Source organism: Kogia breviceps, chromosome 20, assembly GCF_026419965.1.
Source record: "Kogia breviceps isolate mKogBre1 chromosome 20, mKogBre1 haplotype 1, whole genome shotgun sequence".
In the NCBI taxonomy this organism is placed as follows: Eukaryota; Metazoa; Chordata; class Mammalia; order Artiodactyla; family Physeteridae; genus Kogia; species Kogia breviceps.
In genome coordinates, this window is record NC_081329.1 from 40,203,192 (window position 1) to 40,347,370 (window position 144,179).

The following is a 144,179-nucleotide window of genomic DNA, read 5'->3' on the forward strand; positions in this document are numbered from 1 at the left end:
CTCAAGGACGTATATTTTCAAGAAAACCAAAGAACCTCAGGTCAAAGGCAACCCAACGTTTACTGCTGCTCTCTTTACAAAAGCCTCGACTAGGATACAATCTAAATTTCCTTGGACGGAAAACATGGATGGAGAATATGTGATTCTTATCTACAATGATATATTACTGAGCCAGGAAATCAATGAAATAACGTCACTTGCCGCCAAAGGAGTGTTCGTAGTTACAATCATTCTCAGTAAATTTAGTCACATAGAAAAAAGTGGTTTATCAAAGATATGAGGTACAGGTGGAATACAAAATTGCGTCCCATGAATGAAATGGCAGACGAGAGAAAGCATCACACATTTAGCAAACACACTTATGCCTGTAGGAGCGCGAAGGTCACTTCAGGTGAGGAAAAACCAGGTGTTTTCAATGAGCACAGATACCATTCCATATAGACCAAGGAGGGAATCAAGACAACTTACTCTAAACCTCAAAGGACTGAACTCAGCCCACTTTACACACCAGAAAAGATTATTGACAACTGGTCAGAATTTGAAAAACTATTTATCTATGTCTCTCTGGAAGAGAATCTAGTGGATGCACAGCAGCAAGCAACACAGCACGGAAAATCGGCTAAACCCGGTGAGAAAAATAAACTGCAAAATAAAGGCAGTGAGTGACAGATAAATTCTTCGAGACTTTGTTCAGGGGCTGTGATTGGAGTTGTTTTCAGCATATATTCACACACAGAAAGATGGGACCTAAGGGAGGACAATCGTGGGTCTGAGTGTCTTCGTGAGCATGAGTCAGCAAATGCAGCCCTTGTAGAATAACACTGCCTTGCCCTGATTCCATTGACCCGAAATCTCCAAATGTAGATGACCCTTCTACAGCGAACACATGCATGGGACAGCCACAGGATGCTACCGCATTGGAACAGCAAAAAAAACATGAAAAGCCACCTCATCTTCTCATATCCTGGTGCTCGGGTTCAAGCTTTCAGCCGCTTTTCTGAAAATATACCCAATTGGGGAAGTCAGCACTTTCAAAACACTCTTACTTAACTTGGAATTGGTTCCATGGATGAACTACAATGGGGAAGAATAAGAGACGATGGCTATATATTTGGACAGGCACATGGCGCTCTAATTTCCAATGCTGAACAAGAATTGACCCAAGTCTAAGCTTGCTCTCGGAAGGAGAATTGGGCTTGAAAATGTCCTGCTGCTTTGGGACCAGTTCCGAAAGTGGGAAGTTGAGCCGGGGATCTCAGGGAGCCTATAATTCATGGCCCTGCAGGATGGTAAAAGGCACGTAATGTGGAAAAATGACTTGGGTTGAACCAGAGAAAAGAACTTGAGAGCAAGGCAGAATTGCAAAAATGGGATTTCAAGAGTGAGAAGCGTCTCGCCTGGTAAGAACCTAGGATGTGGCAGTACTTCTTCCAACATGCCTTTGTCGAAAAAGGGTGTATGCCTTTATCCTGAATATCTTTAGGATAAAGGCATACACCGTTTTTGGGCAACCACGCAGGGGCTCTGTGCAAATCAACACTACATAATGCTATCACTTCCCATCAAAACAAAGAGTCATGTACGAAAAGTGTAAAGACCAGAAATGCAGGGTAAGGTGGAGGTAAATCGTACCCACATTTTGTGGATTGTGGGATGACCAATTGCAATCGGCACCCTGGCGAATTCTATGGTGTATTCGAAGATAAAGTAAGAAACAATGCTACAGCACATAGGACACTTCCATTCAAGGACGTATATTTTCAGGAAAACCAAAAAACCTCAGGTCACAGGCAACCCAACCTTTACTGCTGCTCTCTTTACAAAAGCCTCGACTAGGATACAATCTAAATTTCCTTGGACGGAATACATGGATGGAGAATATGTGATTCTTATCTACGATGATATATTACAGAGCCAGGAAATCAATGAAATAACGTCACTTGCGCCACCGGAGTGTTCTTAGTTACAATCATTCTCAGTGAATTTAGTCACACAGAAAAAAGTGGTTTATCAAAGATATGAGGTACAGGTGGAATATAAAATTGCGTCCCTTGAAGGAAATGGCAGACGACAGAGAGAATTAGACATTTAGCAAACACACTTATGCCTGTAGGAGCGCAAAGGTCACATGAGGTGAGGAAAAACCAGGTGTTTTCAATGAGCACAGATACCATTCCATATAGACCAAGGAGGGAATCAAGACAACTTACTCTAAACCTCAAAGGACTGAACTCAGCCCACTTTACACACCAGAAAAGATTATTGACAACTGGTCAGAATTTGAAAAACAATTTATCTATGTCTCTCTGGAAGAGAATCTAGTGGATGCACAGCAGCAAGCAACACAGCACGGAAAATCGGCTACACCCGGTGAGAAAAATAAACTGCAAAATAAAGGCAGTGAGTGAGAGATAAATTCTTCGAGACTTCGTTCAGGGGCTGTGATTGGAATTGTTTTCAGCATATATTCACACACAGAAAGATGGGACCTAAGGGAGGACAATCGTGGGTCTGAGTGTCTTCGTGAGCATGAGTCAGCAAATGCAGCCCTTGTTGAATAACACTGCCTTTTCCTGATTCCATGGACCCGAAATCTCCAAATGCAGACGACCCTTCCTACAGCGAACACATGCATGGGACAGCCACAGGATGCTACCCCATTGGAACGGCAAAAAAACATGAAAAGCCACCTCATCTTCTCATATCCTGGTGCTCGGGTTCAAGCTTTCAGCCGCTTTTCTGGAAATATACCCAATTGGGGAAGTCAGCACTTTCAAAACACTCTTACTTATAACTTGGAATTGGTTCCATGGATGAACTACAATGGGGAGGAATAAGAGACGATGGCTATATATTTGGACAGGCACATGGCGCTCTAATTTCCAATGCTGAACAAGAATTGACCCAAGTCTAAGCTTGCTCTCGGAAGGAGAATTGGGCTTGAAAATTTCCTGCTGCTTTGGGACCAGTTCCGAAAGTGGGAAGTTGAGCAGGGGATCTCAGGGAGCCTATAATTCATGGCCCTGCAGGATGGTAAAAGGCACGTAATGTGGATAAATGACTTGGGTTGAACCAGAGAAAAGAACTTGAGAGCAAGGCAGAATTGCAAAAATGGGATTTCAAGAGGGAGACGCGTCTCGCCTGGTAAGAACCTAGAATGTGGCAGTACTTCTTCAACCATGCCTTTGTCGAAAAACGGTGTATGCCTTTATCCTGAATATATTCCGAATAAAGGCATACACCGTTTTTGGGCAACCAGGCAGGGGCTCGGTGCAAATCAACACTACATAATGCTATCACTTCCCATCAAAACAAAGGGTCATGTACGAAAAGTGTAAAGACCAGAAATGCAGGGTAACGTGGAGGTAAATCGTACCCACATTTTGTGGATTGTGGGATGACAAATTGCAATCGGCACCCTGGCGAAGTCTATGGTGTATTCGAAGAAAAAGTAAGAAACAATGCTACAGCACATAGGACACTTCCACTCAAGGACGTATATTTTCAAGAAAACCAAAGAACCTCAGGTCACAGGCAACCCAACGTTTACTGCTGCTCTCTTTACAAAACCCTCGACTAGGATACAATCTAAATTTCCTTGGACGGAAAACATGGATGGAGAATATGTGATTCTTATCTACAATGATATATTACTGAGCCAGGAAATCAATGAAATAACGTCACTTGCCGCCAAAGGAGTGTTCGTAGTTACAATCATTCTCAGTAAATTTAGTCACATAGAAAAAAGTGGTTTATCAAAGATATGAGGTACAGGTGGAATATAAAATTGCGTCCCTTGAACGAAATGGCAGACGACAGAGAGAATTACACATTTAGCAAACACACTTATGCCTGTAGGAGCGCAAAGGTCACATTAGGTGAGGAAAAACCAGGTGTTTTCAATGAGCACAGATACCATTCCATATAGACCAAGGAGGGAATCAAGACAACTTACTCTAAACCTCAAAGGACTGAACTCAGCCCACTTTACACACCAGAAAAGATTATTGACAACTGGTCAGAATTTGAAAAACAATTTATCTATGTCTCTCTGGAAGAGAATCTAGTGGATGCACAGCAGCAAGCAACACAGCACGGAAAATCGGCTACACCCGGTGAGAAAAATAAACTGCAAAATAAAGGCAGTGAGTGACAGATAAATTCTTTGAGACTTCGTTCAGGGGCTGTGATTGGAGTTGCTTTCAGCATATATTCACACACAGAAAGATGGGACCTAAGGGAGGACAATCGTGGGTCTGAGTGTCTTCGTGAGCATGAGTCAGCAAATGCAGCCCTTGTAGAATAACACTGCCTTGCCCTGATTCCATTGACCTGAAATCTCCAAATGTAGACGACCCTTCTACAGCGAACACATGCATGGGTCAGCCACAGGATGCTACCCCATTGGAACGGGAAAAAACATGTAAAGGCACCTCATCTTCTCATATCCTGGTGCTTGGGTTCAAGCTTCCAGCCACTTTCCTGAAAATATCCCCACTTGGGGAAATCAGCACTTTCAAAACCTTCTTTCTTATAGCTTGGAATTGGTTCCATGGATGAACTACAACGGGGAAGAATAAGACACGATGCCTATATATTTGGACAGGCATATGGTGCTCTAATTTCAACTGCTGAACAAGAATTGACCCAAGTCTAAGCTTGCTCTCAGAAGGAGAATAGGGCTTGAAAATTTCCCGCTGCTTTGTAACCAGTTCCAAAAGTGGGAAGTTGAGCAGGGGATCTCAGGGAGCCTATAATTCATGGGCCTGCAGGATGGTCAAAGACACCTAATGTGGACAAATGACTTGGGTTGAGCCAGAGAAAAGAACTTGAGAGCAAGGCAGAATTGCAAAAAATGGGATTTCAAGAGGGAGAAGCGTCTCGCCTGGTAAGAACCTAGGATGTGGCAGTACTTCTTCAAACATGCCTTTGTCGAAAAAGGGTGTATGCCTTTATCCTGAATATATTCCGAATAAAGGCATACACCGTTTTGGGGCAACCAGGCAGGGGCTCGGTGCAAATCAACACTACATAGTGCTATCACTTCCCATCTAAACAAAGGGTCATCTACGAAAAGTGTAAAGACTAGAAATTCAGGGTAGCATGGAGGTAAATCGTACCCACATTTTGTGGATTCCAGGATGAACAATGGCAATCGGCACCCTGGCGAAGTCTATGGTGTATTCAAAAATAATGTAAGAAACAAAGCTACAGCACATAGGACACTTCCACTCAAGGACGTATATTTTCAAGGAAACCAAAGAACCTCAGGTCACAGGCAACCCAACGTTTTCTGCTGCTCTCTTTACAAAAGCCTCGACTAGGATACAATCTAAATTTCCTTGGACAGAAAACATGGATGGAGAATATGTGATTCTTATCTACAATGATATATTACTGAGACAGGAAATCAATGAAATAACGTCACTTCCCGCCAAAGGAGTGTTCGTAGTTACAATCATTCTCAGTAAATTTAGTCACATAGAAAAAAGTGGTTTATCAAAGATATGAGGTACAGGTGGAATACAAAATTGCGTCCCATGAATGAAATGGCAGACGAGAGAAAGCATCACACATTTAGCAAACACACTTATGCCTGTAGGACCGCGAAGGTCACTTGAGGTGAGGAAAAAACAGGTGTTTTGAATGAGCACAGATACCATTCCATATAGACCAAGGAGGGAATCAAGACAACTTACTCTAAACCTCAAAGGACTGAACTCAGCCCACTTTACACACCAGAAAAGATTATTTACAACTGGTTAGAATTTGAAAAACAATTTATCGATGTCTCTCTGGAAGAGAATCAAGTGGATGCACAGCAGCAAGCAACACAGCACTGAAAATCGGCTACACCCCGTGAGAAAAATAAACTGCAAAATAAAGGCAGTGAGTGAGAGATAAATTCTTCGAGACTTCATTCAGGGGCTGTCATTGAAGTTGTTTTGAGCATATATTAACACACAGAAGGATCGGACCTAAGGGAGGACACTCGTGGGTCTGAGTGTCTTCGTGAGCATGAGTCAGCAAATGCAGCCCTTGTCGAATAACATTGCCTTTTCCTGATTCCATGGACCCGAAATCTCCAAATGCAGACGACCCTTCCTACAGCGAACACATGCATGGGACAGCCACCGGATGCTACCCCATTGGAACGGCAAAAAACATGAAAAGCCACCTCATCTTCTCATATCCTGGTGCTCGGGTTCAAGCTTTCAGCCGCTTTTCTGAAAATATACCCAATTGGGGAAGTCAGCACTTTCAAAACACTCTTACTTATAACTTGGAATTGGTTCCATGGATGAACTACAACGGGGAAAAATAAGAGACGATGGCTATATATTTGGACAGGCAAATGGCGCTCTAATTTCCAATGCTGAACAAGAATTGACCCAAGTCTAAGCTTGCTCTCAGAAGGAGAATTGGGCTTGAAAATTTCCTGCTGCTTTGGGACCTGTTCTGAAAGTGGGAAGTTGAGCCAGGGATCTCAGGGAGCCTATAATTCATGGCCCTACAGGATGGTAAAAGGCACGTAATGTGGAAAAATGACTTGGGTTGAACCAGAGAAAAGAACTTGAGAGCAAGGCAGAATTGCAAAACTAGGATTTCAAGAGGGAGAAGCGTCTCGCCTGGTAAGAACTTGGATGTGGCAGTACTTCTTCAAACATGCCTTTCTCGAAAAAGGGTGTATGTCTTTATCCTGAATATCTTTAGGATAAAGGCATACACCGTTTTTGGGGAACCAGGCAGGGGCTCGGTGCAAATCAACACTACATAATGCTATCACTTCCCATCAAAACAAAGGGTCATGTACGAAAAGTGTAAAGACCAGAAATGCAGGGTAACGTGGAGGTAACTCATACCCACATTTTGTGGATTGTGGGATGAACAATGGCAATCGGCACCCTGGCGAATTCTATGGTGTATTCGAAGATAAAGTTAGAAACAATGCTACAGCACATAGGACACTTCCACTCAAGGACGTATATTTTCAAGGAAACCAAAGAACCTCAGGTCACAGGCAACCCAACGTTTACTGCTGCTCTCTTTACAAAAGCCTCGACGAGGATACAATCTAAATTTCCTTGGACAGAAACATGGATGAAGAATATGTGATTCTTATCTACAATGATATATTACAGAGCCAGGAAATCAATGAAATAACGTCACTTGCGCCACCGGAGTGCTCTTAGTTACAATCATTCTCAGTGAATTTAGTCACATAGAAAAAAGTGGTTTATCAAAGATATGAGGTACAGGTGGAATATAAAATTGCGTCCCTTGAACGAAATGGCAGACGACAGAGAGAATTACACATTTAGCAAACACACTTATGCCTGAAGAGCGCAAAGGTCACATGAGGTGAGGAAAAACCAGGTGTTTTCAATGAGCACAGATACCATTCCATATAGACCAAGGAGGGAATCAAGACAACTTACTCTAAACCTCAAAGGACTGAACTCAGCCCACTTAACACACCAGAAAAGATTATTGACAACTGGTCAGAATTTGAAAAACAATTTATCTATGTCTCTCTGGAAGAGAATCTAGTGGATGCACAGCAGCAAGCAACACAGCACGGAAAATCGGCTACACCTGGTGAGAAAAATAAACTGCAAAATAAAGGCAGTGAGTGACAGATAAATTCTTCGAGACTTCATTCAGGGGCTGTGATTGGAGTTGTTTTCAGCATATATTCACACACAGAAAGATGGGACCTAAGGGAGGACAATCGTGGGTCTGAGTGTCTTCGTGAGCATGAGTCAGCAAATGCAGCCCTTGTAGAATAACACTGCCTTGCCCTGATTCCATTGACCTGAAATCTCCAAATGTAGACGACCCTTCTACAGCGAACACATGCATGTGTCAGCCACAGGATGCTACCCCATTGGAATGGGAAAAAACATGAAAAGGCACCTCATCTTCTCATATCCTGGTGCTCGGGTTCAAGCTTCCAGCCAGTTTCCTGAAAATATCCCCACTTGGGGAAGTCAGCACTTTCAAAACCTTCTTTCTTATAGCTTGGAATTGGTTCCATGGATGAACTACAACGGGGAAGAATAAGACACGATGCCTATATATTTGGACAGGCATATGGTGCTCTAATTTCAACTGCTGAACAAGAATTGACCCAAGTCTAAGCTTGCTCTCAGAAGGAGAATAGGGCTTGAAAATTTCCCGCTGATTTGTGACCAGTTCCAAAAGTGGGAAGTTGAGCAGGGGATCTCAGGGAGCCTATAATTCATGGGCCTGCAGGATGGTCAAAGACACCTAATGTGGACAAATGACTTGGGTTGAGCCAGAGAAAAGAACTTGAGAGCAAGGCAGAATTGCAAAAATGGGATTTCAAGAGGGAGACGCGTCTCGCCTGGTAAGAACCTAGAATGTGGCAGTACTTCTTCAACCATGCCTTTGTCGAAAATCGGTGTATGCCTTTATCCTGAATATATTCCGAATAAAGGCATACACCGTTTTTGGGCAACTAGGCAGGGGCTCGGTCCAAATCAACACTACATAGTGCTATCACTTCCCATCTAAACAAAGGTTCATCTACGAAAAGTGTAAAGACTAGAAATTCAGGGTAGCATGGAGGTAAATCGTACCCACATTTTGTGGATTGTGGGATGACCAATTGCAATCGGCACCCTGGCGAATTCTATGGTGTATTCGAAGAAAAAGTAAGAAACAATGCTACAGCACATAGGACACTTCCATTCAAGGACGTATATTTTCAGGAAAACCAAAGAACCTCAGGTCACAGGCAACCCAACGTTTACTGCTGCTCTCTTTACAAAAGCCTCGACTAGGATACAATCTAAATTTCCTTGGACGGAAAACATGGATGGAGAATATGTGATTCTTATCTACAATGATATATTACGGAGCCAGGAAATCAATGAAATAACGTCACTTGCCGCCAAAGGAGTGTTCGTAGTTACAATCATTCTCAGTAAATTTAGTCACATAGAAAAAAGTGGTTTATCAAAGATATGAGGTACAGGTGGAATACAAAATTGCATCCCATGAATGAAATGGCAGACGAGAGAAAAGCATCACACATTTAGCAAACACACTTATGCCTGTAGGAGCGCGAAGGTCACTTGAGGTGAGGAAAAACCAGGTGTTTTCAATGAGCACAGATACCATTCCATATAGACCAAAGAGGGAATCAAGACAACTTACACTAAACCTCAAAGGACTGAACTCAGCCCACTTTACACACCAGAAAAGATTATTTACAACTGGTTAGAATTTGAAAAACAATTTATCGATGTCTCTCTGGAAGAGAATCAAGTGGATGCACAGCAGCAAGCAACACAGCACTCAAAATCGGCTACATCCCGTGAGAAAAATAAACTGCAAATTAAAGGCAGTTAGTGAGAGATAAATTCTTAGAGACTTCGTTCAGGGGCTGTCATTGAAGTTGTTTTGAGCACATATTAACACACAGAAGGATCGGACCTAAGGGAGGAGACTCGTGGGTCTGAGTGTCTTCGTGAGCATGAGTCAGCAAATGCAGCCCTTGTCGAATAACACTGCCTTTTCCTGTTTCCATGGACCCGAAATCTGCAAATGCAGACGACCCTTCCTACAGCGAACACATGCATGGGACAGCCACAGGATGCTACCCCATTGGAACGGCAAAAAAACATGAAAAGCCACCTCATCTTCTCATATCGTGGTGCTCGGGTTCAAGCTTTCAGCCGCTTTTCTGAAAATATACCCAATTGGGGAAGTCAGCACTTTCAAAACACTCTTACTTATAACTTGGAATTGGTTCCATGGATGAACTACAATGGGGAAGAATAAGAGACGATGGCTATATATTTGGACAGGCACATGGCGCTCTAATTTCCAATGCTGAACAAGAATTGACCCAAGTCTAAGCTTGCTCTCGGAAGGAGAATTGGGCTTGAAAATGTCCTGCTGCTTTGGGACCAGTTCCGAAAGTGGGAAGTTGAGCCGGGGATCTCAGGGAGCCTATAATTCATGGCCTTGCAGGATGGTAAAAGGCACGTAATGTGGAAAAATGACTTGGGTTGAACCAGAGAAAAGAACTTGAGAGCAAGGCAGAATTGCAAAACTGGGATTTCAAGAGGGAAAAGCGTCTCGCCTGGTAAGAACCTAGGATGTGGCAGTACTTCTTCAAACATGCCTTTGTCAAAAAAGGGTGTATGCCTTTATCCTGAATATATTCCGAATAAAGGCATACACCGTTTTTGGGCAACCAGGCAGGGGCTCGGTGCAAATCAACACTACATAGTGCTATCACTTCCCATCTAAACAAAGGGTCATCTACAAAAAGTGTAAAGACTAGAAATTCAGGGTAGCATGGAGGTAAATCGTACCCACATTTTGTGGATTCCAGGATGAACAATGGCAATCGGCACCCTGGCGAAGTCTATGGTGTATTCAAAAATAATGTAAGAAACAAAGCTACAGCACATAGGACACTTCCACTCAAGGACGTATATTTTCAAGAAAACCAAAGAACCTCAGGTCACAGGCAACCCAACGTTTTCTGCTGCTCTCTTTACAAAAGCCTCGACTAGGATACAATATAAATTTACTTGGATGGAAAACATGGATGGAGAATATGTGATTCTTATCTACAATGATATATTACTGAGCCAGGAAATCAATGAAATAACGTCACTTGCCGCCAAAGGGGTGTTCGTAGTTACAATCATTCTCAGTAAATTTAGTCACATAGAAAAAAGTGGTTTATCAAAGATATGAGGTACAGGTGGAATACAAAATTGCGTCCCATGAATGAAATGGCAGACGAGAGAAAGCATCACACATTTAGCAAACACAGTTATGCCTGTAGGAGCGCGAAGGTCACTTGAGGTGAGGAAAAAACAGGTGTTTTGAATGAGCACAGATACCATTCCATATAGACCAAGGAGGGAATCAAGACAACTTACTCTAAACCTCAAAGGACTGAACTCAGCCCACTTTACACACCAGAAAAGATTATTTACAACTGGTTAGAATTTGAAAAACAATTTATCGATGTCTCTCTGGAAGAGAATCAAGTGGATGCACAGCAGCAAGCAACACAGCACTGAAAATCGGCTACACCCCGTGAGAACAATAAACTGCAAAATAAAGGCAGTGAGTGAGAGATAAATTCTTCGAGACTTCGTTCAGGGGTTGTCATTGAAGTTGTTTTGAGCATATATTAACACACAGAAGGATCGGACCTAAGGGAGGACACTCGTGGTTCTGAGTGTCTTCGTGAGCATGAGTCAGCAAATGCAGCCCTTGTCGAATAACACTGCCTTTTCCTGATTCCATGGACCCGAAATCTCCAAATGCAGACGACCCTTCCTACAGCGAACACATGCATGGGACAGCCACAGGATGCTACCCCATTGGAACGGCAAAAAACATGAAAAGCCACCTCATCTTCTCATATCCTGGTCCTCGGGTTCAAGCTTTCAGCCGCTTTTCTGAAAATATACCCAATTGGGGAAGTCAGCACTTTCAAAACACTCTTACTTATAACTTGGAATTGGTTCCATGGATGAACTACAACGGGGAAGAATAAGAGACGATGGCTATATATTTGGACAGGCACATGGCGCTCTAATTTCCAATTCTGAACAAGAATTGACCCAAGTCTAAGCTTGCTCTCAGAAGGAGAATTGGGCTTGAAAATTTCCTGCTGCTTTGGGACCTGTTCCGAAAGTGGGAAGTTGAGCTGGGGATCTCAGGGAGCCTATAATTCATGGCCCTGCAGGATGTTAAAAGGCACGTAATGTGGAAAAATGACTTGGGTTGAACCAGAGAAAAGAACTTGAGAGCAAGGCAGAATTGCAAAACTGGGATTTCAAGAGGGAGAAGCGTCTCGCCTGGTAAGAACCTAGGATGTGGCAGTACTTCTTCAAACATGCCTTTGTCGAAAAAGGGTGTATGTCTTTATCCTGAATATCTTTAGGATAAAGGCATACACCGTTTTTGGGGAACCAGGCAGGGGCTCGGTGCAAATCAACACTACATAATGCTATCACTTCCCATCAAAACAAAGGGTCATGTACGAAAAGTGTAAAGACCAGAAATGCAGGGTAACGTGGAGGTAAATCGTACCCACATTTTGTGGATTGTGGGATGAACAATGGCAATCGGCACCCTGGCGAATTCTATGGTGTATTCGAAGATAAAGTAAGAAACAATGCTACAGCACATAGGACACTTCCACTCAAGGACGTATATTTTCAAGGAAACCAAAGAACCTCAGGTCACAGGCAACCCAACGTTTACTGCTGCTCTCTTTACAAAAGCCTCGACGAGGATACAATCTAAATTTCCTTGGACAGAAACATGGATGAAGAATATGTGATTCTTATCTACAATGATATATTACAGAGCCAGGAAATCAATGAAATAACGTCACTTGCGCCACCGGAGTGCTCTTAGTTACAATCATTCTCAGTGAATTTAGTCACATAGAAAAAAGTGGTTTATCAAAGATATGAGGTACAGGTGGAATATAAAATTGCGTCCCTTGAACGAAATGGCAGACGACAGAGAGAATTACACATTTAGCAAACACACTTATGCCTGTAGGAGCGCAAAGGTCACATGAGGTGAGGAAAAACCAGGTGTTTTCAATGAGCACAGATACCATTCCATATAGACCAAGGAGGGAATCAAGACAACTTACTCTAAACCTCAAAGGACTGAACTCAGCCCACTTTACACACCAGAAAAGATTATTGACAACTGGTCAGAATTTGAAAAACTATTTATCTATGTCTCTCTGGAAGAGAATCTAGTGGATGCACAGCAGCAAGCAACACAGCACGGAAAATCGGCTACACCCGGTGAGAAAAATAAACTGCAAAATAAAGGCAGTGAGTGACAGATAAATTTTTCGAGACTTCGTTCAGGGGCTGTGATTGGAGTTGTTTTCAGCATATATTCACACACAGAAAGATGGGACCTAAGGGAGGACAATCGTGGGTCTGAGTGTCTTCGTGAGCATGAGTCAGCAAATGCAGCCCTTGTAGAATAACACTGCCTTGCCCAGATTCCATTGACCCGATATCTCCAAATGTAGACGACCCTTCTACAGCGAACACATGCATGGGTCAGCCACAGGATGCTACCCCATTGGAACGGGAAAAAACATGAAAAGGCACCTCATCTTCTCATATCCTGGTGCTCGGGTTCAAGCTTCCAGCCACTTTCCTGAAAATATCCCCACTTGGGGAAGTCAGCACTTTCAAAACCTTCTTTCTTATAGCTTGGAATTGGTTCCATGGATGAACTACAACGGGGAAGAATAAGACACGATGCCTATATATTTGGACAGGCATATGGTGCTCTAATTTCAACTGCTGAACAAGAATTGACCCAAGTCTAAGCTTGCTCTCAGAAGGAGAATAGGGCTTGAAAATTTCCCGCTGATTTGTGACCAGTTCCAAAAGTGGGAAGTTGAGCAGGGGATCTCAGCGAGCCTATAATTCATGGGCCTGCAGGATGGTCAAAGACACCTAATGTGGACAAATGACTTGGGTTGAGCCAGAGAAAAGAACTTGAGAGCAAGGCAGAATTGCAAAAATGGGATTTCAAGAGGGAGACGCGTCTCGCCTGGTAAGAACCTAGAATGTGGCAGTACTTCTTCAACCATGCCTTTGTCGAAAAACGGTGTATGCCTTTATCCTGAATATATTCCGAATAAAGGCATACACCGTTTTTGGGGAACCAGGCAGGGGCTCGGTGCAAATCAACACTACATAATGCTATCACTTCCCATCTAAACAAAGGGTCATCTACGAAAAGTGTAAAGACCAGAAATGCAGGGTAACGTGGAGGTAAATCGTACCCACATTTTGTGGATTGTGGGATGAACAATGGCAATCGGCACCCTGGCGAATTCTATGGTGTATTCGAAGATAAAGTAAGAAACAATGCTACAGCACATAGGACACTTCCACTCAAGGACGTATATTTTCAAGGAAACCAAAGAACCTCAGGTCACAGGCAACCCAACGTTTACTGCTGCTCTCTTTACAAAAGCCTCGACGAGGATACAATCTAAATTTCCTTGGACAGAAACATGGATGAAGAATATGTGATTCTTATCTACAATGATATATTACAGAGCCAGGAAATCAATGAAATAACGTCACTTGCGCCACCGGAGTGCTCTTAGTTACAATCATTCTCAGTGAATTTAGTCACATAGAAAAAAGTGGTTTATCAAAGATATGAGGTACAGGTGGAATATAAAATTGCGTCCCTTGAACGAAATGGCAGACGACAGAGAGAATTACACATTTAGCAAACACACTTATGCCTGTAGGAGCGCAAAGGTCACATGAGGTGAGGAAAAACCAGGTGTTTTCAATGAGCACAGATACCATTCCATATAGACCAAGGAGGGAATCAAGACAACTTACTCTAAACCTCAAAGGACTGAACTCAGCCCACTTTACACACCAGAAAAGATTATTGACAACTGGTCAGAATTTGAAAAACTATTTATCTATGTCTCTCTGGAAGAGAATCAAGTGGATGCACAGCAGCAAGCAACAGAGCACTCAAAATCGGCTACACCCCGTGAGAAAAATAAACTGCAAAATAAAGGCAGTGAGTGAGAGATAAATTCTTCGAGACTTCGTTCAGGGGCTGTCATTGAAGTTGTTTTGAGCATATATTAACACACAGAAGGATCGGACCTAAGGGAGGACACTCGTGGGTCTGAGTGTCTTCGTGAGCATGAGTCAGCAAATGCAGCCCTTGTCGAATAACACTGCCTTTTCCTGATTCCATGGACCCGAAATTTGCAAATGCAGACGACCCTTCCTACAGCGAACACATGCATGGGACAGCCACAGGATGCTACCCCATTGGAACGGCAAAAAAACATGAAAAGCCACCTCATCTTCTCATATCCTGGTGCTCGGGTTCAAGCTTTCAGCCGCTTTTCTGAAAATATACCCAATTGGGGAAGTCAGCACTTTCAAAACACTCTTACTTATAACTTGGAATTGGTTCCATGGATGAACTACAACGGGGAAGAATAAGAGACGATGGCTATATATTTAGACAGGCACATGGTGCTCTAATTTCCAATGCTGAACAAGAATTGACCCAAGTCTAAGCTTGCTCTCGGAAGGAGAATTGGGCTTGAAAATGTCCTGCTGCTTTGGGACCAGTTCCGAAAGTGGGAAGTTGAGCCGGGGATCTCAGGGAGCCTATAATTCATGGCCCTGCAGGATGGTAAAAGACACCTAATGTGGACAAATGACTTGGGTTGAGCCAGAGAAAAGAACTTGAGAGCAAGGGAGAATTGTAAAAATCCGATTTCAAGAGGGAGACGCGTCTCGCCTGGTAAGAACCTAGGATGTGTCAGTACTTCTTCAAACATGCCTTTGTCGAAAAAGGGTGTATGCCTTTATCCTGAATATCTTTAGGATAAAGGCATACACCGTTTTTGGGCAACCAGGCAGGGGCTCTGTGCAAATCAACACTACATAATGCTATCACTTCCCATCAAAACAAAGGGTCATGTACGAAAAGTGTAAAGACCAGAAATGCAGGGTAACATGGAGGTAAATCGTACCCACATTTTGTGGATTGTGGGATGACCAATTGCAATCGGCACCCTGGCGAATTCTATGGTGTATTCGAAGATAAAGTAAGAAACAATGCTACAGCACATAGGACACTTCCATTCAAGGACGTATATTTTCAGGAAAACCAAAGAACCTCAGGTCACAGGCAACCCAACGTTTACTGCTGCTCTCTTTACAAAACCCTCGACTAGGATACAATCTAAATTTCCTTGGACGGAATACATGGATGGAGAATATGTGATTCTTATCTACAATGATATATTACAGAGCCAGGAAATCAATGAAATAACGTCACTTGGCGCCACTGGAGTGTTCTTAGTTACAATCATTCTCAGTGAATTTAGTCACATAGAAAAAAGTGGTTTATCAAAGTTAGGAGGTACAGGTGGAATATAAAATTGCATCCCTTGAATGAAATGGCAGACGACAGAGAGAATTACACATTTAGCAAACACACTTATGCCTGTAGGAGCGCAAAGGTCACATGAGGTGAGGAAAAACCAGGTGTTTTCAATGAACACAGATACCATTCCATATAGACCAAGGAGAGAATCAAGACAACTTACTCTAAACCTCAAAGGACTGAACTCAGCCCACTTTACACACCAGAAAAGATTATTGACAACTGGTCAGAATTTGAAAAACAATTTATCTATGTCTCTCTGGAAGAGAATCTAGTGGATGCACAGCAGCAAGCAACACAGCACGGAAAATCGGCTACACCCGGTGAGAAAAATAAACTGCAAAATAAAGGCAGTGAGTGACAGATAAATTTTTCGAGACTTCGTTCAGGGGCTGTGATTGGAGTTGTTTTCAGCATATATTCACACACAGAAAGATGGGACCTAAGGGAGGACAATCGTGGGTCTGAGTGTCTTCGTGAGCATGAGTCAGCAAATGCAGCCCTTGTAGAATAACACTGCCTTGCCCTGATTCCATTGACCCGAAATCTCCAAATGTAGACGACCCTTCTACAGCAAACACATGCATGGGTCAGCCACAGGATGCTACCCCATTGGAACGGGAAAAAACATGAAAAGGCACCTCATCTTCTCATATCCTGGTGCTCGGGTTCAAGCTTCCAGCCACTTTCCTGAAAATATCCCCACTTGGGGAAGTCAGCACTTTCAAAACCTTCTTTCTTATAGCTTGGAATTGGTTCCATGGATGAACTACAACGGGGAATAATAAGACACGATGCCTATATATTTGGACAGGCATATGGTGCTCTAATTTCAACTGCTGAACAAGAATTGACCCAAGTCTCAGCTTGCTCTCAGAAGGAGAATTGGGCTTGAAAATTTCCCGCTGATTTGTGACCAGTTCCAAAAGTGGGAAGTTGAGCAGGGGATCTCAGCGAGCCTATAATTCATGGGCCTGCAGGATGGTCAAAGACACCTAATGTGGACAAATGACTTGGGTTGAGCCAGAGAAAAGAACTTGAGAGCAAGGCAGAATTGCAAAAATGGGATTTCAAGAGGGAGACGCGTCTCGCCTGGTAAGAACCTAGAATGTGGCAGTACTTCTTCAACCATGCCTTTGTCGAAAAACGGTGTATGCCTTTATCCTGAATATATTCCGAATAAAGGCATACACCGTTTTTGGGCAACCAGGCAGGGGCTCGGTGCAAATCAACACTACATAGTGCTATCACTTCCCATCTAAACAAAGGGTCATCTACGAAAAGTGTAAACACTAGAAATTCAGGGTAGCATGGAGGTAAATCGTACCCACATTTTGTGGATCCCGGGATGAACAATTGGAATCGGCACCATGGCGAAGTCTATGGTGTATTCAAAAATAATGTAAGAAACAAAGCTACAGCACATAGGACACTTCCACTCAAGGACGTATACTTTCAAGAAAAACAAAGAATCTCAGGTCACAGGCAACCCAACGTTTACTGCTGCTCTCTTTCCAAAAGCCTAGACTAGGATACAATCTAAATTTCCTTGGACGGAAAACATGGATGGAGAATATGTGATTCTTATCTGCAATGATATATTACAGAGCCAGGAAATCAATGAAATAACGTCACTTGCCGCCACCGGAGTGTTCTTAGTTACAATCATTCTCAGTGAATTTAGTCCCATAGAAAAAAGTGGTTTATCAAAGATATGAGGTACAGGTGGAATATAAAATTGCATCCCTTGAACGAAATGGCAGACGACAGAAATAATTACACATTTAGCAAACCCACTTATGCTTGTAGGAGCGCAAAGGTCACTTGAGGTGAGGAAAAACCAGGTGTTTTCAATGAGCACAGATATCATTCCATGTAGACCAAAGTGGGAATCAAGACAACTTACTCTAAACATCAAAGGATTGAACTCAGCCCACTTTACACACCAAAAAAGTTTATTGAAATCTGGTCACAATTTGAAAAACAATTTATCGATGTCTCTCGGGAAGAGAATCAAGTGGATGCACAGCAGCAAGCAACACAGCACTGAAAATCGGCTACACCCCGTGAGAAAAATAAACTGCAAAATAAAGGCAGTGAGTGACAGATAAATACTTCGAGACTTCATTCAGGGGCTGTGTTTGAAGTTGTTTTGAGCATATATTAACACACAGAAAGATGGGACCTAAGGGAGGACACTCGTGGGTCTGAGTGTCTTCGTGAGCATGAGTCAGCAAATGCAGCCCTTGTAGAATAACACTGCCTTTCCCTGATTAAATTGACCTGAAATCTCCAAATGCAGACCACCCTTCCTACACCGAACACATGCATGGGACAGCCACAGGATGCTACCCCATTGGAACGGGAAAAAAACATGAAAAGCAACCTCATCTTCTCATATCCTGGTGCTCGGTTTCAAGCTTTCAGCCGATTTTCTGAAAATATTCCCACTTGGGGAAGTCAGCACTTTCAAAACACCCTTTCTTATAGCTTGGAATTGGTTCCATGGATGAACTACAACGGGGAAGGACAAGAGATGATCGCCATACATTTGGACAGGCACATGGCGCTCTAATTTAAAATGCTGAACAAGAATTGACCCAATTCTAAGCTTGCTCTCAGAAGGAGAATAGGGCTTTAAAATTTCCTGCTGCTTTGGGACCAGTTCCCAAAGTGGGAAGTTGAGCAGGGGATCTCAGGGAGCCTATAATTCATGGCCCTGCAGGATGGTAAAAGGCACCTAATGTGGAAAAATGACTTGGGTTGAACCAGAGAAAAGAACGTGAGAGCAAGGCAGAATTGCAAATCTGGGATTTCAAGAGGGAGAAGCGTCTCGCCTGGTAAGAACCTAGAATGTGGCAGTACTTCTTCAACCATGCCTTTGTCGAAAAAGGGTGTATGCCTTTATCCTGAATATATTCCGGATAAAGGCATACACCGTTTTTGGGCAACCAGGCAGGGGCTCAGTGCAAATCAACACTACATAGTGCTATCACTTCCCATCTAAACAAAGGGTCATCTACGAAAAGTGTAAAGACTAGAAATTCAGGGTAGCATGGAGGTAAATCGTACCCACATTTTGTGGATTCCGGGATGAACAATGGCAATCGGCACCCTGGCGAAGTCTATGGTGTATTCAAAAATAATGTAAGAAACAAAGCTACAGCACATCGGACACTTCCACTCAAGGATGTATCCTTTCAAGAAAACCAAAAAACCTCAGGTCACAGGCAACCCAACGTTTACTGCTGCTCTCTTTACAAATGCCTCGAGAAGGATACAATCTAAATTTCTTTGGACGGAAAACATGGATGGAGAATATGTGATTCTTATCTACAATGATATATTACTGAGCCAGGAAATCAATGAAATAACGTCACTTGCCGCCAAACGAGTGTTCGTAGTTATAATCATTCTCAGTAAATTTAGTCACATAGAAAAAAGTGGTTTATCAAAGATATGAGGAACAGGTGGAATACAAAATTGCGTCCCATGAATGAAATGGCAGACGAGAGAAAGCATCACACATTTAGCAAACACACTTATGCCTGTAGGAGCGCGAAGGTCACTTGAGGTGAGGAGAAACCAGGTGTTTTCAATGAGCACAGATACCATTCCATATAGACCAAAGAGGGAATCAAGACAACTTACTCTAAACCTCAAAGGATTGAACTCAGCCCACTTTACACTCCAAAAAAGTTTATTGACAACTGGTCAGAATTTGAAAAACAATTTATCGATGTCTCTCTGGAAGAGAATCAAGTGGATGCACAGCAGCAAGCAACACAGCATTGAAAATCGGCTACACCCCGTGAGAAAAATAAACTGCAAAATAAAGGCAGTGAGTGACAGATAAATACTTCGAGACTTCGTTCAGGGGCTGTCATTGAAGTTGTTTTGAGCATATATTAACACACAGAAAGATGGGACCTATGGGAGGACAATCGTCGGTCTGAGTGTCTTCGTGAGCATGAGTCAGCAAATGCAGCCCTTGTAGAATAACACTGCCTTGCCCTGATTCCATTGACCCGAAATCTCCAAATGTAGACAACCCTTCTACAGCAAACACATGCATGGGTCAGCCACAGGATGCTACCCCATTGGAACGGCAAATAAACATGAAAAGCCACCTCATCTTCTCATATCCTGGTGCTCGGGTTCAAGCTTTCAGCCGCTTTTCTGAAAATATACCCAATTGTTGAAGTCAGCACTTTCAAAACACTCTTACTTATAATTTGGAATTGGTTCCATGGATGAACTACAATGGGGAAGAATAAGAGACGATGCCTATATATTTGGACAGGCACATGGCGCTCTAATTTCCAAGGCTGAAGAAGAATTGACCCAAGTCTAAGCTTGCTCTCAGAAGGAGAATAGGGCTTGAAAATTTCCTGCTGCTTTGGGACCAGTTCCGAAAGTGGGAAGGTGAGCAGGGGATCTCAGGGAGCCTATAATTCATGGCCCTGCAGGATGGTAAAAGGCACCTAATGTGGAAAAATGACTTGGGTTGAGCCAGAGAAAAGAACTTGAGAGCAAGGCAGAATTGCAAAACTGGGATTTCAAGAGGGAGATGCGTTTCGCCTGGTAAGAACCAGAATGTGGCACTACTTCTTCAACCTCGCCTGTGTCGAAAATGGGTGTATGCCTATATCCTGAATATATTCAGGATAAAGGCATACACCGTTTTTGGGCAAGCAGGCAGGGACTCGGTGCAAATCAGCACTACATAATGCTATCACTTCCTATCAAAACAATGGGTCATGTACGAAAAGTGTAAAGACCAGAAATACAGGGTAACGTGGAGGTAAATCGTACCCACATTTTGTGGATTGTGGGATGACCAATGGCAATCGGTACCCTGGTGAAGTCTATGGTGTATTCGAAGATAAAGTAAGAAACAAAGCTACAGCACATAGGACACTTCCACTCAAGGAGGTATATTTTCAGGAAAACCAAAGAACCTCAGGTCACAGGCAACCCAACGTTTACTGTTGCTCTCTTTACAAAAGCCTCGACTAGGATACAATCTAAATTTCCTTGGACGGAAAAGACGGATGAAGAATATGTGATTCTTATCTACAATGATATATTACTGAGCCAGGAAATCATTGAAATAACGTCACTTGCCGCCACCGGAGTGTTCTTAGTTACAATCATTCTCAGTGAATTTAGTCACATAGAAAAAAGTGGTTTATCAAATACATGAGGTACCGGTGGAATATAAAATTGCGTCCCTTGAATGAAATGGCAGACGACAGAGAGAATTACACATTTAGCGAACACAATTATGCCTGTAGGAGCGCAAAGGTCACTTGAGGTGAGGAAAAACCAGGTGTTTTGAATGAGCACAGATACCATTCCATATAGACCAAAGAGGGAATCAAGACAACCTACTCTAAACCTCAAAGGACTGAACTCAGCCCACTTTACACACCAGAAAAGATTATTTACAACTGGTTAGAATTTGAAAAACAATTTATCGATGTCTCTCTGGAAGAGAATCTAGTGGATGCACAGCAGCAAGCAACACAGCACTGAAAATCGGCTACAACCCGTGAGAAAAATAAACTGCAAAATAAAGGCAGTGAGTGACAGATAAATTCTTTGAGACTTCGTTCAGGGGCTGTCATTGAAGTTGTTTTGAGCATATATTAACACACAGAAGGATCGGACCTAACGGAGGACACTCGTGGGTCTGAGTGTCTTCGTGATCATGAGTCAGCAAATGCAGCCCTTGTCAAATAACACTGCCTTTTCCTGATTCCATTGACCCGAAATCTCCAAATGCAGACGACTCTTCCTACAGCGAACACATGCATGGGACAGCCACAGGATGCTACACCATTGGAACGGGATAAAACATGAAAACCACCTCATCTTCGCATATCGTGGTGCTCGGGTTCAAGCTTCCAGCCACTTTCCTGAAAATATCCCCACTTGGGGAAGTCAGCACATTCAAAACCTTCTTTCTTATAGCTTGGAATTGGTTCCATGGATGAACTACAACGGGGAAGAGTAAGACACGATGCCTATATATTTGGACAGGCACATGGTGCTCTAATATCAACTGCTGAACAAGAATTGACCCAAGTCTAAGCTTGCTCTCAGAAGGAGAATAGGGCTTGAAAATTTCCCGCTGCTTTGTGACCAGTTCCAAAAGTGGGAAGTTGAGCAGGGGATCTCAGGGAGCCTATAATTCATGGGCCTGCAGGATGGTCAAAGACACCTAATGTGGACAAATGACTTGAGTTGAGCCAGATAAAAAATTTGAGAGCAACGCAGAATTGCAAAACTGGGATTTCAAGAGGGAGAAGCGTCTCGCCTGGTAAGAACCTAGAATGTGGCAGTACTTCTTCAACCATGCCTTTGTCGAAAAACGGTGTATGCCTTTATCCTGAATATATTCCGAATCAAGGCATACACCGTTTTTGGGCAACCAGGTAGGGGCTCGGTGCAAATCAACACTACATAGTGCTATCACTTCCCATCTAAACAAAGGGTCATCTACGAAAATTGGAAAGTCTAGAAATTCAGGGTAGCATGGAGGTAAATCGTACCCACATTTTGTGCATTCCAGGATGAAAAATGGCAATCGCACCCTGGCGAAGTCTATGGTGTATTCAAAAATAATGTAAGAAACAAAGCTACAGCACATAGGACACTTCCACTCAAGGACGTATATTTTCAAGAAAACCAAAGAACCTCAGGTCACAGGCATCCCAACGTTTCCTGCTGCTCTCTTTACAAAAGCCTCGACTAGGATACAATCTAAATTTCCTTGGACGGAAAACATGGATGGAGAATATGTGATTCTTATCTACAATGATATATTACAGAGCCAGGAAATCAATGAAATAACGCCACTTGCCGCCAAAGGAGTGTTCGTAGTTACAATCATTCTCAGTAAATTTAGTCACATAGAAAAAAGTGGTTTATCAAAGATATGAGGTACAGGTGGAATACAAAATTGCGTCCAATGCATGAAATGGCAGACGAGAGAAAGCATCACACATTTAGCAAACACACTTATGCCTGTAGGAGCGCAAAGGTCACATGAGGTGAGGAAAAACCAGGTGTTTTCAATGAGCACAGATACCATTCCATATAGACCAAGGAGGGAATCAAGACAACTTACTCTAAACCTCAAAGGACTGAACTCAGCCCACTTTACACACCAGAAAAGATTATTGACAACTGGTCAGAATTTGAAAAACAATTTATCTATGTCTCTCTGGAAGAGAATCTAGTGGATGCACAGCAGCAAGCAACACAGCACGGAAAATCGGCTACACCCGGTGAGAAAAATAAACTGCAAAATAAAGGCAGTGAGTGACAGATAAATATTTCGAGACTTCGTTCAGGGGCTGTGATTGGAGTTGTTTTCAGCATATATTCACACACAGAAAGATGGGACCTAAGGGAGGACAATCGTGGGTCTGAGTGTCTTCGTGAGCATGAGTCAGCAAATGCAGCCCTTGTAAAATAACACTGCCTTGCCCTGATTCCATTGACCCGAAATCTCCAAATGTAGACGACCCTTCTACAGCAAACACATGCATGGGTCAGCCACAGGATGCTACCCCATTGGAACGGGAAAAAACATGAAAAGGCACCTCATCTTCTCATATCCTGGTACTCGGGTTCAAGCTTCCAGCCACTTTCCTGAAAATATCCCCACTTGGGGAAGTCAGCACTTTCAAAACCTTCTTTCTTATAGCTTGGAATTGGTTCCATGGATGAACTACAACGGGGAAGAATAAGACACGATACCTATATATTTGGACAGGCATATGTTGCTCTAATTTCAACTGCTGAACAAGAATTGACCCAAGTCTAAGCTTGCTCTCAGAAGGAGAATAGGGCTTGAAAATTTCCCGCTGATTTGTGACCAGTTCCAAAAGTGGGAAGTTGAGCAGGGGATCTCAGGGAGCCTATAATTCATGGCCCTGCAGGATGGTCAAACGCACCTAATGTGGACAAATGACTTGGGTTGAGCCAGAGAAAAGAACTTGAGAGCAAGGCAGAATTGCAAAAATGGGATTTCAAGAGGGAGACGCGTCTCGCCTGGTAAGAACCTAGAATGTGGCAGTACTTCTTCAACCATGCCTTTGTCGAAAAACGGTGTATGCCTTTATCCTGAATATATTCCGAATAAAGGCATACACCGTTTTTGGGCAACCAGGCAGGGGCTCGGTGCAAATCAACACTACATAGTGCTATCACTTCCCATCTAAACAAAGGGTCATCTACGAAAAGTGTAAGGACTAGAAATTCAGGGTAGCATGGAGGTAAATCGTACCCACATTTTGTGGATTGTGGGATGACCAATTGCAATCGGCACCCTGGCGAAGTCTATGGTGTATTCAAAAATAATGTAAGAAACAAAGCTACAGCACATAGGACACTTCCACTCAAGGACGTATATTTTCAAGAAAACCAAAGAACCTCAGGTCACAGGCAACCCAACGTTTACTGCTGCTCTCTTTACAAAAGCCTCGACTAGGATACAATCTAAATTTCCTTGGACGGAAAACATGGATGGAGAATATGTGATTCTTATCTACAATGATATATTACGGAGCCAGGAAATCAATGAAATAACGTCACTTGCCGCCAAAGGAGTGTTCGTAGTTACAATCATTCTCAGTAAATTTAGTCACATAGAAAAAAGTGGTTTATCAAAGATATGAGGTACAGGTGGAATACAAAATTGCGTCCCATGAATGAAATGGCAGACGAGAGAAAAGCATCACACATTTAGCAAACACACTTATGCCTGTAGGAGCGCGAAGGTCACTTGAGGTGAGGAAAAACCAGGTGTTTTCAATGAGCACAGATACCATTCCATATAGACCAAAGAGGGAATCAAGACAACTAACTCTAAACCTCAAAGGACTGAACTCAGCCCACTTTACACACCAGAAAAGATTATTTACAACTGGTTAGAATTTGAAAAACAATTTATTGATGTCTCTCTGGAAGAGAATCAAGTGGATGCACAGCAGCAAGCAACACAGCACTCAAAATCGGATACATCCCGTGAGAAAAATAAACTGCAAAATAAAGGCAGTGAGTGAGAGATAAATTCTTCGAGACTTCGTTCAGGGGCTGTCATTGAAGTTGTTTTGAGCATATATTAACACACAGAAGGATCGGACCTAAGGGAGGACACTCGTGGGTCTGAGTGTCTTCGTGAGCATGAGTCAGCAAATGCAGCCCTTGTCGAATAACACTGCCTTTTCCTGTTTCCATGGACCCGAAATCTGCAAATGCAGACGACCCTTCCTACAGCGAACACATGCATGGGACAGCCACAGGATGCTACCCCATTGGAACGGCAAAAAAACATGAAAAGCCACCTCATCTTCTCATATCGTGGTGCTCGGGTTCAAGCTTTCAGCCGCTTTTCTGAAAATATACCCAATTGGGGAAGTCAGCACTTTCAAAACACTCTTACTTATAACTTGGAATTGGTTCCATGGATGAACTACAATGGGGAAGAATAAGAGACGATGGCTATATATTTGGACAGGCACATGGCGCTCTAATTTCCAATGCTGAACAAGAATTGACCCAAGTCTAAGCTTGCTCTCGGAAGGAGAATTGGGCTTGAAAATTTCCTGCTGCTTTGGGACCACTTCTGAAAGTGGGAAGTTGAGCCGGGGATCTCAGGGAGCCTATAATTCATGGCCCTGCAGGATGGTAAAAGGCACGTAATGTGGAAAAATGACTTGGGTTGAACCAGAGAAAAGAACTTGAGAGCAAGGCAGAATTGCAAAACTGGGATTTCAAGAGGGAGAAGCGTCTCGCCTGGTAAGAACCTAGGATGTGGCAGTACTTCTTCAAACATGCCTTTGTCGAAAAAGGGTGTATGCCTTTACCCGGAATATATTCCGAATAAAGGCATACACCGTTTTTGGGCAACCAGGCAGGGGCTCGGTGCAAATCAACACTACATAGTGCTATCACTTCCCATCTAAACAAAGGGTCATCTACGAAAAGTGTAAAGACTAGAAATTCAGGGTAGCATGGAGGTAAATCGTACCCACATTTTGTGGATTCCAGGATGAACAATGGCAATCGGCACCCTGGCGAAGTCTATGGTGTATTCAAAAATAATGTAAGAAACAAAGCTACAGCACATAGGACACTTCCACTCAAGGACGTATATTTTCAAGTAAACCAAAGAACCTCAGGTCACAGGCAACCCAACGTTTTCTGCTGCTCTCTTTACAAAAGCCTCGACTAGGATACAATCTAAATTTCCTTGGACAGAAAACATGGATGGAGAATATGTGATTCTTATCTACAATGATATATTACTGAGACAGGAAATCAATGAAATAACGTCACTTCCCGCCAAAGGAGTGTTCGTAGTTACAATCATTCTCAGTAAATTTAGTCACATAGAAAAAAGTGGTTTATCAAATATATGAGGTACAGGTGGAATACAAAATTGCGTCCCATGAATGAAATGGCAGACGAGAGAAAGCATCACACATGTAGCAAACACACTTATGCCTGTAGGAGCGCGAAGGTCAATTGAGGTGAGGAAAAAACAGGTGTTTTGAATGAGCACAGATACCATTCCATATAGACCAAGGAGGGAATCAAGACAACTTACTCTAAACCTCAAAGGACTGAACTCAGCCCACTTTACACACCAGAAAAGATTATTTACAACTGGTTAGAATTTGAAAAACAATTTATCGATGTCTCTCTGGAAGAGAATCAAGTGGATGCACAGCAGCAAGCAACACAGCACTGAAAATCGGCTACACCCCGTGAGAAAAATAAACTGCAAAATAAAGGCAGTGAGTGACAGATAAATTCTTCGAGACTTCATTCAGGGGCTGTCATTGAAGTTGTTTTGAGCATATATTAACACACAGAAGGATCGGACCTAAGGGAGGACACTCGTGGGTCTGAGTGTCTTCGTGAGCATGAGTCAGCAAATGCAGCCCTTGTCGAATAACACTGCCTTTTCCTGATTCCATGGACCCGAAATCTCCAAATGCAGACGACCCTTCCTACAGCGAACACATGCATGGGACAGCCACCGGATGCTACCCCATTGGAACGGCAAAAAACATGAAAAGCCACCTCATCTTCTCATATCCTGGTGCTCGGGTTCAAGCTTTCAGCCGCTTTTCTGAAAATATACCCAATTGGGGAAGTCAGCACTTTCAAAACACTCTTACTTATAACTTGGAATTGGTTCCATGGATGAACTACAACGGGGAAAAATAAGAGACGATGGCTATATATTTGGACAGGCAAATGGTGCTCTAATTTCCAATGCTGAACAAGAATTGACCCAAGTCTAAGCTTGCTCTCAGAAGGAGAATTGGGCTTGAAAATTTCCTGCTGCTTTGGGACCTGTTCTGAAAGTGGGAAGTTGAGCCAGGGATCTCAGGGAGCCTATAATTCATGGCCCTACAGGATGGTAAAAGGCACGTAATGTGGAAAAATGACTTGGGTTGAACCAGAGAAAAGAACTTGAGAGCAAGGCAGAATTGCAAAACTAGGATTTCAAGAGGGAGAAGCGTCTCGCCTGGTAAGAACCTAGGATGTGGCAGTACTTCTTCAAACATGCCTTTGTCGAAAAAGGGTGTATGTCTTTATCCTGAATATCTTTAGGATAAAGGCATACACCGTTTTTGGGGAACCAGGCAGGGGCTCGGTGCAAATCAACACTACATAATGCTATCACTTCCCATCAAAACAAAGGGTCATGTACGAAAAGTGTAAAGACCAGAAATGCAGGGTAACGTGGAGGTAACTCATACCCACATTTTGTGGATTGTGGGATGAACAATGGCAATCGGCACCCTGGCGAATTCTATGGTGTATTCGAAGATAAAGTAAGAAACAATGCTACAGCACATAGGACACTTCCACTCAAGGACGTATATTTTCAAGGAAACCAAAGAACCTCAGGTCACAGGCAACCCAACGTTTACTGCTGCTCTCTTTACAAAAGCCTCGACGAGGATACAATCTAAATTTCCTTGGACAGAAACATGGATGAAGAATATGTGATTCTTATCTACAATGATATATTACAGAGCCAGGAAATCAATGAAATAACGTCACTTGCGCCACCGGAGTGCTCTTAGTTACAATCATTCTCAGTGAATTTAGTCACATAGAAAAAAGTGGTTTATCAAAGATATGAGGTACAGGTGGAATATAAAATTGCGTCCCTTGAACGAAATGGCAGACGACAGAGAGAATTACACATTTAGCAAACACACTTATGCCTGTAGGAGCGCAAAGGTCACATGAGGTGAGGAAAAACCAGGTGTTTTCAATGAGCACAGATACCATTCCATATAGACCAAGGAGGGAATCAAGACAACTTACTCTAAACCTCAAAGGACTGAACTCAGCCCACTTTACACACCAGAAAAGATTATTGACAACTGGTCAGAATTTGAAAAACAATTTATCTATGTCTCTCTGGAAGAGAATCTAGTGGATGCACAGCAGCAAGCAACACAGCACGGAAAATCGGCTACACCCGGTGAGAAAAATAAACTGCAAAATAAAGGCAGTGAGTGACAGATAAATATTTCGAGACTTCGTTCAGGGGCTGTGATTGGAGTTGTTTTCAGCATATATTCACACACAGAAAGATGGGACCTAAGGGAGGACAATCGTGGGTCTGAGTGTCTTCGTGAGCATGAGTCAGCAAATGCAGCCCTTGTAGAATAACACTGCCTTGCCCTGATTCCATTGACCCGAAATCTCCAAATGTAGACGACCCTTCTACAGCAAACACATGCATGGGTCAGCCACAGGATGCTACCCCATTGGAACGGGAAAAAACATGAAAAGGCACCTCATCTTCTCATATCCTGGTACTCGGGTTCAAGCTTCCAGCCACTTTCCTGAAAATATCCCCACTTGGGGAAGTCAGCACTTTCAAAACCTTCTTTCTTATAGCTTGGAATTGGTTCCATGGATGAACTACAACGGGGAAGAATAAGACACGATACCTATATATTTGGACAGGCATATGTTGCTCTAATTTCAACTGCTGAACAAGAATTGACCCAAGTCTAAGCTTGCTCTCAGAAGGAGAAAAGGGCTTGAAAATTTCCCGCTGATTTGTGACCAGTTCCAAAAGTGGGAAGTTGAGCAGGGGATCTCAGGGAGCCTATAATTCATGGCCCTGCAGGATGGTCAAACGCACCTAATGTGGACAAATGACTTGGGTTGAGCCAGAGAAAAGAACTTGAGAGCAAGGCAGAATTGCAAAAATGGGATTTCAAGAGGGAGACGCGTCTCGCCTGGTAAGAACCTAGAATGTGGCAGTACTTCTTCAACCATGCCTTTGTCGAAAAACGGTGTATGCCTTTATCCTGAATATATTCCGAATAAAGGCATACACCGTTTTTGGGCAACCAGGCAGGGGCTCGGTGCAAATCAACACTACATAGTGCTATCACTTCCCATCTAAACAAAGGGTCATCTACGAAAAGTGTAAGGACTAGAAATTCAGGGTAGCATGGAGGTAAATCGTACCCACATTTTGTGGATTCGAGGATGAACAATGGCAATCGGCACCCTGGCGAAGTCTATGGTGTATTCAAAAATAATGTAAGAAACAAAGCTACAGCACATAGGACACTTCCACTCAAGGACGTATATTTTCAAGAAAACCAAAGAACCTCAGGTCAAAGGCAACCCAACGTTTACTGCTGCTCTCTTTACAAAAGCCTCGACTAGGATACAATCTAAATTTCCTTGGACGGAAAACATGGATGGAGAATATGTGATTCTTATCTACAATGATATATTACGGAGCCAGGAAATCAATGAAATAACGTCACTTGCCGCCAAAGGAGTGTTCGTAGTTACAATCATTCTCAGTAAATTTAGTCACATAGAAAAAAGTGGTTTATCAAAGATATGAGGTACAGGTGGAATACAAAATTGCGTCCCATGAATGAAATGGCAGACGAGAGAAAGCATCACACATTTAGCAAACACACTTATGCCTGTAGGAGCGCGAAGGTCACTTCAGGTGAGGAAAAACCAGGTGTTTTCAATGAGCACAGATACCATTCCATATAGACCAAGGAGGGAATCAAGACAACTTACTCTAAACCTCAAAGGACTGAACTCAGCCCACTTTACACACCAGAAAAGATTATTGACAACTGGTCAGAATTTGAAAATCTATTTATCTATGTCTCTCTGGAAGAGAATCTAGTGGATGCACAGCAGCAAGCAACACAGCACGGAAAATCGGCTAAACCCGGTGAGAAAAATAAACTGCAAAATAAAGGCAGTGAGTGACAGATAAATTCTTCGAGACTTTGTTCAGGGGCTGTGATTGGAGTTGTTTTCAGCATATATTCACACACAGAAAGATGGGACCTAAGGGAGGACAATCGTGGGTCTGAGTGTCTTCGTGAGCATGAGTCAGCAAATGCAGCCCTTGTAGAATAACACTGCCTTGCCCTGATTCCATTGACCCGAAATCTCCAAATGTAGATGACCCTTCTACAGCGAACACATGCATGGGACAGCCACAGGATGCTACCGCATTGGAACAGCAAAAAAAACATGAAAAGCCACCTCATCTTCTCATATCCTGGTGCTCGGGTTCAAGCTTTCAGCCGCTTTTCTGAAAATATACCCAATTGGGGAAGTCAGCACTTTCAAAACACTCTTACTTAACTTGGAATTGGTTCCATGGATGAACTACAATGGGGAAGAATAAGAGACGATGGCTATATATTTGGACAGGCACATGGCGCTCTAATTTCCAATGCTGAACAAGAATTGACCCAAGTCTAAGCTTGCTCTCGGAAGGAGAATTGGGCTTGAAAATGTCCTGCTGCTTTGGGACCAGTTCCGAAAGTGGGAAGTTGAGCCGGGGATCTCAGGGAGCCTATAATTCATGGCCCTGCAGGATGGTAAAAGGCACGTAATGTGGAAAAATGACTTGGGTTGAACCAGAGAAAAGAACTTGAGAGCAAGGCAGAATTGCAAAAATGGGATTTCAAGAGTGAGAAGCGTCTCGCCTGGTAAGAACCTAGGATGTGGCAGTACTTCTTCCAACATGCCTTTGTCGAAAAAGGGTGTATGCCTTTATCCTGAATATCTTTAGGATAAAGGCATACACCGTTTTTGGGCAACCACGCAGGGGCTCTGTGCAAATCAACACTACATAATGCTATCACTTCCCATCAAAACAAAGAGTCATGTACGAAAAGTGTAAAGACCAGAAATGCAGGGTAAGGTGGAGGTAAATCGTACCCACATTTTGTGGATTGTGGGATGACCAATTGCAATCGGCACCCTGGCGAATTCTATGGTGTATTCGAAGATAAAGTAAGAAACAATGCTACAGCACATAGGACACTTCCATTCAAGGACGTATATTTTCAGGAAAACCAAAAAACCTCAGGTCACAGGCAACCCAACCTTTACTGCTGCTCTCTTTACAAAAGCCTCGACTAGGATACAATCTAAATTTCCTTGGACGGAATACATGGATGGAGAATATGTGATTCTTATCTACGATGATATATTACAGAGCCAGGAAATCAATGAAATAACGTCACTTGCGCCACCGGAGTGTTCTTAGTTACAATCATTCTCAGTGAATTTAGTCACACAGAAAAAAGTGGTTTATCAAAGATATGAGGTACAGGTGGAATATAAAATTGCGTCCCTTGAAGGAAATGGCAGACGACAGAGAGAATTAGACATTTAGCAAACACACTTATGCCTGTAGGAGCGCAAAGGTCACATGAGGTGAGGAAAAACCAGGTGTTTTCAATGAGCACAGATACCATTCCATATAGACCAAGGAGGGAATCAAGACAACTTACTCTAAACCTCAAAGGACTGAACTCAGCCCACTTTACACACCAGAAAAGATTATTGACAACTGGTCAGAATTTGAAAAACAATTTATCTATGTCTCTCTGGAAGAGAATCTAGTGGATGCACAGCAGCAAGCAACACAGCACGGAAAATCGGCTACACCCGGTGAGAAAAATAAACTGCAAAATAAAGGCAGTGAGTGAGAGATAAATTCTTCGAGACTTCGTTCAGGGGCTGTGATTGGAATTGTTTTCAGCATATATTCACACACAGAAAGATGGGACCTAAGGGAGGACAATCGTGGGTCTGAGTGTCTTCGTGAGCATGAGTCAGCAAATGCAGCCCTTGTTGAATAACACTGCCTTTTCCTGATTCCATGGACCCGAAATCTCCAAATGCAGACGACCCTTCCTACAGCGAACACATGCATGGGACAGCCACAGGATGCTACCCCATTGGAACGGCAAAAAAACATGAAAAGCCACCTCATCTTCTCATATCCTGGTGCTCGGGTTCAAGCTTTCAGCCGCTTTTCTGGAAATATACCCAATTGGGGAAGTCAGCACTTTCAAAACACTCTTACTTATAACTTGGAATTGGTTCCATGGATGAACTACAATGGGGAGGAATAAGAGACGATGGCTATATATTTGGACAGGCACATGGCGCTCTAATTTCCAATGCTGAACAAGAATTGACCCAAGTCTAAGCTTGCTCTCGGAAGGAGAATTGGGCTTGAAAATTTCCTGCTGCTTTGGGACCAGTTCCGAAAGTGGGAAGTTGAGCAGGGGATCTCAGGGAGCCTATAATTCATGGCCCTGCAGGATGGTAAAAGGCACGTAATGTGGATAAATGACTTGGGTTGAACCAGAGAAAAGAACTTGAGAGCAAGGCAGAATTGCAAAAATGGGATTTCAAGAGGGAGACGCGTCTCGCCTGGTAAGAACCTAGAATGTGGCAGTACTTCTTCAACCATGCCTTTGTCGAAAAACGGTGTATGCCTTTATCCTGAATATATTCCGAATAAAGGCATACACCGTTTTTGGGCAACCAGGCAGGGGCTCGGTGCAAATCAACACTACATAATGCTATCACTTCCCATCAAAACAAAGGGTCATGTACGAAAAGTGTAAAGACCAGAAATGCAGGGTAACGTGGAGGTAAATCGTACCCACATTTTGTGGATTGTGGGATGACAAATTGCAATCGGCACCCTGGCGAAGTCTATGGTGTATTCGAAGAAAAAGTAAGAAACAATGCTACAGCACATAGGACACTTCCACTCAAGGACGTATATTTTCAAGAAAACCAAAGAACCTCAGGTCACAGGCAACCCAACGTTTACTGCTGCTCTCTTTACAAAACCCTCGACTAGGATACAATCTAAATTTCCTTGGACGGAAAACATGGATGGAGAATATGTGATTCTTATCTACAATGATATATTACTGAGCCAGGAAATCAATGAAATAACGTCACTTGCCGCCAAAGGAGTGTTCGTAGTTACAATCATTCTCAGTAAATTTAGTCACATAGAAAAAAGTGGTTTATCAAAGATATGAGGTACAGGTGGAATATAAAATTGCGTCCCTTGAACGAAATGGCAGACGACAGAGAGAATTACACATTTAGCAAACACACTTATGCCTGTAGGAGCGCAAAGGTCACATTAGGTGAGGAAAAACCAGGTGTTTTCAATGAGCACAGATACCATTCCATATAGACCAAGGAGGGAATCAAGACAACTTACTCTAAACCTCAAAGGACTGAACTCAGCCCACTTTACACACCAGAAAAGATTATTGACAACTGGTCAGAATTTGAAAAACAATTTATCTATGTCTCTCTGGAAGAGAATCTAGTGGATGCACAGCAGCAAGCAACACAGCACGGAAAATCGGCTACACCCGGTGAGAAAAATAAACTGCAAAATAAAGGCAGTGAGTGACAGATAAATTCTTTGAGACTTCGTTCAGGGGCTGTGATTGGAGTTGCTTTCAGCATATATTCACACACAGAAAGATGGGACCTAAGGGAGGACAATCGTGGGTCTGAGTGTCTTCGTGAGCATGAGTCAGCAAATGCAGCCCTTGTAGAATAACACTGCCTTGCCCTGATTCCATTGACCTGAAATCTCCAAATGTAGACGACCCTTCTACAGCGAACACATGCATGGGTCAGCCACAGGATGCTACCCCATTGGAACGGGAAAAAACATGTAAAGGCACCTCATCTTCTCATATCCTGGTGCTTGGGTTCAAGCTTCCAGCCACTTTCCTGAAAATATCCCCACTTGGGGAAATCAGCACTTTCAAAACCTTCTTTCTTATAGCTTGGAATTGGTTCCATGGATGAACTACAACGGGGAAGAATAAGACACGATGCCTATATATTTGGACAGGCATATGGTGCTCTAATTTCAACTGCTGAACAAGAATTGACCCAAGTCTAAGCTTGCTCTCAGAAGGAGAATAGGGCTTGAAAATTTCCCGCTGCTTTGTAACCAGTTCCAAAAGTGGGAAGTTGAGCAGGGGATCTCAGGGAGCCTATAATTCATGGGCCTGCAGGATGGTCAAAGACACCTAATGTGGACAAATGACTTGGGTTGAGCCAGAGAAAAGAACTTGAGAGCAAGGCAGAATTGCAAAAAATGGGATTTCAAGAGGGAGAAGCGTCTCGCCTGGTAAGAACCTAGGATGTGGCAGTACTTCTTCAAACATGCCTTTGTCGAAAAAGGGTGTATGCCTTTATCCTGAATATATTCCGAATAAAGGCATACACCGTTTTGGGGCAACCAGGCAGGGGCTCGGTGCAAATCAACACTACATAGTGCTATCACTTCCCATCTAAACAAAGGGTCATCTACGAAAAGTGTAAAGACTAGAAATTCAGGGTAGCATGGAGGTAAATCGTACCCACATTTTGTGGATTCCAGGATGAACAATGGCAATCGGCACCCTGGCGAAGTCTATGGTGTATTCAAAAATAATGTAAGAAACAAAGCTACAGCACATAGGACACTTCCACTCAAGGACGTATATTTTCAAGGAAACCAAAGAACCTCAGGTCACAGGCAACCCAACGTTTTCTGCTGCTCTCTTTACAAAAGCCTCGACTAGGATACAATCTAAATTTCCTTGGACAGAAAACATGGATGGAGAATATGTGATTCTTATCTACAATGATATATTACTGAGACAGGAAATCAATGAAATAACGTCACTTCCCGCCAAAGGAGTGTTCGTAGTTACAATCATTCTCAGTAAATTTAGTCACATAGAAAAAAGTGGTTTATCAAAGATATGAGGTACAGGTGGAATACAAAATTGCGTCCCATGAATGAAATGGCAGACGAGAGAAAGCATCACACATTTAGCAAACACACTTATGCCTGTAGGACCGCGAAGGTCACTTGAGGTGAGGAAAAAACAGGTGTTTTGAATGAGCACAGATACCATTCCATATAGACCAAGGAGGGAATCAAGACAACTTACTCTAAACCTCAAAGGACTGAACTCAGCCCACTTTACACACCAGAAAAGATTATTTACAACTGGTTAGAATTTGAAAAACAATTTATCGATGTCTCTCTGGAAGAGAATCAAGTGGATGCACAGCAGCAAGCAACACAGCACTGAAAATCGGCTACACCCCGTGAGAAAAATAAACTGCAAAATAAAGGCAGTGAGTGAGAGATAAATTCTTCGAGACTTCATTCAGGGGCTGTCATTGAAGTTGTTTTGAGCATATATTAACACACAGAAGGATCGGACCTAAGGGAGGACACTCGTGGGTCTGAGTGTCTTCGTGAGCATGAGTCAGCAAATGCAGCCCTTGTCGAATAACATTGCCTTTTCCTGATTCCATGGACCCGAAATCTCCAAATGCAGACGACCCTTCCTACAGCGAACACATGCATGGGACAGCCACCGGATGCTACCCCATTGGAACGGCAAAAAACATGAAAAGCCACCTCATCTTCTCATATCCTGGTGCTCGGGTTCAAGCTTTCAGCCGCTTTTCTGAAAATATACCCAATTGGGGAAGTCAGCACTTTCAAAACACTCTTACTTATAACTTGGAATTGGTTCCATGGATGAACTACAACGGGGAAAAATAAGAGACGATGGCTATATATTTGGACAGGCAAATGGCGCTCTAATTTCCAATGCTGAACAAGAATTGACCCAAGTCTAAGCTTGCTCTCAGAAGGAGAATTGGGCTTGAAAATTTCCTGCTGCTTTGGGACCTGTTCTGAAAGTGGGAAGTTGAGCCAGGGATCTCAGGGAGCCTATAATTCATGGCCCTACAGGATGGTAAAAGGCACGTAATGTGGAAAAATGACTTGGGTTGAACCAGAGAAAAGAACTTGAGAGCAAGGCAGAATTGCAAAACTAGGATTTCAAGAGGGAGAAGCGTCTCGCCTGGTAAGAACTTGGATGTGGCAGTACTTCTTCAAACATGCCTTTCTCGAAAAAGGGTGTATGTCTTTATCCTGAATATCTTTAGGATAAAGGCATACACCGTTTTTGGGGAACCAGGCAGGGGCTCGGTGCAAATCAACACTACATAATGCTATCACTTCCCATCAAAACAAAGGGTCATGTACGAAAAGTGTAAAGACCAGAAATGCAGGGTAACGTGGAGGTAACTCATACCCACATTTTGTGGATTGTGGGATGAACAATGGCAATCGGCACCCTGGCGAATTCTATGGTGTATTCGAAGATAAAGTAAGAAACAATGCTACAGCACATAGGACACTTCCACTCAAGGACGTATATTTTCAAGGAAACCAAAGAACCTCAGGTCACAGGCAACCCAACGTTTACTGCTGCTCTCTTTACAAAAGCCTCGACGAGGATACAATCTAAATTTCCTTGGACAGAAACATGGATGAAGAATATGTGATTCTTATCTACAATGATATATTACAGAGCCAGGAAATCAATGAAATAACGTCACTTGCGCCACCGGAGTGCTCTTAGTTACAATCATTCTCAGTGAATTTAGTCACATAGAAAAAAGTGGTTTATCAAAGATATGAGGTACAGGTGGAATATAAAATTGCGTCCCTTGAACGAAATGGCAGACGACAGAGAGAATTACACATTTAGCAAACACACTTATGCCTGAAGAGCGCAAAGGTCACATGAGGTGAGGAAAAACCAGGTGTTTTCAATGAGCACAGATACCATTCCATATAGACCAAGGAGGGAATCAAGACAACTTACTCTAAACCTCAAAGGACTGAACTCAGCCCACTTAACACACCAGAAAAGATTATTGACAACTGGTCAGAATTTGAAAAACAATTTATCTATGTCTCTCTGGAAGAGAATCTAGTGGATGCACAGCAGCAAGCAACACAGCACGGAAAATCGGCTACACCTGGTGAGAAAAATAAACTGCAAAATAAAGGCAGTGAGTGACAGATAAATTCTTCGAGACTTCATTCAGGGGCTGTGATTGGAGTTGTTTTCAGCATATATTCACACACAGAAAGATGGGACCTAAGGGAGGACAATCGTGGGTCTGAGTGTCTTCGTGAGCATGAGTCAGCAAATGCAGCCCTTGTAGAATAACACTGCCTTGCCCTGATTCCATTGACCTGAAATCTCCAAATGTAGACGACCCTTCTACAGCGAACACATGCATGTGTCAGCCACAGGATGCTACCCCATTGGAATGGGAAAAAACATGAAAAGGCACCTCATCTTCTCATATCCTGGTGCTCGGGTTCAAGCTTCCAGCCAGTTTCCTGAAAATATCCCCACTTGGGGAAGTCAGCACTTTCAAAACCTTCTTTCTTATAGCTTGGAATTGGTTCCATGGATGAACTACAACGGGGAAGAATAAGACACGATGCCTATATATTTGGACAGGCATATGGTGCTCTAATTTCAACTGCTGAACAAGAATTGACCCAAGTCTAAGCTTGCTCTCAGAAGGAGAATAGGGCTTGAAAATTTCCCGCTGATTTGTGACCAGTTCCAAAAGTGGGAAGTTGAGCAGGGGATCTCAGGGAGCCTATAATTCATGGGCCTGCAGGATGGTCAAAGACACCTAATGTGGACAAATGACTTGGGTTGAGCCAGAGAAAAGAACTTGAGAGCAAGGCAGAATTGCAAAAATGGGATTTCAAGAGGGAGACGCGTCTCGCCTGGTAAGAACCTAGAATGTGGCAGTACTTCTTCAACCATGCCTTTGTCGAAAATCGGTGTATGCCTTTATCCTGAATATATTCCGAATAAAGGCATACACCGTTTTTGGGCAACTAGGCAGGGGCTCGGTCCAAATCAACACTACATAGTGCTATCACTTCCCATCTAAACAAAGGTTCATCTACGAAAAGTGTAAAGACTAGAAATTCAGGGTAGCATGGAGGTAAATCGTACCCACATTTTGTGGATTGTGGGATGACCAATTGCAATCGGCACCCTGGCGAATTCTATGGTGTATTCGAAGAAAAAGTAAGAAACAATGCTACAGCACATAGGACACTTCCATTCAAGGACGTATATTTTCAGGAAAACCAAAGAACCTCAGGTCACAGGCAACCCAACGTTTACTGCTGCTCTCTTTACAAAAGCCTCGACTAGGATACAATCTAAATTTCCTTGGACGGAAAACATGGATGGAGAATATGTGATTCTTATCTACAATGATATATTACGGAGCCAGGAAATCAATGAAATAACGTCACTTGCCGCCAAAGGAGTGTTCGTAGTTACAATCATTCTCAGTAAATTTAGTCACATAGAAAAAAGTGGTTTATCAAAGATATGAGGTACAGGTGGAATACAAAATTGCATCCCATGAATGAAATGGCAGACGAGAGAAAAGCATCACACATTTAGCAAACACACTTATGCCTGTAGGAGCGCGAAGGTCACTTGAGGTGAGGAAAAACCAGGTGTTTTCAATGAGCACAGATACCATTCCATATAGACCAAAGAGGGAATCAAGACAACTTACACTAAACCTCAAAGGACTGAACTCAGCCCACTTTACACACCAGAAAAGATTATTTACAACTGGTTAGAATTTGAAAAACAATTTATCGATGTCTCTCTGGAAGAGAATCAAGTGGATGCACAGCAGCAAGCAACACAGCACTCAAAATCGGCTACATCCCGTGAGAAAAATGAACTGCAAATTAAAGGCAGTGAGTGAGAGATAAATTCTTCGAGACTTCGTTCAGGGGCTGTCATTGAAGTTGTTTTGAGCACATATTAACACACAGAAGGATCGGACCTAAGGGAGGAGACTCGTGGGTCTGAGTGTCTTCGTGAGCATGAGTCAGCAAATGCAGCCCTTGTCGAATAACACTGCCTTTTCCTGTTTCCATGGACCCGAAATCTGCAAATGCAGACGACCCTTCCTACAGCGAACACATGCATGGGACAGCCACAGGATGCTACCCCATTGGAACGGCAAAAAAACATGAAAAGCCACCTCATCTTCTCATATCGTGGTGCTCGGGTTCAAGCTTTCAGCCGCTTTTCTGAAAATATACCCAATTGGGGAAGTCAGCACTTTCAAAACACTCTTACTTATAACTTGGAATTGGTTCCATGGATGAACTACAATGGGGAAGAATAAGAGACGATGGCTATATATTTGGACAGGCACATGGCGCTCTAATTTCCAATGCTGAACAAGAATTGACCCAAGTCTAAGCTTGCTCTCGGAAGGAGAATTGGGCTTGAAAATGTCCTGCTGCTTTGGGACCAGTTCCGAAAGTGGGAAGTTGAGCCGGGGATCTCAGGGAGCCTATAATTCATGGCCTTGCAGGATGGTAAAAGGCACGTAATGTGGAAAAATGACTTGGGTTGAACCAGAGAAAAGAACTTGAGAGCAAGGCAGAATTGCAAAACTGGGATTTCAAGAGGGAAAAGCGTCTCGCCTGGTAAGAACCTAGGATGTGGCAGTACTTCTTCAAACATGCCTTTGTCAAAAAAGGGTGTATGCCTTTATCCTGAATATATTCCGAATAAAGGCATACACCGTTTTTGGGCAACCAGGCAGGGGCTCGGTGCAAATCAACACTACATAGTGCTATCACTTCCCATCTAAACAAAGGGTCATCTACAAAAAGTGTAAAGACTAGAAATTCAGGGTAGCATGGAGGTAAATCGTACCCACATTTTGTGGATTCCAGGATGAACAATGGCAATCGGCACCCTGGCGAAGTCTATGGTGTATTCAAAAATAATGTAAGAAACAAAGCTACAGCACATAGGACACTTCCACTCAAGGACGTATATTTTCAAGAAAACCAAAGAACCTCAGGTCACAGGCAACCCAACGTTTTCTGCTGCTCTCTTTACAAAAGCCTCGACTAGGATACAATATAAATTTACTTGGATGGAAAACATGGATGGAGAATATGTGATTCTTATCTACAATGATATATTACTGAGCCAGGAAATCAATGAAATAACGTCACTTGCCGCCAAAGGGGTGTTCGTAGTTACAATCATTCTCAGTAAATTTAGTCACATAGAAAAAAGTGGTTTATCAAAGATATGAGGTACAGGTGGAATACAAAATTGCGTCCCATGAATGAAATGGCAGACGAGAGAAAGCATCACACATTTAGCAAACACAGTTATGCCTGTAGGAGCGCGAAGGTCACTTGAGGTGAGGAAAAAACAGGTGTTTTGAATGAGCACAGATACCATTCCATATAGACCAAGGAGGGAATCAAGACAACTTACTCTAAACCTCAAAGGACTGAACTCAGCCCACTTTACACACCAGAAAAGATTATTTACAACTGGTTAGAATTTGAAAAACAATTTATCGATGTCTCTCTGGAAGAGAATCAAGTGGATGCACAGCAGCAAGCAACACAGCACTGAAAATCGGCTACACCCCGTGAGAACAATAAACTGCAAAATAAAGGCAGTGAGTGAGAGATAAATTCTTCGAGACTTCGTTCAGGGGTTGTCATTGAAGTTGTTTTGAGCATATATTAACACACAGAAGGATCGGACCTAAGGGAGGACACTCGTGGTTCTGAGTGTCTTCGTGAGCATGAGTCAGCAAATGCAGCCCTTGTCGAATAACACTGCCTTTTCCTGATTCCATGGACCCGAAATCTCCAAATGCAGACGACCCTTCCTACAGCGAACACATGCATGGGACAGCCACAGGATGCTACCCCATTGGAACGGCAAAAAACATGAAAAGCCACCTCATCTTCTCATATCCTGGTCCTCGGGTTCAAGCTTTCAGCCGCTTTTCTGAAAATATACCCAATTGGGGAAGTCAGCACTTTCAAAACACTCTTACTTATAACTTGGAATTGGTTCCATGGATGAACTACAACGGGGAAGAATAAGAGACGATGGCTATATATTTGGACAGGCACATGGCGCTCTAATTTCCAATTCTGAACAAGAATTGACCCAAGTCTAAGCTTGCTCTCAGAAGGAGAATTGGGCTTGAAAATTTCCTGCTGCTTTGGGACCTGTTCCGAAAGTGGGAAGTTGAGCTGGGGATCTCAGGGAGCCTATAATTCATGGCCCTGCAGGATGTTAAAAGGCACGTAATGTGGAAAAATGACTTGGGTTGAACCAGAGAAAAGAACTTGAGAGCAAGGCAGAATTGCAAAACTGGGATTTCAAGAGGGAGAAGCGTCTCGCCTGGTAAGAACCTAGGATGTGGCAGTACTTCTTCAAACATGCCTTTGTCGAAAAAGGGTGTATGTCTTTATCCTGAATATCTTTAGGATAAAGGCATACACCGTTTTTGGGGAACCAGGCAGGGGCTCGGTGCAAATCAACACTACATAATGCTATCACTTCCCATCAAAACAAAGGGTCATGTACGAAAAGTGTAAAGACCAGAAATGCAGGGTAACGTGGAGGTAAATCGTACCCACATTTTGTGGATTGTGGGATGAACAATGGCAATCGGCACCCTGGCGAATTCTATGGTGTATTCGAAGATAAAGTAAGAAACAATGCTACAGCACATAGGACACTTCCACTCAAGGACGTATATTTTCAAGGAAACCAAAGAACCTCAGGTCACAGGCAACCCAACGTTTACTGCTGCTCTCTTTACAAAAGCCTCGACGAGGATACAATCTAAATTTCCTTGGACAGAAACATGGATGAAGAATATGTGATTCTTATCTACAATGATATATTACAGAGCCAGGAAATCAATGAAATAACGTCACTTGCGCCACCGGAGTGCTCTTAGTTACAATCATTCTCAGTGAATTTAGTCACATAGAAAAAAGTGGTTTATCAAAGATATGAGGTACAGGTGGAATATAAAATTGCGTCCCTTGAACGAAATGGCAGACGACAGAGAGAATTACACATTTAGCAAACACACTTATGCCTGTAGGAGCGCAAAGGTCACATGAGGTGAGGAAAAACCAGGTGTTTTCAATGAGCACAGATACCATTCCATATAGACCAAGGAGGGAATCAAGACAACTTACTCTAAACCTCAAAGGACTGAACTCAGCCCACTTTACACACCAGAAAAGATTATTGACAACTGGTCAGAATTTGAAAAACTATTTATCTATGTCTCTCTGGAAGAGAATCTAGTGGATGCACAGCAGCAAGCAACACAGCACGGAAAATCGGCTACACCCGGTGAGAAAAATAAACTGCAAAATAAAGGCAGTGAGTGACAGATAAATTTTTCGAGACTTCGTTCAGGGGCTGTGATTGGAGTTGTTTTCAGCATATATTCACACACAGAAAGATGGGACCTAAGGGAGGACAATCGTGGGTCTGAGTGTCTTCGTGAGCATGAGTCAGCAAATGCAGCCCTTGTAGAATAACACTGCCTTGCCCAGATTCCATTGACCCGATATCTCCAAATGTAGACGACCCTTCTACAGCGAACACATGCATGGGTCAGCCACAGGATGCTACCCCATTGGAACGGGAAAAAACATGAAAAGGCACCTCATCTTCTCATATCCTGGTGCTCGGGTTCAAGCTTCCAGCCACTTTCCTGAAAATATCCCCACTTGGGGAAGTCAGCACTTTCAAAACCTTCTTTCTTATAGCTTGGAATTGGTTCCATGGATGAACTACAACGGGGAAGAATAAGACACGATGCCTATATATTTGGACAGGCATATGGTGCTCTAATTTCAACTGCTGAACAAGAATTGACCCAAGTCTAAGCTTGCTCTCAGAAGGAGAATAGGGCTTGAAAATTTCCCGCTGATTTGTGACCAGTTCCAAAAGTGGGAAGTTGAGCAGGGGATCTCAGCGAGCCTATAATTCATGGGCCTGCAGGATGGTCAAAGACACCTAATGTGGACAAATGACTTGGGTTGAGCCAGAGAAAAGAACTTGAGAGCAAGGCAGAATTGCAAAAATGGGATTTCAAGAGGGAGACGCGTCTCGCCTGGTAAGAACCTAGAATGTGGCAGTACTTCTTCAACCATGCCTTTGTCGAAAAACGGTGTATGCCTTTATCCTGAATATATTCCGAATAAAGGCATACACCGTTTTTGGGGAACCAGGCAGGGGCTCGGTGCAAATCAACACTACATAATGCTATCACTTCCCATCTAAACAAAGGGTCATCTACGAAAAGTGTAAAGACCAGAAATGCAGGGTAACGTGGAGGTAAATCGTACCCACATTTTGTGGATTGTGGGATGAACAATGGCAATCGGCACCCTGGCGAATTCTATGGTGTATTCGAAGATAAAGTAAGAAACAATGCTACAGCACATAGGACACTTCCACTCAAGGACGTATATTTTCAAGGAAACCAAAGAACCTCAGGTCACAGGCAACCCAACGTTTACTGCTGCTCTCTTTACAAAAGCCTCGACGAGGATACAATCTAAATTTCCTTGGACAGAAACATGGATGAAGAATATGTGATTCTTATCTACAATGATATATTACAGAGCCAGGAAATCAATGAAATAACGTCACTTGCGCCACCGGAGTGCTCTTAGTTACAATCATTCTCAGTGAATTTAGTCACATAGAAAAAAGTGGTTTATCAAAGATATGAGGTACAGGTGGAATATAAAATTGCGTCCCTTGAACGAAATGGCAGACGACAGAGAGAATTACACATTTAGCAAACACACTTATGCCTGTAGGAGCGCAAAGGTCACATGAGGTGAGGAAAAACCAGGTGTTTTCAATGAGCACAGATACCATTCCATATAGACCAAGGAGGGAATCAAGACAACTTACTCTAAACCTCAAAGGACTGAACTCAGCCCACTTTACACACCAGAAAAGATTATTGACAACTGGTCAGAATTTGAAAAACTATTTATCTATGTCTCTCTGGAAGAGAATCAAGTGGATGCACAGCAGCAAGCAACAGAGCACTCAAAATCGGCTACACCCCGTGAGAAAAATAAACTGCAAAATAAAGGCAGTGAGTGAGAGATAAATTCTTCGAGACTTCGTTCAGGGGCTGTCATTGAAGTTGTTTTGAGCATATATTAACACACAGAAGGATCGGACCTAAGGGAGGACACTCGTGGGTCTGAGTGTCTTCGTGAGCATGAGTCAGCAAATGCAGCCCTTGTCGAATAACACTGCCTTTTCCTGATTCCATGGACCCGAAATTTGCAAATGCAGACGACCCTTCCTACAGCGAACACATGCATGGGACAGCCACAGGATGCTACCCCATTGGAACGGCAAAAAAACATGAAAAGCCACCTCATCTTCTCATATCCTGGTGCTCGGGTTCAAGCTTTCAGCCGCTTTTCTGAAAATATACCCAATTGGGGAAGTCAGCACTTTCAAAACACTCTTACTTATAACTTGGAATTGGTTCCATGGATGAACTACAACGGGGAAGAATAAGAGACGATGGCTATATATTTAGACAGGCACATGGTGCTCTAATTTCCAATGCTGAACAAGAATTGACCCAAGTCTAAGCTTGCTCTCGGAAGGAGAATTGGGCTTGAAAATGTCCTGCTGCTTTGGGACCAGTTCCGAAAGTGGGAAGTTGAGCCGGGGATCTCAGGGAGCCTATAATTCATGGCCCTGCAGGATGGTAAAAGACACCTAATGTGGACAAATGACTTGGGTTGAGCCAGAGAAAAGAACTTGAGAGCAAGGGAGAATTGTAAAAATCCGATTTCAAGAGGGAGACGCGTCTCGCCTGGTAAGAACCTAGGATGTGTCAGTACTTCTTCAAACATGCCTTTGTCGAAAAAGGGTGTATGCCTTTATCCTGAATATCTTTAGGATAAAGGCATACACCGTTTTTGGGCAACCAGGCAGGGGCTCTGTGCAAATCAACACTACATAATGCTATCACTTCCCATCAAAACAAAGGGTCATGTACGAAAAGTGTAAAGACCAGAAATGCAGGGTAACATGGAGGTAAATCGTACCCACATTTTGTGGATTGTGGGATGACCAATTGCAATCGGCACCCTGGCGAATTCTATGGTGTATTCGAAGATAAAGTAAGAAACAATGCTACAGCACATAGGACACTTCCATTCAAGGACGTATATTTTCAGGAAAACCAAAGAACCTCAGGTCACAGGCAACCCAACGTTTACTGCTGCTCTCTTTACAAAACCCTCGACTAGGATACAATCTAAATTTCCTTGGACGGAATACATGGATGGAGAATATGTGATTCTTATCTACAATGATATATTACAGAGCCAGGAAATCAATGAAATAACGTCACTTGGCGCCACTGGAGTGTTCTTAGTTACAATCATTCTCAGTGAATTTAGTCACATAGAAAAAAGTGGTTTATCAAAGTTAGGAGGTACAGGTGGAATATAAAATTGCATCCCTTGAATGAAATGGCAGACGACAGAGAGAATTACACATTTAGCAAACACACTTATGCCTGTAGGAGCGCAAAGGTCACATGAGGTGAGGAAAAACCAGGTGTTTTCAATGAACACAGATACCATTCCATATAGACCAAGGAGAGAATCAAGACAACTTACTCTAAACCTCAAAGGACTGAACTCAGCCCACTTTACACACCAGAAAAGATTATTGACAACTGGTCAGAATTTGAAAAACAATTTATCTATGTCTCTCTGGAAGAGAATCTAGTGGATGCACAGCAGCAAGCAACACAGCACGGAAAATCGGCTACACCCGGTGAGAAAAATAAACTGCAAAATAAAGGCAGTGAGTGACAGATAAATTTTTCGAGACTTCGTTCAGGGGCTGTGATTGGAGTTGTTTTCAGCATATATTCACACACAGAAAGATGGGACCTAAGGGAGGACAATCGTGGGTCTGAGTGTCTTCGTGAGCATGAGTCAGCAAATGCAGCCCTTGTAGAATAACACTGCCTTGCCCTGATTCCATTGACCCGAAATCTCCAAATGTAGACGACCCTTCTACAGCAAACACATGCATGGGTCAGCCACAGGATGCTACCCCATTGGAACGGGAAAAAACATGAAAAGGCACCTCATCTTCTCATATCCTGGTGCTCGGGTTCAAGCTTCCAGCCACTTTCCTGAAAATATCCCCACTTGGGGAAGTCAGCACTTTCAAAACCTTCTTTCTTATAGCTTGGAATTGGTTCCATGGATGAACTACAACGGGGAATAATAAGACACGATGCCTATATATTTGGACAGGCATATGGTGCTCTAATTTCAACTGCTGAACAAGAATTGACCCAAGTCTCAGCTTGCTCTCAGAAGGAGAATTGGGCTTGAAAATTTCCCGCTGATTTGTGACCAGTTCCAAAAGTGGGAAGTTGAGCAGGGGATCTCAGCGAGCCTATAATTCATGGGCCTGCAGGATGGTCAAAGACACCTAATGTGGACAAATGACTTGGGTTGAGCCAGAGAAAAGAACTTGAGAGCAAGGCAGAATTGCAAAAATGGGATTTCAAGAGGGAGACGCGTCTCGCCTGGTAAGAACCTAGAATGTGGCAGTACTTCTTCAACCATGCCTTTGTCGAAAAACGGTGTATGCCTTTATCCTGAATATATTCCGAATAAAGGCATACACCGTTTTTGGGCAACCAGGCAGGGGCTCGGTGCAAATCAACACTACATAGTGCTATCACTTCCCATCTAAACAAAGGGTCATCTACGAAAAGTGTAAACACTAGAAATTCAGGGTAGCATGGAGGTAAATCGTACCCACATTTTGTGGATCCCGGGATGAACAATTGGAATCGGCACCATGGCGAAGTCTATGGTGTATTCAAAAATAATGTAAGAAACAAAGCTACAGCACATAGGACACTTCCACTCAAGGACGTATACTTTCAAGAAAAACAAAGAATCTCAGGTCACAGGCAACCCAACGTTTACTGCTGCTCTCTTTCCAAAAGCCTAGACTAGGATACAATCTAAATTTCCTTGGACGGAAAACATGGATGGAGAATATGTGATTCTTATCTGCAATGATATATTACAGAGCCAGGAAATCAATGAAATAACGTCACTTGCCGCCACCGGAGTGTTCTTAGTTACAATCATTCTCAGTGAATTTAGTCCCATAGAAAAAAGTGGTTTATCAAAGATATGAGGTACAGGTGGAATATAAAATTGCATCCCTTGAACGAAATGGCAGACGACAGAAATAATTACACATTTAGCAAACCCACTTATGCTTGTAGGAGCGCAAAGGTCACTTGAGGTGAGGAAAAACCAGGTGTTTTCAATGAGCACAGATATCATTCCATGTAGACCAAAGTGGGAATCAAGACAACTTACTCTAAACATCAAAGGATTGAACTCAGCCCACTTTACACACCAAAAAAGTTTATTGAAATCTGGTCACAATTTGAAAAACAATTTATCGATGTCTCTCGGGAAGAGAATCAAGTGGATGCACAGCAGCAAGCAACACAGCACTGAAAATCGGCTACACCCCGTGAGAAAAATAAACTGCAAAATAAAGGCAGTGAGTGACAGATAAATACTTCGAGACTTCATTCAGGGGCTGTGTTTGAAGTTGTTTTGAGCATATATTAACACACAGAAAGATGGGACCTAAGGGAGGACACTCGTGGGTCTGAGTGTCTTCGTGAGCATGAGTCAGCAAATGCAGCCCTTGTAGAATAACACTGCCTTTCCCTGATTAAATTGACCTGAAATCTCCAAATGCAGACCACCCTTCCTACACCGAACACATGCATGGGACAGCCACAGGATGCTACCCCATTGGAACGGGAAAAAAACATGAAAAGCAACCTCATCTTCTCATATCCTGGTGCTCGGTTTCAAGCTTTCAGCCGATTTTCTGAAAATATTCCCACTTGGGGAAGTCAGCACTTTCAAAACACCCTTTCTTATAGCTTGGAATTGGTTCCATGGATGAACTACAACGGGGAAGGACAAGAGATGATCGCCATACATTTGGACAGGCACATGGCGCTCTAATTTAAAATGCTGAACAAGAATTGACCCAATTCTAAGCTTGCTCTCAGAAGGAGAATAGGGCTTTAAAATTTCCTGCTGCTTTGGGACCAGTTCCCAAAGTGGGAAGTTGAGCAGGGGATCTCAGGGAGCCTATAATTCATGGCCCTGCAGGATGGTAAAAGGCACCTAATGTGGAAAAATGACTTGGGTTGAACCAGAGAAAAGAACGTGAGAGCAAGGCAGAATTGCAAATCTGGGATTTCAAGAGGGAGAAGCGTCTCGCCTGGTAAGAACCTAGAATGTGGCAGTACTTCTTCAACCATGCCTTTGTCGAAAAAGGGTGTATGCCTTTATCCTGAATATATTCCGGATAAAGGCATACACCGTTTTTGGGCAACCAGGCAGGGGCTCAGTGCAAATCAACACTACATAGTGCTATCACTTCCCATCTAAACAAAGGGTCATCTACGAAAAGTGTAAAGACTAGAAATTCAGGGTAGCATGGAGGTAAATCGTACCCACATTTTGTGGATTCCGGGATGAACAATGGCAATCGGCACCCTGGCGAAGTCTATGGTGTATTCAAAAATAATGTAAGAAACAAAGCTACAGCACATCGGACACTTCCACTCAAGGATGTATCCTTTCAAGAAAACCAAAAAACCTCAGGTCACAGGCAACCCAACGTTTACTGCTGCTCTCTTTACAAATGCCTCGAGAAGGATACAATCTAAATTTCTTTGGACGGAAAACATGGATGGAGAATATGTGATTCTTATCTACAATGATATATTACTGAGCCAGGAAATCAATGAAATAACGTCACTTGCCGCCAAACGAGTGTTCGTAGTTATAATCATTCTCAGTAAATTTAGTCACATAGAAAAAAGTGGTTTATCAAAGATATGAGGAACAGGTGGAATACAAAATTGCGTCCCATGAATGAAATGGCAGACGAGAGAAAGCATCACACATTTAGCAAACACACTTATGCCTGTAGGAGCGCGAAGGTCACTTGAGGTGAGGAGAAACCAGGTGTTTTCAATGAGCACAGATACCATTCCATATAGACCAAAGAGGGAATCAAGACAACTTACTCTAAACCTCAAAGGATTGAACTCAGCCCACTTTACACTCCAAAAAAGTTTATTGACAACTGGTCAGAATTTGAAAAACAATTTATCGATGTCTCTCTGGAAGAGAATCAAGTGGATGCACAGCAGCAAGCAACACAGCATTGAAAATCGGCTACACCCCGTGAGAAAAATAAACTGCAAAATAAAGGCAGTGAGTGACAGATAAATACTTCGAGACTTCGTTCAGGGGCTGTCATTGAAGTTGTTTTGAGCATATATTAACACACAGAAAGATGGGACCTATGGGAGGACAATCGTCGGTCTGAGTGTCTTCGTGAGCATGAGTCAGCAAATGCAGCCCTTGTAGAATAACACTGCCTTGCCCTGATTCCATTGACCCGAAATCTCCAAATGTAGACAACCCTTCTACAGCAAACACATGCATGGGTCAGCCACAGGGTGCTACCCCATTGGAACGGCAAATAAACATGAAAAGCCACCTCATCTTCTCATATCCTGGTGCTCGGGTTCAAGCTTTCAGCCGCTTTTCTGAAAATATACCCAATTGTTGAAGTCAGCACTTTCAAAACACTCTTATTTATAATTTGGAATTGGTTCCATGGATGAACTACAATGGGGAAGAATAAGAGACGATGCCTATATATTTGGACAGGCACATGGCGCTCTAATTTCCAAGGCTGAAGAAGAATTGACCCAAGTCTAAGCTTGCTCTCAGAAGGAGAATAGGGCTTGAAAATTTCCTGCTGCTTTGGGACCAGTTCCGAAAGTGGGAAGGTGAGCAGGGGATCTCAGGGAGCCTATAATTCATGGCCCTGCAGGATGGTAAAAGGCACCTAATGTGGAAAAATGACTTGGGTTGAGCCAGAGAAAAGAACTTGAGAGCAAGGCAGAATTGCAAAACTGGGATTTCAAGAGGGAGATGCGTTTCGCCTGGTAAGAACCAGAATGTGGCACTACTTCTTCAACCTCGCCTGTGTCGAAAATGGGTGTATGCCTATATCCTGAATATATTCAGGATAAAGGCATACACCGTTTTTGGGCAAGCAGGCAGGGACTCGGTGCAAATCAGCACTACATAATGCTATCACTTCCTATCAAAACAATGGGTCATGTACGAAAAGTGTAAAGACCAGAAATACAGGGTAACGTGGAGGTAAATCGTACCCACATTTTGTGGATTGTGGGATGACCAATGGCAATCGGTACCCTGGTGAAGTCTATGGTGTATTCGAAGATAAAGTAAGAAACAAAGCTACAGCACATAGGACACTTCCACTCAAGGAGGTATATTTTCAGGAAAACCAAAGAACCTCAGGTCACAGGCAACCCAACGTTTACTGTTGCTCTCTTTACAAAAGCCTCGACTAGGATACAATCTAAATTTCCTTGGACGGAAAAGACGGATGAAGAATATGTGATTCTTATCTACAATGATATATTACTGAGCCAGGAAATCATTGAAATAACGTCACTTGCCGCCACCGGAGTGTTCTTAGTTACAATCATTCTCAGTGAATTTAGTCACATAGAAAAAAGTGGTTTATCAAATACATGAGGTACCGGTGGAATATAAAATTGCGTCCCTTGAATGAAATGGCAGACGACAGAGAGAATTACACATTTAGCGAACACAATTATGCCTGTAGGAGCGCAAAGGTCACTTGAGGTGAGGAAAAACCAGGTGTTTTGAATGAGCACAGATACCATTCCATATAGACCAAAGAGGGAATCAAGACAACCTACTCTAAACCTCAAAGGACTGAACTCAGCCCACTTTACACACCAGAAAAGATTATTTACAACTGGTTAGAATTTGAAAAACAATTTATCGATGTCTCTCTGGAAGAGAATCTAGTGGATGCACAGCAGCAAGCAACACAGCACTGAAAATCGGCTACAACCCGTGAGAAAAATAAACTGCAAAATAAAGGCAGTGAGTGACAGATAAATTCTTTGAGACTTCGTTCAGGGGCTGTCATTGAAGTTGTTTTGAGCATATATTAACACACAGAAGGATCGGACCTAACGGAGGACACTCGTGGGTCTGAGTGTCTTCGTGATCATGAGTCAGCAAATGCAGCCCTTGTCGAATAACACTGCCTTTTCCTGATTCCATTGACCCGAAATCTCCAAATGCAGACGACTCTTCCTACAGCGAACACATGCATGGGACAGCCACAGGATGCTACACCATTGGAACGGGATAAAACATGAAAACCACCTCATCTTCGCATATCGTGGTGCTCGGGTTCAAGCTTCCAGCCACTTTCCTGAAAATATCCCCACTTGGGGAAGTCAGCACATTCAAAACCTTCTTTCTTATAGCTTGGAATTGGTTCCATGGATGAACTACAACGGGGAAGAGTAAGACACGATGCCTATATATTTGGACAGGCACATGGTGCTCTAATATCAACTGCTGAACAAGAATTGACCCAAGTCTAAGCTTGCTCTCAGAAGGAGAATAGGGCTTGAAAATTTCCCGCTGATTTGTGACCAGTTCCAAAAGTGGGAAGTTGAGCAGGGGATCTCAGGGAGCCTATAATTCATGGGCCTGCAGGATGGTCAAAGACACCTAATGTGGACAAATGACTTGAGTTGAGCCAGATAAAAAATTTGAGAGCAACGCAGAATTGCAAAACTGGGATTTCAAGAGGGAGAAGCGTCTCGCCTGGTAAGAACCTAGAATGTGGCAGTACTTCTTCAACCATGCCTTTGTCGAAAAACGGTGTATGCCTTTATCCTGAATATATTCCGAATCAAGGCATACACCGTTTTTGGGCAACCAGGTAGGGGCTCGGTGCAAATCAACACTACATAGTGCTATCACTTCCCATCTAAACAAAGGGTCATCTACGAAAATTGGAAAGTCTAGAAATTCAGGGTAGCATGGAGGTAAATCGTACCCACATTTTGTGCATTCCAGGATGAAAAATGGCAATCGCACCCTGGCGAAGTCTATGGTGTATTCAAAAATAATGTAAGAAACAAAGCTACAGCACATAGGACACTTCCACTCAAGGACGTATATTTTCAAGAAAACCAAAGAACCTCAGGTCACAGGCATCCCAACGTTTCCTGCTGCTCTCTTTACAAAAGCCTCGACTAGGATACAATCTAAATTTCCTTGGACGGAAAACATGGATGGAGAATATGTGATTCTTATCTACAATGATATATTACAGAGCCAGGAAATCAATGAAATAACGCCACTTGCCGCCAAAGGAGTGTTCGTAGTTACAATCATTCTCAGTAAATTTAGTCACATAGAAAAAAGTGGTTTATCAAAGATATGAGGTACAGGTGGAATACAAAATTGCGTCCAATGCATGAAATGGCAGACGAGAGAAAGCATCACACATTTAGCAAACACACTTATGCCTGTAGGAGCGCGAAGGTCACTTGAGGTGAGGAAAAACCAGGTGTTTTCAATGAGCACAGATACCATTCCATATAGACCAAAGAGGGAATGAGGACAACTTACTCTAAACCTCAAAGGACTGAACTCAGCCCACTTTACACACCAGAAAAGATTATTTACAACTGGTTAGAATTTGAAAAACAATTTATCGATGTCTCTCTGGAAGAGAATCAAGTGGATGCACAGCAGCAAGCAACACAGCACTGAAAATCGGCTACACCCCGTGAGAAAAATAAACTGCAAAATAAAGGCAGTGAGTGAGACATAAATTCTTCGAGACTTCGTTCAGGGGCTGTCATTGAAGTTCTTTTGAGCATATATTAACACACAGAAGGATCAGACCTAAGGGAGGACACTCGTGGGTCTGAGTGTCTTCGTGAGCATGAGTCAGCAAATGCAGCCCTTGTAGAATAACACTGCCTTTTCCTGATTCCATGGACCCGACATCTCCAAATGCAGACGACCCTTCCTACAGCGAACACATGCATGGGACAGCCACAGGATGCTACCCCATTGGAACGGCAAAAAACATGAAAAGCCACCTCATCTTCTCATATCCTGGTGCTCGGGTTCAAGCTTTCAGCCGCTTTTCTGAAAATATACCCAATTGGGGAAGTCAGCACTTTCAAAACACTCTTACTTATAACTTGGAATTGGTTCCATGGATGAACTACAACGGGGAAGAATAAGAGACGATGGCTATATATTTGGACAGGCACATGGCGCTCTAATTTCCAATGCTGAACAAGAATTGACCCAAGTCTAAGCTTGCTCTCGGAAGGAGAATTGAGCTTGAAAATTCCCTGCTGCTTTGGGACCAGTTCCGAAAGTGGGAAGTTGAGCCGGGGATCTCAGGGAGCCTATAATTCATGGCCCTGCAGCATGGTAAAAGGCACGTAATGTGGAAAAATGACTTGGATTGCACCAGAGATAAGAACTTGAGAGCAAGGCAGAATTGCAAAACTGGGATTTCAAGAGGGAGAAGCGTCTCGCCTGGTAAGAACCTAGGATGTGGCAGTACTTCTTCAAACATGCCTTTGTCGAAAAAGGGTGTATGCCTTTACCCGGAATATATTCCGAATAAAGGCATACACCGTTTTTGGGCAACCAGGCAGGGGCTCGGTGCAAATCAGCACTACATAGTGCTATCACTTCCCATCTAAACAAAGGGTCATCTACGAAAAGTGTAAAGACTAGAAATTCAGGGTAGCATGGAGGTAAATCGTACCCACATTTTGTGGATTCCAGGATGAACAATGGCAATCGGCACCCTGGCGAAGTCTATGGTGTATTCAAAAATAATGTAAGAAACAAAGCTACAGCACATAGGACACTTCCACTCAAGGACGTATATTTTCAAGTAAACCAAAGAACCTCAGGTCACAGGCAACCCAACGTTTTCTGCTGCTCTCTTTACAAAAGCCTCGACTAGGATACAATCTAAATTTCCTTGGACAGAAAACATGGATGGAGAATATGTGATTCTTATCTACAATGATATATTACTGAGACAGGAAATCAATGAAATAACGTCACTTCCCGCCAAAGGAGTGTTCGTAGTTACAATCATTCTCAGTAAATTTAGTCACATAGAAAAAAGTGGTTTATCAAATATATGAGGTACAGGTGGAATACAAAATTGCATCCCATGAATGAAATGGCAGACGAGAGAAAGCATCACACATTTAGCAAACACACTTATGCCTGTAGGAGCGCGAAGGTCACTTGAGGTGAGGAAAAACCAGGTGTTTTCAATGAGCACAGATACCATTCCATATAGACCAAGGAGGGAATCAAGACAACTTACTCTAAACCTCAAAGGACTGAACTCAGCCCACTTTACACACCAGAAAAGATTATTTACAACTGGTTAGAATTTGAAAAACAATTTATCGATGTCTCTCTGGAAGAGAATCAAGTGGATGCACAGCAGCAAGCAACACAGCACTGAAAATCGGCTACACCCCGTGAGAAAAATAAACTGCAAAATAAAGGCAGTGAGTGACAGATAAATTCTTCGAGACTTCATTCAGGGGCTGTCATTGAAGTTGTTTTGAGCATATATTAACACACAGAAGGATCGGACCTAAGGGAGGACACTCGTGGGTCTGAGTGTCTTCGTGAGCATGAGTCAGCAAATGCAGCCCTTGTCGAATAACACTGCCTTTTCCTGATTCCATGGACCCGAAATCTCCAAATGCAGACGACCCTTCCTACAGCGAACACATGCATGGGACAGCCACCGGATGCTACCCCATTGGAACGGCAAAAAACATGAAAAGCCACCTCATCTTCTCATATCCTGGTGCTCGGGTTCAAGCTTTCAGCCGCTTTTCTGAAAATATACCCAATTGGGGAAGTCAGCACTTTCAAAACACTCTTACTTATAACTTGGAATTGGTTCCATGGATGAACTACAACGGGGAAAAATAAGAGACGATGGCTATATATTTGGACAGGCAAATGGTGCTCTAATTTCCAATGCTGAACAAGAATTGACCCAAGTCTAAGCTTGCTCTCAGAAGGAGAATTGGGCTTGAAAATTTCCTGCTGCTTTGGGACCTGTTCTGAAAGTGGGAAGTTGAGCCAGGGATCTCAGGGAGCCTATAATTCATGGCCCTACAGGATGGTAAAAGGCACGTAATGTGGAAAAATGACTTGGGTTGAACCAGAGAAAAGAACTTGAGAGCAAGGCAGAATTGCAAAACTAGGATTTCAAGAGGGAGAAGCGTCTCGCCTGGTAAGAACCTAGGATGTGGCAGTACTTCTTCAAACATGCCTTTGTCGAAAAAGGGTGTATGTCTTTATCCTGAATATCTTTAGGATAAAGGCATACACCGTTTTTGGGGAACCAGGCAGGGGCTCGGTGCAAATCAACACTACATAATGCTATCACTTCCCATCAAAACAAAGGGTCATGTACGAAAAGTGTAAAGACCAGAAATGCAGGGTAACGTGGAGGTAACTCATACCCACATTTTGTGGATTGTGGGATGAACAATGGCAATCGGCACCCTGGCGAATTCTATGGTGTATTCGAAGATAAAGTAAGAAACAATGCTACAGCACATAGGACACTTCCACTCAAGGACGTATATTTTCAAGGAAACCAAAGAACCTCAGGTCACAGGCAACCCAACGTTTACTGCTGCTCTCTTTACAAAAGCCTCGACGAGGATACAATCTAAATTTCCTTGGACAGAAACATGGATGAAGAATATGTGATTCTTATCTACAATGATATATTACAGAGCCAGGAAATCAATGAAATAACGTCACTTGCGCCACCGGAGTGCTCTTAGTTACAATCATTCTCAGTGAATTTAGTCACATAGAAAAAAGTGGTTTATCAAAGATATGAGGTACAGGTGGAATATAAAATTGCGTCCCTTGAACGAAATGGCAGACGACAGAGAGAATTACACATTTAGCAAACACACTTATGCCTGAAGAGCGCAAAGGTCACATGAGGTGAGGAAAAACCAGGTGTTTTCAATGAGCACAGATACCATTCCATATAGACCAAGGAGGGAATCAAGACAACTTACTCTAAACCTCAAAGGACTGAACTCAGCCCACTTTACACACCAGAAAAGATTATTGACAACTGGTCAGAATTTGAAAAACAATTTATCTATGTCTCTCTGGAAGAGAATCTAGTGGATGCACAGCAGCAAGCAACACAGCACGGAAAATCGGCTACACCTGGTGAGAAAAATAAACTGCAAAATAAAGGCAGTGAGTGACAGATAAATTCTTCGAGACTTCGTTCAGGGGCTGTGATTGGAGTTGTTTTCAGCATATATTCACACACAGAAAGATGGGACCTAAGGGAGGACAATCGTGGGTCTGAGTGTCTTCGTGAGCATGAGTCAGCAAATGCAGCCCTTGTAGAATAACACTGCCTTGCCCTGATTCCATTGACCTGAAATCTCCAAATGTAGACGACCCTTCTACAGCGAACACATGCATGTGTCAGCCACAGGATGCTACCCCATTGGAATGGGAAAAAACATGAAAAGGCACCTCATCTTCTCATATCCTGGTGCTCGGGTTCAAGCTTCCAGCCAGTTTCCTGAAAATATCCCCACTTGGGGAAGTCAGCACTTTCAAAACCTTCTTTCTTATAGCTTGGAATTGGTTCCATGGATGAACTACAACGGGGAAGAATAAGACACGATGCCTATATATTTGGACAGGCATATGGTGCTCTAATTTCAACTGCTGAACAAGAATTGACCCAAGTCTAAGCTTGCTCTCAGAAGGAGAATAGGGCTTGAAAATTTCCCGCTGATTTGTGACCAGTTCCAAAAGTGGGAAGTTGAGCAGGGGATCTCAGGGAGCCTATAATTCATGGGCCTGCAGGATGGTCAAAGACACCTAATGTGGACAAATGACTTGGGTTGAGCCAGAGAAAAGAACTTGAGAGCAAGGCAGAATTGCAAAAATGGGATTTCAAGAGCGAGACGCGTCTCGCCTGGTAAGAACCTAGAATGTGGCAGTACTTCTTCAACCATGCCTTTGTCGAAAATCGGTGTATGCCTTTATCCTGAATATATTCCGAATAAAGGCATACACCGTTTTTGGGCAACCAGGCAGGGGCTCGGTCCAAATCAACACTACATAGTGCTATCACTTCCCATCTAAACAAAGGGTCATCTACGAAAAGTGTAAAGACTAGAAATTCAGGGTAGCATGGAGGTAAATCGTACCCACATTTTGTGGATTGTGGGATGACCAATTGCAATCGGCACCCTGGCGAATTCTATGGTGTATTCGAAGAAAAAGTAAGAAACAATGCTACAGCACATAGGACACTTCCATTCAAGGACGTATATTTTCAGGAAAACCAAAGAACCTCAGGTCACAGGCAACCCAACGTTTACTGCTGCTCTCTTTACAAAAGCCTCGACTAGGATACAATCTAAATTTCCTTGGACGGAAAACATGGATGGAGAATATGTGATTCTTATCTACAATGATATATTACGGAGCCAGGAAATCAATGAAATAACGTCACTTGCCGCCAAAGGAGTGTTCGTAGTTACAATCATTCTCAGTAAATTTAGTCACATAGAAAAAAGTGGTTTATCAAAGATATGAGGTACAGGTGGAATACAAAATTGCATCCCATGAATGAAATGGCAGACGAGAGAAAAGCATCACACATTTAGCAAACACACTTATGCCTGTAGGAGCGCGAAGGTCACTTGAGGTGAGGAAAAACCAGGTGTTTTCAATGAGCACAGATACCATTCCATATAGACCAAAGAGGGAATCAAGACAACTTACACTAAACCTCAAAGGACTGAACTCAGCCCACTTTACACACCAGAAAAGATTATTTACAACTGGTTAGAATTTGAAAAACAATTTATCGATGTCTCTCTGGAAGAGAATCAAGTGGATGCACAGCAGCAAGCAAAACAGCACTCAAAATCGGCTACATCCCGTGAGAAAAATAAACTGCAAAATAAAGGCAGTGAGTGAGAGATAAATTCTTAGAGACTTCGTTCAGGGGCTGTCATTGAAGTTGTTTTGAGCACATATTAACACACAGAAGGATCGGACCTAAGGGAGGAGACTCGTGGGTCTGAGTGTCTTCGTGAGCATGAGTCAGCAAATGCAGCCCTTGTCGAATAACACTGCCTTTTCCTGTTTCCATGGACCCGAAATCTCCAAATGCAGACGACCCTTCCTACAGCGAACACATGCATGGGACAGCCACAGGATGCTACCCCATTGGAACGGCAAAAAAACATGAAAAGCCACCTCATCTTCTCATATCCTGGTGCTCAGGTTCAAGCTTTCAGCCGCTTTTCTGAAAATATACCCAATTGGGGAAGTCAGCACTTTCAAAACACTCTTACTTATAACTTGGAATTGGTTCCATGGATGAACTACAATGGGGAAGAATAAGAGACGATGGCTATATATTTGGACAGGCACATGGCGCTCTAATTTCCAATGCTGAACAAGAATTGACCCAAGTCTAAGCTTGCTCTCGGAAGGAGAATTGGGCTTGAAAATGTCCTGCTGCTTTGGGACCAGTTCCGAAAGTGGGAAGTTGAGCCGGGGATCTCAGGGAGCCTATAATTCATGGCCTTGCAGGATGGTAAAAGGCACGTAATGTGGAAAAATGACTTGGGTTGAACCAGAGAAAAGAACTTGAGAGCAAGGCAGAATTGCAAAACTGGGATTTCAAGAGGGAAAAGCGTCTCGCCTGGTAAGAACCTAGGATGTGGCAGTACTTCTTCAAACATGCCTTTGTCAAAAAAGGGTGTATGCCTTTATCCTGAATATATTCCGAATAAAGGCATACACCGTTTTTGGGCAACCAGGCAGGGGCTCGGTGCAAATCAACACTACATAGTGCTATCACTTCCCATCTAAACAAAGGGTCATCTACAAAAAGTGTAAAGACTAGAAATTCAGGGTAGCATGGAGGTAAATCGTACCCACATTTTGTGGATTCCAGGATGAACAATGGCAATCGGCACCATGGCGAAGTCTATGGTGTATTCAAAAATAATGTAAGAAACAAAGCTACAGCACATAGGACACTTCCACTCAAGGACGTATATTTTCAAGAAAACCAAAGAACCTCAGGTCACAGGCAACCCAACGTTTTCTGCTGCTCTCTTTACAAAAGCCTCGACTAGGATACAATCTAAATTTCCTTGGACGGAAAACATGGATGGAGAATATGTGATTCTTATCTACAATGATATATTACTGAGCCAGGAAATCAATGAAATAACGTCACTTGCCGCCAAAGGGGTGTTCGTAGTTACAATCATTCTCAGTAAATTTAGTCACATAGAAAAAAGTGGTTTATCAAAGATATGAGGTACAGGTGGAATACAAAATTGCGTCCCATGAATGAAATGGCAGACGAGAGAAAGCATCACACATTTAGCAAACACAGTTATGCCTGTAGGAGCGCGAAGGTCACTTGAGGTGAGGAAAAAACAGGTGTTTTGAATGAGCACAGATACCATTCCATATAGACCAAGGAGGGAATCAAGACAACTTACTCTAAACCTCAAAGGACTGAACTCAGCCCACTTTACACACCAGAAAAGATTATTTACAACTGGTTAGAATTTGAAAAACAATTTATCGATGTCTCTCTGGAAGAGAATCAAGTGGATGCACAGCAGCAAGCAACACAGCACTCAAAATCGGCTACACCCCGTGAGAAAAATAAACTGCAAAATAAAGGCAGTGAGTGAGAGATAAATTCTTCGAGACTTCGTTCAGGGGTTGTCATTGAAGTTGTTTTGAGCATATATTAACACACAGAAGGATCGGACCTAAGGGAGGACACTCGTGGGTCTGAGTGTCTTCGTGAGCATGAGTCAGCAAATGCAGCCCTTGTCGAATAACACTGCCTTTTCCTGATTCCATGGACCCGAAATCTCCAAATGCAGACGACCCTTCCTACAGCGAACACATGCATGGGACAGCCACAGGATGCTACCCCATTGGAACGGCAAAAAACATGAAAAGCCACCTCATCTTCTCATATCCTGCTCCTCGGGTTCAAGCTTTCAGCCGCTTTTCTGAAAATATACCCAATTGGGGAAGTCAGCACTTTCAAAACACTCTTACTTATAACTTGGAATTGGTTCCATGGATGAACTACAACGGGGAAGAATAAGAGACGATGGCTATATATTTGGACAGGCACATGGCGCTCTAATTTCCAATTCTGAACAAGAATTGACCCAAGTCTAAGCTTGCTCTCAGAAGGAGAATTGGGCTTGAAAATTTCCTGCTGCTTTGGGACCTGTTCCGAAAGTGGGAAGTTGAGCTGGGGATCTCAGGGAGCCTATAATTCATGGCCCTGCAGGATGGTAAAAGGCACGTAATGTGGAAAAATGACTTGGGTTGAACCAGAGAAAAGAACTTGAGAGCAAGGCAGAATTGCAAAACTGGGATTTCAAGAGGGAGAAGCGTCTCGCCTGGTAAGAACCTAGGATGTGGCAGTACTTCTTCAAACATGCCTTTGTCGAAAAAGGGTGTATGTCTTTATCCTGAATATCTTTAGGATAAAGGCATACACCGTTTTTGGGGAACCAGGCAGGGGCTCGGTGCAAATCAACACTACATAATGCTATCACTTCCCATCAAAACAAAGGGTCATGTACGAAAAGTGTAAAGACCAGAAATGCAGGGTAACGTGGAGGTAAATCGTACCCACATTTTGTGGATTGTGGGATGAACAATGGCAATCGGCACCCTGGCGAATTCTATGGTGTATTCGAAGATAAAGTAAGAAACAATGCTACAGCACATAGGACACTTCCACTCAAGGACGTATATTTTCAAGGAAACCAAAGAACCTCAGGTCACAGGCAACCCAACGTTTACTGCTGCTCTCTTTACAAAAGCCTCGACGAGGATACAATCTAAATTTCCTTGGACAGAAACATGGATGAAGAATATGTGATTCTTATCTACAATGATATATTACAGAGCCAGGAAATCAATGAAATAACGTCACTTGCGCCACCGGAGTGCTCTTAGTTACAATCATTCTCAGTGAATTTAGTCACATAGAAAAAAGTGGTTTATCAAAGATATGAGGTACAGGTGGAATATAAAATTGCGTCCCTTGAACGAAATGGCAGACGACAGAGAGAATTACACATTTAGCAAACACACTTATGCCTGTAGGAGCGCAAAGGTCACATGAGGTGAGGAAAAACCAGGTGTTTTCAATGAGCACAGATACCATTCCATATAGACCAAGGAGGGAATCAAGACAACTTACTCTAAACCTCAAAGGACTGAACTCAGCCCACTTTACACACCAGAAAAGATTATTGACAACTGGTCAGAATTTGAAAAACAATTTATCTATGTCTCTCTGGAAGAGAATCTAGTGGATGCACAGCAGCAAGCAACACAGCACGGAAAATCGGCTACACCCGGTGAGAAAAATAAACTGCAAAATAAAGGCAGTGAGTGACAGATAAATATTTCGAGACTTCGTTCAGGGGCTGTGATTGGAGTTGTTTTCAGCATATATTCACACACAGAAAGATGGGACCTAAGGGAGGACAATCGTGGGTCTGAGTGTCTTCGTGAGCATGAGTCAGCAAATGCAGCCCTTGTAGAATAACACTGCCTTGCCCTGATTCCATTGACCCGAAATCTCCAAATGTAGACGACCCTTCTACAGCAAACACATGCATGGGTCAGCCACAGGATGCTACCCCATTGGAACGGGAAAAAACATGAAAAGGCACCTCATCTTCTCATATCCTGGTACTCGGGTTCAAGCTTCCAGCCACTTTCCTGAAAATATCCCCACTTGGGGAAGTCAGCACTTTCAAAACCTTCTTTCTTATAGCTTGGAATTGGTTCCATGGATGAACTACAACGGGGAAGAATAAGACACGATACCTATATATTTGGACAGGCATATGTTGCTCTAATTTCAACTGCTGAACAAGAATTGACCCAAGTCTAAGCTTGCTCTCAGAAGGAGAATAGGGCTTGAAAATTTCCCGCTGATTTGTGACCAGTTCCAAAAGTGGGAAGTTGAGCAGGGGATCTCAGGGAGCCTATAATTCATGGCCCTGCAGGATGGTCAAACGCACCTAATGTGGACAAATGACTTGGGTTGAGCCAGAGAAAAGAACTTGAGAGCAAGGCAGAATTGCAAAAATGGGATTTCAAGAGGGAGACGCGTCTCGCCTGGTAAGAACCTAGAATGTGGCAGTACTTCTTCAACCATGCCTTTGTCGAAAAACGGTGTATGCCTTTATCCTGAATATATTCCGAATAAAGGCATACACCGTTTTTGGGCAACCAGGCAGGGGCTCGGTGCAAATCAACACTACATAGTGCTATCACTTCCCATCTAAACAAAGGGTCATCTACGAAAAGTGTAAGGACTAGAAATTCAGGGTAGCATGGAGGTAAATCGTACCCACATTTTGTGGATTCCAGGATGAACAATGGCAATCGGCACCCTGGCGAAGTCTATGGTGTATTCAAAAATAATGTAAGAAACAAAGCTACAGCACATAGGACACTTCCACTCAAGGACGTATATTTTCAAGAAAACCAAAGAACCTCAGGTCAAAGGCAACCCAACGTTTACTGCTGCTCTCTTTACAAAAGCCTCGACTAGGATACAATCTAAATTTCCTTGGACGGAAAACATGGATGGAGAATATGTGATTCTTATCTACAATGATATATTACTGAGCCAGGAAATCAATGAAATAACGTCACTTGCCGCCAAAGGAGTGTTCGTAGTTACAATCATTCTCAGTAAATTTAGTCACATAGAAAAAAGTGGTTTATCAAAGATATGAGGTACAGGTGGAATACAAAATTGCGTCCCATGAATGAAATGGCAGACGAGAGAAAGCATCACACATTTAGCAAACACACTTATGCCTGTAGGAGCGCGAAGGTCACTTCAGGTGAGGAAAAACCAGGTGTTTTCAATGAGCACAGATACCATTCCATATAGACCAAGGAGGGAATCAAGACAACTTACTCTAAACCTCAAAGGACTGAACTCAGCCCACTTTACACACCAGAAAAGATTATTGACAACTGGTCAGAATTTGAAAAACTATTTATCTATGTCTCTCTGGAAGAGAATCTAGTGGATGCACAGCAGCAAGCAACACAGCACGGAAAATCGGCTACACCCGGTGAGAAAAATAAACTGCAAAATAAAGGCAGTGAGTGACAGATAAATTCTTCGAGACTTTGTTCAGGGGCTGTGATTGGAGTTGTTTTCAGCATATATTCACACACAGAAAGATGGGACCTAAGGGAGGACAATCGTGGGTCTGAGTGTCTTCGTGAGCATGAGTCAGCAAATGCAGCCCTTGTAGAATAACACTGCCTTGCCCTGATTCCATTGACCCGAAATCTCCAAATGTAGATGACCCTTCTACAGCGAACACATGCATGGGACAGCCACAGGATGCTACCGCATTGGAACAGCAAAAAAAACATGAAAAGCCACCTCATCTTCTCATATCCTGGTGCTCGGGTTCAAGCTTTCAGCCGCTTTTCTGAAAATATACCCAATTGGGGAAGTCAGCACTTTCAAAACACTCTTACTTAACTTGGAATTGGTTCCATGGATGAACTACAATGGGGAAGAATAAGAGACGATGGCTATATATTTGGACTGGCACATGGCGCTCTAATTTCCAATGCTGAACAAGAATTGACCCAAGTCTAAGCTTGCTCTCGGAAGGAGAATTGGGCTTGAAAATGTCCTGCTGCTTTGGGACCAGTTCCGAAAGTGGGAAGTTGAGCCGGGGATCTCAGGGAGCCTATAATTCATGGCCCTGCAGGATGGTAAAAGGCACGTAATGTGGAAAAATGACTTGGGTTGAACCAGAGAAAAGAACTTGAGAGCAAGGCAGAATTGCAAAAATGGGATTTCAAGAGTGAGAAGCGTCTCGCCTGGTAAGAACCTAGGATGTGGCAGTACTTCTTCCAACATGCCTTTGTCGAAAAAGGGTGTATGCCTTTATCCTGAATATCTTTAGGATAAAGGCATACACCGTTTTTGGGCAACCACGCAGGGGCTCTGTGCAAATCAACACTACATAATGCTATCACTTCCCATCAAAACAAAGAGTCATGTACGAAAAGTGTAAAGACCAGAAATGCAGGGTAAGGTGGAGGTAAATCGTACCCACATTTTGTGGATTGTGGGATGACCAATTGCAATCGGCACCCTGGCGAATTCTATGGTGTATTCGAAGATAAAGTAAGAAACAATGCTACAGCACATAGGACACTTCCATTCAAGGACGTATATTTTCAGGAAAACCAAAAAACCTCAGGTCACAGGCAACCCAACCTTTACTGCTGCTCTCTTTACAAAAGCCTCGACTAGGATACAATCTAAATTTCCTTGGACGGAATACATGGATGGAGAATATGTGATTCTTATCTACGATGATATATTACAGAGCCAGGAAATCAATGAAATAACGTCACTTGCGCCACCGGAGTGTTCTTAGTTACAATCATTCTCAGTGAATTTAGTCACACAGAAAAAAGTGGTTTATCAAAGATATGAGGTACAGGTGGAATATAAAATTGCGTCCCTTGAAGGAAATGGCAGACGACAGAGAGAATTAGACATTTAGCAAACACACTTATGCCTGTAGGAGCGCAAAGGTCACATGAGGTGAGGAAAAACCAGGTGTTTTCAATGAGCACAGATACCATTCCATATAGACCAAGGAGGGAATCAAGACAACTTACTCTAAACCTCAAAGGACTGAACTCAGCCCACTTTACACACCAGAAAAGATTATTGACAACTGGTCAGAATTTGAAAAACAATTTATCTATGTCTCTCTGGAAGAGAATCTAGTGGATGCACAGCAGCAAGCAACACAGCACGGAAAATCGGCTACACCCGGTGAGAAAAATAAACTGCAAAATAAAGGCAGTGAGTGAGAGATAAATTCTTCGAGACTTCGTTCAGGGGCTGTGATTGGAATTGTTTTCAGCATATATTCACACACAGAAAGATGGGACCTAAGGGAGGACAATCGTGGGTCTGAGTGTCTTCGTGAGCATGAGTCAGCAAATGCAGCCCTTGTTGAATAACACTGCCTTTTCCTGATTCCATGGACCCGAAATCTCCAAATGCAGACGACCCTTCCTACAGCGAACACATGCATGGGACAGCCACAGGATGCTACCCCATTGGAACGGCAAAAAAACATGAAAAGCCACCTCATCTTCTCATATCCTGGTGCTCGGGTTCAAGCTTTCAGCCGCTTTTCTGGAAATATACCCAATTGGGGAAGTCAGCACTTTCAAAACACTCTTACTTATAACTTGGAATTGGTTCCATGGATGAACTACAATGGGGAGGAATAAGAGACGATGGCTATATATTTGGACAGGCACATGGCGCTCTAATTTCCAATGCTGAACAAGAATTGACCCAAGTCTAAGCTTGCTCTCGGAAGGAGAATTGGGCTTGAAAATTTCCTGCTGCTTTGGGACCAGTTCCGAAAGTGGGAAGTTGAGCAGGGGATCTCAGGGAGCCTATAATTCATGGCCCTGCAGGATGGTAAAAGGCACGTAATGTGGATAAATGACTTGGGTTGAACCAGAGAAAAGAACTTGAGAGCAAGGCAGAATTGCAAAAATGGGATTTCAAGAGGGAGACGCGTCTCGCCTGGTAAGAACCTAGAATGTGGCAGTACTTCTTCAACCATGCCTTTGTCGAAAAACGGTGTATGCCTTTATCCTGAATATATTCCGAATAAAGGCATACACCGTTTTTGGGCAACCAGGCAGGGGCTCGGTGCAAATCAACACTACATAATGCTATCACTTCCCATCAAAACAAAGGGTCATGTACGAAAAGTGTAAAGACCAGAAATGCAGGGTAACGTGGAGGTAAATCGTACCCACATTTTGTGGATTGTGGGATGACAAATTGCAATCGGCACCCTGGCGAATTCTATGGTGTATTCGAAGAAAAAGTAAGAAACAATGCTACAGCACATAGGACACTTCCACTCAAGGACGTATATTTTCAAGAAAACCAAAGAACCTCAGGTCACAGGCAACCCAACGTTTACTGCTGCTCTCTTTACAAAAGCCTCGACTAGGATACAATCTAAATTTCCTTGGACGGAAAACATGGATGGAGAATATGTGATTCTTATCTACAATGATATATTACTGAGCCAGGAAATCAATGAAATAACGTCACTTGCCGCCAAAGGAGTGTTCGTAGTTACAATCATTCTCAGTAAATTTAGTCACATAGAAAAAAGTGGTTTATCAAAGATATGAGGTACAGGTGGAATATAAAATTGCGTCCCTTGAACGAAATGGCAGACGACAGAGAGAATTACACATTTAGCAAACACACTTATGCCTGTAGGAGCGCAAAGGTCACATGAGGTGAGGAAAAACCAGGTGTTTTCAATGAGCACAGATACCATTCCATATAGACCAAGGAGGGAATCAAGACAACTTACTCTAAACCTCAAAGGACTGAACTCAGCCCACTTTACACACCAGAAAAGATTATTGACAACTGGTCAGAATTTGAAAAACTATTTATCTATGTCTCTCTGGAAGAGAATCTAGTGGATGCACAGCAGCAAGCAACACAGCACGGAAAATCGGCTACACCCGGTGAGAAAAATAAACTGCAAAATAAAGGCAGTGAGTGACAGATAAATTCTTTGAGACTTCGTTCAGGGGCTGTGATTGGAGTTGCTTTCAGCATATATTCACACACAGAAAGATGGGACCTAAGGGAGGACAATCGTGGGTCTGAGTGTCTTCGTGAGCATGAGTCAGCAAATGCAGCCCTTGTAGAATAACACTGCCTTGCCCTGATTCCATTGACCTGAAATCTCCAAATGTAGACGACCCTTCTACAGCGAACACATGCATGGGTCAGCCACAGGATGCTACCCCATTGGAACGGGAAAAAACATGTAAAGGCACCTCATCTTCTCATATCCTGGTGCTTGGGTTCAAGCTTCCAGCCACTTTCCTGAAAATATCCCCACTTGGGGAAATCAGCACTTTCAAAACCTTCTTTCTTATAGCTTGGAATTGGTTCCATGGATGAACTACAACGGGGAAGAATAAGACACGATGCCTATATATTTGGACAGGCATATGGTGCTCTAATTTCAACTGCTGAACAAGAATTGACCCAAGTCTAAGCTTGCTCTCAGAAGGAGAATAGGGCTTGAAAATTTCCCGCTGCTTTGTAACCAGTTCCAAAAGTGGGAAGTTGAGCAGGGGATCTCAGGGAGCCTATAATTCATGGGCCTGCAGGATGGTCAAAGACACCTAATGTGGACAAATGACTTGGGTTGAGCCAGAGAAAAGAACTTGAGAGCAAGGCAGAATTGCAAAAAATGGGATTTCAAGAGGGAGACGCGTCTCGCCTGGTAAGAACCTAGAATGTGGCAGTACTTCTTCAACCATGCCTTTGTCGAAAAACGGTGTATGCCTTTATCCTGAATATATTCCGAATAAAGGCATACACCGTTTTGGGGCAACCAGGCAGGGGCTCGGTCCAAATCAACACTACATAGTGCTATCACTTCCCATCTAAACAAAGGGTCATCTACGAAAAGTGTAAAGACTAGAAATTCAGGGTAGCATGGAGGTAAATCGTACCCACATTTTGTGGATTGTGGGATGACCAATTGCAATCGGCACCCTGGCGAATTCTATGGTGTATTCGAAGATAAAGTAAGAAACAATGCTACAGCACATAGGACACTTCCATTCAAGGACGTATATTTTCAGGAAAACCGAAGAACCTCAGGTCACAGGCAACCCAACGTTTACTGCTGCTCTCTTTACAAAAGCCTCGACTAGGATACAATCTAAATTTCCTTGGACGGAATACATGGATGGAGAATATGTGATTCTTATCTACAATGATATATTACGGAGCCAGGAAATCAATGAAATAACGTCACTTGCCGCCAAAGGAGTGTTCGTAGTTACAATCATTGTCAGTAAATTTAGTCACATAGAAAAAAGTGGTTTATCAAAGATATGAGGTACAGGTGGAATACAAAATTGCGTCCCATGAATGAAATGGCAGACGAGAGAAAAACATCACACATTTAGCAAACACACTTATGCCTGTAGGAGCACGAAGGTCACTTGAGGTGAGGAAAAACCAGGTGTTTTCAATGAGCACAGATACCATTCCATATAGACCAAAGAGGGAATCAAGACAACTTACTCTAAACCTCAAAGGACTGAACTCAGCCCACTTTACACACCAGAAAAGATTATTTACAACTGGTTAGAATTTGAAAAACAATTTATTGATGTCTCTCTGGAAGAGAATCAAGTGGATGCACAGCAGCAAGCAACACAGCACTCAAAATCGGATACATCCCGTGAGAAAAATAAACTGCAAAATAAAGGCAGTGAGTGAGAGATAAATTCTTCGAGACTTCGTTCAGGGGCTGTCATTGAAGTTGTTTTGAGCATATATTAACACACAGAAGGATCGGACCTAAGGGAGGACACTCGTGGGTCTGAGTGTCTTCGTGAGCATGAGTCAGCAAATGCAGCCCTTGTCGAATAACACTGCCTTTTCCTGTTTCCATGGACCCGAAATCTGCAAATGCAGACGACCCTTCCTACAGCGAACACATGCATGGGACAGCCACAGGATGCTACCCCATTGGAACGGCAAAAAAACATGAAAAGCCACCTCATCTTCTCATATCGTGGTGCTCGGGTTCAAGCTTTCAGCCGCTTTTCTGAAAATATACCCAATTGGGGAAGTCAGCACTTTCAAAACACTCTTACTTATAACTTGGAATTGGTTCCATGGATGAACTACAATGGGGAAGAATAAGAGACGATGGCTATATATTTGGACAGGAACATGGCGCTCTAATTTCCAATGCTGAACAAGAATTGACCCAAGTCTAAGCTTGCTCTCGGAAGGAGAATTGGGCTTGAAAATTTCCTGCTGCTTTGGGACCAGTTCTGAAAGTGGGAAGTTGAGCCGGGGATCTCAGGGAGCCTATAATTCATGGCCCTGCAGGATGGTAAAAGGCACGTAATGTGGAAAAATGACTTGGGTTGAACCAGAGAAAAGAACTTGAGAGCAAGGCAGAATTGCAAAACTGGGATTTCAAGAGGGAGAAGCGTCTCGCCTGGTAAGAACCTAGGATGTGGCAGTACTTCTTCAAACATGCCTTTGTCGAAAAAGGGTGTATGCCTTTACCCGGAATATATTCCGAATAAAGGCATACACCGTTTTTGGGCAACCAGGCAGGGGCTCGGTGCAAATCAGCACTACATAGTGCTATCACTTCCCATCTAAACAAAGGGTCATCTACGAAAAGTGTAAAGACTAGAAATTCAGGGTAGCATGGAGGTAAATCGTACCCACATTTTGTGGATTCCAGGATGAACAATGGCAATCGGCACCCTGGCGAAGTCTATGGTGTATTCAAAAATAATGTAAGAAACAAAGCTACAGCACATAGGACACTTCCACTCAAGGACGTATATTTTCAAGGAAGCCAAAGAACCTCAGGTCACAGGCAACCCAACGTTTTCTGCTGCTCTCTTTACAAAAGCCTCGACTAGGATACAATCTAAATTTCCTTGGACAGAAAACATGGATGGAGAATATGTGATTCTTATCTACAATGATATATTACTGAGACAGGAAATCAATGAAATAACGTCACTTCCCGCCAAAGGAGTGTTCGTAGTTACAATCATTCTCAGTAAATTTAGTCACATAGAAAAAAGTGGTTTATCAAAGATATGAGGTACAGGTGGAATACAAAATTGCGTCCCATGAATGAAATGGCAGACGAGAGAAAGCATCACACATTTAGCAAACACACTTATGCCTGTAGGACCGCGAAGGTCACTTGAGGTGAGGAAAAAACAGGTGTTTTGAATGAGCACAGATACCATTCCATATAGACCAAGGAGGGAATCAAGACAACTTACTCTAAACCTCAAAGGACTGAACTCAGCCCACTTTACACACCAGAAAAGATTATTTACAACTGGTTAGAATTTGAAAAACAATTTATCGATGTCTCTCTGGAAGAGAATCAAGTGGATGCACAGCAGCAAGCAACACAGCACTGAAAATCGGCTACACCCCGTGAGAAAAATAAACTGCAAAATAAAGGCAGTGAGTGAGAGATAAATTCTTCGAGACTTCGTTCAGGGGCTGTCATTGAAGTTGTTTTGAGCATATATTAACACACAGAAGGATCGGACCTAAGGGAGGACACTCGTGGGTCTGAGTGTCTTCGTGAGCATGAGTCAGCAAATGCAGCCCTTGTCGAATAACATTGCCTTTTCCTGATTCCATGGACCCGAAATCTCCAAATGCAGACGACCCTTCCTACAGCGAACACATGCATGGGACAGCCACCGGATGCTACCCCATTGGAACGGCAAAAAACATGAAAAGCCACCTCATCTTCTCATATCCTGGTGCTCGGGTTCAAGCTTTCAGCCGCTTTTCTGAAAATATACCCAATTGGGGAAGTCAGCACTTTCAAAACACTCTTACTTATAACTTGGAATTGGTTCCATGGATGAACTACAACGGGGAAAAATAAGAGACGATGGCTATATATTTGGACAGGCAAATGGCGCTCTAATTTCCAATGCTGAACAAGAATTGACCCAAGTCTAAGCTTGCTCTCAGAAGGAGAATTGGGCTTGAAAATTTCCTGCTGCTTTGGGACCTGTTCTGAAAGTGGGAAGTTGAGCCAGGGATCTCAGGGAGCCTATAATTCATGGCCCTACAGGATGGTAAAAGGCACGTAATGTGGAAAAATGACTTGGGTTGAACCAGAGAAAAGAACTTGAGAGCAAGGCAGAATTGCAAAACTAGGATTTCAAGAGGGAGAAGCGTCTCGCCTGGTAAGAACTTGGATGTGGCAGTACTTCTTCAAACATGCCTTTCTCGAAAAAGGGTGTATGTCTTTATCCTGAATATCTTTAGGATAAAGGCATACACCGTTTTTGGGGAACCAGGCAGGGGCTCGGTGCAAATCAACACTACATAATGCTATCACTTCCCATCAAAACAAAGGGTCATGTACGAAAAGTGTAAAGACCAGAAATGCAGGGTAACGTGGAGGTAACTCATACCCACATTTTGTGGATTGTGGGATGAACAATGGCAATCGGCACCCTGGCGAATTCTATGGTGTATTCGAAGATAAAGTAAGAAACAATGCTACAGCACATAGGACACTTCCACTCAAGGACGTATATTTTCAAGGAAACCAAAGAACCTCAGGTCACAGGCAACCCAACGTTTACTGCTGCTCTCTTTACAAAAGCCTCGACGAGGATACAATCTAAATTTCCTTGGACAGAAACATGGATGAAGAATATGTGATTCTTATCTACAATGATATATTACAGAGCCAGGAAATCAATGAAATAACGTCACTTGCGCCACCGGAGTGCTCTTAGTTACAATCATTCTCAGTGAATTTAGTCACATAGAAAAAAGTGGTTTATCAAAGATATGAGGTACAGGTGGAATATAAAATTGCGTCCCTTGAACGAAATGGCAGACGACAGAGAGAATTACACATTTAGCAAACACACTTATGCCTGAAGAGCGCAAAGGTCACATGAGGTGAGGAAAAACCAGGTGTTTTCAATGAGCACAGATACCATTCCATATAGACCAAGGAGGGAATCAAGACAACTTACTATAAACCTCAAAGGACTGAACTCAGCCCACTTAACACACCAGAAAAGATTATTGACAACTGGTCAGAATTTGAAAAACAATTTATCTATGTCTCTCTGGAAGAGAATCTAGTGGATGCACAGCAGCAAGCAACACAGCACGGAAAATCGGCTACACCTGGTGAGAAAAATAAACTGCAAAATAAAGGCAGTGAGTGACAGATAAATTCTTCGAGACTTCATTCAGGGGCTGTGATTGGAGTTGTTTTCAGCATATATTCACACACAGAAAGATGGGACCTAAGGGAGGACAATCGTGGGTCTGAGTGTCTTCGTGAGCATGAGTCAGCAAATGCAGCCCTTGTAGAATAACACTGCCTTGCCCTGATTCCATTGACCTGAAATCTCCAAATGTAGACGACCCTTCTACAGCGAACACATGCATGTGTCAGCCACAGGATGCTACCCCATTGGAATGGGAAAAAACATGAAAAGGCACCTCATCTTCTCATATCCTGGTGCTCGGGTTCAAGCTTCCAGCCAGTTTCCTGAAAATATCCCCACTTGGGGAAGTCAGCACTTTCAAAACCTTCTTTCTTATAGCTTGGAATTGGTTCCATGGATGAACTACAACGGGGAAGAATAAGACACGATGCCTATATATTTGGACAGGCATATGGTGCTCTAATTTCAACTGCTGAACAAGAATTGACCCAAGTCTAAGCTTGCTCTCAGAAGGAGAATAGGGCTTGAAAATTTCCCGCTGATTTGTGACCAGTTCCAAAAGTGGGAAGTTGAGCAGGGGATCTCAGGGAGCCTATAATTCATGGGCCTGCAGGATGGTCAAAGACACCTAATGTGGACAAATGACTTGGGTTGAGCCAGAGAAAAGAACTTGAGAGCAAGGCAGAATTGCAAAAATGGGATTTCAAGAGGGAGACGCGTCTCGCCTGGTAAGAACCTAGAATGTGGCAGTACTTCTTCAACCATGCCTTTGTCGAAAATCGGTGTATGCCTTTATCCTGAATATATTCCGAATAAAGGCATACACCGTTTTTGGGCAACTAGGCAGGGGCTCGGTCCAAATCAACACTACATAGTGCTATCACTTCCCATCTAAACAAAGGTTCATCTACGAAAAGTGTAAAGACTAGAAATTCAGGGTAGCATGGAGGTAAATCGTACCCACATTTTGTGGATTGTGGGATGACCAATTGCAATCGGCACCCTGGCGAATTCTATGGTGTATTCGAAGAAAAAGTAAGAAACAATGCTACAGCACATAGGACACTTCCATTCAAGGACGTATATTTTCAGGAAAACCAAAGAACCTCAGGTCACAGGCAACCCAACGTTTACTGCTGCTCTCTTTACAAAAGCCTCGACTAGGATACAATCTAAATTTCCTTGGACGGAAAACATGGATGGAGAATATGTGATTCTTATCTACAATGATATATTACGGAGCCAGGAAATCAATGAAATAACGTCACTTGCCGCCAAAGGAGTGTTCGTAGTTACAATCATTCTCAGTAAATTTAGTCACATAGAAAAAAGTGGTTTATCAAAGATATGAGGTACAGGTGGAATACAAAATTGCATCCCATGAATGAAATGGCAGACGAGAGAAAAGCATCACACATTTAGCAAACACACTTATGCCTGTAGGAGCGCGAAGGTCACTTGAGGTGAGGAAAAACCAGGTGTTTTCAATGAGCACAGATACCATTCCATATAGACCAAAGAGGGAATCAAGACAACTTACACTAAACCTCAAAGGACTGAACTCAGCCCACTTTACACACCAGAAAAGATTATTTACAACTGGTTAGAATTTGAAAAACAATTTATCGATGTCTCTCTGGAAGAGAATCAAGTGGATGCACAGCAGCAAGCAACACAGCACTCAAAATCGGCTACATCCCGTGAGAAAAATAAACTGCAAATTAAAGGCAGTTAGTGAGAGATAAATTCTTAGAGACTTCGTTCAGGGGCTGTCATTGAAGTTGTTTTGAGCACATATTAACACACAGAAGGATCGGACCTAAGGGAGGAGACTCGTGGGTCTGAGTGTCTTCGTGAGCATGAGTCAGCAAATGCAGCCCTTGTCGAATAACACTGCCTTTTCCTGTTTCCATGGACCCGAAATCTCCAAATGCAGACGACCCTTCCTACAGCGAACACATGCATGGGACAGCCACAGGATGCTACCCCATTGGAACGGCAAAAAAACATGAAAAGCCACCTCATCTTCTCATATCGTGGTGCTCGGGTTCAAGCTTTCAGCCGCTTTTCTGAAAATATACCCAATTGGGGAAGTCAGCACTTTCAAAACACTCTTACTTATAACTTGGAATTGGTTCCATGGATGAACTACAATGGGGAAGAATAAGAGACGATGGCTATATATTTGGACAGGCACATGGCGCTCTAATTTCCAATGCTGAACAAGAATTGACCCAAGTCTAAGCTTGCTCTCGGAAGGAGAATTGGGCTTGAAAATGTCCTGCTGCTTTGGGACCAGTTCCGAAAGTGGGAAGTTGAGCCGGGGATCTCAGGGAGCCTATAATTCATGGCCTTGCAGGATGGTAAAAGGCACGTAATGTGGAAAAATGACTTGGGTTGAACCAGAGAAAAGAACTTGAGAGCAAGGCAGAATTGCAAAACTGGGATTTCAAGAGGGAAAAGCGTCTCGCCTGGTAAGAACCTAGGATGTGGCAGTACTTCTTCAAACATGCCTTTGTCAAAAAAGGGTGTATGCCTTTATCCTGAATATATTCCGAATAAAGGCATACACCGTTTTTGGGCAACCAGGCAGGGGCTCGGTGCAAATCAACACTACATAGTGCTATCACTTCCCATCTAAACAAAGGGTCATCTACAAAAAGTGTAAAGACTAGAAATTCAGGGTAGCATGGAGGTAAATCGTACCCACATTTTGTGGATTCCAGGATGAACAATGGCAATCGGCACCCTGGCGAAGTCTATGGTGTATTCAAAAATAATGTAAGAAACAAAGCTACAGCACATAGGACACTTCCACTCAAGGACGTATATTTTCAAGAAAACCAAAGAACCTCAGGTCACAGGCAACCCAACGTTTTCTGCTGCTCTCTTTACAAAAGCCTCGACTAGGATACAATATAAATTTACTTGGATGGAAAACATGGATGGAGAATATGTGATTCTTACCTACAATGATATATTACTGAGCCAGGAAATCAATGAAATAACGTCACTTGCCGCCAAAGGGGTGTTCGTAGTTACAATCATTCTCAGTAAATTTAGTCACATAGAAAAAAGTGGTTTATCAAAGATATGAGGTACAGGTGGAATACAAAATTGCGTCCCATGAATGAAATGGCAGACGAGAGAAAGCATCACACATTTAGCAAACACAGTTATGCCTGTAGGAGCGCGAAGGTCACTTGAGGTGAGGAAAAAACAGGTGTTTTGAATGAGCACAGATACCATTCCATATAGACCAAGGAGGGAATCAAGACAACTTACTCTAAACCTCAAAGGACTGAACTCAGCCCACTTTACACACCAGAAAAGATTATTTACAACTGGTTAGAATTTGAAAAACAATTTATCGATGTCTCTCTGGAAGAGAATCAAGTGGATGCACAGCAGCAAGCAACACAGCACTGAAAATCGGCTACACCCCGTGAGAACAATAAACTGCAAAATAAAGGCAGTGAGTGAGAGATAAATTCTTCGAGACTTCGTTCAGGGGTTGTCATTGAAGTTGTTTTGAGCATATATTAACACACAGAAGGATCGGACCTAAGGGAGGACACTCGTGGTTCTGAGTGTCTTCGTGAGCATGAGTCAGCAAATGCAGCCCTTGTCGAATAACACTGCCTTTTCCTGATTCCATGGACCCGAAATCTCCAAATGCAGACGACCCTTCCTACAGCGAACACATGCATGGGACAGCCACAGGATGCTACCCCATTGGAACGGCAAAAAACATGAAAAGCCACCTCATCTTCTCATATCCTGGTCCTCGGGTTCAAGCTTTCAGCCGCTTTTCTGAAAATATACCCAATTGGGGAAGTCAGCACTTTCAAAACACTCTTACTTATAACTTGGAATTGGTTCCATGGATGAACTACAACGGGGAAGAATAAGAGACGATGGCTATATATTTGGACAGGCACATGGCGCTCTAATTTCCAATTCTGAACAAGAATTGACCCAAGTCTAAGCTTGCTCTCAGAAGGAGAATTGGGCTTGAAAATTTCCTGCTGCTTTGGGACCTGTTCCGAAAGTGGGAAGTTGAGCTGGGGATCTCAGGGAGCCTATAATTCATGGCCCTGCAGGATGTTAAAAGGCACGTAATGTGGAAAAATGACTTGGGTTGAACCAGAGAAAAGAACTTGAGAGCAAGGCAGAATTGCAAAACTGGGATTTCAAGAGGGAGAAGCGTCTCGCCTGGTAAGAACCTAGGATGTGGCAGTACTTCTTCAAACATGCCTTTGTCGAAAAAGGGTGTATGTCTTTATCCTGAATATCTTTAGGATAAAGGCATACACCGTTTTTGGGGAACCAGGCAGGGGCTCGGTGCAAATCAACACTACATAATGCTATCACTTCCCATCAAAACAAAGGGTCATGTACGAAAAGTGTAAAGACCAGAAATGCAGGGTAACGTGGAGGTAAATCGTACCCACATTTTGTGGATTGTGGGATGAACAATGGCAATCGGCACCCTGGCGAATTCTATGGTGTATTCGAAGATAAAGTAAGAAACAATGCTACAGCACATAGGACACTTCCACTCAAGGACGTATATTTTCAAGGAAACCAAAGAACCTCAGGTCACAGGCAACCCAACGTTTACTGCTGCTCTCTTTACAAAAGCCTCGACGAGGATACAATCTAAATTTCCTTGGACAGAAACATGGATGAAGAATATGTGATTCTTATCTACAATGATATATTACAGAGCCAGGAAATCAATGAAATAACGTCACTTGCGCCACCGGAGTGCTCTTAGTTACAATCATTCTCAGTGAATTTAGTCACATAGAATAAAGTGGTTTATCAAAGATATGAGGTACAGGTGGAATATAAAATTGCGTCCCTTGAACGAAATGGCAGACGACAGAGAGAATTACACATTTAGCAAACACACTTATGCCTGTAGGAGCGCAAAGGTCACATGAGGTGAGGAAAAACCAGGTGTTTTCAATGAGCACAGATACCATTCCATATAGACCAAGGAGGGAATCAAGACAACTTTCTCTAAACCTCAAAGGACTGAACTCAGCCCACTTTACACACCAGAAAAGATTATTGACAACTGGTCAGAATTTGAAAAACAATTTATCGATGTCTCTCTGGAAGAGAATCAAGTGGATGCACAGCAGCAAGCAACACAGCACTGAAAATCGGCTACACCCCGTGAGAAAAATAAACTGCAAAATAAAGGCAGTGAGTGAGAGATAAATTCTTCGAGACTTCGTTCAGGGGCTGTCATTGAAGTTGTTTTGAGCATATATTAACACACAGAATGATCGGACCTAAGGAAGGACACTCGTGGGTCTGAGTGTCTTCGTGAGCATGAGTCAGCAAATGCAGCACTTGTCAAATAACACTGCCTTTTCCTGATTCCATGGACCCGAAATCTCCAAATGCAGACGACCCTTCCTACAGCGAACACATGCATGGGACAGCCACAGGACGCTACCCCATTGGAACGGCAAATAAACATGAAAAGCCACCTCATCTTCTCATATCCTGGTGCTCGGGTTCAAGCTTTCAGCCGCTTTTCTGAAAATATACCCAATTGGGGAAGTCAGCACTTTCAAAACACTCTTACTTATAACTTGGAATTGGTTCCATGGATGAACTACAATGGGGAAGAATAAGAGACGATGGCTATATATTTGGACAGGAACATGGCGCTCTAATTTCCAATGCTGAACAAGAATTGACCCAAGTCTAAGCTTGCTCTCGGAAGGAGAATTGGGCTTGAAAATGTCCTGCTGCTTTGGGACCAGTTCCGAAAGTGGGAAGTTGAGCAGGGGATCTCAGGGAGCCTATAATTCATGGCCCTGCAGGATGGTAAAAGGCACGTAATGTGGAAAAATGACTTGGGTTGAACCAGAGAAAAGAACTTGAGAGCAAGGCAGAATTGCAAAACTGGGATTTCAAGAGGGAGAAGCGTCTCGCCTGGTAAGAACCTAGGATGTGGCAGTACTTCTTCAAACATGCCTTTGTCGAAAAAGGGTGTATGCCTTTATCCTGAATATCTTTAGGATAAAGGCATACACCGTTTTTGGGCAACCAGGCAGGGGCTCTGTGCAAATCAACACTACATAATGCTATCACTTCCCATTAAAACAAAGGGTCATGTACGAAAAGTGTAAAGACCAGAAATGCAGGGTAACGTGGAGGTAAATCGTACCCACATTTTGTGGATTGTGGGATGACCAATTGCAATCGGCACCCTGGCGAATTCTATGGTGTATTCGAAGATAAAGTAAGAAACAATGCTACAGCACATAGGACACTTCCATTCAAGGACGTATATTTTCAGGAAAACCAAAGAACCTCAGGTCACAGGCAACCCAACGTTTACTGCTGCTCTCTATACAAAAGCCTCGACTAGGATACAATATAAATTTCCTTGGACGGAATACATGGATGGAGAATATGTGATTCTTATCTACAATGATATATTACAGAGCCAGGAAATCAATGAAATAACGTCACTTGGCGCCACCGGAGTGTTCTTAGTAACAATCATTCTCAGTGAATTTAGTCACATAGAAAAAAGTGGTTTATCAAAGATATGAGGTACAGGTGGAATATAAAATTGCGTCCCTTGAACGAAATGGCAGACGACAGAGAGAATTACACATTTAGCAAACACACTTATGCCTGTGGGAGCACAAAGGTCACATGAGGTGAGGAAAAACCAGGTGTTTTCAATGAGCACAAATACCATTCCATATAGACCAAGGAGGGAATCAAGACAACTTACTCTAAACCTCAAAGGACTGAACTCAGCCCACTTTACACACCAGAAAAGATTATTGACAACTGGTCAGAATTTGAAAAACAATTTATCTATGTCTCTCTGGAAGAGAATCTAGTGGATGCACAGCAGCAAGCAACACAGCACGGAAAATCGGCTACACCCGGTGAGAAAAATAAACTGCAAAATAAAGGCAGTGAGTGACAGATAAATTTTTCGAGACTTCGTTCAGGGGCTGTGATTGGAGTTGTTTTCAGCACATATTCACACACAGAAAGATGGGACCTAAGGGAGGACAATCGTGGGTCTGAGTGTCTTCGTGAGCATGAGCCAGCAAATGCAGCCCTTGTAGAATAACACTGCCTTGCCCTGATTCCATTGACCCGAAATCTCCAAATGTAGACGACCCTTCTACAGCAAACACATGCATGGGTCAGCCACAGGATGCTACCCCATTGGAACGCTAAAAAACATGAAAAGGCACCTCATCTTCTCATATCCTGGTGCTCGGGTTCAAGCTTCCAGCCACTTTCCTGAAAATATCCCCACTTGCGGAAGTCAGCACTTTCAAAACCTTCTTTCTTATAGCTTGGAATTGGTTCCATGGATGAACTACAACGGGGAAGGACAAGAGATGATCGCCATACATTTGGACAGGCACATGGCGCTCTAATTTAAAATGCTGAACAAGAATTGACCCAATTCTAAGCTTGCTCTCAGAAGGAAAATTGGGCTGGAAAATTTCCTGCTGCTTTGGGACGAGTTCCCAAAGTGGGAAGTTGAGCAGGGGATCTCAGGGAGCCTATAATTCATGGCCCTGCAGGATGGTAAAAGGCACCTAATGTGGAAAAATGACTTGGGTTGAACCAGAGAAAAGAACGTGAGAGCAAGGCAGAATTGCAAATCTGGGATTTCAAGAGGGAGAAGCGTCTCGCCTGGTAAGAACCTAGAATGTGGCAGTACTTCTCCAACCATGCCTTTGTCGAAAAAGGGTGTATGCCTTTATCCTGAATATATTCCGGATAAAGGCATACACCGTTTTTGGGCAACCAGGCAGGGGCTCAGTGCAAATCAACACTACATAGTGCTATCACTTCCCATCTAAACAAAGGGTCATCTACGAAAAGTGTAAAGACTAGAAATTCAGGGTAGCATGGAGGTAAATCGTACCCACATTTTGTGGATTCCGGGATGAACAATGGCAATCGGCACCCTGGCGAAGTCTATGGTGTATTCAAAAATAATGTAAGAAACAAAGCTACAGCACATCGGACACTTCCACTCAAGGATGTATCCTTTCAAGAAAACCAAAAAACCTCAGGTCACAGGCAACCCAACGTTTACTGCTGCTCTCTTTACAAATGCCTCGAGAAGGATACAATCTAAATTTCTTTGGACGGAAAACATGGATGGAGAATATGTGATTCTTATCTACAATGATATATTACTGAGCCAGGAAATCAATGAAATAACGTCACTTGCCGCCAAACGAGTGTTCGGAGTTATAATCATTCTCAGTAAATTTAGTCACATAGAAAAAAGTGGTTTATCAAAGATATGAGGAACAGGTGGAATACAAAATTGCGTCCCATGAATGAAATGGCAGACGAGAGAAAGCATCACACATTTAGCAAACACACTTATGCCTGTAGGAGCGCGAAGGTCACTTGAGGTGAGGAGAAACCAGGTGTTTTCAATGAGCACAGACACCATTCCATATAGACCAAAGAGGGAATCAAGACAACTTACTGTAAACCTCAAAGGATTGAACTGAGCCCACTTTACACTCCAAAAAAGTTTATTGACAACTGGTCAGAATTTGAAAAACAATTTATCGATGTCTCTCTGGAAGAGAATCAAGTGGATGCACAGCAGCAAGCAACACAGCACACAAAATCGGCTACATCCCGTGAGAAAAATAAACTGCAAAATAAAGGCAGTGAGTGAGAGATAAATTCTTCAAGACTTCGTTCAGGGGCTGTCATTGAAGTTGTTTTGAGCATATATTAACACACAGAATGATCGGACCTAAGGAAGGACACTCGTGGGTCTGAGTGTCTTCGTGAGCATGAGTCAGCAAATGCAGCCCTTGTCGAATAACACTGCCTTTTCCTGATTCCATGGACCCGAAATTTCCAAATGCAGACGACCCTTCCTACAGCGAACACATGCATGGGACAGCCACAGGATGCTACCCCATTGGAACGGCAAAAAAACATGAAAAGCCACCTCATCTTCTCGTATCCTGGTGCTCGGGTTCAAGCTTTCAGCCGCTTTTCTGAAAATATACCCAATTGGGGAAGTCAGCACTTTCAAAACACTCTTACTTATAACTTGGAATTGGTTCCATGGATGAACTACAATGGGGAAGAATAAGAGACGATGGCTATATATTTAGACAGGCACATGGCGCTCTAATTTCCAATGCTGAACAAGAATTGACCCAAGTCTAAGCTTGCTCTCGGAAGGAGAATTGGGCTTGAAAATGTCCTGCTGCTTTGGGACCAGTTCCGAAAGTGGGAAGTTGAGCCGGGGATCTCAGGGAGCCTATAATTCATGGCCCTGCAGGATGGTAAAAGGCACCTAATGTGGAAAAATGACTTGGGTTGAGCCAGAGAAAAGAACTTGAGAGCAAGGCAGAATTGCAAAACTGGGATTTCAAGAGGGAGAAGCGTCTCGCCTGGTAAGAACCTAGGATGTGGCAGTACTTCTTCAAACATGCCTTTGTCGAAAAAGGGTGTATGCCTTTATCCTGAATATCTTTAGGATAAAGGCATACACCGTTTTTGGGCAACCAGGCAGGGGCTCGGTGCAAATCAACACTACATAATGCTATCACTTCCCATCAAAACAAAGGGTCATGTACGAAATGTTTAAAGACCAGAAATGCAGGGTAACGTGGAGGTAAATCGTACCCACATTTTGTGGATTGTGTGATGACCAATTGCAATCGGCACCCTGGCAAATTCTATGGTGTATTCGAAGATAAAGTAAGAAACAATGCTACAGCACATAGGACACTTCCATTCAAGGACGTATATTTTCAGGAAAACCAAAGAACCTCAGGTCACAGGCAACCCAACGTTTACTGCTGCTCTCTTTACAAAAGCCTCGACTAGGATACAATCTAAATTTCCTTGGATGGAAAACATGGATGAAGAATATGTGATTCTTATCTACAATGATATATTACAGAGCCAGGAAATGAATGAAATAACGTCACTTGGCGCCACCGGAGTGTTCTAAGTTACAATCATTCTCAGTGAATTTAGTCACATAGAAAAAAGGGGTTTATCACAGATATGAGGTACAGGTGGAATATAAAATTGCGTCCCTTGAACGAAATGGCAGACGACAGAGAGAATTACACATTTATCGAACACACTTATGCCTGTAGGAACGCAAAGGTCACATGAGGTGAGGAAAAACCAGGTGTTTTCAATGAGCACAGATACCATTCCATATAGACCAAGGAGGGAATCAAGACAACTTACTCTAAACCTCAAAAGACAGAACTCAGCCCACTTTACACACCAGAAAGATTATTGACAACTGGTCAGAATTTGAAAAACAATTTATCTATGTCTCTCTGGAAGAGAATCTAGTGGATGCACAGCAGCAAGCAACACAGCACGGAAAATCAGCTACACCCGGTGAGAAAAATAAACTGCAAAATAAAGGCAGTGAGTGACAGATAAATTCTTCGAGACTTCGTTCAGGGGCTGTGATTGGAGTTGTTTTCAGCATATATTAACACACAGAATGATGGGACCTAAGGGAGGACATTCGTAGGTCTGAGTGTCTTCGTGAGCATGAGTCAGCAAATGCAGCCCTTGTAGAATAACACTGCCTTGCCCTGATTCCATTGACCCGAATTCTCCAAATGTAGACGACCATTCTACAGCGAACACATGCATGGGTCAGCCACAGGATGCTACCCCATTGGAACGGGAAAAACATGAAAAGGCACCTCATCTTCTCATATCCTGGTGCTCGGGTTCAAGCTTCCAGCCACTTTCCTGAAAATATCCCCACTTGGGGAAGTCAGCACTTTCAAAACCTTCTTTCTTATAGCTTGGAATTGGTTCCATGGATGGACTACAACGGGGAAGAATAAGACACGATGCCTATATATTTGGACAGGCATATGGTGCTCTAATTTCAACTGCTGAACAAGAATTGACCCAAGTGTAAGCTTGCTCTCAGAAGGAGAATAGGGCTTGAAAATTTCCCACTGATTTGTGACCATTTCCAAAAGTGGGAAGTTGAGCAGGGGATCTCAGCGAGCCTATAATTCATGGGCCTGCAGGATGGTCAAAGACACCTAATGTGGACAAATGACTTGGGTTGAGCCAGAGAAAAGAACTTGAGAGCAAGGCAGAATTGCAAAAATGGGATTTCAAGAGGGAGACGCTTCTCGCCTGGTAAGAACCTAGAATGTGGCAGTACTTCTTCAACCATGCCTTTGTCGAAAAACGGTGTATGCCTTTATCCTGAATATATTCCGAATAAAGGCATACACCGTTTTGGGGCAACCAGGCAGGGGCTCGGTGCAAATCAACACTACATAGTGCTATCACATCCCATCTAAACAAAGGGTCATCTACGAAAATTGTAAAGACTAGAAATTCAGGGTAGCATGGAGGTAAATCGTACCCACATTTTGTGGATTCCAGGATGAAAAATGGCAATCGGCACCCTGGCGAAGTCTATGGTGTATTCAAAAATAATGTAAGAAATAAAGCTAAAGCACATAGGACACTTCCACTCAAGGACGTATATTTTCAAGAAAACCAAAGAACCTCAGGTCACAGGCATCCCAACGATTCCTCCTGCTCTCTTTACAAAAGCCTCGACTAGGATACAATCTAAATTTCCTTGGACGGAAAACATGGATGGAGAATATGTGATTCTTATCTACAATGATATATTACAGAGCCAGGAAATCAATGAAATAACGCCACTTGCCGCCAAAGGAGTGTTCGTAGTTACAATCATTCTCAGTAAATTTAGTCACATAGAAAAAAGTGGTTTATCAAAGATATGAGGTACAGGTGGAATACAAAATATCGTCCAATGCATGAAATCGCAGAGGAGAGAAAGCATCACACATTTCGCAAACACACTTATGCCTGTAGGAGCGCGAAGGTCACTTGAGGTGAGGAAAAATCAGGTGTTTTCAATGAGTACAGATACCATTCCATATAGACCAAAGAGGGAATGAGGACAACTTACTCTAAACCTCAAAGGACTGAACTCAGCCCACTTTACACACGAGAAAAGATTATTTACAACTGGATAGAATTTGAAAAACAATTTATCGATGTCTCTCTGGAAGAGAATCTAGTGGATGCACAGCAGCAAGCAACACAGCACTGAAAATCGGCTACACCCCGTGAGAAAAATAAACTGCAAAATAAAGGCAGTGAGTGAGAGATAAATTCTTCGAGACTTCGTTCAGGGGCTGTCATTGAAGTTCTTTTGAGCATATATTAACACACAGAAGAATCAGACCTAAGGGAGGACACTCGTGGGTCTGAGTGTCTTCGTGAGCATGAGTCAGCAAATGCAGCCCTTGTAGAATAACACTGCCTTTTCCTGATTCCATGGACCCGACATCTCCAAATGCAGACGACCCTTCCTACAGCGAACACATGCATGGGACAGCCACAGGATGCTACCCCATTGGAACGGCAAAAAACATGAAAAGCCACCTCATCTTCTCATATCCTCGTGCTCGGGTTCAAGCTTTCAGCCGCTTTTCTGAAAATATACCCAATTGGGGAAGTCAGCACTTTCAAAACACTCTTACTTATAACTTGGAATTGGTTCCATGGATGAACTAAAACGGGGAAGAATAAGAGACGATGGCTATATATTTGGACAGGCACATGGCGCTCTAATTTCCAATGCTGAACAAGAATTGACCCAAGTCTAAGCTTGCTCTCAGAAGGAGAATTGAGCTTGAAAATTCCCTGCTGCTTTGGGACCAGTTCCGAAAGTGGGAAGTTGAGCCAGGGATCTCAGGGAGCCTATAATTCATGGCCCTGCAGGATGGTAAAAGGCACGTAATGTGGAAAAATGACTTGGGTTGAACCAGAGAAAAGAACTTGAGAGCAAGGCAGAATTGCAAAACTGGGATTTCAAGAGGGAGAAGCGTCTCGCCTGGTAAGAACCTAGGATGTGGCAGTACTTCTTCAAACATGCCTTTGTCGAAAAAGGGTGTATGCCTTTATCCTGAATATCTTTAGGATAAAGGCATACACCGTTTTTGGGCAACCAGGCAGGGGCTCGGTGCAAATCAACACTACATAATGCTATCACTTCCCATCAAAACAAAGGGTCATGTACGAAAAGTGTAAAGACCAGAAATGCAGGGTAACGTGGAGGTAAATCGTACCCACATTTTGTGGATTGTGGGATGACCAATTGCAATCGGCACCCTGGCGAATTCTATGGTGTATTCGAAGATAAAGTAAGAAACAATGCTACAGCACATAGGACACTTCCATTCAAGGACGTATATTTTCAGGAAAACCAAAGAACCTCAGGTCACAGGCAACCCAACGTTTACTGCTGCTCTCTTTACAAAAGCCTCGACTAGGATACAATATAAATTTCCTTGGACGGAATACATGGATGGAGAATATGTGATTCTTATCTACAATGATATATTACAGAGCCAGGAAATCAATGAAATAACGTCACTTGGCGCCACCGGAGTGTTCTTAGTTACAATCATTCTCAGTGAATTTAGTCACATAGAAAAAAGTGGTTTATCAAAGATATGAGGTACAGGTGGAATATAAAATTGCGTCCCTTGAACGAAATGGCAGACGACAGAGAGAATTACACATTTAGCAAACACACTTATGCCTGTAGGAGCGCAAAGGTCACATGAGGTGAGGAAAAACCAGGTGTTTTCAATGAGCACAGATACCATTCCATATAGACCAAGGAGGGAATCAAGACAACTTACTCTAAACCTCAAAGGACTGAACTCAGCCCACTTTACACACCAGAAAAGATTATTGACAACTGGTCAGAATTTGAAAAACAATTTATCTATGTCTCTCTGGAAGAGAATCTAGTGGATGCACAGCAGCAAGCAACACAGCACGGAAAATCGGCTACACCCGGTGAGAAAAATAAACTGCAAAATAAAGGCAGTGAGTGACAGATAAATTCTTCGAGACTTCGTTCAGGGGCTGTGATTGGAGTTGTTTTCAGCATATATTCACACACAGAAAGATGGGACCTAAGGGAGGACAATCGTGGGTCTGAGTGTCTTCGTGAGCATGAGTCAGCAAATGCAGCCCTTGTAGAATAACACTGCCTAGCCCTGATTCCATTGACCCGAAATCTCCAAATGTAGACGACCTTTCTACAGTGAACACATGCATGGGTCAGCCACAGGATGCTACCCCATTGGAACGGGAAAAAACATGAAAAAGCACCTCATCTTCTCATATCCTGGTGCTCGGGTTCAAGCTTCCAGCCACTTTCCTGAAAATATCCCCACTTGGGGAAGTCAGCACTTTCAAAACCTTCTTTCTTATAGCTTAGAATTGGTTCCATGGATGAACTACAACGGGGGAGAATAAGACACGATGCCTATATATTTGGACAGGCATATGGTGCTCTAATTTCAACTGCTGAACAAGAATTGACCCAAGTCTAAGCTTGCTCTCAGAAGGAGAATAGGGCTTGAAAATTTCCCGCTGATTTGTGACCAGTTCCGAAAGTGGGAAGTTGAGCAGGGGATCTCAGCGATCCTATAATTCATGGGCCTGCAGGATGGTCAAAGACACCTAATGTGGACAAATGACTTGGGTTGAGCCAGAGAAAAGAACTTGAGAGCAAGGCAGAATTGCAAAAATGGGATTTCAAGAGGTAGATGCGTCTCGCCTGGTAAGAACCTAGAATGTGGCAGTACTTCTTCAACCATGCCTTTGTCGAAAAACGGTGTATGCCTTTATCCTGAATATATTCCGAATAAAGGCATACACCGTTTTTGGGCAACCAGGCAGGGGCTCGGTGCAAATCAACACTACATAGTGCTATCACTTCCCATCTAAACAAAGGGTCATCTACGAAAAGTGTAAAGACTAGAAATTCAGGGTAGCATGGAGGTAAATCGTACCCACATTTTGTGGATTCCAGGATGAACAATGGCAATCGGTACCCTGGCGAAGTCTATGGTGTATTCAAAAATAATGTAAGAGACAAAGCTACAGCACATAGGACACTTCCACACAAGGACGTATATTTTCAAGAAAACCAAAGAACCTCAGGTCACAGGCAACCCAACGTTTACTGCTGCTCTCTTTACAAAAGCCTCGACTAGGATACAACCTAAATTTCCTTGGACGGAAAACATGGATGGAGAATATGTGATTCTTATCTACAATGATATATTACTGAGCCAGGAAATTAATGAAATATCGTCACTTGCCGTCAAAGGAGTGTTCGTAGTTACAATCATTCTCAGTAAATTTAGTCACATAGAAAAAAGTGGTTTATCAAAGATATGAGGTACAGGTGGAATACAAAATTGCGTCCCATGAATGAAATGGCAGACGAGAGAAAGCATCACACATTTAGCAAACACACTTATGCCTGTAGGAGCGCGAAGGTCACTTGAGGTGAGGAAAAACCAGGTGTTTTCAATGAGCACAGATACCATTCCATATAGACCAAAGAGGACCTCAAGACAACTTACTCTAAACCTCAAAGGACTGAACTCAGCCCACTTTACACACCAGAAAAGATTATTTACAACTGGTTAGAATTTGAAAAACAATTTATCGATGTCTCTCTGGAAGAGAATCAAGTGGATGCACAGCAGCAAGCAACACAGCACTGAAAATCGGCTACACCCCGTGAGAAAAATAAAGTGAAAAATAAAGGCAGTGAGTGAGAGATAAATTCTTCGAGACTTCGTTCAGGGGCTGTCATTGAAGTTGTTTTGAGCATATATTAACACACAGAAGGATCGGACCTAAGGGAGGACACTCGTGGGTCTGAGTGTCTTCGTGAGCATGAGTCAGCAAATGCAGCCCTTGTCGAATAACACTGCCTTTTCCTGATTCCATGGACCCAAAATCTCCAAATGCAGACGACCGTTCCTACAGCGAACACATGCATGGGACAGCCACAGGATGCTACCCCATTGGAACGGCAAAAAACATGAAAAGCCACCTCATCTTCTCATATCCTGGTGCTCGGGTTCAAGCTTTCAGCCGCTTTTCTGAAAATATACCCAATTGGGGAAGTCAGCACTTTCAAAACACTCTTACTTATAACTTGGAATTGGTTCCATGGATGAACTACAACGGGGAAGAATAAGAGACGATGGCTATATATTTGGACAGGCACAAGGCGCTCTAATTTCCAATGCTGAACAAGAATTGACCCAAGTCTAAGCTTGCTCTCAGAAGGAGAATTGGGCTTGAAAATTTCCTGCTGCTTTGGGACCAGTTCCGAAAGTGGGAAGTTGAGCCGGGGATCTCAGGGAGCCTATAATTCATGGCTCTGCAGGATGGTAAAAGGCACGTAATGTGGAAAAATGACTTGGGTTGAACCAGAGAAAAGAACTTGAGAGCAAGGCAGAATTGCAAAACTGGGATTTCAAGAGGGAGAAGCGTCTCGCCTGGTAAGAACCTAGGATGTGGCAGTACTTCTTCAAACATGCCTTTGTCGAAAAAGGGTGTATGCCTTTATCCTGAATATCTTTAGGATAAAGGCATACACCGTTTTTGGGCAACCAGGCAGGGGCTCTGTGCAAAGCAACACTACATAATGCTATCACTTCCCATCAAAACAAAGGGTCATGTACGAAAAGTGTAAAGACCAGAAATGCAGGGTAACGTGGAGGTAAATCATACCCACATTTTGTGGATTGTGGGATGACCAATTGCAATCGGCACCCTGGCGAATTCTATGGTGTATTCGAAGATAAAGTAAGAAACAATGCTACAGCACATAGGACACTTCCATTCAAGGACGTATATTTTCAGGAAAACCAAAGAACCTCAGGTCACAGGCAACCCAACGTTTACTGCTGCTCTCTTTACAAAAGCCTCGACAAGGATACAATCTAAATTTCCTTGGACGGAAAACATGGATGAAGAATATGTGATTCTTATCTACAATGATATATTACAGAGCCAGGAAATCAATGAAATAACGTCACTTCCCGCCACCGGAGTGTTCTTAGTTACAATCATTCTCAGTGAATTTAGTCACATAGAAAAAAGTGGTTTATCAAAGATATGAGGTACAGGTGGAATATAAAATTGCGTCCCTTGAACGAAATGGCAGACGACAGAGAGAATTACACATTTAGCCAACACACTTATGCCTGTAGGAGCGCAAAGGTCACATGAGGTGAGGAAAAACCAGGTGTTTTCAATGAGCACAGATACCATTCCATATAGACCAAGAAGGGAATGAGGACAACTTTCTCTAAACCTCAAAGGACTGAACTCAGCCCACTTTACACACCAGAAAAGATTATTGACAACTGGTCAGAATTTGAAAAACAATTTATCTATGTCTCTCTGGAAGAGAATCTAGTGGATGCACAGCAGCAAGCAACACAGCACGGAAAATCGGCTACACCCGGTGAGAAAAATAAACTGCAAAATAAAGGCAGTGAGTGACAGATAAATTCTTCGAGACTTCGTTCAGGGGCTGTGATTGGAGTTGTTTTCAGCATATATTAACACACAGAAAGATGGGACCTAAGGGAGGACAATCGTGGGTCTGAGTGTCTTCGTGAGCATGAGTCAGCAAATGCAGCCCTTGTAGAATAACACTGCCTTGCCCTGATTCCATTGACCCGAAATCTCCAAATGTAGACGACCCTTCTACAGCGAACACATGCATGGGTCAGCCACAGGATGCTACCCCATTGGAAAGGGAAAAAACATGAAAAGGCACCTCATCTTCTCATATCCTGGTGCTCGGGTTCAAGCTTCCAGCCACGTTCCTGAAAATATCCCCACTTGGGGAAGTCAGCACTTTCAAAACCTTCTTTCTTATAGCTTGGAATTGGTTCCATGGATGAACTACAACGGGGAAGAATAAGACACGATGCCTATATATTTGGACAGGCATATGGTGCTCTAATTTCAACTGCTGAACAAGAATTGACCCAAGTCTAAGCTTGCTCTCAGAAGGAGAATAGGGCTTGAAAATTTCCCGCTGATTTGTGACCAGTTCCAAAAGTGGGAAGTTGAGCAGGGGATCTCAGCGAGCCTATAATTCATGGGCCTGCAGGATGGGCCAAGACACCTAATGTGGACAAATGACTTGGGTTGAGCCAGAGAAAAGAACTTGAGAGCAAGGCAGAATTGCAAAAATGGGATTTCAAGAGGGAGACGCGTCTCGCCTGGTAAGAAACTAGAATGTGGCAATACTTCTTCAACCATGCCTTTGTCGAAAAACGGTGTATGCCTTTATCCTGAATATATTCCGAATAAAGGCATACACCGTTTTTGGGCAACCAGGTAGGGGCTCGGTGCAAATCAACACTACATAGTGCTATCACTTCCCATCTAAACAAAGGGTCATCTACGAAAATTGTAAAGACTAGAAATTCTGGGTAGCATGGAGGTAAATCGTACCCACATTTTGTGGATTCCAGGATGAAAAATGGCAATCGGCACCCTGGCGAAGTCTATGGTGTATTCAAAAATAATGTAAGAAACAAAGCTACAGCACATAGGACACTTCCACTCAAGGACGTATATTTTCAAGAAAACCAAAGAACCTCAGGTCACAGGCATCCCAACGTTTCCTGCTGCTCTCTTTACAAAAGCCTCGACTAGGATACAATCTAAATTTCCTTGGACGGAAAACATGGATGGAGAATATGTGATTCTTATCTACAATGATATATTACAGAGCCAGGAAATCAATGAAATAACGCCACTTGCCGCCAAAGGAGTGTTCGTAGTTACAATCATTCTCAGTAAATTTAGTCACATAGAAAAAAGTGGTTTATCAAAGATATGAGGTACAGGTGGAATACAAAATTGCGTCCAATGCATGAAATGGCAGAGGAGAGAAAGCATCACACATTTAGCAAACACACTTATGCCTGTAGGAGCGCGAAGGTCACTTGAGGTGAGGAAAAACCAGGTGTTTTCAATGAGCACAGATACCATTCCATATAGACCAAAGAGGGAATGAGGACAACTTACTCTAAACCTCAAAGGACTGAACTCAGCCCACTTTACACAGCAGAAAAGATTATTGACAACTGGTCAGAATTTGAAAAACAATTTATCGATGTCTCTCTGGAAGAGAATCAAGTGGATGCACAGCAGCAAGCAACACAGCACAGAAAATCGGCTACACCCCGTGAGAAAAATAAACTGCAAAATAAAGGCAGTGAGTGACAGATAAATTCTTCGAGACTTCGTTCAGGGGCTGTCATTGAAGTTGTTTTGAGCATATATTAACACACAGAAGGATCGGACCTAAGGGAGGACACTCGTGGGTCTGAGTGTCTTCGTGAGCATGAGTCAGCCAATGCAGCCCTTGTCGAATAACACTGCCTTGCCCTGATTCCATGGACCCGAAATCTCCAAATGCAGACGACCCTTCCTACAGCGAACACATGCATGGGACAGCCACAGGATGCTACCCCATTGGAACGGCAAAAAACATGAAAAGCCACCTCATCTTCTCATATCCTGGTGCTCGGGTTCAAGCTTTCAACCGCTTTTCTGAAAATATACCCAATTGGGGAAGTCAGCACTTTCAAAACACTCTTACTTATAACTTGGAATTGGTTCCATGGATGAACTACAATGGGGAAGAATAAGAGACGATGGCTATATATTTGGACAGGCACATGGCGCTCTAATTTCCAATGCTGAACAAGAATTGACCCAAGTCTAAGCTTGCTCTCGGAAGGAGAATTGGGCTTGAAAATGTCCTGCTGCTTTGGGACCAGTTCCGAAAGTGGGAAGTTGAGCCGGGGATCTCAGGGAGCCTATAATTCATGGCCCTGCAGGATGGTAAAAGGCACGTAATGTGGAAAAATGACTTGGGTTGAACCAGAGAAAAGAACTTGAGAGCAAGGCAGAATTGAAAAACTGGGATTTCAAGAGGGAGAAGCGTCTCGCCTGGTAAGAACCTAGGATGTGGCAGTACTTCTTCAAACATGCCTTTGTCAAAAAAGGGTGTATGCCTTTATCCTGAATATATTCCGAATAAAGGCATACACCGTTTTTGGGCAACCAGGCAGGGGCTCGGTGCAAATCAACACTACATAATGCTATCACTTCCCATCAAAACAAAGGGTCATGTACGAAATGTGTAAAGACCAGAAATGCAGGGTAACGTGGAGGTAAATCGTACCCACATTTTGTGGATTGTGGGATGACCAATTGCAATCGGCACCCTGGCGAATTCTATGGTGTATTCGAAGATAAAGTAAGAAACAATGCTACAGCACATAGGACACTTCCATTCAAGGACACATATTTTCAGGAAAACCAAAGAACCTCAGGTCACAGGCAACCCAACGTTTACTGCTGCTCTCTTTACAAAAGCCTCGACTAGGATACAATTTAAATTTCCTTGGATGGAAAACATGGATGAAGAATATGTGATTCTTATCTACAATGATATATTACAGAGCCAGGAAATGAATGAAATAACGTCACTTGGCGCCACCGGAGTGTTCTAAGTTACAATCATTCTCAGTGAATTTAGTCACATAGAAAAAAGGGGTTTATCACAGATATGAGGTACAGGTGGAATATAAAATTGCGTCCCTTGAACGAAATGGCAGACGACAGAGAGAATTACACATTTATCGAACACACTTATGCCTGTAGGAACGCAAAGGTCACATGAGGTGAGGAAAAACCAGGTGTTTTCAATGAGCACAGATACTATTCCATATAGACCAAGGAGGGAATCAAGACAACTTACTCTAAACCTCAAAAGACAGAACTCAGCCCACTTTACACACCAGAAAAGATTATTGACAACTGGTCAGAATTTGAAAAACAATTTATCTATGTCTCTCTGGAAGAGAATCTAGTGGATGCACAGCAGCAAGCAACACAGCACGGAAAATCAGCTACACCCGGTGAGAAAAATAAACTGCAAAATAAAGGCAGTGAGTGACAGATAAATTCTTCGAGACTTCGTTCAGGGGCTGTGATTGGAGTTGTTTTCAGCATATATTAACACACAGAATGATGGGACCTAAGGGAGGACTATCGTAGGTCTGAGTGTTTTGGTGAGCATGAGTCAGCAAATGCAGCCCTTGTAGAATAACACTGCCTTGCCCTGATTCCATTGACCCGAATTCTCCAAATGTAGACGACCATTCTACAGCGAACACATGCATGGGTCAGCCACAGGATGCTACCCCATTGGAACGGGAAAAACATGAAAAGGCACCTCATCTTCTCATATCCTGGTGCTCGGGTTCAAGCTTCCAGCCACTTTCCTGAAAATATCCCCACTTGGGGAAGTCAGCACTTTCAAAACCTTCTTTCTTATAGCTTGGAATTGGTTCCATGGATGGACTACAACGGGGAAGAATAAGACACGATGCCTATATATTTGGACAGGCATATGGTGCTCTAATTTCAACTGCTGAACAAGAATTGACCCAAGTCTAAGCTTGCTCTCAGAAGGAGAATAGGGCTTGAAAATTTCCCACTGATTTGTGACCATTTCCAAAAGTGGGAAGTTGAGCAGGGGATCTCAGCGAGCCTATAATTCATGGGCCTGCAGGATGGTCAAAGACACCTAATGTGGACAAATGACTTGGGTTGAGCCAGAGAAAAGAACTTGAGAGCAAGGCAGAATTGCAAAAATGGGATTTCAAGAGGGAGACGCTTCTCGCCTGGTAAGAAACTAGAATGTGGCAGTACTTCTTCAACCATGCCTTTGTCGAAAAACGGTGTATGCCTTTCTCCTGAATATATTCCGAATAAAGGCATACACCGTTTTTGGGCAACCAGGCAGGGGCTCGGTGCAAATCAACACTACATAGTGCTATCACATCCCATCTAAACAAAGGGTCATCTACGAAAATTGTAAAGACTAGAAATTCAGGGTAGCATGGAGGTAAATCGTACCCACATTTTGTGGATTCCAGGATGAACTATGGCAATCGGTACCCTGGCGAAGTCTATGGTGTATTCAAAAATAATGTAAGACCCAAAGCTACAGCACATAGGACACTTCCACTCAAGGACGTATATTTTCAAGAAAACCAAAGAACCTCAGGTCACAGGCAACCCAACGTTTACTGCTGCTCTCTTTACAAAAGCCTCGACTAGGATACAATCAAAATTTCCTTGGATGGAAAACATGGATGGAGAATATGTGATTCTTATCTACAATGATATATTACTGAGCCAGGAAATCAATGAAATAACGTCACTTGCCGCCAAAGGAGTGTTCGTAGTTAAAATCATTCTCAGTAAATTTAGTCACATAGAAAAAAGTGGTTAATCAAAGATATGAGGTACAGGTGGAATACAAAATTGCGTCCCATGAATGAAATGGCAGACGAGAGAAAGCATCACACATTTAGCAAACACACTTATGCCTGTAGGAGCGCGAAGGTCACTTGAGGTGAGGAAAAACCATGTGTTTTCAATGAGCACAGATACCATTCCATATAGACCAAAGAGGGCATCAAGACAACTTACTCTAAACCTCAAAGGACTGAACTCAGCCCACTTTACACACCAGAAAAGATTATTTACAACTGGTTAGAATTTGAAAAACAATTTATCGATGTCTCTCTGGAAGAGAATCAAGTGGATGCACAGCCGCAAGCAACACAGCACTGAAAATCGGCTACACCCCGTGAGAAAAATAAACTGCAAAATAAAGGCAGTGAGTGAGAGATAAATTCTTCGAGACTTCGTTCAGGGGCTGTCATTGAAGTTGTTTTGAGCATATATTAACACACAGAAGGATCGGACCTAAGGGAGGACACTCGTGGGTCTGAGTGTCTTCGTGAGCATGAGTCAGCAAATGCAGCCCTTGTCGAATAACACTGCCTTTTCCTGATTCCATGGACCCGAAATCTCCAAATGCAGACGACCCTTCCTACAGCGAACACATGCATGGGACAGCCACAGGATGCTACCACATTGGAACGGCAAAAAAACATGAAAAGCCACCTCATCTTCTCATATCCTGGTGCTCGGGTTCAAGCTTTCAACCGCTTTTCTGAAAATATACCCAATCGGGGAAGTCAGCACTTTCAAAACACCCTTACTTATAACTTGGAATTGGTTCCATGGATGAACTACAATGGGGAAGAATAAGAGACGATGGCTATATATTTGGACAGGCACATGGCGCTCTACTTTCCAATGCTGAACAAGAATTGACCCAAGTCTAAGCTTGCTCTCGGAAGGAGAATTGGGCTTGAAAATTTCCTGCTGCTTTGGGACCAGTTCCGAAAGTGGGAAGTTGAGCAGGGGATCTCAGCGATCCTATAATTCATGGGCCTGCAGGATGGTCAAAGACACCTAATGTGGACAAATGACTTGGGTTGAGCCAGAGAAAAGAACTTGAGAGCAAGGCAGAATTGCAAAAATGGGATTTCAAGAGGGAGAAGCGTCTCGCCTCGTAAGAACCTAGAATGTGGCAGTACTTCTTCAACCATGCCTTTGTCGAAAAACGGTGTATGCCTTTATCCTGAATATATTCCGAATAAAGGCATACACCGTTTTTGGGCAACCAGGCAGGGGCTCGGTGCAAATCAACACTAAATAGTGCTATCACTTCCCATCTAAACAAAGTATCATCTAGGAAAAGTGTGAAGACTAGAAATTCAGGGTAGCATGGAGGTAAATCATACCCTCATTTTGTGGATTCCAGGATGAAAAATGGCAATCGGCACCCTGGCGAAGTCTATGGTGTATTCAAAAATAATGTAAGAAACAAAGCTACAGCACATAGGACACTTCCACTCAAGGATGTATATTTTCAAGAAAATCAAAGAACCTCAGGTCATAGGCAACCCAACGTTTACTGCTGCTCTCTTTACAAAAGCCTCGATTAGGATACAATCTAAATTTCCTTGGACGGAAAACATGGATGGAGAATATGTGATTCTTATCTACAATGATATATTACTGAGCCAATAAATCAATGAAGTAACGTCACTTGCCGCCAAAGGAGTGTTCGTAGTTACAATCATTCTCAGTAAATTTAGTCACATAGAAAAAAGTGGTTTATCAAAGATATGAGGTACAGGTGGAATACAAAATTGCGTCCCATGAATGAAATGGCAGACGAGAGAAAGCATCACACATTTAGCAAACACACTTATGCCTGTAGGAGCGCGAAGGTCACTTGAGGTGAGGAAAAACCAGGTGTTTTCAATGAGCACAGATACCGTTCCATATAGACCAAAGAGGGAATCAAGACAACTTACTCTAAACCTCAAAGGACTGAACTCAGCCCACTTTACACACCAGAAAAGATTATTGACAACTGGTCAGAATTTGAAAAACAATTTATCAATGTCTCTTAGGAAGAGAATCAAGTGGATGCACAGCAGCAAGCAACACAGCACTGAAAATCGGCTACACACCGTGAGAAAAATAAACTGCAAAATAAAGGCAGTGAGTGAGAGATAAATTCTTCGAGACTTCGTTCAGGGGCTGTCATTGAAGTTCTTTTGAGCATATATTAACACACAGAAGGATGGGACCTAAGGGAGGACAATCGTGGGTCTGAGCGTCTTCGTGAGCATGAGTCAGCAAATGCAGCCCTTGTAGAATAACACTGCCTTGCCCTGATTCCATGGACCCGAAATCTCCAAATGTAGACGACCTTTCTACAGTGAACACATGCATGGGTCAGCCACAGGATGCTACCCCATTGGAACGGGAAAAAACATGAAAAAGCACCTCATCTTCTCATATCCTGGTGCTCGGGTTCAAGCTTCCAGCAACTTTCCTGAAAATATCCCCACTTGGGGAAGTCAGCACTTTCAAAACCTTCTTTCTTATAGCTTAGAATTGGTTCCATGGATGAACTACAACGGGGAAGAATAAGACACGATGCCTATATATTTGGACAGGCATATGGTGCTCTAATTTCAACTGCTGAACAAGAATTGACCCAAGTCTAAGCTTGCTCTCAGAAGGAGAATAGGGCTTGAAAATTTCCCGCTGATTTGTGACCAGTTCCAAAAGTGGGAAGTTGAGCAGGGGATCTCAGCGAGCATATAAATCATGGGCCTGCAGGATGGGCCAAGACACCTAATGTGGACAAATGACTTGGGTTGAGCCAGAGAAAAGAACTTGAGAGCAAGGCAGAATTGCAAAAATGGGATTTCAAGAGGTAGATGCGTCTCGCCTGGTAAGAACCTAGAATGTGGCAGTACTTCTTCAACCATGCCTTTGTCGAAAAACGGTGTATGCCTTTATCCTGAATATATTCCGAATAAAGGCATACACCGTTTTTGGGCAACCAAGCAGGGGCTCGGTGCAAATCAACACTACATAGTGCTATCACTTCCCATCTAAACAAAGGGTCATCTACGAAAAGTGTAAAGACTAGAAATTCAGGGTAGCATGGAGGTAAATCGTACCCACATTTTGTGGATTCCAGGATGAACAATGGCAATCGGTACCCTGGCGAAGTCTATGGTGTATTCAAAAATAATGTAAGAGACAAAGCTACAGCACATAGGACACCTCCACACAAGGACGTATATTTTCAAGAAAACCAAAGAACCTCAGGTCACAGGCAACCCAACGTTTACTGATGCTCTCTTTACAAAAGCCTCGACTAGGATACAATCTAAATTTCCTTGGACGGAAAACATGGATGGAGAATATGTGATTCTTATCTACAATGATATATTACTGAGCCAGGAAATTAATGAAATAACGTCACTTGCCGTCAAAGGAGTGTTCTTAGTTACAATCATTCTCAGTGAATTTAGTCACATAGAAAAAAGTGGTTTATCAAAGATATGAGGTACAGGTGGAATACAAAATTGCGTCCCATGAATGAAATGGCAGACGAGAGAAAGCATCACACATTTAGCAAACACACTTATGCCTGTAGGAGCTCGAAGGTCACTTGAGGTGAGGAAAAACCAGGTGTTTTCAATGAGCACAGATACCATTCCATATAGACCAAAGAGGGCATCAAGACAACTTACTCTAAACCTCAAAGGACTGAACTCAGCCCACTTTACACACCAGAAAAGATTATTTACAACTGGTTAGAATTTGAAAAACAATTTATTGATGTCTCTCTGGAAGAGAATCAAGTGGATGCACAGCAGCAAGCAACACAGCACTCAAAATCGGCTACACCCCGTGAGAAAAATAAACTGCAAAATAAAGGCAGTGAGTGAGAGATAAATTCTTCGAGACTTCGTTCAGGGGCTGTCATTGAAGTTGTTTTGAGCATATATTAACACACAGAAGGATCGGACCTAAGGGAGGACACTCGTGGGTCTGAGTGTCTTCGTGAGCATGAGTCAGCAAATGCAGCCCTTGTCGAATAACACTGCCTTTTCCTGATTCCATGGACCCGAAATCTCCAAATGCAGACGACCCTTCCTACAGCGAACACATTCATGGGACAGCCACAGGATGCTACCCCATTGGAACGGCAAAAAAACATGAAAAGCCACCTCATCTTCTCATACCCTGGTGCTCGGGTTCAAGCTTTCAGCCGCTTTTCTGAAAATATACCCAATTGGGGAAGTCAGCACTTTCAAAACACTCTTACTTATAACTTGGAATTGGTTCCATGGATGAACTACAATGGGGAAGAATAAGAGACGATGGCTATATATTTGGACAGGCACATGGCGCTCTAATTTCCAATGCTGAACAAGAATTGACCCAAGTCCAAGCTTGCTCTCGGAAGGAGAATTGGGCTTGAAAATGTCCTGCTGCTTTGGGACCAGTTCCGAAAGTGGGAAGTTGAGCCGGGGATCTCAGGGAGCCTATAATTCATGGCCCTCCAGGATGGTAAAAGGCACGTAATGTGGAAAAATGACTTGGGTTGAACCAGAGAAAAGAACTTGAGAGCAAGGCAGAATTGCAAAACTGGGATTTCAAGAGGGAGAAGCGTCTCGCCTGGTAAGAACCAAGGATGTGGCAGTACTTCTTCAAACATGCCTTTGTCGAAAAAGGGTGTATGCCTTTATCCTGAATATATTCCGAATAAAGGCATACACCGTTTTTGGGCAACCAGGCAGGGGCTCGGTGCAAATCAACACTACATAGTGCTATCACTTCCCATCTAAACAAAGGGTCATCTACGAAAAGTGTAAAGACTAGAAATTCAGGGTAGCATGGAGGTAAATCGTACCCACATTTTTTGGATTCCAGGATGAACAATGGTAATCGGCACCCTGGCAAAGTCTATGGTGTATTCAAAAATAATGTAAGAAACAAAGCTACAGCACATAGGACACTTCCACTCAAGGACGTATATTTTCAAGAAAACCAAAGAACCTCAGGTCACAGGCAACCCAGCGTTTTCTGCTGCTCTCTTTACAAAAGCCTCGACTAGGATACAATCTAAATTTCCTTGGACGGAAAACATGGATGGAGAATATGTGATTCTTATCTACAATGATATATTACTGAGCCAGGAAATCAATGAAATAACGTCACTTGCCGCCAAAGGAGTGTTCGTAGTTACAATCATTCTCAGTAAATTTAGACACATAGAAAAAAGTGGTTTATCAAAGATATGAGGTACAGGTGGAATACAAAATTGCGTCCCATGAATGAAATGGCAGACGAGAGAAAGCATCACACATTTAGCAAACACACTTATGCCTGTAGGAGCGCGAAGGTCACTTGAGGTGAGGAAAAAACAGGTGTTTTCAATGAGCACAGATACCATTCCATATAGACCAAAGAGGGAATCAAGACAACTTACTCTAAACCTCAAAGGACTGAACTCAGCCCACTTTACACACCAGAAAAGATTATTTACAACTGGTTAGAATTTGAAAAACAATTTATCGATGTCTCTCTGGAAGAGAATCAAGTGGATGCACAGCAGCAAGCAACACAGCACTGAAAATCGGCTACACCCCGTGAGAAAAATAAACTGCAAAATAAAGGCAGTGAGTGAGAGATAAATTCTTCGAGACTTCGTTCAGGGGCTGTCATTGAAGTTGTTTTGAGCATATATTAACACACAGAAGGATCGGACCTAAGGGAGGACACTCGTGGGTCTGAGTGTCTTCGTGAGCATGAGTCAGCAAATGCAGCCCTTGTCGAATAACACTGCCTTTTCCTGATTCCATGGACCCGAAATCTGCAAATGCAGACGACCCTTCCTACAGCGAACACATGCATGGGACAGCCACAGGATGCTACCCCATTGGAACGGCAAAAAACATGAAAAGCCACCTCATCTTCTCATATCCTGGTGCTCGGGTTCAAGCTTTCAGCGGCTTTTCTGAAAATATACCCAATTGGGGAAGTCAGCACTTTCAAAACACTCTTACTTATAACTTGGAATTGGTTCCATGGATGAACTACAACGGGGAAGAATAAGATACGATGGCTATATATGTGGACAGGAACATGGCGATCTAATTTCCAATGCTGAAAAAGAATTGACCCAAGTCTAAGCTTGCTCTCAGAAGGAGAATTGGGCTTGAAAATTTCCTGCTGCTTTGGGACCAGTTCCGAAAGTGGGAAGTTGAGCCGGGGATCTCAGGGAGCCTATAATTCATGGCCCTACAGGATGGTAAAAGGCACGTAATGTGGAAAAATGACTTGGGTTGAACCAGAGAAAAGAACTTGAGAGCAAGGCAGAATTGCAAAACTGGGATTTCAGAGGGAGAAGCGACTCGCCTGGTAAGAACCTAGGATGTGGCAGTACTTCTTCAAACATGCCTTTGTCGAAAAAGGGTGTATGTCTTTATCCTGAATATCTTTAGGATAAAGGCATACACCGTTTTTGGGCAACCAGGCAGGGGCTCGGTGCAAATCAACACTACATAATGCTATCACTTCCCATCAAAACAAAGGGTCATGTACGAAAAGTGTAAAGACCAGAAATGCAGGGTAACGTGGAGGTAAATCGTACCCACATTTTGTGGATTGTGGGATGAACAATGGCAATCGGCACCCTGGCGAATTCTATGGTGTATTCGAAGATAAAGTAAGAAACAATGCTACAGCACATAGGACACTTCCACTCAAGGACGTATATTTTCAAGGAAACCAAAGAACCTCAGGTCACAGGCAACCCAACGTTTACTGCTGCTCTCTTTACAAAAGCCTCGACGAGGATACAATCTAAATTTCCTTGGACAGAAACATGGATGAAGAATATGTGATTCTTATCTACAATGATATATTACTGAGACAGGAAATCAATGAAATAACGTCACTTGCCGCCAAAGGAGTGTTCGTAGTTACAATCATTCTCAGTAATTTTAGTCACATAGAAAAAAGTGGTTTATCAAAGATATGAGGTACAGGTGGAATACAAAATTGCGTCCCATAAATGAAATGGCAGACGAGAGAAAGCATCACACATTTTGCAAACACACTTATGCCTGTAGGAGCGCGAAGGTCACTTGAGGTGAGGAAAAACCAGGTGTTTTCAATGAGCACAGATACCATTCCATATAGACCAAAGAGGGAATCAAGACAACTTACTCTAAACCTCAAAGGACTGAACTCAGCCCACTTTACACACCAGAAAAGATTATTTACAACTGGTTAGAATTTGAAAAACAATTTATCGATGTCTCTCTGGAAGAGAATCAAGTGGATGCACAGCAGCAAGCAACACAGCACTCAAAATCGGCTACACCCCGTGAGAAAAATAAACTGCAAAATAAAGGCAGTGAGTGAGAGATAAATTCTTCCAGACTTCGTTCAGGATCTGTCATTGGAGTTGTTTTGAGCATATATTAACACACAGAAGGATCGGACCTAAGGGAGGACACTCGTGGGTCTGAGTGTCTTCGTGAGCATGAGTCAGCAAATGCAGCCCTTGTCGAATAACACTGCCTTTTCCTGATTCCATGGACACGAAATCTCCAAATGCAGACGACCCTTCCTACAGCGAACACATGCATGGGACAGCCACAGGATGCTACCCCATTGGAACGGCAAAAAAACATGAAAAGCCACCTCATCTTCTCATATCCTGGTGCTCGGGTTCAAGCTTTCAGCCGCTTTTCTGAAAATATACCCAATTGGGGAAGTCAGCACTTTCAAAACACTCTTACTTATAACTTGGAATTGGTTCCATGGATGAACTACAATGGGGAAGAATAAGAGACGATGGCTATATATTTGGACAGGCACATGGCGCTCTAATTTCCAATGCTGAACAAGAATTGACCCAAGTCTAAGCTTGCTCTCAGAAGGAGAATTGGGCTTGAAAATTTCCTGCTGCTTTGGGACCAGTTCCGAAAGTGGGAAGTTGAGCCGGGGATCTCAGGGAGCCTATAATTCATGGCCCTGCAGGATGGTAAAAGGCACGTAATGTGGAAAAATGACTTGGGTTGAACCAGAGAAAAGAACTTGAGAGCAAGGCAGAATTGCAAAACTGGGATTTCAAGAGGGAGAAGCGTCTCACCTGGTAAGAACCTAGGATGTGGCAGTACTTCTTCAAACATGCCTTTGTCAAAAAAGGGTGTATGCCTTTATCCTGAATATATTCCGAATAAAGGCATACACCGTTTTGGGGAAACCAGGCAGGGGCTCGGTGCAAATCAACACTACATAGTGCTATCACTTCCCATCTAAACAAAGGGTCATCTACGAAAAGTGTAAAGACTAGAAATTCAGGGTAGCATGGAGGTAAATCGTACCCACATTTTGTGGATTCCAGGATGAACAATGGCAATCGGCACCCTGGCGAAGTCTATGGTGTATTCAAAAATAATGTAAGAAACAAAGCTACAGCACATAGGACACTTCCACTCAAGGACGTATATTTTCAAGAAAACCAAAGAACCTCAGGTCACAGGCAACCCAACGTTTTCTGCTGCTCTCTTTACAAAAGCCTCGACTAGGATACAATCTAAATTTCCTTGGACGGAAAACATGGATGGAGAATATGTGATTCTTATCTACAATGATATATTACTGAACCAGGAAATCAATGAAATAACGTCACTTGCCGCCAAAGGGGTGTTCGTAGTTACAATCATTCTCAGTAAATTTAGTCACATAGAAAAAAGTGGTTTATCAAAGATATGAGGTACAGGTGGAATACAAAATTGCGTCCCATGAATGAAATGCCAGATGAGAGAAAGCATCACACATTTAGCAAACACAGTTATGCCTGTAGGAGCGCGAAGGTCACTTGAGGTGAGGAAAAAACAGGAGTTTTCAATGAGCACAGATACCATTCCATATAGACAAAGGAGGGAATCAAGACAACTTACTCTAAACCTCAAAGGACTGAACTCAGCCCACTTTACACACCAGAAAAGATTATTTACAACTGGTTAGAATTTGAAAAACAATTTATCGATGTCTCTCTGGAAGAGAATCAAGTGGATGCACAGCAGCAAGCAACACAGCACTGAAAATCGGCTACACCCCGTGAGAAAAATAAACTGCAAAATAAAGGCAGTGAGTGAGAGATAAATTCTTCGAGACTTCGTTCAGGGGTTGTCATTGAAGTTGTTTTGAGCATATATTAACACACAGAAGGATCGGACCTAAGGGAGGACACTCGTGGGTCTGAGTGTCTTCGTGAGCATGAGTCAGCAAATGCAGCCCTTGTCGAATAACACTGCCTTTTCCTGATTCCATGGACCCGAAATCTCCAAATGCAGACGACCCTTCCTACAGCGAACACATGCATGGGACAGCCACAGGATGCTACCCCATTGGAACGGCAAAAAACATGAAAAGCCACCTCATCTTCTCATATCCTGGTGCTCGGGTTCAAGCTTTCAGCTGCTTTTCTGAAAATATACCCAATTGGGGAAGTCAGCACTTTCAAAACACTCTTACTTATAACTTGGAATTGGTTCCATGGATGAACTACAACGGGGAAGAATAAGAGACGATGGCTATATATTTGGACAGGCACATGGCGCTCTAATTTCCAATTCTGAACAAGAATTGACCCAAGTCTAAGCTTGCTCTCAGAAGGAGAATTGGGCTTGAAAATTTCCTGCTGCTTTGGGACCTGTTCCGAAAGTGGGAAGTTGAGCCGGGGATCTCAGGGAGCCTATAATTCATGGCCCTGCAGGATGGTAAAAGGCACGTAATGTGGAAAAATGACTTGGGTTGAACCAGAGAAAAGAACTTGAGAGCAAGGCAGAATTGCAAAACTGGGATTTCAAGAGGGAGAAGCGTCTCGCCTGGTAAGAACCTAGGATGTGGCAGTACTTCTTCAAACATGCCTTTGTCGAAAAAGGGTGTATGTCTTTATCCTGAATATCTTTAGGATAAAGGCATACACCGTTTTTGGGGAACCAGGCAGGGGCTCGGTGCAAATCAACACTACATAATGCTATCACTTCCCATCAAAACAAAGGGTCATGTACGAAAAGTGTAAAGACCAGAAATGCAGGGTAACGTGGAGGTAAATCGTACCCACATTTTGTGGATTGTGGGATGAACAATGGCAATCGGCACCCTGGCGAATTCTATGGTGTATTCGAAGATAAAGTAAGAAACAATGCTACAGCACATAGGACACTTCCACTCAAGGACGTATATTTTCAAGGAAACCAAAGAACCTCAGGTCACAGGCAACCCAAAGTTTACTGCTGCTCTCTTTACAAAAGCCTCGACGAGGATACAATATAAATTTCCTTGGACAGAAACATGGATGAAGAATATGTGATTCTTATCTACAATGATATATTACAGAGCCAGGAAATCAATGAAATAACATCACTTGCGCCACCGGAGTGTTCTTAGTTACAATCATTCTCAGTGAATTTAGTCACATAGAAAAAAGTGGTTTATCAAAGATATGAGGTACAGGTGGAATATAAAATTGCGTCCCTTGAACGAAATGGCAGACGACAGAGAGAATTACACATTTAGCAAACACACTTATGCCTGTAGGAGCGCAAAGGTCACATGAGGTGAGGAAAAACCAGGTGTTTTCAATGAGCACAGATACCATTCCATATAGACCAAGGAGGGAATCAAGACAACTTACTCTAAACCTCAAAGGAGTGAACTCAGCCCACTTTACACACCAGAAAAGATCATTGACAACTGGTCAGAATTTGAAAAACTATTTATCTATGTCTCTCTGGAAGAGAATCTAGTGGATGCACAGCAGCAAGCAACACAGCACGGAAAATCGGCTACACCCGGTGAGAAAAATAAACTGCAAAATAAAGGCAGTGAGTGACAGATAAATTTTTCGAGACTTCGTTCAGGGGCTGTGATTGGAGTTGTTTTCAGCATATATTAACACACAGAAAGATGGGACCTAAGGGAGGACAATCGTGGGTCTGAGTGTCTTCGTGAGCATGAGTCAGCAAATGCAGCCCTTGTAGAATAACACTGCCTTGCCCTGATTCCATTGACCCGAAATCTCCAAATGTAGACGACCCTTCTACAGCGAACACATGCATGGGTCAGCCACAGGATGCTACCCCATTGGAACGGGAAAAAACATGAAAAGGCACCTCATCTTCTCATATCCTGGTGCTCGGGTTCAAGCTTCCAGCCACGTTCCTGAAAATATCCCCACTTGGGGAAGTCAGCACTTTCAAAACCTTCTTTCTTATAGCTTGGAATTGGTTCCATGGATGAACTACAACGGGGAAGAATAAGACACGATGCCTATATATTTGGACAGGCATATGGTGCTCTAATTTCAACTGCTGAACAAGAATTGACCCAAGTCTAAGCTTGCTCTCAGAAGGAGAATAGGGCTTGAAAATTTCCCGCTGCTTTGTGACAAGTTCCAAAAGTGGGAAGTTGAGCAGGGGATCTCAGCGAGCCTATAATTCATGGGCCTGCAGGATGGGCCAAGACACCTAATGTGGACAAATGACTTGGGTTGAGCCAGAGAAAAGAACTTGAGAGCAAGGCAGAATTGCAAAAATGGGATTTCAAGAGGGAGACGCGTCTCGCCTGGTAAGAAACTAGAATGTGGCAATACTTCTTCAACCATGCCTTTGTCGAAAAATGGTGTATGCCTTTATCCTGAATATATTCCGAATAAAGGCATACACCGTTTTTGGGCAACCAGGTAGGGGCTCGGTGCAAATCAACACTACATAGTGCTATCACTTCCCATCTAAACAAAGGGTCATCTACGAAAATTGTAAAGACTAGAAATTCAGGGTAGCATGGAGGTAAATCGTACCCACATTTTGTGGATTCCAGGATGAAAAATGGCAAACGGCACCCTGGCGAAGTCTATGGTGTATTCAGAAATAATGTAAGAAACAAAGCTACAGCACATAGGACACTTCCACTCAAGGACGTATATTTTCAAGAAAACCAAAGAACCTCAAGTCACAGGCATCCCAACGTTTTCTGCTGCTCTCTTTACAAAAGCCTCGACTAGGATACAACCTAAATTTCCTTGGATGGAAAACATGGATGGAGAATATGTGATTCTTATCTACAATGATATATTACTGAGCCAGGAAATCAATGAAATAACGTCACTTGCCGCCAAAGGGGTGTTCGTAGTTACAATCATTCTCAGTAAATTTAGTCACATAGAAAAAAGTGGTTTATCAAAGATATGAGGTACAGGTGGAATACAAAATTGCGTCCCATGAATGAAATGGCAGACGAGAGAAAGCATCACACATTTAGCAAACACAGTTATGCCTGTAGGAGCGCGAAGGTCACTTGAGGTGAGGAAAAAACAGGTGTTTTGAATGAGCACAGATACCATTCCATATAGACCAAGGAGGGAATCAAGACAACTTACTCTAAACCTCAAAGGACTGAACTCAGCCCACTTTACACACCAGAAAAGATTATTTACAACTGGTTAGAATTTGAAAAACAATTTATCGATGTCTCTCTGGAAGAGAATCAAGTGGATGCACAGCAGCAAGCAACACAGCACTCAAAATCGGCTACACCCCGTGAGAAAAATAAACTGCAAAATAAAGGCAGTGAGTGAGAGATAAATTCTTCGAGACTTCGTTCAGGGGTTGTCATTGAAGTTGTTTTGAGCATATATTAACACACAGAAGGATCGGACCTAAGGGAGGACACTCGTGGGTCTGAGTGTCTTCGTGAGCATGAGTCAGCAAATGCAGCCCTTGTCGAATAACACTGCCTTTTCCTGATTCCATGGACCCGAAATCTCCAAATGCAGACGACCCTTCCTACAGCGAACACATTCATGGGACAGCCACAGGATGCTACCCCATTGGAACGGCAAAAAAACATGAAAAGCCACCTCATCTTCTCATACCCTGGTGCTCGGGTTCAAGCTTTCAGCCGCTTTTCTGAAAATATACCCAATTGGGGAAGTCAGCACTTTCAAAACACACTTACTTATAACTTGGAATTGGTTCCATGGATGAACTACAATGGGGAAGAATAAGAGACGATGGCTATATATTTGGACAGGCACATGGCGCTCTAATTTCCAATGCTGAACAAGAATTGACCCAAGTCTAAGCTTGCTCTCGGAAGGAGAATTGGGCTTGAAAATGTCCTGCTGCTTTGGGACCAGTTCCGAAAGTGGGAAGTTGAGCCGGGGATCTCAGGGTGCCTATAATTCATGGCCCTCCAGGACGGTAAAAGGCACGTAATGTGGAAAAATGACTTGGGTTGAACCAGAGAAAAGAACTTGAGAGCAAGGCAGAATTGCAAAACTGGGATTTCAAGAGGGAGAAGCGTCTCGCCTGGTAAGAACCAAGGATGTGGCAGTACTTCTTCAAACATGCCTTTGTCAAAAAAGGGTGTATGCCTTTATCCTGAATATATTCCGAATAAAGGCATACACCGTTTTTGGGCAACCAGGCAGGGGCTCGGTTCAAATCAACACTACATAGTGCTATCACTTCCCATCTAAACAAAGGGTCATCTACGAAAAGTGTAAAGACTAGAAATTCAGGGTAGCATGGAGGTAAATCGTACCCACATTTTGTGGATTCCAGGATGAACAATGGTAATCGGCACCCTGGCAAAGTCTATGGTGTATTCAAAAATAATGTAAGAAACAAAGCTACAGCACATAGGACACTTCCACTCAAGGACGTATATTTTCAAGAAAACCAAAGAACCTCAGGTCACAGGCAACCCAACGTTTTCTGCTGCTCTCTTTACAAAAGCCTCGACTAGGATACAATCTAAATTTCCTTGGACGGAAAACATGGATGGAGAATATGTGATTCTTATCTACAATGATATATTACTGAGCCAGGAAATCAATGAAATAACGTCACTTGCCGCCAAAGGAGTGTTCGTAGTTACAATCATTCTCAGTAAATTTAGTCACATAGAAAAAAGTGGTTTATCAAAGATATGAGGTACAGGTGGAATACAAAATTGCGTCCTAAGAATGAAATGGCAGACGAGAGAAAGCATCACACATTTAGCAAACACACTTATGCCTGTAGGAGCGCGAAGGTCACTTGAGGTGAGGAAAAAACAGGTGTTTTCAATGAGCACAGATACCGTTCCATATAGACCAAAGAGGGCATCAAGACAACTTACTCTAAACCTCAAAGGACTGAACTCAGCCCACTTTACACACCAGAAAAGATTATTTACAACTGGTTAGAATTTGAAAAACAATTTATCGATGTCTCTCTGGAAGAGAATCAAGTGGATGCACAGCAGCAAGCAACACAGCACTCAAAATCGGCTACACCCCGTGAGAAAAATAAACTGCAAAATAAAGGCAGTGAGTGAGAGATAAATTCTTCGAGACTTCGTTCAGGGGCTGTCATTGAAGTTGTTTTGAGCATATATTAACACACAGAAGGATCGGACCTAAGGGAGGACACTCGTGGGTCTGAGTGTCTTCGTGAGCATGAGTCAGCAAATGCAGCCCTTGTCGAATAACACTGCCTTTTCCTGATTCCATGGACCCGAAATCTCCAAATGCAGACGACCCTTCCTACAGCGAACACATGCATGGGACAGCCACAGGATGCTACCACATTGGAACGGCAAAAAAACATGAAAAGCCACCTCATCTTCTCATATCCTGGTGCTCGGGTTCAAGCTTTCAACCGCTTTTCTGAAAATATAACCAATCGGGGAAGTCAGCACTTTCAAAACACTCTTACTTATAACTTGGAATTGGTTCCATGGATGAACTACAATGGGGAAGAATAAGAGACGATGGCTATATATTTGGACAGGCACATGGCGCTCTAATTTCCAATGCTGAACAAGAATTGACCCAAGTCTAAGCTTGCTCTCGGAAGGAGAATTGGGCTTGAAAGTTTCCTGCTGCTTTGGGACCAGTTCCGAAAGTGGGAAGTTTAGCTGGGCATCTCAGGGAGCCTATAATTCATGGCCCTGCAGGATGGTAAAAGGCACGTAATGTGGAAAAATGACTTGGGTTGAACCAGAGAAAAGAACTTGAGAGCAAGGCAGAATTGCAAAACTGGGATTTCAAGAGGGAGAAGCGTCTCGCCTGGTAAGAACCTAGGATGTGGCAGTACTTCTTCAAACATGCCTTTGTCGAAAAAGGGTGTATGCCTTTATCCTGAATATCTTTAGGATAAAGGCATACACCGTTTTTGGGCAACCAGGCAGGGGCTCTGTGCAAATCAACACTACATAATGCTATCACTTCCCATCAAAACAAAGGGTCATGTACGAAAAGTGTAAAGACCAGAAATGCAGGGTAACGTGGAGGTAAATCGTACCCACATTTTGTGGATTGTGGGATGAACAATGGCAATCGGCACCCTGGCGAATTCTATGGTGTATTCGAAGATAAAGTAAGAAACAATGCTACAGCACATAGGACACTTCCACTCAAGGACATATATTTTCAAGGAAACCAAAGAACCTCAGGTCACAGGCAACCCAACGTTTACTGCTGCTCTCTTTACAAAAGCCTCGACGAGGATACAATCTAAATTTCCTTGGACAGAAACATGGATGAAGAATATGTGATTCTTATCTACAATGATATATTACAGAGCCAGGAAATCAATGAAATAACGTCACTTGCGCCACCGGAGTGTTCTTAGTTACAATCATTCTCAGTGAATTTAGTCACATAGAAAAAAGTGGTTTATCAAAGATATGAGGTACAGGTGGAATACAAAATTGTGTCCCATGAATGAAATGGCAGACGAGAGAAAGCATCACACATTTAGCAAACACAGTTATGCCTGTAGGAGCGCGAAGGTCACTTGAGGTGAGGAAAAAACAGGTGTTTTGAATGAGCACAGATACCATTCCATATAGACCAAGGAGGGAATCAAGACAACTTACTCTAAACCTCAAAGGACTGAACTCAGCCCACTTTACACACCAGAAAAGATTATTTACAACTGGTTAGAATTTGAAAAACAATTTATCGATGTCTCTCTGGAAGAGAATCAAGTGGATGCACAGCAGCAAGCAACACAGCACACAAAATCGGCTACACCCCGTGAGAAAAATAAACTGCAAAATAAAGGCAGTGAGTGAGAGATAAATTCTTCGAGACTTCGTTCAGGGGCTGTCATTGAAGTTGTTTTGAGCATATATTAACACACAGAAGGATCGGACCTAAGGGAGGACACTCGTGGGTCTGAGTGTCTTCGTGAGCATGAGTCAGCAAATGCAGCCCTTGTCGAATAACACTGCCTTTTCCTGATTCCATGGACCCGAAATCTCCAAATGCAGACGACCCTGCCTACAGCGAACACATTCATGGGACAGCCACAGGATGCTACCCCATTGGAACGGCAAAAAAACATGAAAAGCCACCTCATCTTCTCATACCCTGGTGCTCGGGTTCAAGCTTTCAGCCGCTTTTCTGAAAATATACCCAATTGGGGAAGTCAGCACTTTCAAAACACACTTACTTATAACTTGGAATTGGTTCCATGGATGAACTACAATGGGGAAGAATAAGAGACGATGGCTATATATTTGGACAGGCACATGGCGCTCTAATTTCCAATGCTGAACAAGAATTGACCCAAGTCTAAGCTTGCTCTCGGAAGGAGAATTGGGCTTGAAAATGTCCTGCTGCTTTGGGACCAGTTCTGAAAGTGGGAAGTTGAGCCGGGGATCTCAGGGAGCCTATAATTCATGGCCCTCCAGGACGGTAAAAGGCACGTAATGTGGAAAAATGACTTGGGTTGAACCAGAGAAAAGAAATTGAGAGCAAGGCAGAATTGCAAAACTGGGATTTCAAGAGGGAGAAGCGTCTCGCCTGGTAAGAACCAAGGATGTGGCAGTACTTCTTCAAACATGCCTTTGTCGAAAAAGGGTGTATGCCTTTATCCTGAATATATTCCGAATAAAGGCATACACCGTTTTTGGGCAACCAGGCAGGGGCTCGGTGCAAATCAACACTACATAGTGCTATCACTTCCCATCTAAACAAAGGGTCATCTACGAAAAGTGTAAAGACTAGAAATTCAGGGTAGCATGGAGGTAAATCGTACCCACATTTTGTGGATTCCAGGATGAACAATGGTAATCGGCACCCTGGCAAAGTCTATGGTGTATTCAAAAATAATGTAAGAAACAAAGCTACAGCACATAGGACACTTCCACTCAAGGACGTATATTTTCAAGAAAACCAAAGAACCTCAGGTCACAGGCAACCCAACGTTTTCTGCTGCTCTCTTTACAAAAGCCTCGACTAGGATACAATCTAAATTTCCTTGGACGGAAAACATGGATGGAGAATATGTGATTCTTATCTACAATGATATATTACTGAGCCAGGAAATCAATGAAATAACGTCACTTGCCGCCAAAGGAGTGTTCGTAGTTACAATCATTCTAAGTAAATTTAGTCACATAGAAAAAAGTGGTTTATCAAAGATATGAGGTACAGGTGGAATACAAAATTGCGTCCCATGAATGAAATGGCAGACGAGAGAAAGCATCACACATTTAGCAAACACACTTATGCCTGTAGGAGCGCGAAGGTCACTTGAGGTGAGGAAAAAACAGGTGTTTTCAATGAGCACAGATACCGTTCCACATAGACCAAAGAGGGCATCAAGACAACTTACTCTAAACCTCAAAGGACTGAACTCAGCCCACTTTACACACCAGAAAAGATTATTTACAACTGGTTAGAATTTGAAAAACAATTTATCGATGTCTCTCTGGAAGAGAATCAAGTGGATGCACAGCAGCAAGCAACACAGCACACAAAATCGGCTACACCCCGTGAGAAAAATAAACTGCAAAATAAAGGCAGTGAGTGAGAGATAAATTCTTCGAGACTTCGTTCAGGGGCTGTCATTGAAGTTGTTTTGAGCATATATTAACACACAGAAGGATCGGACCTAAGGGAGGACACTCGTGGGTCTGAGTGTCTTCGTGAGCATGAGTCAGCAAATGCAGCCCTTGTCGAATAACACTGCCTTTTCCTGATTCCATGGACCCGAAATCTCCAAATGCAGACGACCCTTCCTACAGCGAACACATGCATGGGACAGCCACAGGATGCTACCACATTGGAACGGCAAAAAAACATGAAAAGCCACCTCATCTTCTCATATCCTGGTGCTCGGGTTCAAGCTTTCAACCGCTTTTCTGAAAATATAACCAATCGGGGAAGTCAGCACTTTCAAAACACTCTTACTTATAACTTGGAATTGGTTCCATGGATGAACTACAATGGGGAAGAATAAGAGACGATGGCTATATATTTGGACAGGCACATGGCGCTCTAATTTCCAATTCTGAACAAGAATTGACCCAAGTCTAAGCTTGCTCTCAGAAGGAGAATTGGGCTTGAAAATTTCCTGCTGCTTTGGGACCAGTTCCGAAAGTGGGAAGTTTAGCTGGGGATCTCAGGGAGCCTATAATTCATGGCCCTGCAGGATGGTAAAAGGCACGTAATGTGGAAACATGACTTGGGTTGAACCAGAGAAAAGAACTTGAGAGCAAGGCAGAATTGCAAAACTGGGATTTCAAGAGGGAGAAGCGTCTCGCCTGGTAAGAACCTAGGATGTGGCAGTACTTCTTCAAACATGCCTTTGTCGAAAAAGGGTGTATGCCTTTATCCTGAATATCTTTAGGATAAAGGCATACACCGTTTTTGGGCAACCAGGCAGGGGCTCGGTGCAAATCAACACTACATAATGCTATCACTTCCCATCAAAACAAAGGGTCATGTACGAAAAGTGTAAAGACCAGAAATGCAGGGTAACGTGGAGGTAAATCGTACCCACATTTTGTGGATTGTGGGATGAACAATGGCAATCGGCACCCTGGCGAATTCTATGGTGTATTCGAAGATAAAGTAAGAAACAATGCTACAGCACATAGGACACTTCCACTCAAGGACGTATATTTTCAAGGAAACCAAATAACCTCAGGTCACAGGCAACCCAACGTTTTCTGCTGCTCTCTTTACAAAAGCCTCGACGAGGATACAATCTAAATTTCCTTGGACAGAAACATGGATGAAGAATATGTGATTCTTATCTACAATGATATATTACAGAGCCAGGAAATCAATGAAATAACGTCACTTGCGCCACCGGAGTGTTCTTAGTTACAATCATTCTCAGTGAATTTAGTCACATAGAAAAAAGTGGTTTATCAAAGATATGAGGTACAGGTGGAATATAAAATTGCGTCCCTTGAACGAAATGGCAGACGACAGAGAGAATTACACATTTAGCAAACACACTTATGCCTGTAGGAGCGCAAAGGTCACATGAGGTGAAGAAAAACCAGGTGTTTTCAATGAGCACAGATACCATTCCATATAGACCAAGGAGGGAATCAAGACAACTTACTCTAAACCTCAAAGGACTGAACTCAGCCCACTTTACACACCAGAAAAGATTATTGACAACTGGTCAGAATTTGAAAAACAATTTATCTATGTCTCTCTGGAAGAGAATCTAGTGGATGCACAGCAGCAAGCAACACAGCACGGAAAATCGGCTACACCCGGTGAGAAAAATAAACTGCAAAATAAAGGCAGTGAGTGAGAGATAAATTCTTCGAGACTTCGTTCAGGGGCTGTCATTGAAGTTCTTTTGAGCATATATTAACACACAGAAGGATGGGACCTAAGGGAGGACAATCGTGGGTCTGAGCGTCTTCGTGAGCATGAGTCAGCAAATGCAGCCCTTGTAGAATAACACTGCCTTGCCCTGATACCGTGGACCCGAAATCTCCAAATGTAGACGACCTTTCTACAGTGAACACATGCATGGGTCAGCCACAGGATGCTACCCCATTGGAACGGGAAAAAACATGAAAAAGCACCTCATCTTCTCATATCCTGGTGCTCGGGTTCAAGCTTCCAGCCACTTTCCTGAAAATATCCCCACTTGGGGAAGTCAGCACTTTCAAAACCTTCTTTCTTATAGCTTTGAATTGGTTCCATGGATGAACTACAACGGGGAAGAATAAGACACTATGCCTATATATTTGGACAGGCATATGGTGCTCTAATTTCAACTGCTGTACAAGAATTGACCCAAGTCTAAGCTTGCTCTCAGAAGGAGAATAGGGCTTGAAAATTTCCCGCTGATTTGTGACCAGTTCCAAAAGTGGGAAGTTGAGCAGGGGATCTCAGCGAGCCTATAATTCATGGGCCTGCAGGATGGTCAAAGACACCTAATGTGGAAAAATGACTTGGGTTGAGCCAGAGAAAAGAACTTGAGAGCAAGGCAGAATTGCAAAAATGGGATTTCAAGAGGTAGATGCGTCTCGCCTGGTAAGAACCTAGAATGTGGCAGTACTTCTTCAACCATGCCTTTGTCGAAAAACGGTGTATGCCTTTATCCTGAATATATTCCGAATAAAGGCATACACCGTTTTTGGGCAACCAAGCAGGGGCTCGGTGCAAATCAACACTACATAGTGCTATCACTTCCCATCTAAACAAAGGGTCATCTACGAAAAGTGTAAAGACTAGAAATTCAGGGTAGCATGGAGGTAAATCGTACCCACATTTTGTGGATTCCAGGATGAACAATGGCAATCGGTACCCTGGCGAAGTCTATGGTGTATTCAAAAATAATGTAAGAGACAAAGCTACAGCACATAGGACACCTCCACACAAGGACGTATATTTTCAAGAAAACCAAAGAACCTCAGGTCACAGGCAACCCAACGTTTACTGCTGCTCTCTTTACAAAAGCCTCGACTAGGATACAATCTAAATTTCCTTGGACGGAAAACATGGATGGAGAATATGTGATTCTTATCTACAATGATATATTACTGAGCCAGGAAATTAATGAAATAACGTCACTTGCCGTCAAAGGAGTGTTCGTAGTTACAATCATTCTCAGTAAATTTAGTCACATAGAAAAAAGTGGTTTATCAAAGATATGAGGTACAGGTGGAATACAAAATTGCGTCCCATGAATGAAATGGCAGACGAGAGAAAGCATCACACATTTAGCAAACACACTTATGCCTGTAGGAGCTCGAAGGTCACTTGAGGTGAGGAAAAACCAGGTGTTTTCAATGAGCACAGATACCATTCCATATAGACCAAAGAGGGCATCAAGACAACTTACTCTAAACCTCAAAGGACTGAACTCAGCCCACTTTACACACCAGAAAAGATTATTTACAACTGGTTAGAATTTGAAAAACAATTTATCGATGTCTCTCTGGAAGAGAATCAAGTGGATGCACAGCAGCAAGCAACACAGCACTGAAAATCGGCTACACCCCGTGAGAAAAATAAAGTGAAAAATAAAGGCAGTGAGTGAGAGATAAATTCTTCGAGACTTCGTTCAGGGGCTGTCATTGAAGTTGTTTTGAGCATATATTAACACACAGAAGGATCGGACCTAAGGGAGGACACTCGTGGGTCTGAGTGTCTTCGTGAGCATGAGTCAGCAAATGCAGCCCTTGTCGAATAACACTGCCTTTTCCTGATTCCATGGACCCGAAATCTCCAAATGCAGACGACCCTTCCTACAGCGAACACATTCATGGGACAGCCACAGGATGCTACCCCATTGGAACGGCAAAAAAACATGAAAAGCCACCTCATCTTCTCATACCCTGGTGCTCGGGTTCAAGCTTTCAGCCGCTTTTCTGAAAATATACCCAATTGGGGAAGTCAACACTTTCAAAACACTCTTACTTATAACTTGGAATTGGTTCCATGGATGAACTACAATGGGGAAGAATAAGAGACGATGGCTATATATTTGGACAGGCACATGGCGCTCTAATTTCCAATGCTGAACAAGAATTGACCCAAGTCTAAGCTTGCTCTCGGAAGGAGAATTGGGCTTGAAAATGTCCTGCTGCTTTGGGACCAGTTCCGAAAGTGGGAAGTTGAGCCGGGGATCTCAGGGAGCTTATAATTCATGGCCCTCCAGGATGGTAAAAGGCACGTAATGTGGAAAAATGACTTGGGTTGAACCAGAGAAAAGAACTTGAGAGCAAGGCAGAATTGCAAAACTGGGATTTCAAGAGGGAGAAGCGTCTCGCCTGGTAAGAACCAAGGATGTGGCAGTACTTCTTCAAACATGCCTTTGTCGAAAAAGGGTGTATGCCTTTATCCTGAATATATTCCGAATAAAGGCATACACCGTTTTTGGGCAACCAGGCAGGGGCTCGGTGCAAATCAACACTACATAGTGCTATCACTTCCCATCTAAACAAAGGGTCATCTACGAAAAGTGTAAAGACTAGAAATTCAGGGTAGCATGGAGGTAAATCGTACCCACATTTTGTGGATTCCAGGATGAACAATGGTAATCGGCACCCTGGCAAAGTCTATGGTGTATTCAAAAATAATGTAAGAAACAAAGCTACAGCACATAGGACACTTCCACTCAAGGACGTATATTTTCAAGAAAACCAAAGAACCTCAGGTCACAGGCAACCCAACGTTTTCTGCTGCTCTCTTTACAAAAGCCTCGACTAGGATACAATCTAAATTTCCTTGGACGGAAAACATGGATGGAGAATATGTGATTCTTATCTACAATGATATATTACTGAGCCAGGAAATCAATGAAATAACGTCACTTGCCGCCAAAGGAGTGTTCGTAGTTACAATCATTCTCAGTAAATTTAGTCACATAGAAAAAAGTGGTTTATCAAAGATATGAGGTACAGGTGGAATACAAAATTGCGTCCCATGAATGAAATGGCAGACGAGAGAAAGCATCACACATTTAGCAAACACACTTATGCCTGTAGGAGCGCGAAGGTCACTTGAGGTGAGGAAAAAACAGGTGTTTTCAATGAGCACAGATACCATTCCATATAGACCAAAGAGGGCATCAAGACAACTTACTCTAAACCTCAAAGGACTGAACTCAGCCCACCTTACACACCAGAAAAGATTATTTACAACTGGTTAGAATTTGAAAAACAATTTATCGATGTCTCTCTGGAAGAGAATCAAGTGGATGCACAGCAGCAAGCAACACAGCACTCAAAATCGGCTACACCCCGTGAGAAAAATAAACTGCAAAATAAAGGCAGTGAGTGAGAGATAAATTCTTCGAGACTTCGTTCAGGGGCTGTCATTGAAGTTGTTTTCAGCACATATTCACACACAGAAGGATCGGACCTAAGGGAGGACACTCGTGGGTCTGAGTGTCTTCGTGAGCATGAGCCAGCAAATGCAGCCCTTGTAGAATAACACTGCCTTGCCCTGATTCCATTGACCCGAAATCTCCAAATGTAGACGACCCTTCTACAGCAAACACATGCATGGGACAGCCACAGGATGCTACCCCATTGGAACGGCAAAAAAACATGAAAAGCCACCTCATCTTCTCATATCCTGGTGCTCGGGTTCAAGCTTTCAACCGCTTTTCTGAAAATATAACCAATCGGGGAAGTCAGCACTTTCAAAACACTCTTACTTATAACTTGGAATTGGTTCCATGGATGAACTACAATGGGGAAGAATAAGAGACGATGGCTATATATTTAGACAGGCACATGGCGCTCTAATTTCCAATGCTGAACAAGAATTGACCCAAGTCTAAGCTTGCTCTCGGAAGGAGAATTGGGCTTGAAAATGTCCTGCTGCTTTGGGACCAGTTCTGAAAGTGGGAAGTTGAGCCGGGGATCTCAGGGAGCCTATAATTCATGGCCCTGCAGGATGGTAAAAGACACCTAATGTGGACAAATGACTTGGGTTGAGCCAGAGAAAAGAACTTGAGAGCAAGGCAGAATTGCAAAAATGGGATTTCAAGAGGGAGACGCGTCTCGCCTGGTAAGAACCTAGGATGTGGCAGTACTTCTTCAAACATGCCTTTGTCGAAAAAGGGTGTATGCCTTTATCCTGAATATCTTTAGGATAAAGGCATACACCGTTTTTGGGCAACCAGGCAGGGGCTCTGTGCAAATCAACACTACATAATGCTATCACTTCCCATCAAAACAAAGGGTCATGCACGAAAAGTGTAAAGACCAGAAATGCAGGGTAACGTGGAGGTAAATCGTACCCACATTTTGTGGATTGTGGGATGACCAATTGCAATCGGCACCCTGGCGAATTCTATAGTGTATTCGAAGATAAAGTAAGAAACAATGCTACAGCACATAGGACACTTCCATTCAAGGACGTATATTTTCAGGAAAACCAAAGAACCTCAGGTCACAGGCAACCCAACGTTTACTGCTGCTCTCTTTACAAAAGCCTCGACTAGGATACAATCTAAATTTCCTTGGACGGAATACATGGATGGAGAATATGTGCTTCTTATCTACAATGATATATTACAGAGCCAGGAAATCAATGAAATAACGTCAATTGGCGCCACCGGAGTGTTCTTAGTAACAATCATTCTCAGTGAATTTAGTCACATAGAAAAAAGTGGTTTATCAAAGATATGAGGTACAGGTGGAATATAAAATTGCGTCCCTTGAACGAAATGGCAGACGACAGAGAGAATTACACATTTAGCAAACACACTTATGCCTGTGGGAGCACAAAGGTCACATGAGGTGAGGAAAAACCAGGTGTTTTCAATGAGCACAAATACCATTCCATATAGACCAAGGAGGGAATCAAGACAACTTACTCTAAACCTCAAAGGACTGAACTCAGCCCACTTTACACACCAGAAAAGATTATTGACAACTGGTCAGAATTTGAAAAACAATTTATCTATGTCTCTCTGGAAGAGAATCTAGTGGATGCACAGCAGCAAGCAACACAGCACGGAAAATCGGCTACACCCGGTGAGAAAAATAAACTGCAAAATAAAGGCAGTGAGTGACAGATAAATTTTTCGAGACTTCGTTCAGGGGCTGTGATTGGAGTTGTTTTCAGCACATATTCACACACAGAAAGATGGGACCTAAGGGAGGACAATCGTGGGTCTGAGTGTCTTCGTGAGCATGAGCCAGCAAATGCAGCCCTTGTAGAATAACACTGCCTTGCCCTGATTCCATTGACCCGAAATCTCCAAATGTAGACGACCCTTCTACAGCAAACACATGCATGGGTCAGCCACAGGATGCTACCCCATTGGAACGGGAAAAAACATGAAAAGGCACCTCATCTTCTCATATCCTGGTGCTCGGGTTCAAGCTTCCAGCCACTTTCCTGAAAATATCCCCACTTGCGGAAGTCAGCACTTTCAAAACCTTCTTTCTTATAGCTTGGAATTGGTTCCATGGATGAACTACAACGGGGAAGAATAAGACACGATGCCTATATATTTGGACAGGCATATGGTGCTCTAATTTCAACTGCTGAACAAGAATTGACCCAAGTCTAAGCTTGCTCTCAGAAAGAGAATAGGGCTTGAAAATTTCCCGCTGATTTGTGACCAGTTCCAAAAGTGGGAAGTTGAGCAGGGGATCTCAGCGAGCCTATAATTCATGGGACTGCAGGATGGTCAAAGGCACCTAATGTGGACAAATGACTTGGGTTGAGCCAGAGAAAAGAACTTGAGAGCAAGGCAGAATTGCAAAAATGGGATTTCAAGAGGGAGACGCGTCTCGCCTGGTAAGAACATAGAATGTGGCAGTACTTCTTCAACCATGCCTTTGTCGAAAAATGGTGTATGCCTTTATCCTGAATATATTCCGAATAAAGGCATACACCGTTTTTGGGCAACCAGGCAAGGGCTCGGTGCAAATCAACACTACATAGTGCTATCACTTCCCATCTAAACAAAGGGTCATCTACGAAAAGTGTAAGGACTAGAAATTCAGGGTAGCATGGAGGTAAATCGTACCCACATTTTGTGGATTCCAGGATGAACAATGGCAATCGGCACCCTGGCGAAGTCTATGGTGTATTCAAAAATAATGTAAGAAACAAAGCTACAGCACATAGGACACTTCCACTCAAGGACGTATATTTTCAAGAAAACCAAAGAACCTCAGGTCACAGGCAACCCAACGTTTACTGCTGCTCTCTTTACAAAAGCCTCGACTAGGATACAATCTAAATTTCCTTGGACGGAAAACATGGATGGAGAATATGTGATTCTTATCTACAATGATATATTACTGAGCCAGGAAATCAATGAAATAACGTCACTTGCCGTCAAAGGAAATGTTCGTAGTTACAATCATCCTCAGTAAATTTAGTCACATAGAAAAAAGTGGTTTATCAAAGATATGAGGTACAGGTGGAATACAAAATTGCGTCCCATGAATGAAATGGCAGACGAGAGAAAGCATCACACATTTAGCAAACACACTTATGCCTGTAGGAGCGCGAAGGTCACTTGAGGTGAGGAAAAACCAGGTGTTTTCAATGAGCACAGATACCATTCCATATAGACCAAAGAGGGCATCAAGACAACTTACTCTAAAGCTTAAAGGACTGAACTCAGCCCACTTTACACACCAGAAAAGATTATTTACAACTGGTTAGAATTTGAAAAACAATTTATCGATGTCTCTCTGGAAGAGAATCAAGTGGATGCACAGCAGCAAGCAACACAGCACACAAAATCGGCTACATCCCGTGAGAAAAATAAACTGCAAAATAAAGGCAGTGAGTGAGAGATAAATTCTTCGAGACTTCGTTCAGGGGCTGTCATTGAAGTTGTTTTGAGCATATATTAACACACAGAATGATCGGACCTAAGGAAGGACACTCGTGGGTCTGAGTGTCTTCGTGAGCATGAGTCAGCAAATGCAGCCCTTGTCGAATAACACTGCCTTTTCCTGATTCCATGGACCCGAAATTTCCAAATGCAGACGACCCTTCCTACAGCGAACACATGCATGGGACAGCCACAGGATGCTACCCCATTGGAACGGCAAAAAAACATGAAAAGCCACCTCATCTTCTCATATCCTGGTGCTCGGGTTCAAGCTTTCAGCCGCTTTTCTGAAAATATACCCAATTGGGGAAGTCAGCACTTTCAAAACACTCTTACTTATAACTTGGAATTGGTTCCATGGATGAACTACAATGGGGAAGAATAAGAGACGATGGCTATATATTTAAACAGGCACATGGCGCTCTAATTTCCAATGCTGAACAAGAATTGACCCAAGTCTAAGCTTGCTCTCGGAAGGAGAATTGGGCTTGAAAATGTCCTGCTGCTTTGGGACCAGTTCTGAAAGTGGGAAGTTGAGCCGGGGATCTCAGGGAGCCTATAATTCATGGCCCTGCAGGATGGTAAAAGACACCTAATGTGGACAAATGACTTGGGTTGAGCCAGAGAAAAGAACTTGAGAGCAAGGCAGAATTGCAAAAATGGGTTTTCAAGAGGGAGACGCGTCTCGCCTGGTAAGAACCTAGGATGTGGCAGTACTTCTTCAAACATGCCTTTTTCGAAAAAGGGTGTATGCCTTTATCCTGAATATCTTTAGGATAAAGGCATACACCGTTTTTGGGCAACCAGGCAGGGGCTCTGTGCAAATCAACACTACATAATGCTATCACTTCCCATCAAAACAAAGGGTCATGTACGAAAAGTGTAAAGACCAGAAATGCAGGGTAACGTGGAGGTAAATCGTACCCACATTTTGTGGATTGTGGGATGACCAATTGCAATCGGCACCCTGGCGAATTCTATGGTGTATTCGAAGATAAAGTAAGAAACAATGCTACAGCACATAGGACACTTCCATTCAAGGACGTATATTTTCAGGAAAACCAAAGAACCTCAGGTCACAGGCAACCCAACGTTTACTGCTGCTCTCTTTACAAAAGCCTCGACTAGGATACAATCTAAATTTCCTTGGACGGAAAACATGGATGGAGAATATGTGATTCTTATCTACAATGATATATTACAGAGCCAGGAAATCAATGAAATAACGTCACTTGCACCACCGGAGTGTTCTTAGTTACAATCATTCTCAGTGAATTTAGTCACATAGAAAAAAGTGGTTTATCAAAGATATGAGGTACAGGTGGAATATAAAATTGCGTCCCTTGAACGAAATGGCAGACGACAGAGATAATTACACATTTAGCAAACACACTTATGCCTGTAGGAGCGCAAAGGTCACATGAGGTGAGGAAAAACCAGGTGTTTTCAATGAGCACAGATACCATTCCATATAGACCAAGGAGGGAATCAAGACAACTTACTCTAAACCTCAAAGGACTGAACTCAGCCCACTTTACACACCAGAAAAGATTATTGACAACTGGTCAGAATTTGAAAAACAATTTATCGATGTCTCTCTGGAAGAGAATCTAGTGGATGCACAGCAGCAAGCAACACAGCTCGGAAAATCGGCTACACCCGGTGAGAAAAATAAACTGCAAAATAAAGGCAGTGAGTGACAGATAAATTCTTCGAGACTTCGTTCAGGGGCTGTGATTGGAGTTGTTTTCAGCATATATTCACACACAGAAAGATGGGACCTAAGGGAGGACAATCGTGGGTCTGAGTGTCTTCGTGAGCATGAGTCAGCAAATATAGCCCTTGTAGAATAACACTGCCTTGCCCTGATTCCATTGACCCGAAATCTCCAAATGTAGACGACCCTTCTACAGCAAACACATGCATGGGTCAGCCACAGGATGCTACCCCATTGGAACGGGAAAAAACATGAAAAGGCACCTCATCTTCTCATATCCTGGTGCTCGGGTTCAAGCTTCCAGCCACTTTCCTGAAAATATCCCCACTTGGGGAAGTCAGCACTTTCAAAACCTTCTTTCTTATAGCTTGGAATTGGTTCCATGGATGAACTACAACGGGGAAGAATAAGACACGATGCCTATATATTTGGACAGGCATATGGTGCTCTAATTTCAACTGCTGAACAAGAATTGACCCAAGTCTCAGCTTGCTCTCAGAAGGAGAATTGGGCTTGAAAATTTCCCGCTGATTTGTGACCAGTTCCAAAAGTGGGAAGTTGAGCAGGGGATCTCAGCGAGCCTATAATTCATGGGCCTGCAGGATGGTCAAAGACACCTAATGTGGACAAATGACTTGGGTTGAGCCAGAGAAAAGAACTTGAGAGCAAGGCAGAATTGCAAAAATGGGATTTCAAGAGGGAGACGCGTCTCGCCTGGTAAGAACCTAGAATGTGGCAGTACTTCTTCAACCATGCCTTTGTCGAAAAACGGTGTATGCCTTTATCCTGAATATATTCCGAATAAAGGCATACACCGTTTTGGGGCAACCAGGCGGGGGCTCGGTGCAAATCAACACTACATAGTGCTATCACTTCCCATCTAAACAAAGGGTCATCTACGAAAAGTGTAAAGACTAGAAATTCAGGGTAGCATGGAGGTAAATCGTACCCACATTTTGTGGATCCCGGGATGAACAATTGGAATCGGCACCATGGCGAAGTCTATGGTGTATTCAAAAATAATGTAAGAAACAAAGCTACAGCACATAGGACACTTCCACTCAAGGACGTATACTTTCAAGAAAAACAAAGAATCTCAGGTCACAGGCAACCCAACGTTTACTGCTGCTCTCTTTCCAAAAGCCTAGACTAGGATACAATCTAAATTTCCTTGGACGGAAAACATGGATGGAGAATATGTGATTCTTATCTGCAATGATATATTACAGAGCCAGGAAATCAATGAAATAACGTCACTTGCCGCCACCGGAGTGTTCTTAGTTACAATCATTCTCAGTGAATTTAGTCCCATAGAAAAAAGTGGTTTATCAAAGATATGAGGTACAGGTGGAATATAAAATTGCATCCCTTGAACGAAATGGCAGACGACAGAAATAATTACACATTTAGCAAACCCACTTATGCTTGTAGGAGCGCAAAGGTCACTTGAGCTGAGGAAAAACCAGGTGTTTTCAATGAGCACAGATATCATTCCATGTAGACCAAAGTGGGAATCAAGACAACTTACTCTAAACATCAAAGGATTGAACTCAGCCCACTTTACACACCAAAAAAGTTTATTGACATCTGGTCAGAATTTGAAAAACAATTTATCGATGTCTCTCTGGAAGAGAATCAAGTGGATGCACAGCAGCAAGCAACACAGCACTGAAAATCGGCTACACCCCGTGAGAAAAATAAACTGCAAAATAAAGGCAGTGAATGAGAGATAAATACTTCGAGACTTCATTCAGGGGCTGTGTTTGAAGTTGTTTTGAGCATATATTAACACAGAGAAAGATGGGACCTAAGGGAGGACACTCGTGGGTCTGAGTGTCTTCGTGAGCATGAGTCAGCAAATGCAGCCCTTGTAGAATAACACTGCCTTTCCCTGATTCCATTGACCTGAAATCTCCAAATGCAGACCACCCTTCCTACACCGAACACATGCATGGGACAGCCACAGGATGCTACCCCATTGGAACGGGAAAAAAACATGAAAAGCCACCTCATCTTCTCATATCCTGGTGCTCGGTTTCAAGCTTTCAGCCGATTTTCTGAAAATATTCCCACTTGGGGAAGTCAGCACTTTCAAAACACCCTTTCTTATAGCTTGGAATTGGTTCCATGGATGAACTACAACGGGGAAGGACAAGAGATGATCGCCATACATTTGGACAGGCACATGGCGCTCTAATTTAAAATGCTGAACAAGAATTGACCCAATTCTAAGCTTGCTCTCAGAAGGAAAATTGGGCTGGAAAACTTCCTGCTGCTTTGGGACGAGTTCCCAAAGTGGGAAGTTGAGCAGGGGATCTCAGGGAGCCTATAATTCATGGCCCTGCAGGATGGTAAAAGGCACCTAATGTGGAAAAATGACTTGGGTTGAGCCAGAGATAAGAACTTGAGAGCAAGGCAGAATTGCAAAAATGGGTTTTCAAGAGGGAGACGCGTCTCGCCTGGTAAGAACCTAGGATGTGGCAGTACTTCTTCAAACATGCCTTTGTCGAAAAAGGGTGTATGCCTTTATCCTGAATATCTTTAGGATAAAGGCATACACCGTTTTTGGGCAACCAGGCAGGGGCTCTGTGCAAATCAACACTACATAATGCTATCACTTCCCATCAAAACAAAGGGTCATGTACGAAAAGTGTAAAGACCAGAAATGCAGGGTAACGTGGAGGTAAATCGTACCCACATTTTGTGGATTGTGGGATGACCAATTGCAATCGGCACCCTGGCGAATTCTATGGTGTATTCGAAGATAAAGTAAGAAACAATGCTACAGCACATAGGACACTTCCATTCAAGGACGTATATTTTCAGGAAAACCAAAGAACCTCAGGTCACAGGCAACCCAACGTTTACTGCTGCTCTCTTTACAAAAGCCTCGACTAGGATACAATCTAAATTTCCTTGGACGGAAAACATGGATGGAGAATATGTGATTCTTATCTACAATGATATATTACAGAGCCAGGAAATCAATGAAATAACGTCACTTGCGCCACCGGAGTGTTCTTAGTTACAATCATTCTCAGTGAATTTAGTCACATAGAAAAAAGTGGTTTATCAAAGATATGAGGTACAGGTGGAATATAAAATTGCGTCCCTTGAACGAAATGGCAGACGACAGAGATAATTACACATTTAGCAAACACACTTATGCCTGTAGGAGCGCAAAGGTCACATGAGGTGAGGAAAAACCAGGTGTTTTCAATGAGCACAGATACCATTCCATATAGACCAAGGAGGGAATCAAGACAACTTACTCTAAACCTCAAAGGACTGAACTCAGCCCACTTTACACACCAGAAAAGATTATTGACAACTGGTCAGAATTTGAAAAACAATTTATCGATGTCTCTCTGGAAGAGAATCTAGTGGATGCACAGCAGCAAGCAACACAGCACGGAAAATCGGCTACACCCGGTGAGAAAAATAAACTGCAAAATAAAGGCAGTGAGTGACAGATAAATTCTTCGAGACTTCGTTCAGGGGCTGTGATTGGAGTTGTTTTCAGCATATATTCACACACAGAAAGATGGGACCTAAGGGAGGACAATCGTGGGTCTGAGTGTCTTCGTGAGCATGAGTCAGCAAATATAGCCCTTGTAGAATAACACTGCCTTGCCCTGATTCCATTGACCCGAAATCTCCAAATGTAGACGACCCTTCTACAGCAAACACATGCATGGGTCAGCCACAGGATGCTACCCCATTGGAACGGGAAAAAACATGAAAAGGCACCTCATCTTCTCATATCCTGGTGCTCGGGTTCAAGCTTCCAGCCACTTTCCTGAAAATATCCCCACTTGGGGAAGTCAGCACTTTCAAAACCTTCTTTCTTATAGCTTGGAATTGGTTCCATGGATGAACTACAACGGGGAAGAATAAGACACGATGCCTATATATTTGGACAGGCATATGGTGCTCTAATTTCAACTGCTGAACAAGAATTGACCCAAGTCTCAGCTTGCTCTCAGAAGGAGAATTGGGCTTGAAAATTTCCCGCTGATTTGTGACCAGTTCCAAAAGTGGGAAGTTGAGCAGGGGATCTCAGCGAGCCTATAATTCATGGGCCTGCAGGATGGTCAAAGACACCTAATGTGGACAAATGACTTGGGTTGAGCCAGAGAAAAGAACTTGAGAGCAAGGCAGAATTGCAAAAATGGGATTTCAAGAGGGAGACGCGTCTCGCCTGGTAAGAACCTAGAATGTGGCAGTACTTCTTCAACCATGCCTTTGTCGAAAAACGGTGTATGCCTTTATCCTGAATATATTCCGAATAAAGGCATACACCGTTTTGGGGCAACCAGGCGGGGGCTCGGTGCAAATCAACACTACATAGTGCTATCACTTCCCATCTAAACAAAGGGTCATCTACGAAAAGTGTAAAGACTAGAAATTCAGGGTAGCATGGAGGTAAATCGTACCCACATTTTGTGGATCCCGGGATGAACAATTGGAATCGGCACCATGGCGAAGTCTATGGTGTATTCAAAAATAATGTAAGAAACAAAGCTACAGCACATAGGACACTTCCACTCAAGGACGTATACTTTCAAGAAAAACAAAGAATCTCAGGTCACAGGCAACCCAACGTTTACTGCTGCTCTCTTTCCAAAAGCCTAGACTAGGATACAATCTAAATTTCCTTGGACGGAAAACATGGATGGAGAATATGTGATTCTTATCTGCAATGATATATTACAGAGCCAGGAAATCAATGAAATAACGTCACTTGCCGCCACCGGAGTGTTCTTAGTTACAATCATTCTCAGTGAATTTAGTCCCATAGAAAAAAGTGGTTTATCAAAGATATGAGGTACAGGTGGAATATAAAATTGCATCCCTTGAACGAAATGGCAGACGACAGAAATAATTACACATTTAGCAAACCCACTTATGCTTGTAGGAGCGCAAAGGTCACTTGAGCTGAGGAAAAACCAGGTGTTTTCAATGAGCACAGATATCATTCCATGTAGACCAAAGTGGGAATCAAGACAACTTACTCTAAACCTCAAAGGACTGAACTCAGCCCACTTTACACACCAGAAAAGATTATTTACAACTGGTTAGAATTTGAAAAACAATTTATCTATGTCTCTCTGGAAGAGAATCAAGTGGATGCACAGCAGCAAGCAACACAGCACTCAAAATCGGCTACACCCCGTGAGAAATATAAACTGCAAAATAAAGGCAGTGAGTGAGAGATAAATTCTTCGAGACTTCGTTCAGGGGCTGTCATTGAAGTTGTTTTGAGCATATATTAACACACAGAAGGATCGGACCTAAGGGAGGACACTCGTGGGTCTGAGTGTCTTCGTGAGCATGAGTCAGCAAATGCAGCCCTTGTCAAATAACACTGCCTTTTCCTGATTCCATGGACCCGAAATCTCCAAATGCAGACGACCCTTCCTACAGCGAACACATTCATGGGACAGCCACAGGATGCTACCCCATTGGAACGGCAAAAAAACATGAAAAGCCACCTCATCTTCTCATACCCTGGTGCTCGGGTTCAAGCTTTCAGCCGCTTTTCTGAAAATATACCCAATTGGGGAAGTCAGCACTTTCAAAACACTCTTACTTATAACTTGGAATTGGTTCCATGGATGAACTACAATGGGGAAGAATAAGAGACGATGGCTATATATTTGGACAGGCACATGGCGCTCTAATTTCCAATGCTGAACAAGAATTGACCCAAGTCTAAGCTTGCTCTCGGAAGGAGAATTGGGCTTGAAAATGTCCTGCTGCTTTGGGACCAGTTCCGAAAGTGGGAAGTTGAGCCGGGGATCTCAGGGAGCCTATAATTCATGGCCCTGCAGGATGGTAAAAGGCACGTAATGTGGAAAAATGACTTGGGTTGAACCAGAGAAAAGAACTTGAGAGCAAGGCAGAATTGCAAAACTGGGATTTCAAGAGGGAGAAGCGTCTCGCCTGGTAAGAACCAAGGATGTGGCAGTACTTCTTCAAACATGCCTTTGTCGAAAAAGGGTGTATGCCTTTATCCTGAATATATTCCGAATAAAGGCATACACCGTTTTTGGGCAACCAGGCAGGGGCTCGGTGCAAATCAACACTACATAGTGCTATCACTTCCCATCTAAACAAAGGGTCATCTACGAAAAGTGTAAAGACTAGAAATTCAGGGTAGCATGGAGGTAAATCGTACCCACATTTTGTGGATTCCAGGATGAACAATGGTAATCGGCACCCTGGCAAAGTCTATGGTGTATTCAAAAATAATGTAAGAAACAAAGCTACAGCACATAGGACACTTCCACTCAAGGACCTATATTTTCAAGAAAACCAAAGAACCTCAGGTCACAGGCAACCCAACGTTTTCTGCTGCTCTCTTTACAAAAGCCTCGACTAGGATACAATCTAAATTTCCTTGGACGGAAAACATGGATGGAGAATATGTGATTCTTATCTACAATGATATATTAGTGAGCCAGGAAATCAATGAAATAACGTCACTTGCCGCCAAAGGAGTGTTCGTAGTTACAATCATTCTCAGTAAATTTAGTCACATAGAAAAAAGTGGTTTATCAAAGATATGAGGTACAGGTGGAATACAAAATTGCGTCCCATGAATGAAATGGCAGACGAGAGAAAGCATCACACATTTAGCAAACACACTTATGCCTGTAGGAGCGCGAAGGTCACTTGAGGTGAGGAAAAAACAGGTGTTTTCAATGAGCACAGATACCATTCCATATAGACCAAAGAGGGCATCAAGACAACTTACTCTAAACCTCAAAGGACTGAACTCAGCCCACCTTACACACCAGAAAAGATTATTTACAACTGGTTAGAATTTGAAAAACAATTTATCGATGTCTCTCTGGAAGAGAATCAAGTGGATGCACAGCAGCAAGCAACACAGCCCTCAAAATCGGCTACACCCCGTGAGAAAAATAAACTGCAAAATAAAGGCAGTGAGTGAGAGATAAATTCTTCGAGACTTCGTTCAGGGGCTGTCATTGAAGTTGTTTTGAGCATATATTAACACACAGAAGGATCGGACCTAAGGGAGGACACTCGTGGGTCTGAGTGTCTTCGTGAGCATGAGTCAGCAAATGCAGCCCTTGTCGAATAACACTGCCTTTTCCTGATTCCAAGGACCCGAAATCTCCAAATGCAGACGACCCTTCCTACAGCGAACACATTCATGGGACAGCCACAGGATGCTACCCCATTGGAACGGCAAAAAAACATGAAAAGCCACCTCATCTTCTCATACCCTGGTGCTCGGGTTCAAGCTTTCAGCCGCTTTTCTGAAAATATACCCAATTGGGGAAGTCAGCACTTTCAAAACACTCTTACTTATAACTTGGAATTGGTTCCATGGATGAACTACAATGGGGAAGAATAAGAGACGATGGCTATATATTTGGACAGGCACATGGCGCTCTAATTTCCAATGCTGAACAAGAATTGACCCAAGTCTAAGCTTGCTCTCGGAAGGAGAATTGGGCTTGAAAATGTCCTGCTGCTTTGGGACCAGTTCCGAAAGTGGGAAGTTGAGCCGGGGATCTCAGGGAGCCTATAATTCATGGCCCTCCAGGATGGTAAAAGGCACGTAATGTGGAAAAATGACTTGGGTTGAACCAGAGAAAAGAACTTGAGAGCAAGGCAGAATTGCAAAACTGGGATTTCAAGAGGGAGAAGCGTCTCGCCTGGTAAGAACCAAGGATGTGGCAGTACTTCTTCAAACATGCCTTTGTCGAAAAAGGGTGTATGCCTTTATCCTGAATATATTCCGAATAAAGGCATACACCGTTTTTGGGCAACCAGGCAGGGGCTCGGTGCAAATCAACACTACATAGTGCTATCACTTCCCATCTAAACAAAGGGTCATCTACGAAAAATGTAAAGACTAGAAATTCAGGGTAGCATGGAGGTAAATCGTACCCACATTTTGTGGATTCCAGGATGAAAAATGGTAATCGGCACCCTGGCGAAGTCGATGGTGTATTCAAAAATAATATAAGAAACAAAGCTACAGCACATAGGACACTTCCACTCAAGGACGTATATTTTCAAGAAAACCAAAGAACCTCAGGTCACAGGCAACCCAACGTTTTCTGCTGCTCTCTTTACAGAAGCCTCGACTAGGATACAATCTAAATTTCCTTGGACGGAAAACATGGATGGAGAATATGTGATTCTTATCTACAATGATATATTACTGAGCCAGGAAATCAATGAAATAACGTCACTTGCCGCCAAAGGGGTGTTCGTAGTTACAATCATTCTCAGTAAATTTAGTCACATAGAAAAAAGTGGTTTATCAAAGATATGAGGTACAGGTGGAATACAAAATTGCGTCCCATGAATGAAATGGCAGACGAGAGAAAGCATCACACATTTAGCAAACACAGTTATGCCTGTAGGAGCGCGAAGGTCACTTGAGGTGAGGAAAAAACAGGTGTTTTGAATGAGCACAGATACCATTCCATATAGACAAAGGAGGGAATCAAGACAACTTACTCTAAACCTCAAAGGACTGAACTCAGCCCACTTTACACACCAGAAAAGATTATTTACAACTGGTTAGAATTTGAAAAACAATTTATCGATGTCTCTCTGGAAGAGAATCAAGTGGATGCACAGCAGCAAGCAACACAGCACTGAAAATCGGCTACACCCCGTGAGAAAAATAAACTGCAAAATAAAGGCAGTGAGTGAGAGATAAATTCTTCGAGACTTCGTTCAGGGGTTGTCATTGAAGTTGTTTTGAGCATATATTAACACACAGAAGGATCGGACCTAAGGGAGGACACTCGTGGGTCTGAGTGTCTTCGTGAGCATGAGTCAGCAAATGCAGCCCTTGTCGAATAACACTGCCTTTTCCTGATTCCATGGACCCGAAATCTCCAAATGCAGACGACCCTTCCTACAGCGAACACATGCATGGGACAGCCACAGGATGCTACCCCATTGGAACGGCAAAAAACATGAAAAGCCACCTCATCTTCTCATATCCTGGTGCTCGGGTTCAAGCTATCAGCGGCTTTTCTGAAAATATACCCAATTGGGGAAGTCAGCACTTTCAAAACACTCTTACTTATAACTTGGAATTGGTTCCATGGATGAACTACAACGGGGAAGAATAAGAGACGATGGCTTTATATGTGGACAGGAACATGGCGCTCTAATTTCCAATGCTGAACAAGAATTGACCCAAGTCTAAGCTTGCTCTCGGAAAGAGAATTGGGCTTGAAAATTTCCTGCTGCTTTGGGACCAGTTCCGAAAGTGGGAATTTGAGCCGGGGATCTCAGGGAGCCTATAATTCATGGCCCCACAGGATGGTAAAAGGCACGTAATGTGGAAAAATGACTTGGGTTGAACCAGAGAAAAGAACTTGAGAGCAAGGCAGAATTGCAAAACTGGGATTCCAAGAGGGAGAAGCGACTCGCCTGGTAAGAACCTAGGATGTGGCACTACTTCTTCAAACATGCCTTTGTCGAAAAAGGGTGTATGTCTTTATCCTGAATATCTTTATGATAAAGGCATACACCGTTTTTGGGCAACCAGGCAGGGGCTCGGTGCAAATCAACACTACATAATGCTATCACTTCCCATCAAAACAAAGGGTCATGTACGAAAAGTGTAAAGACCAGAAATGCAGGGTAACGTGGAGGTAAATCGTACCCACATTTTGTGGATTGTGGGATGAACAATGGCAATCGGCACCCTGGCGAATTCTATGGTGTATTCGAAGATAAAGTAAGAAACAATGCTACAGCACATAGGACACTTCCACTCAAGGACGTATATTTTCAAGGAAACCAAAGAACCTCAGGTCACAGGCAACCCAACGTTTACTGCTGCTCTCTTTACAAAAGCCTCGACGAGGATATAATCTAAATTTCCTTGGACAGAAACATGGATGAAGAATATGTGATTCTTATCTACAATGATATATTACAGAGCCAGGAAATCAATGAAATAACGTCACTTGCGCCACCGGAGTGTTCTTCGTTACAATCATTCTCAGTGAATTTAGTCACATAGAAAAAAGTGGTTTATCAAAGATATGAGGTACAGGTGGAATATAAAATTGCGTCCCTTGAACGAAATGGCAGACGACAGAGAGAATTACACATTTAGCAAACACACTTATGCCTGTAGGAGCGCAAAGGTCACATGAGGTGAGGAAAAACCAGGTGTTTTCAATGAGCACAGATACCATTCCATATAGACCAAGGAGGGAATCAAGACAACTTACTCTAAACCTCAAAGGACTGAACTCAGCCCACTTTACACACCAGAAAAGATTATTGACAACTGGTCAGAATTTGAAAAACAATTTATCTATGTCTCTCTGGAAGAGAATCTAGTGGATGCACAGCAGCAAGCAACACAGCACGGAAAATCGGCTACACCCGGTGAGAAAAATAAACTGCAAAATAAAGGCAGTGAGTGACAGATAAATTCTTCGAGACTTCGTTCAGGGGCTGTGATTGGAGTTGTTTTCAGCATATATTCACACACAGAAAGATGGGACCTAAGGGAGGACAATCGTGGGTCTGAGTGTCTTTGTGAGCATGAGTCAGCAAATGCAGCCCTTGTAGAATAACACTGCCTTGCCCTGATTCCATTGACCCGAAATCTCCAAATGTAGATGACCCTTCTACAGCGAACACATGCATGTGTCAGCCACAGGATGCTACCCCATTGGAATGGGAAAAAACATGAAAAGGCACCTCATCTTCTCATATCCTGGTGCTCGGGTTCATGCTTCCAGCCACTTTCCTGAAAATATCCCCACTTGGGGAAGTCAGCACTTTCAAAACCTTCTTTCTTATAGCTTGGAATTGGTTCCATGGATGAACTACAACGGGGAAGAATAAGAAACGATGCCTATATATTTGGACAGACATATGGTGCTCTAATTTCAACTGCTGAACATGATTTGACCCAAGTCTAAGCTTGCTCTCAGAAGGAGAATAGGGCTTGAAAATTTCCCGCTGATTTGTGACCAGTTCCCAAAGTGGGATGTTGAGCAGGGGATCTCAGCGAGCCTATAATTCATGGGCCTGGAGGATGGTCAAAGACACCTAATGTGGACAAATAACTTGGGTTGAGCCAGAGAAAAGAACTTGAGAGCAAGGCAGAATTGCAAAAATGGGATTTCAAGAGGGAGACGCGTCTCTCCTGGTAAGAACCTAGAATGTGGCAGTACTTCTTCAACCATGCCTTTGTCGAAAAACGGTGTATGCCTTTCTCCTGAATATATTCCGAATAAAGGCATACACCGTTTTGGGGCAACCAGGCAGGGGCTCGGTGCAAATCAACACTACATAGTGCTATCACTTCCCATCTAAACAAAGGGTCATCTACGAAAAGTGTAAAGACTAGAAACTCAGGGTAGCATGGAGGTAAATCTTACCCACATTTTGAGGATTCCAGGATGAACTATGGCAATCGGTACCCTGGCGAAGTCTATGGTGTATTCAAAAATAATGTAAGACCCAAAGCTACAGCACATAGGACACTTCCACTCAAGGACGTATATTTTCAAGAAAACCAAAGAACCTCAGGTCACAGGCAACCCAACGTTTACTGCTGCTCTCTTTACAAAAGCCTCGACTAGGATACAATCTAAATTTCCTTGGACTGAAAACATGGATGGAGAATATGTGATTCTTATCTACAATGATATATTACTGAGCCAGGAAATCGAAATAACGTCACTTGCCGCCAAAGGAGTGTTCGTAGTTACAATCATTCTCAGTAAATTTAGTCACATAGAAAAAAGTGGTTAATCAAAGATATGAGGTACAGGTGGAATACAAAATTGCGTCCCATGAATGAAATGGCAGACGAGAGAAAGCATCACACATTTAGCAAACACACTTATGCCTGTAGGAGCGCGAAGGTCACTTGAGGTGAGGAAAAACCATGTGTTTTCAATGAGCACACATACCATTCCATATAGACCATAGAGGGCATCAAGACAACTTACTCTAAACCTCAAAGGACTGAACTCAGCCCACTTTACACACCAGAAAAGATTATTTACAACTGGTTAGAATTTGAAAAACAATTTATCGATGTCTCTCTGGAAGAGAATCAAGTGGATGCACAGCCGCAAGCAACACAGCACTGAAAATCGGCTACACCCCGTGAGAAAAATAAACTGCAAAATAAAGGCAGTGAGTGAGAGATAAATTCTTCGAGACTTCGTTCAGGGGCTGTCATTGAAGTTGTTTTGAACATATATTAACACACAGAAGGATCGGACCTAAGGGAGGACACTCGTGGGTCTGAGTGTCTTCGTGAGCATGAGTCAGCAAATGCAGCCCTTGTCGAATAACACTGCCTTTTCCTGATTCCATGGACCCGAAATCTCCAAATGCAGACGACCCTTCCTACAGCGAACACATGCATGGGACAGCCACAGGATGCTACCACATTGGAACGGCAAAAAAACATGAAAAGCCACCTCATCTTCTCATATCCTGGTGCTCGGGTTCAAGCTTTCAACCGCTTTTCTGAAAATATACCCAATCGGGGAAGTCAGCACTTTCAAAACACCCTTACTTATAACTTGGAATTGGTTCCATGGATGAACTACAATGGGGAAGAATAAGAGACGATGGCTATATATTTGGACAGGCACATGGCGCTCTAATTTCCAATGCTGAACAAGAATTTACCCAAGTCTAAGCTTGCTCTCAGAAGGAGAATAGGGCTTGAAAATTTCGCGCTGATTTGTGACCAGTTCCAAAAGTGGGAAGTTGAGCAGGGGATCTCAGCGAGCATATAATTCATGGGCCTGCAGGATGGGCCAAGACACCTAATGTGGACAAATGACTTGGGTTGAGCCAGAGAAAAGAACTTGAGAGCAAGGCAGAATTGCAAAAATGGGATTTCAAGAGGTAGATGCGTCTCGCCTGGTAAGAACCTAGAATGTGGCAGTACTTCTTCAACCATGCCTTTGTCGAAAAACGGTGTATGCCTTTATCCTGAATATATTCCGAATAAAGGCATACACCGTTTTTGGGCAACCAAACAGGGGCTCGGTGCAAATCAACACTACATAGTGCTATCACTTCCCATCTAAACAAAGGGTCATCTACGAAAATTGTAAAGACTAGAAATTCAGGGTAGCATGGAGGTAAATCGTACCCACATTTTGTGGATTCCAGGATGAACAATGGTAATCGGCACCCTGGCAAAGTCTATGGTGTATTCAAAAATAATGTAAGAAACAAAGCTACAGCACATAGGACACTTCCACTCAAGGACGTATATTTTCAAGAAAACCAAAGAACCTCAGGTCACAGGCAACCCAGCGTTTTCTGCTGCTCTCTTTACAAAAGCCTCGACTAGGATACAATCTAAATTTCCTTGGACGGAAAACATGGATGGAGAATATGTGATTCTTATCTACAATGATATATTACTGAGCCAGGAAAACAATGAAATAACGTCACTTGCCGCCAAAGGAGTGTTCGTAGTTACAATCATTCTCAGTAAATTTAGTCACATAGAAAAAAGTGGTTTATCAAAGATATGAGGTACAGGTGGAATACAAAATTGCATCCCATGAATGAAATGGCAGACGAGAGAAAGCATCACACATTTAGCAAACACACTTATGCCTGTAGGAGCGCGAAGGTCACTTGAGGTGAGGAAAAAACAGGTGTTTTCAATGAGCACAGATACCATTCCATATAGACCAAAGAGAGAATCAAGACAACTTACTCTAAACCTCAAAGGACTGAACTCAGCCCACTTTACACACCAGAAAAGATTATTTACAACTGGTTAGAATTTGAAAAACAATTTATCGATGTCTCTCTGGAAGAGAATCAAGTGGATGCACAGCAGCAAGCAACACAGCCCTCAAAATCGGCTACACCCCGTGAGAAAAATAAACTGCAAAATAAAGGCAGTGAGTGAGAGATAAATTCTTCGAGACTTCGTTCAGGGGCTGTCATTGAAGTTCTTTTTAGCATATATTAACACAGAGAAGGATCGGACCTAAGGGAGGACACTCGTGGGTCTGAGTGTCTTCGTGAGCATGAGTCAGCAAATGCAGCCCTTGTCGAATAACACTGCCTTTTCCTGATTCCATGGACCCGAAATCTCCAAATGCAGACGACCCTTCCTACAGCGAACACATGCATGGGACAGCCACAGGATGCTACCCCATTGGAACGGCAAAAAACATGAAAAGCCACCTCATCTTCTCATATCCTGGTGCTCGGGTTCAAGCTTTCAGCGGCTTTTCTGAAAATATACCCAATTGGGGAAGTCAGCACTTTCAAAACACTCTTACTTATAACTTGGAATTGGTTCCATGGATGAACTACAACGGGGAAGAATAAGAGACGATGGCTATATATGTGGACAGGAACATGGCGATCTAATTTCCAATGGTGAACAAGAATTGACCCAAGTCTAAGCTTGCTCTCGGAAGGAGAATTGGGCTTGAAAATCTCCTGCTGCTTTGGGACCAGTTCCGAAAGTGGGAAGTTGAGCCGGGGATCTCAGGGAGCCTATAATTCATGGCCCTGCAGGATGGTAAAAGGCACGTAATGTGGAAAAATGACTTGGGTTGAACCAGAGAAAAGAACTTGAGAGCAAGGCAGAATTGCAAAACTGGGATTTCAAGAAGGAGAAGCGTCTCGCCTGGTAAGAACCTAGGATGTGGCAGTACTTCTTCAAACATGCCTTTGTCGAAAAAGGGTGTATGCCTTTATCCTGAATATATTCCGAATAAAGGCATACACCGTTTTTGGGCAACCAGGCAGGGGCTCGGTGCAAATCAACACTACATAGTGCTATCACTTCCCATCTAAACAAAGGGTCATCTACGAAAAGTGTAAAGACTAGAAATTCAGGGTAGCATGGAGGTAAATCGTACCCACATTTTGTGGATTCCAGGATGAACAATGGCAATCGGCACCCTGGCGAAGTCTATGGTGTATTCAAAAATAATGTAAGAAACAAAGCTACAGCACATAGGACACTTCCACTCAAGGACGTATATTTTCATGAAAACCAAAGAACCTCAGGTCACAGGCAACCCAACGTTTTCTGCTGCTCTCTTTACAAAAGCCTCGACTAGGATACAATCTAAATTTCCTTGGACGGAAAACATGGATGGAGAATATGTGATTCTTATCTACAATGATATATTACTGAGCCAGGAAATCAATGAAGTAACGTCACTTGCCGCCAAAGGAGTGTTCGTAGTTACAATCATTCTCAGTAAATTTAGTCACATAGAAAAAAGTGGTTTATCAAAGATATGAGGTACAGGTGGAATACAAAATTGCGTCCCATGAATGAAATGGCAGACGAGAGAAAGCATCACACATTTAGCAAACACACTTATGCCTGTAGGAGCGCAAAGGTCACATGAGGTGAGGAAAAACCAGGTGTTTTCAATGAGCACAGATACCATTCCATATAGACCAAGGAGGGAATCAAGACAACTTACTCTAAACCTCAAAGGACTGAACTCAGCCCACTTTACACACCAGAAAAGATTATTGACAACTGGTCAGAATTTGAAAAACAATTTATCTATGTCTCTCTGGAAGAGAATCTAGTGGATGCACAGCAGCAAGCAACACAGCACGGAAAATCGGCTACACCCGGTGAGAAAAATAAACTGCAAAATAAAGGCAGTGAGTGACAGATAAATTCTTCGAGACTTTGTTCAGGGGTTGTGATTGGAGTTGTTTTCAGCATATATTCACACACAGAAAGATGGGACCTAAGGGAGGACAATCGTGGGTCTGAGTGTCTTCGTGAGCATGAGTCAGCAAATGCAGCCCTTGTAGAATAACACTGCCTTGCCCTGATTCCATTGACCCGAAATCTCCAAATGTAGATGACCCTTCTACAGCGAACACATGCATGTGTCAGCCACAGGATGCTACCCCATTGGAATGGGAAAAAACATGAAAAGGCACCTCATCTTCTCATATCCTGGTGCTCGGGTTCAAGCTTCCAGCCACTTTCCTGAAAATATCCCCACTTGGGGAAGTCAGCACTTTCAAAACCTTATTTCTTATAGCTTGGAATTGGTTCCATGGATGGACTACAACGGGGAAGAATAAGACACGATGCCTATATATTTGGACAGGCATATGGTGCTCTAATTTCAACTGCTGAACAAGAATTGACCCAATTGTAAGCTTGCTCTCAGAAGGAGAATAGGGCTTGAAAATTTCCCACTGATTTGTGACCATTTCCAAAAGTGGGAAGTTGAGCAGGGGATCTCAGCGAGCCTATAATTCATGGGCCTGCAGGATGGTCAAAGACACCTAATGTGGACAAATGACTTGGGTTGAGCCAGAGAAAAGAACTTGAGAGCAAGGCAGAATTGCAAAAATGGGATTTCAAGAGGGAGACGCTTCTCGCCTGGTAAGAACCTAGAATGTGGCAGTACTTCTTCAACCATGCCTTTGTCGAAAAACAGTGTATGCCTTTATCCTGAATATATTCCGAATAAAGGGATACACTGTTTTTGGGCAACCAGGCAGGGGCTCGGTGCAAATCAACACTACATAGTGCTATCACTTCCCATCTAAACAAAGGGTCATCTACGAAAATTGTAAAGACTAGAAATTCAGGGTAGCATGGAGGTAAATCGTACCCACATTTTGTGGATTCCAGGATGAACAATGGCAATCGGCACCCTGGCGAAGTCCATGGTGTATTCAAAAATAATGTAAGAAACAAAGGTACAGCACATAGGACACTTCCACTCAAGGACGTATATTTTCAAGAAAACCAAAGAACCTCAGGTCACAGGCAACCCAACGTTTACTGCTTCTCTCTTTACAAAAGCCTCGACTAGGATACAATCTAAATTTCCTTGGATGGAAAACATGGATGGAGAATATGTGATTCTTAACTACAATGATATATAATTGAGCCAGGAAATCAATGATGTAACGTCACTTGCCGCCAAAGGAGTGTTCGTAGTTACAATCATTCTCAGTAAATTTAGTCACATAGAAAAAAGTGGTTTATCAAAGATATGAGGTACAGGTGGAATACAAAATTGCGTCCCATGAATGAAATGGCAGACGAGAGAAAGCATCACACATTTAGCAAACACACTTATGCCTGTAGGAGTGCGAAGGTCACTTGAGGTGAGGAAAAACCAGGTGTTTTCAATGAGCACAGATACCATTCCATATAGACCAAAGAGGGAATCAAGACAACTTACTCTAAACCTCAAAGGACTGAACTCAGCCCACTTTACACACCAGAAAAGATTATTGACAACTGGTCAGAATTTGAAAAACAATTTATCAATGTCTCTCTGGAAGAGAATCAAGTGGATGCACAGCAGCAAGCAACACAGCACTGAAAATCGGCTACACCCCGTGAGAAAAATAAACTGCAAAATAAAGGCAGTGAGTGAGAGATAAATTTTTCGAGACTTCGTTCAGGGGCTGTCATTGAAGTTCTTTTGAGTATATATTAACACACAGAAGGATCGGACCTAAGGGAGGACACTCGTGGGTCTGAGTGTCTTCGTGAGCATGAGTCAGCAAATGCAGCCCTTGTCGAATAACACTGCCTTTTCCTGATTCCATGGACCCGAAATCTCCAAATGCAGACGACCCTTCTACAGCGAACACATGCATGGGTCATCCACAGGATGCTACCCCATTGGAAAGGGAAAAAACATGAAAAGCCACCTCATCTTCTCATATCCTGGTGCTCGGGTTCAAGCTTCCAGCCACTTTCCTGAAAATATCCCCACTTGGGGAAGTCAGCACTTTCAAAACCTTCTTTCTTATAGCTTGGAATTGGTTCCATGGATGAACTACAATGGGGAAGAATAAGACACGATGCCTATATATTTGGACAGGCATATGGTGCTCTAATTTCAAATACTGAACAAGAATTGACCCACGTCTAAGCTTGCTCTCAGAAGGAGAATAGGGCTTGAAAATTTCCCGCTGATTTGTGACCAGTTCCAAAATTGGGAAGTTGAGCAGGGGATCTCAGCGAGCATATAATTCATGGGCCTGCAGGATGGGCCAAGACACCTAATGTGGACAAATGACTTGGGTTGAGCCAGAGAAAAGAACTTGAGAGCAAGGCAGAATTGCAAAAATGGGATTTCAAGAGGGAGACGCGTCTCGCCTGGTAAGAAACTAGAATGTGGCAATACTTCTTCAACCATGCCTTTGTCGAAAAACGGTGTATGCCTTTATCCTGAATATATTCCGAGTCAAGGCATACACCGTTTTTGGGCAACCAGGTAGGGGCTCGGTGCAAATCAACACTACATAGTGCTATCACTTCCCATCTAAACAAAGGGTCATCTACGAAAATTGGAAAGACTAGAAATTCAGGGTAGCATGGAGGTAAATCGTACCCACATTTTGTGGATTCCAGGATGAAAAATGGCAATCGGCACCCTGGCGAAGTCTATGGTGTATTCAAAAATAATGTAAGAAACAAAGCTACAGCACATAGGACACTTCCACTCAAGGACGTATATTTTCAAGAAAACCAAAGAACCTCAGGTCACAGGCATCCCAACGTTTCCTGCTGCTCTCTTTACAAAAGCCTCGACTAGTATACAATCTAAATTTCCTTGGACGGACAACATGGATGGAGAATATGTGATTCTTATCTACAATGATATATTACAGAGCCAGGAAATCAATGAAATAACGCCACTTGCCGCCAAAGGAGTGTTCGTAGTTACAATCATTCTCAGTAAATTTAGTCACATAGAAAAAAGTGGTTTATCAAAGATATGAGGTACAGGTGGAATACAAAATTGCGTCCAATGCATGAAATGGCAGAGGAGAGAAAGCATCACACATTTATCAAACACACTTATGCCTGTAGGAGCGCGAAGGTCACTTGAGGTGAGGAAAAACCAGGTGTTTTCAATGAGCACAGATACCATTCCATATAGACCAAAGAGGGAATGAGGACAACTTACTCTAAACCTCAAAGGACTGAACTCAGCCCTCTTTACACACCAGAAAAGATTATTTACAACTGGTTAGAATTTGAAAAACAATTTATCGATGTCTCTCTGGAAGAGAATCAAGTGGATGCACAGCAGCAAGCAACACAGCACTGAAAATCGGCTACACCCCGTGAGAAAAATAAACTGCAACATAAAGGCAGTGAGTGAGAGATAAATTATTCGAGACTTCGTTCAGGGGCTGTCATTGAAGTTCTTTTGAGCATATATTAACACACAGAAGGATCGGACCTAAGGGAGGAAACTCGTGGGTCTGAGTGTCTTCGTGAGCATGAGTCAGCAAATGCAGCCCTTGTAGAATAACACTGCCTTTTCCTGATTCCATGGACCCGAAATCTCCAAATGCAGACGACCCTTCCTACAGGGAACACATGCATGGGACAGCCACAGGATGCTACCCCATTGGAACGGCAAAAAACATGAAAAGCCACCTCATCATCTCATATCCTCGTGCTCGGGTTCAAGCTTTCAGCCGCTTTTCTGAAAATATACCCAATTGGGGAAGTCAGCACTTTCAAAACACTCTTACTTATAACTTGGAATTGGTTCCATGGATGAACTACAATGGGGAAGAATAAGAGACGATGGCTATATATTTGGACAGGCACATGGCGCTCTAATTTCCAATGCTGAACAAGAATTGACCCAAGTCTAAGCTTGCTCTCAGAAGGAGAATTGGGCTTGAAAATTCCTTGCTGCTTTGGGACCAGTTCCGAAAGTGGGAAGTTGAGCCGGGGATCTCAGGGAGCCTATAATTCATGGCCCTGCAGGATGGTAAAAGGCACGTAATGTGGAAAAATGACTTGGGTTGAACCAGAGAAAAGAACTTGAGAGCAAGGCAGAATTGCAAAACTGGGATTTCAAGAGGGAGAAGCGTCTCGCCTGGTAAGAACCTAGGATGTGGCAGTACTTCTTCAAACATGCCTTTGTCGAAAAAGGGTGTATGCCTTTATCCTGAATATATTCCGAATAAAGGCATACACCGTTTTTGGGCAACCAGGCAGGGGCTCGGTGCAAATCAACACTACATAATGCTATCACTTCCCATCAAAACAAAGGGTCATGTACGAAAAGTGTAAAGACCAGAAATGCAGGGTAACGTGGAGGTAAATCGTACCCACATTTTGTGGATTGTGGGATGACCAATTGCAATCGGCACCCTGGCGAATTCTATGTTGTATTCGAAGATAAAGTAAGAAACAATGCTACAGCACATAGGACACTTCCATTCAAGGACGTATATTTTCAGGAAAACCAAAGAACCTCAGGTCACAGGCAACCCAACGTTTACTGCTGCTCTCTTTACAAAAGCCTCGACTAGGATACAATCTAAATTTCCTTGGACGGAAAACATGGATGAAGAATATGTGATTCTTATCTACAATGATATTTTACAGAGCCAGGTAATCAATGAAATAACGTCACTCGGCGCCACCGGAGTGTTCTTAGTTACAATCATTCTCAGTGAATTTAGTCACATAGAAAAAAGTGGTTTATCAAAGATATGAGGTATAGGTGGAATATAAAATTGCGTCCCTTGAACGAAATGGCAGACGACAGAGAGAATTACACATTTAGCCAACACACTTATGCCTGTAGGAGCGCAAAGGTCACATGAGGTGAGGAAAAACCAGGTGTTTTCAATGAGCAAAGATACCATTCCATATAGACCAAGAAGGGAATGAGGACAACTTTCTCTAAACCTCAAAGGACTGAACTCAGCCCACTTTACACACCAGAAAAGATTATTGACAACTGGTCAGAATTTGAAAAACAATTTATCTATGTCTCTCTGGAAGAGAATCTAGTGGATGCACAGCAGCAAGCAACACAGCACGGAAAATCGGCTACACCCGCTGAGAAAAATAAACTGCAAAATAAAGGCAGTGAGTGACAGATAAATTCTTCGAGACTTCGTTCAGGGGCTGTGATTGGAGTTGTTTTCAGCATATATTCACACACAGAAAGATGGGACCTAAGGGAGGACAATCGTGGGTCTGAGTGTCTTCGTGAGCATGAGTCAGCAAATGCAGCCCTTGTAGAATAACACTGCCTTGCCCTGATTCCATTGACCCGAAATCTCCAAATGTAGACGACCCTTCTACAGCGAACACATGCATGGGTCATCCACAGGATGCTACTCCATTGGAAAGGGAAAAAACATGAAAAGGCACCTCATCTTCTCATATCCTGGTGCTCGGGTTTAAGCTTCCAGCCACGTTCCTGAAAATATCCCCACTTGGGGAAGTCAGCACTTTCAAAACCTTCTTATAGCTTGGAATTGGTTCCATGGATGAACTACAATGGGGAAGAATAAGACACGATGCCTATATATTTGGACAGGCATATGGTGCTCTAATTTCAACTGCTGAACAAGAATTGACCCAAGTGTAAGCTTGCTCTCAGAAGGAGAATAGGGCTTGAAATTTTCCCGCTGATTTGTGACCAGT